The sequence below is a fragment of the Xenopus tropicalis genome, chromosome 1 (assembly GCF_000004195.4).
Source record: "Xenopus tropicalis strain Nigerian chromosome 1, UCB_Xtro_10.0, whole genome shotgun sequence".
NCBI lineage: Eukaryota > Metazoa > Chordata > Amphibia > Anura > Pipidae > Xenopus > Xenopus tropicalis.
In genome coordinates this window covers 124,760,241-124,904,419 of record NC_030677.2, presented here as the reverse complement: position 1 = coordinate 124,904,419, position 144,179 = coordinate 124,760,241, and the positions used below count along the sequence as shown (strand labels likewise).

The 144,179-nt window shown below is 37.0% G+C and overlaps 2 protein-coding genes across 12 annotated transcripts in view; one reads left to right on the top strand and one right to left on the bottom strand.

Annotated features, from left to right (window-relative positions):
- lurap1l (leucine rich adaptor protein 1-like) overlaps positions 1-4,998 on the top strand; it is a 15,116-nt gene extending 10,118 nt beyond the window's left edge. The window contains exon 2 of the mRNA XM_002940127.3: positions 3,714-4,998. Coding sequence (XP_002940173.1) covers positions 3,714-4,094 — 381 coding nt within the window. The 3' untranslated portion in view covers positions 4,095-4,998. The remainder of the gene's footprint in view (positions 1-3,713) is intronic.
- Positions 4,999-42,126: 37,128 nt separating this feature from the next.
- mpdz (multiple PDZ domain protein) lies at positions 42,127-126,911 on the bottom strand. Of its 11 annotated transcripts, XM_002940126.3 has the most exons (51): positions 126,774-126,911; positions 121,528-121,564; positions 117,811-117,977; positions 115,900-116,121; positions 114,130-114,269; positions 112,880-113,093; positions 111,890-112,018; positions 111,308-111,517; positions 110,463-110,577; positions 109,796-109,884; positions 109,444-109,633; positions 109,212-109,292; positions 106,982-107,064; positions 106,694-106,840; positions 106,441-106,611; positions 105,425-105,499; positions 104,242-104,430; positions 99,182-99,391; positions 98,687-98,803; positions 98,176-98,322; positions 97,233-97,550; positions 95,619-95,739; positions 91,539-91,737; positions 90,242-90,283; positions 86,195-86,299; positions 85,422-85,514; positions 84,538-84,715; positions 81,345-81,455; positions 80,756-80,839; positions 80,118-80,213; positions 78,693-78,764; positions 77,939-78,089; positions 75,698-75,894; positions 73,969-74,060; positions 71,139-71,229; positions 69,709-69,792; positions 69,196-69,288; positions 69,045-69,119; positions 66,626-66,806; positions 65,766-65,911; positions 65,177-65,260; positions 59,954-60,147; positions 58,718-58,865; positions 55,147-55,233; positions 54,625-54,712; positions 52,282-52,322; positions 51,068-51,190; positions 48,843-48,947; positions 48,257-48,369; positions 46,018-46,141; positions 42,127-44,771 (listed from the first exon to the last, which is right to left on the bottom strand). In XM_002940126.3, the coding sequence occupies exons 2-51, from the start codon at positions 121,541-121,543 to the stop codon at positions 44,625-44,627; spliced, it is 6,495 nt and encodes a 2,164-aa protein (XP_002940172.2). In that variant the 5' UTR covers positions 121,544-121,564; positions 126,774-126,911; the 3' UTR covers positions 42,127-44,624. The 11 variants fall into 11 exon arrangements, with proteins under 11 accessions (XP_002940172.2, XP_012808205.1, XP_012808203.1 ...); XM_012952751.2 differs by lacking the exon at positions 55,147-55,233; XM_012952749.2 differs by lacking the exon at positions 78,693-78,764.
- Between the last annotated feature and the right edge of the window lie 17,268 nt (positions 126,912-144,179).

Sequence of the window (144,179 nt, the reverse complement as noted above, 5' to 3'; positions counted from 1 at the left end):
CCAAGCCCTGCAAGGCACTAACATGAGTGTGTATCCCTTATACACCCATAATAACAATACAACAAGAAAAGTGCCATTTCAGAAGCACTAGCCCCATTTTCCATATTTATGGAAAATGGGGCTAGAAAATTTGTCCTGAAATTGCTCTTTTTTGGCATGCTTGTCTATGCTAGCATATATTTTTCTCTGTAAAAGGGAATCCTGTTTGACATTGTAGGAGTATTGTGGTCCACCAAAACAAATGCAGCAGTATCATTTCAAAAACCCATTGTCCCTGGGATAACACTTTTTTTAACTCGAATACATCGATCCAACTGCATATAAAGCTCTCAAGGGCATTGGATTAGTGTGCACTCCCATACAGAATAATCAATTCAATAGTCACATATTTGATATTGAGCCTGTGATTAAGTCCATAGCAGACGAACAACGTCAGGCGATTTTTTTTAATGTTTTGTATGGAATAAAGGTTTTTTGAATTTTTGTACGGTGTGCAAGCCTTTTACATATATGTATGTGAGAATATTTAAACATGCACATGTTTTAGACTTGCTGAAAGCAGAGCATGTGCCTAAAGAATTTTTATTAACTTGTACTGTTTAAAATACTATAACCCATGGTTGTTGCAAAACTGACCTTTAATGGTATAAGCAAGTGTTATGACAGGGAATATAAAATCTTAGGAAGTTTCATTTACAGAAGGAAGTGCGCCCAAGGAGCACATAACTTTGTTCATGTGTTGGATAATGGAATTATTTATTATGTATAATTCTTTCAGACTGAAATGTTGTGACACCTGGACAGAAGCCCAGTTGGGGTGCAGCATGTTATACTTGTGTTTATGAATTGTAGGAAAGAATGAATGTAAATAGTCAGAGATATTTTCTTCTATCTTACTTTTCCTTTGCAACTGTATATGGAGAATGGCAATATATAGTGGAAACTTATGAAACTAATATGAAATAAACCTTTTTTAAGTATTAGCCTGTTTACACCCCACAGGCATGCAGAAAACTGGCTTAAATAATGTGAAGCTTTTTTTATGTTACAGCTATTTTAGAAAGAGCATTCATTAAAAGCTGAAATAAAAAAAAACCACACCTGTCTGTACAAACCCCATGCCCTGGCTTATTAGGAAAATAATTTAAATATGGAAGAAAATCTTCTTTATGATTCAGTACCTAAAAGCTGACAAAGTCGCCAAACGAGCAAATTTTCCCCCAATATGCCCACCTTGGGATCATGAATTGGCAGCTGAAATCTGCCCATTTATGGCCACCTTAACTTGCAGCACAGGTGTAAAGAGAGACTGAATTTATCCATTTATTTTATATAGATTGGATATGGTAGGCAAGGAGAGTGGTCAGAATTTAAATAGTATATAATTGTATAGTATAGAATAGTATAGGATTGAATGGTAGACCCACTCTACCTTTTGTTCATGTTATGACAGAATTGACTGTCCATATATTGGTAGATCCATGTTCTAGATAGATCTTGGGTCCTGGAGAGTTCTTTCTCTTTGTAGCTTAACATTACAACAGGTATTTTCATAACACGTGCCCCAGACAGGTTTGATAGGCCTAAATATTACTTCCTTTTGGCATATTGCCTTGGAACAGGTTTAGTGAAATCTTCATGATATACTTATATTGCTACATGTATGGGCTTGTAAATTATACAATAATATTTACGTCAGCTTTATCTTAGTACAAACACTACACCAAGCCTGTAGTCTGTAGTTTGTCTTTCCAAAGTAATGGTATTTCAGTGAAATCTAGAACAGCAGATACATTGTAAAAAAATAATTTATATAAACCCAGTAATATTGTTTTGCCTCCAATAAGGATAAATATATTTTAGTTCAGATCGAGAACAAGGTACTGATTTATTATAGAATAAAAGGATTTTTTAAAAAAAAAAATCTGAATTATTTGATTAAATTGTAGTTTATGGGAGGTGGCTTTCCCATAGTGCAGATCTTTCTGGATAAAGGGTTCCCATGTATATCCAAGGTGATTTATTTAGATATACAGGCAGAGCTTGCTACTGTCTGTTACCCACAGTGACCAATAAGATATTCAGTAAGAGAACTGCATTAGGCTGTAAAACATATGTATTACTGGCCCTAGACAATATATGTATTTTTGCAGAACTCTAAAATACTTTTTCTTGAAGGACCAGATTTCAGATTTACTGCAAAACCCTTGTAACAAGCATTTTAAATATTTAAAATATGCAACAGTAAGCAATTTTGGGAAAAAAAAGCTTTAAATTGTAACATTAACGCTTCTCAGCTTTCAGCACAAGGATAGATGGATAAGGACAAAGTAGCACATTGTAGTGGTTAGTAGGAGGCATGAATAATGCCAGAGGAATTCAGAAATTGCTGCTGAAAGGACGGTATCAAAAGTGTAATCAGGAACAAAGCGTTGTTATTTTATTTAATAACCTGCAACTCCCAGTGAAGACACAGTTACTAAATGGTGTATCAAGAGAATGCTTGTTGTATTGGGATATTGCGTAGCGGCAGTGGATCACAATAATTTAAACCTGTTTTGTAACACATGGCATAGGAAGTGATTCATTTAGTGTGCATTGTTTTTTTCTGTAATAATAAAACAGTATCTTATAACTAATATTTGCAGATCTATCATAAATCCAATACTCAAGGTTATGTGTGCATATAGCTGTCCTAATAGCTGCTTAGCTGATGATCCCCAGCTAAGGGTTGTATGCAGACAGACATATGTAGGCAGTCAAATTTCATCTGAAATGTGTTTTTGCTTTTTTACTGCACCTTGGTTAAACTATATTCGTGAAGACTCTCCCACTCAGATGCTGTTGTAATAATGAAATATAAGTAATACAAATCTAGTTTAAGTTCAGCTTAGCGACTAGTTTAAATTTATGTATTATTTCATCCACTTTGCTAATTATTATAAGCAATACTACTACAGGTATGGGACCTGTTATCAAGAATGCTCGGGACCTGGGGTTTTCTGGATAAGGGATCTTTCTGTAATTTGGATCTTCATAACTCAAGTCTGCTAAAAATCATTTAAATATTGAATAAACCCAATAGGCTTGTTTTGCCTCCGATAAAGATTAATTATATCTTAGTTAGGATCAAGTACAAGGTATTGGTTTATTATTACAGAGAAAAAAAGAAAACATTTTTAAAAATTAGAATTATTTGCTTATAATGGATTCCATGGGAGATGTCCTTTCCGTAATTCAGAACTTTCTGGATAATGGGTTTCCGCATAAACGATCCCATATCTGTACTACTACTAATAATAATAAAATATTCACAACATTTACCCCCTTTATTTTAACTAAAACTCCACGTGATAGGTGGTTAGAACTTTCAAGAAGTTTGCCTTAATTGGGTGCCATCTAATTTTTATGAATTAAGAGCAGGTCTCTCTGTGTAGTGTTAAGCAAATCTGTCTTGTTTCACTTCAGCGAAAAAAATCACGAAATGGCGAAAACTTGTGAAACACAGTAAAGCCAATGGGTGGAATCACATGCTTGTCAGTGTCCAGTGACATTCTGATTATAATTTACTTCTTTGACTGTGCTACACCTCTGTGCTCAACACAGACAAGATATACCCAAATGATAAATAGAACCATGCTACGGCCATATTTGTATGTCTTTAAATGTTTTGCATCTATACTTAATTTTGCAAATCTTTTTTGTTTTTTCAGGTGTATCTCCGAGCTACTGATGTAAAACTGATGAGACAACTGTTGATTATAAATGAAAGTATTGAGTCCATCAAGTGGATGATGGAGGAGAAGGACATTGTTACAAGCCAAGGTAGCAGCCTAAGTGGGAGCCTTTGCAGCTTATTAGAAAGTAATGACGCATCATTGCGAGGAAGCTGCAACAGTTTGCAGGACTGCAGCGATGGAATGGATGAGATGTCAGTCGGCAGTTACCTGGATACTCTAGCAGATATTGTTCCAAGACATTGCACACCCTCTGATTTTGACCAGTACAGCGATACCCAGGAGAATGCTCTGAACCATCAACCTATTAGTAATAATTCAAGCAATCAGTCTGATGAATACTATTGTTTCAGATAGGCTGCTAGTTTATAAATGTCCATATTGGATCATAAATTCAGTTTTCTTCTCATTTAATTTTTGGGAGCACATAAGGAACTACACTTAGGGGTATATTTATCATGCTGTGTAAAAAGTGGAGTAAAACATTACTGGTGATGTTGCTCTTAGCAGCCAATCAGATGCTTTGCTTTGGTTTTCTAACTGTTGAAATCTAATTGCTGATTGTTTGCCAAGGGCAACATCACCGGTAATGCTTCACTCCACTTTTTACACAGCATGATAAATAGGGATATAATAAGCAGTAAAATAACACATTCCATCAGTCAGCATTGTTTGTGGGTATGCCAGATATTTAGAGATTACCAGTATCAATAAGTAGTTACCAAATCTCCATTAAACTTATGACACTTGAGGCATTTTGTCTCAGCAATTAGTTGCACAAAGTCACTAATCTTAGCCTGTGGAAATAATTATTTCTATACCTGTATTGTATTGACTATTCTTTGTCCAGTTTTTGAAATTAGCTATTCTAACCCACAACAGTATACTTGTGGCACCAACTTTCAAATTACTATATGGGGTTTTTTATTGGCTGTTTTAACACATGTTGGCTTTATCACTTCCTGTTTTGTGGTATCACAAAAGGTTAAATATGTGACCTGCAAATGAGGAATGCACCAAGGAATTTCTACTCACATTTTACTACATTTAATTCAAGGACAAGTTCTTCATTTTACAAGATCTTTTCAGCATGGTCAGTCCAGGAGTACTGTTATTGAAAATGTGCATTTGAAATATTTATTACTGTAATAATTTGTGTTTTTTTAGAAAATTCTATGTATAATATAATTACATATTTTTTAAATAAAATCAGGGAAAGTTGTTCTATATAACAATAAAACTGCCACACTTTCAAATACAAGGCTTGCAAAACTGTTTTTCTTTCAATTATTGAATAATAAGGTAATTGCTAGAATAATATTGAAATTGCTGTTTTTAATGCAAAAAAAAATCTAAGCACATAGTAATTAAATAAGGGTTATAACATTTTTTTTTCTGTATGAATACGTTATCCGGAAACCCATTAGCCAGAAAACTCCGAATTATGGGAACGCCATCCATTTCAAACAAATAATCCACATTTTTAAAAATTTCCTTTTTCCCTGTAATAATAAAACAGTACTTTGTACTTGATCCCAACTAAGATATAATTAATACTTATTAGAGGCAAAACAATCCTATTGGGTATATTTAATGTTTAAATGATCTTTTAGTAGACTTAAAGGGGCTTATTCAGCAATTTTCGAATTTGTGAATTTGATTTTGTTTTCTAAATCGATTAAATTTGCATAACGAATGCTTATTTATTAAAGTGGTAAACACATGCGATAAAAACTCTAATACAACTTAAACTTGAATTGACAATACATCTTGACTTCGACTAGGAAAACTCCTATTGACTTCTATAGAAACTCGTGAGCTTTTAGGTGGGAAATTTTTACATTCAAATTTTTGGGTTTCTTGCATTCATAAATACCAGATATTCGAGTTTTCAAACCATAACTCGAATTTGAGTTTTTTTAAGTGCAAAAAAACTTGAAATGAAATAAAAAAAAACTGAGCATAGTGCACAAACATTTGCGCACTGTGGGTTAAATAGGTTAATATATAAAAATTTAAATACTATTAGAGGTTACTTTATTTCTTTATGGAAGCACTTAACCTTTGGCTTTGCGCCTTGTATGGTGACATAACTCCTTAGTATTTGCAGTATGGGGTACATTATGGGAAATATGTGGGCGGACTGTATCTGGAGGAAGACTGTCAAATGAATTGAATAATTCTTAAGGGTTTGTGAAAAACTACCAATTTCACAGACATTAATATATGCCATATATATATACTGTATATATATATAAATGTATCTGTAATCCTGTTATCCAGAAAGCTCTGCATTACTTCTTTGTAATAGTAAAACAGCATGGACTGAAATTTGCTAACGTTTTTAGTACATAGGCCGTGCCTACAGTACATAATGTTCACATAAAGTGAAGCTCTTTCTTGTATATAGGTGGTTTTAATATTATAATTAGAATATTAAAAGTGTTATAGAGTCCATCTGTTGGGCCTTACTTCTATATCTTCTGCAGATGACTTTATTTTATTAGATTTGACAAAGTCCAGCTGGTTATATCTCTTAAAGATGGAGAGAATTAGAAAAAGAATGATCCATTAAATACCATTCAGATTGTCAAAACACTATTTAATTCCTTGAAAATGTCTTCATGTTAAATGACTGATATGGGAAAATAGGTTTACCACTGTTCATCTAGTACATGTACAGGAAAATGTGCTGGACTTCAATGTTTAAAGAGGAGGAAGCAAATAACTTACACTGGCCCTGTAGATATTAGTCATTGTGCAGAAATCCTCCAGTTTTTCTGTCCTTGAGCTTCATAATAAGTGATGTTGGTGCGCTTAATTTTCTATTCCTTCCTCCCCCTCATTGTGGGATGGAGCATACTCACCCCCCTCTGCAAGGAAAAGTTGTACTTACCACTAAACTATTTTAAAACATTAAGGCATTTTGCGCATCTTTGTTATAGCTCCCGCCACCACTGACTTTTGGGAATTTGTGCCAATGGAAAGGGTAAGAGAATGAGAAGAAGGGTGAAGACACATGAAGCTACTTGTAGCAGCTACTTGCCATGGCTACTAAAAAAGATAATGCTGATCATTTGCTGATAACTGTCTCTACGTGTGTTTTAGCAGAGGCAATTCTTAGTATTGTCTATGGCAGGGTATTTTTTGGCATTTTGTAGTCATAACAAGTAGCTGCTACTAAGTAGCTCTATGTGTCTCCACCTTTACACTAATGCTGTACAAGTTTTTCCAATTATATCTGCTATGGGAAGGGGGATAAGGAAGAGCAGGTTGCTATACCCATCACCGTAGAAGCCAGACATGTATCCTAATTGGAGGTTGGCTGCAGACATAAAATTAGCATCACAAACCTAGATCTGAGCGGTAGCCTATGCCTTTGACCAGAATGCAAGCCCACCAAGTACACCTATTTACCCAGCTCAATGAATATTTACAAAGGGCATCTGCTTCAAACTAGTAAAGCAGGTGGTTCCATAAAACTTAAATTGAAATTACATTGTGATTTCAATCCAGACTAGTCTACGTGGTTTGGACTTTGTCTACTTTATTATGTGTGCTATGAACTAGACTGGAATATTTAAAGAGGAAAATAAACCCTTTACTACCTGGCTGCTCACATTTGCTGTAAGCCTCTCTTCTCATGTTCTTAGACAACACTGCTATTTGAAAGGACACCCACTCTGCCCTGAAGGTCTGTTGTGGAGGGGCATGCTTCCTTGTGCCTCTCAACATTCTGCAGTGTTCTCCCTCTGGCTCTCAATGGGGCTCTTATGTCATATTGACTTTGTGAGAGCTTGTTTTTTACTCCGTCCACAAATCAAAGGGTCAGAAAGGTTAGATATAGCTTTTTGGTTATATCCCTATTACAGCCATTACCACCAGGGAAAGTAAGCACTTAAGGAGCACTACCATTATTCTCTGTGTACAGTAAGAAAAAATATTTGTAAATTGTGGAGAACATGATAGCAAACATGTTCTACCTGTTTATAACATGAATAAACATAAAAAGCAGAAAATGCTAAATGACCTTAATTAAATCCTAAAAATAACAAGACACCACCCATAACCCCCACCCAAAGCATAGAAAATGCTCCAGTATATGTTACCAGTTGCCAAGGCAGCTAGCTATACATCTGGCGTACAACCTGGCAATTGTTCACCTATTCTGTGACTTTGCCTTTGTTATGCACATATTGTGAATTAAATAAAAAGTTAATATGTAGACAGGTGACATCAACTTGCACTGGCTATAGGTTTGTGTGCTTGTGGTCAGGTTACAAAACAGAGCAAAGGGCAAAGAACTCTCATGTGAACAAAGAATCTTTTGTCTTCAGAACAGGTCAGGAACTCGAAAGGTTACTGCCTTGTAATATGAATATTTGTGAGAGATTTTATCAGAAAGAGGTATGCAAGGTGACAGGTGCTGACGCTATATGAATGCATGTGTTTGCATATAAATATGTGTGTTTGCATGCATGTGTGGCAAAAAAAAGCACATAGGTGATCTTCTTCAGGATCACACACATACACACGAAAGGGATGTTATATGTGCCTGCCACAGGCCACTTGAAACAAAGTATAAGGAAAGACAAGAAGCACACTAAAATAGCTGCTCTACATATTACTAAAAAATATTTAACGGAATTGAGCTCCCTTCCTTTCCAAAAATAATTGCAGCCTGGACAGGAGCCTCTGCTGCCTGACCCTTGTTCTGGCCCTGAAACGTCTTATTGTATACTATATGAAATAAGGCACCTTTTTCTGCAATTTTGATCGCATAATATGACTAAAATGACTAGAGATTGCAAGCTGTTCCTACTATCATATATTGCAGGCCCAGACTGGAAATCTGTAGATTCTCGCAAATGCCTGAAAGGCTGCTGGAAGATGCCATGGACAGTCACTATTTGGTGGGCTGGTGGGGGGCTGTTTGTGTAGTTGGAATGCCAAGGCCTATTTTAAATCCTACTCTGGGCCTGGTATATTGTCAGAAAAATGTTGCCATTCATATTTGGAAGCATGTGTGCTTTTGCAAGCTTTTTCCTGCAATGGAGGGGGTAATTTTGTACCCTAAAGCCAATGATGGGCTGGCTAGGGACTCGCTATATCATCATAGATGCAATGTTAATGATTTACACACTGTACGCTGCCTGTTTATCTTGTAATTATGTAATTAGTCTTTGTAATGATAACTGGTAAGTATACTGTAAAGGCTGCCCTGTAAATTATTTTTACATTTCAGTTGCCAATGGAAAGAAAAGTTACCTGAGCATATGCTTTACTATCATGGAACACTTCAGATTTAAATATTTTAATTGCAGGTCACTGTTGATTAATTAACATTTGTTCTCTTGTCTGGTTATTCTTTTTTGTATGTCAGTATTGCCAGACTAATGACATGTATTTAACATCTGGAGAAGATTGTGTTTCACTGTACCCGTCCAACTGTTCTTTCCCTCTTTCACAGATAACGGCTCATTGTTAAATATCTGAGACTGAAATGTGTCAGACCACGCAAAGCAAAATAAATGAGGTAGTGTCAAATTTTTTTTCATGGCCAAGTTAGTGGACAATGTGCCTAAATGAGTACATTTCATGGCCTCTACATTCTATCCTGTGCAAGGAGCCCTGTAACTTTTGCCTCCCTGGAATCATGTGGTTACTGAAGGGTTCTCTCCCACTGTAGTTCTGTAGCAACTGTTATTGTGTTGAGTGCAAGAACAGACCCAAGAGCTAATTTATCAAAGATACAGGTCCATTAGCTAGAGAGTTAAGGGACACAAAATTTTTCCCTTTGGGGCCCATAAACGCAGAACTTGCTCCTGTACTATTGGCTGGTTCAAGTTGCTCTCTACTCCCTTGTGAAAATTCAGCACAAGATGCATAGTGCAGGTTACATGGGCACAAAGGAACCCATTACTTAGAGGGGCAACTATTTGCAATCCATTCTAAGAATGCAAATACTAGTATAATACTAGTGTACAATACACTAGTAACACTGCTAAACCCAGGGGATCATTTATAAACACTGGGCTAATTCTGGCTGAATAAATGTAATCACTGGTTGGTTGCTATGGGTTACTGCCCATGTGCAAATTTGCCCAGTGTTTATATATGACCCCCCCAGGGTATGATGGGAAAATTTCCAGGAATAAAATGAAAAAAAAGGGTCACAAAAAAACACATCTTAAAGAGCAAGGAAAGGCTACTACTGTAGCCCTTAATATAGTGTAGAGCTCCCTTGCCCAATGCAAATCGCTAAATGTATTTTTTAAAATAATGGTCACAACTCACAAAAATTGGCTTTTAACTATGGTGTATTTGCAGCCTGTCACGGCCGCCATGCTGGATTCCCAGATTCCCCCGCTCGCACCCCCCCCATGGCGATCGAACACCACCGCTCGCCACCCGCTCGCACAACTCCGCCCTCCCCCCCGTGGCGGATCGCCCCCCTCGCAACACCCCCTACCGGCTCGAACCACGCCGCTTGCTCCCCGCTTGCCTGCTCTGCGTGCCTGCTCTGTGTGTAACATGATGGGCCAGGGAAGGGGAGGGGAGCGCGCTGGCTTTTCGCACTAAAATCAATGCAATGCGCATGCGCCACCTAGTGTCCCGGTCACACAGTCAATGCAGGAGCGATGCATTATGGGAATCCTCTTTATCCAGCTCGGCATTTTTTATTCCTGTTTGGCTTCAGATCTTCTGAACAGGTGAAGAATGGGGAGACTTAAGGGCACTATTGAGACAACTGAAGGTATGCCTGCAGCTTGAGATTAACTCTTTATTAGCCTTTCCTGTCTTTACATTGTTGGAGGGAATCCATATTGCTTTGTACTCACCTGTTTATGCTTAAAATAGTTGAAACTATTGTAGCTAACATGCTGGTAAGTAATATGACTTCCCTCAAAGCTTTCCTTTTCACCAGAAATTCAAAAATAAGCATCTGCTTTGAGACCACTGGGAGCAACATCCAAAGGGTGGGTGAGCAACATGTTCCTGAGACAATGGTTGGGGATCCTTGCACTAAACCATAACTATATGTAGTTGCACACTATTTAAAACGTAGTGCTCACAGGCACATGGTTGTACTGTACTGAGTGGGTGGTATAATAAATTACTACTCATTTGGGAAAATGCATTCAAAATGCAACAAGAAAGAAGGCATTAATTAAAAAAAATTAATCAAAATAAATGCAGTTGTTTCAAGTACTAACCCCATTCATTCCTAAACACTCTCCCTGCATTTGGACCAAGTGCCATTGTGTCTGTCCAGTCTGTTCAGATAAATTGCATGCAAGTGTGCCTATTGATTCAGAAGAATCCTGGAGCTGGAGTCACCTCGAAAGTGGGGGTATTTCAAGTGCCATCATTAGGTGCATAAGACTTGTAAGCAGAGGTGTAATGTTAACATCGAGCACTGAAAATGGTATAATCCTCACTCTGAAAATGTTCAGATTTGTCAGTAATGAAAGTGGAGTTGCCTGTATTCTGATGAATTGACCAATTGTGGGTAGGAAACATGGCAAATTGCATGAAAAACTCCACTGCACATAAGCCCTAAATTTTTAGAAAGACCTCCTTATGCACCATATAATTGGCATGAACCCATTTCATTTTCCTGTATCCTATCTAAGGCCTAAATACCTGGCCAGTGGATTTTATTACAGATTACTGTGTGGGCTTTACATTTTGACTCTGTAAAAAGTACAATTGCATAGCATTATTAATATATACATCTCAGCCTCCTTGTAAGGCTTAGTGTGCAGGTACCTTCAGGCTAAAAATATTTCCTCTCCCAACAAATATAGAAATTGACAAAACAGAGACCGACACATTGTTGGAATGCTGCCATCTTGTCAGAAGTGAACTTTGCCTAGATTTCTCACAATAACTTTTGGAGAGAGAACACTCACGTCCATCAGGGATATGGATATCTGATCCTAAAACCTCTAATCCTTTGATAAGAGAACAGTTTTTTTTCATTCATTAGTGCACGAAAATGATGTCTGGAATTACTGAGAAAATATAGCACATGTATTGTACTGCAGCACACTTGGAGACAGATATCTAAGAAGAAATACTGAGGCAGAGAAACATGCGTCTGTACTAAAAGATAAGAATGTCAGTGGGCTACCTTCTGCGTGAATTTAACCTGGTATTAAGTTGCTATTAAACCAAAAGCAACAGTTTTGAAAGTATTTGTCTATTATTATAAGTCAGCACAATTTTTTCTTCCTGTGAGATGATTATATAATATACCATATGTTCATGGCCAATGTTATAAGAATATACTTGAATGCAAAGGTTTGGGTGCTCTTGGCCAGGGCAGAAACTAGGGGGTATGCAGAAGAGGCATATGCCCATAACACAACCTCTTTCACCTATCCCTAGTCCAGGCCCTTGTCCCCCTACCACCCACAGCCCCCACCCCTCACCGCCAGAATATCCAGGGGAGTGGGTGAGGAAGTTGGCCAAGCTGCTTAGGGAGCCTGGCCGGCTTGACCTGGTGCTGCTCCTGCCCAAATGGTACATTTAGGTAATTTTGTAAGTAAACTGTGGGAAGCAGTTACTGCAGTTATGCAAAAGTTACGGCACAATTACATTTATTATAAAAACAGGAACAAATAAAAAATAGCAATTGTGGATTATGAAGGTTTGGACACCCTTCCACTTCCATTGATTAACACTGGTTTTGCAAGGACCCTGACCCTAATTATTTTATGTAGAATAAAAAAAGATTACAAAACACTTCCAGCTTGCCATTTCCACTGTTTGTAATGTCATCAATAAATAGCATAAAGCATGCCACGTGGATACATAATAAAAATCTAAACAGCAATTATTCTGCCTTAGCCTGTGATTGTCATAATCTACTACTTTGTAATTAATAAATAGGAGCTATGGGGAACTGCGGAAGTAAAGGCAAGATCTAGACAAGCCAGAGGCCTTTTGGAAACAAGTACTATGAACTAATAAAGTAAAAATTGAACTCTTTGACCACAATCATCAAAGGTTTATGAGAAGAAAAAAGCAGCATTTCATGAAAAAAACACAAGATAATGATCCTAAACAGACCTCAAAAACAACTTAAACATCACTGAAAGTCTGTGGGTAGATTTTAGATATGCGTGACAGCCCAAGAGATGTTAGAAGCGATCTGCAAAGATAGTGGGCAAAAACACATACAATGTTTACAAACTGTGATCTGGGCCAAATGGGGTGCTACTAAATACTGACTGATGATTTTGTTTTTTAATACACTGATCCCTGCAGGAGTTCTTTGTTAAATTTATATTGAAGCAGTAGATTTCTTAATGAATGAGATAAAAGACAGTGTTGGTCTGACCAGAGAGGATGACTTTGACGTAGTTGGCCAGCTTGAAGTATATTGCAATATATGGATATACAATCCCTGTTTTGCTTAAAGGGGAGGGCATTTCTTGGTAGCTCAATGCACAGAATGTCTTAATGCCCTATATATATTGATAATCGGTGAGTGCATAGGATCTCTTGTTGCCTGCAGGAGTTCTTTCCTACCTCTCGCTACCAATATCAACTAAATATGTAATTGGCAAGGGGTGCTCAAACTTTTGCATTCAACTGAATACTGTTCAAGTCATGGGGTTTACTCTATCCAAAAGACCCACACAACCTTGCAGTCCTGTATATTGTCATGCAAATAGTATGACACATTAGTGCTACCCTTTTAGAGTTGGCATTGTACTTTCAACTTGCACAATTGCTCCAACTGATAGTTCTAGCAAGCAACTGGAAACCACAAAATGCGAAAACACAAAACCTGTGTGAGTAACCCAAACCCCTCTGCAGTACTAAATGTCCCTGAACCCTGCTCAGGTTCCCTCCTCCACCCTGTAGAACAGCAAAAAAACAAAAAATAGTTTCAGGGTGTCATGTGGGAAAAAGTCAGAAGAGGAGGTTCAGATTACTCACATAAGAGTCACAAAAGTTTCTTAGAGGAGCATTGTGTTGTTTGCCCCTTGTCAGCTCTCCACTCATTTACTAAAAGTAAAAAAATTCTTGCAATTCCTGTGCAAACCTACAGCAGTTGTTCAATAGTTAGCGCTGGTTGGTCTATTGCAGGCATAAGAATTTCATTAAATCTCTGTTTACAATTGATTACTACACAAGTTTCTCAGCTAAGAGTCCCACTGTCTATTTAACATTTAGCCATACAGAAATCTTTAAAGCCTAGGGCCAATAAATACCTACTGCCATGACAGAGTATTCCTATCATGGAGGCTATTTAAAGTCTAGATTTATGTAGAGAATAGGTTACATATTGTAGAAATCTGAAAACTATCTAAGCACTATTAATATTTCTTTGCATTTAGTACTTTGTTAAATCTTACAAACCTCTGACAGTAGATACGAGGCTGTTGGCAGTAATAACCCAGGGAACAATTCTAGGCATGTTATTCATTCTTGCTTTTCATAACTGTTTCTATTAATTGTATCACTTTTGCATTAAGTGCCATTTTTGCTCAAGGCCAGTCTAAAAAGTCATTTAATCTCAACGCTCATGGCATATGGAGCATATTCTTCACTGATGTTTATCACCTGGTGGAGAAATGGCAGAACCCAGTGGAGGAGCCAGTCATTGCTACTGCGCATTTTTAAGCCAAAATGAACCTGTTACTGCCGGTGACAGGCAGTTTCCATTAAATCTGACAGGCTCCTCTGCCAGTTTTTTCTTGCTCAAAAACACTGGGGTAGGATAGCTATTGCTATAACAACCTACCCACCAGATTGTTATAGCAATAGCAGATTAATGTTGTTCCAATTCTGAAGTGCCTACAGGTTAGGCACTCTCAGAGAATCCCAGTAAATTGAAATAGTCTGGCATGAGGGGTCCCCTTCTTAAATGCCAACCCACATAATGTAAAAGGACTATACCTTTGGTGTTCTGTCTACATTTTGATTTCTCAAAAATAGAGTGGCAGTGAGACATAGCCTGTATTTGTTTTGCATTATTGCCAGTGGATATCCTGCTCCTTAGAACACACAGGTGTACTTAACCGAAAAAGACAACACAAGTCAATATTCTGACGTTTCCCAATGTTTAATTGCTAGATTTGCAGCTCTTGTTCTCCTCATTTTTTGCCAGGACACGGTCTAATAGCCATTCTACAATTGTGTGTTTATATGAATAATGGTGCCAGTCAGTCTGTGTAAATGTGGGATTATGCACACAGGTGTCTATGTGTAGGGCATGTGTCTTGAATCCTAACATTGCTTTTATTTGGTATAATAGTAATAACTACAAGTCACTGTGCAGTGTAAGGCTGTACTAAAAAGGTAATTAAAGGTAATCATGGTGCCAAGTATGGAGTTAGAACTTATTTACTAGAAGTGAAAAAACAGAAAATTGCTGTTAGGTTATTAACCCCAAATACAACATTTGTTTCAAGCATTTCAGCATAGCTGCATCCACTACATTCAGGCACAACTGGGGCAGCGAGTAAGTTGTACACAAATAGGCACAACTAGCACTTGCAAGGAGTGGCATGCAGACATCATATAAACATGCACATCAATTACATACAGTGCAATAGTGAGCAACTATTTAGGCAACATGCAAAGGATTCCCTGGTCAAGGCAGGTGTTAAATACAGGGTCTCCTTACATATGGAGCCTTATGCACCAAAGTAGGCACTAGCAGCCAATTGGCATTTTTATGGGCACATATAAGTGAAAGCATATTGTGTATGGCATTTAAATGTCTGTGTCCATATTTGTGCCTAGTCTTACAACCAGCAATCCCAAATAGCCTAGTAAAATAGAATGTACCACACAGCATCATTTGCAGATCAATATCTGATATATTTAATTTAAAATAGCTATGCTGATCAGTATGTTGTAGGTATGTTAAATGGACAAATGTTGTAAATTTGGTACCTATTAATTATATTTTTTTATACAGTTCAAGATGAACTAAAGTTGAGGAGAAAGGGTGAGGATAACAGCTAGACTGGCAAAGGTGGGGACAACCCTATCTGTATTACTGATGGCCTTCAGTGCTTCTATCCTTTAAACCACATTTGTCTGCTTAATGCTCCCATTCAAGCATTGTGGAAAATTATGCTTACAGACATAAGATTAAGTACACATGGCTATTAGCAGCAGTAAAATACTCAGCAGTAAATCCTTTGGGAGAAAAGGAAACTGTTCTAAGATAGTGTTTTTTGCATGTTCCACAAGGACAAGTTTAATGCTTTATATCATAGCCAGTCTAGTTGGAGAGAAAAAAAGAACTGCTCCTATATCCAATTTCCTGATCTATGATACAAACATGGCTGTAGATGTTCTCAAAATCTGACTCATTTATGACATTGGAGCACAGTATGCTATGTGCATGACAGCTGGAACCAGTCACAGACTTTTTCTCCCCCCTTCTGTTGGACTGCTAATTATGCACAAGACTGACCTTGTTACTATTGTACATTTCCCAAGACCTCAGAGTTGAGTTATATTTTATGTTAATCCTCTTATTTTAATCTGGTGGTAATTTAGTGGAATATTTACTTATCTATTCAGTTTTGAGAGGCTTGGCCCAAAGTAAAATAAAACAGAAGCTATGAAAAATACTTTTACTGTAAAAAGTCCAGTACAAGTAGGTGGATTTCATCCCAAGCTGACACAGAGCAAGAATTATACAAAATCCCCCTTCAAAGTCATGGTTGAGTTAAACTAGTAGATTATAATGCTAATATTGTTGACCATGTATTGGATAAAAATAACACTGTTTTCCAGTGAAGTAAATCAGCCATGCTTGTTTTATAATTCATGTAAATATAAAAAGATGAACTGCAGTCTATACATTTGTAAGTGCTATCCCATTCTTAGTGGCTACAGCACAAGGAGATAAAATAATCCGCTTAAGGTCCAAAAAAGCTAACCTGTAAATCAAGGCAAGTCAAGCCTTCCATGTGTTAAAGAAGGGTTAGTGTGTTACTAATGGCTCAGACCGTGCAATCACAAATCAACCCTGACAGAGGTTTATCTAAGAGATAGAACATACCATACATTGTGCTTTAATAAAAGTCGAAGAAGAAGTGAGTGTGAATTCTAATGATGCAGCTAGAGCAGCTGGATCAGACTGACATGGGATTGACAGTAATAACTATCAGTCTAAGGCCCATTTAAAAATGTTGTTCTGAACAATCCCTTAAAGCTTGTGCAACCATATGTAATCAAAAAGTAATTGGTTCTTAGCTGGTACTGACTGAGCAGAATGAATGCCCTTATCCAGAGTTCTTTCTAGCAAGGGAATGAAGCTACCACAAAGTAGAAATCTAATGTTTCAAAGACCCATGCTGGGCTGTTGCTGGCTGTATGCTGCACTGATCTACAGATTAAATGATTCAAAATGCACTTGCAGGTGCCATCCTGCTCAGAAGACAGATGGGTAAATGAGAAGAACTCATTCTCCAAGCATTTCTTTAAAATTCAAAGTCAGTTGTTACAAATTGGATTCCAGACAAGTTGGCGGGGCACTTTTATAAAGAGTGCTTGTTACTTTGCACTTAAAGGAGACCTATAGTATAAGTGACAATTTCCCCAGTCTTTTAGGCACCAATGAACAATATATGGTGCTGGTTTTACTTTGGGATAAAAATGATCATTAACTTTAACAATGTCCCTTTATAGGAGTTCCCTATAGATCTGCTACTGTTCCTATTTCAAATGAGGGGTGGGTGCGTTCTAATGGCCCTGCTGTCACAGAAGTCAGGCTTCAGTTCCCTATCAGGTCAGTCTAGCTGCTGATTGGTTTTGGATTCTGGTCCTACAGTGCAGTGTGCTGAGTGCCCTGCACAGCCTGGGAAAGGAGGCAGCAGGAAGTGAAACAGATGGGTGGGACTAGTAGGCTCTTTGCAGGAATTTTTCATAAAGTAGCCAGAAACTCATCTATTTTAAACACGTTTACACAATAGGTCTCCTTTAAACAGTTTGTTCTGTTTTAAGCACATTATTACTTGTTCAGTTTTGAATTTTACTATAATTCAGTTGTTTTCACAGAACCGAAAGTCTTAATTTCAACTGCATATCAAAGCCTCACATTAAATACAGAAGACAGAAGAGCAGGAAGTCACATCTGTTGGGCCAGGGGTCTGCTGTAGCCTTTTAACATTTTTTCTAATGTTGCCTTGCTAACTAAATGAATTAGTATTTATTTACACCCTACATTGTTCCAGATGTCACGGGAGTGCAGGAGTGCCTTTGTTACCATATGTATTCAGCTGAAACAATATCTAATTTTTGATACCATTGAAAGGCATTCCACATTCCAGTGCTTACGACTTTTATTTGAACATATAAAAGTATAAGCAGAGGTGATAAGGAAACATTTTTCGAAGCTTAATGGTCCAATAAAAATGTCAGTTTTATGACAGCAGTTTGAAAAACGGAAAACTACCTTGAGCAATAGTAGAAACCAGCATTAACGGAATCTGAACATTTTTACTTTTTGACTGCACAGGCTTCAAGGTGTTCTCTTTCTTATGGCTTCATTTATTACAAATACCCTGCATTTTATTTTTGTTTGAATAAAAAAAACACCGGTCATCTTTTATCAAGCAGTTACTGCTCGGTATAAATGACCAGGCAATAAAAAATAGCCTTTTAAGCAGGGGTCCTCAAACTACGGCCCGTGGGCTGGATACGGACCCCCGCGGCCACTTACCTGGCCCCCCACTACCGCGGGCCGTAGTTTGAGGCATAAATGAGTTGCAGACAGTCTCCTCCTCCATCTACTACTGTGTAGGCATTCTGCTCTGCCCAGCGCATCACCACGGAACGCGCTGGGCAGAGCAGAACGCCGACGGACCATGAACCGGCCCCTGTCCAAAAAGTTTGAGGACCCCTGCTCTTAAGTAACTCATTTGGGCGCTCTTGTCACTGTTACACTAATTTATATGTCTGCTCTATAATCTACAGATAATCTGACACCAAGTGCCAGGCCCGGACTGGCAGCCTATGGATACAGGCAAATGGCTGCTGTAAGATGCAATAGACAGTCAACATTTTTTTTGCTGGTGGTGGCTATGTACCTCTGTGTGCTTGAAATGCCATGGCCAATTTTGAATCTCAATTCAGACCTGTCAAGTCCCACCTAATTTATAATATCTTAAGTAAGGGCAATGATATACACACAACTGCTTCAAGAACTAGACCTGAAGGCCACATTGGGACTGATTAAAGAACTACTTGTATTAAAAAATGGCTAAACAGTAACTTTAGCAAGCAACATAAGTGACTTACAAGGAACTGACCTTACTGTACTTCCTAGGAGGTATGTGTGTGGCATATTGGAGAACAGGCTTCCATGGATGACAGAGTTTCTCAACAGATACTTGCTTTCCTTCTTGTCCCAACTAATCTGCGCCCTGGGATAGAATAATAAATAATGAAAGCACGGCTTTGTGCTGAATTCATCAAAGCCTTTCAGGCACCTGAGGTTCTCTTCATTTTGTCTCAAGGATTTTAAATCAGCTTCCAGATATAGGATCAAGTCATTCGCTGCCATTGCCACAAGTAAAGAGTTACAAGGCTAAATGCAGAAAAGCTGCGATTTAACTGCTCTTTTGGAAGAAAGAGCAGTAAAATCATTACTTGCTTTTTTCCTGGTAAATAAATTGGCATATATATATATATATACAAACACACAGAGACCTTACCACCCCATGCATTGACCTATCCTGTCCTCTCCTGTCCTAACAACCTTAGGATGTTGTGGCAGTATCACTAATTTAGCTCTTCAGCAAATAATTTTCTAAACAGCAGCAATCACTAATTACTAACCAGTATTCTATACATATGTCTATATTAGCCTGAATGTGTTTTAGTGTTTTTGCAATACAGAGAACCCAGACCATAATCAGTACACTCATTTTTATGGCCAGAGCTAAAGCTTAGTACAGGTATGAGACCTGTTATCCAGAATGCTCAGGACCTGGGGTTTACCGTAATTCGGATTTCCTACCTTAAGTCTGCTTATAAAATTATTTAAACAGTAATTAAACCCAACAGAATTGTTTAGTCTCCAGTAAGGATTAATTATATCTTAGTTGGGATCAAGTACTGTTTTATTATTAGAGAGAAAAATGAAATCATTTTTAAAAATGTGAATTATTTGATTACAATGGAGTCTATGGGAGATGGCCTTTCCGTAATTCAGAACTTTCTGGATAATGGGTTTCCAGATAAGGGGTCCGATACCTGTACTTCTTCTGCAAAGCATGATGTTTTGGGGGCAAGGATGCCAGCTGGAGTTTGCACTGTGTTTTGTAAACATGATAATTGGTTTTTAACCTCTCAACCTGTTCAATGGAAATACATATCTGTAGATGATCTATGAAATAAGTCAGTTTCAGCACGAGTCACATCAGTTTCCTCTACAGATTATTCAAAGATACAATGTATTTGTTAATAAAATAAATACGAATACTGCTGTCCACTTCAAATAATAACTTGATAGCATATTAATTGCCTCTTTTGACCAGAAAACATAGGTAAGACTAGTAAATATAAAGCAGAAATGCACACATGCAACGTACATTTTTGAGGAAGGAATCTGATTTGGTTCTTCAGCTCATCTCAGGCAACAACAGGGAATATCCATTCCATTTCAATCACACAGATAGAAATATCTTCCTGGCGGTAGCTGTATGTGACTTTCTGTATACCACTGTATACCATGTCAGACCAAGTCTAAACATTTGGAGCAGTCACTTCCCTGGGCCCCCTGGCATGCAGTTAATACATGTAACAGACCTGGGAGTTACTGGATTTAGTGGAGTACAAAATGTTTTTCAAGAAAGATTAGACATTAAGATGAACACATTATAGCATATTCAACTTACCAGTGACTTTGGCTTTAAGCTGCATAACATAATTCAGGCCCATGCTAAAACATAACTCATACTGACATTGCAAAATACCTCTGGATACCCAGCAATATGCTATATGAAAACTGAGGGGAGAAAGCGTTGTCTAACGAATCTCAACAACCTGCAGATCTGCCTGAAAGAACTGGGCCTGAACATGTGTAAAGCTGGTATATACTTACCCCCCAAAAAACTTTAAACTGTAAATAAAGATATCACAGAAAAAATGCTATTTCAAGTTTCTTATCCAGTAAAATGATAGCACTGCTCATGAGAATATTTTTGCAAGGCTCTATATGTAAGTATGTACTATATGTGTCTATGTTTGTAATTGAAGAATATAATGCTAAGCTGAACTTTTCTGTATTTAATCTTTCCTGTTCTTCTCTTTTTTTGTAAAAGGTGGTAGCTCAACCTTTACACAACGTTCCTAGAAGCTACGCATCTTGAATTCCCTGTGGAGCAGAATTACCGAGGGATTACCGACAGTAACATGCACCAGTGAGCATCAATAGTCATACATTATATACAAGAACAGTACCAGCACACCACCTCTATATTTCATGCAGTGGGACTCTTAATAACTCCTACAGTCCATTGTTCTAGAGATAAAGACATTTGCTGATCTTCTGTGCTGCTCATAGATCTTTGTGACAGAACAGGTTTAGTGTGGCTACTCAACCATTTTTAAAAGCCGAATGGAACTTATGAAACACTTATATTTACTTGATTGAGCTTTCAAAGAGAGCCATGAACACATTTTAGAAAAATGTTTCCTGCTTATCAGTTTGGAGAAATGTCTTCTTTTAAAACAAGCATCCTCTCCCCTTTGAAATATATCAGAAGCGAAAGACAATCTTTTCTAGCTAGATTGCTCTGAGTTGAGTATTTCATTTTATTTCTTGGAACTAGAAGCGGACATAAATACAGAAAGGAAGTGATACAATTCAACCCATCAGTTTGTTTGAGCATCAGCCTTAATAATGAATATTTGCATGTAAACATTCATAATTTAATTCATTCTGAGATCACAGAATTATTATTGAAATAAACTTGAAATTTTAACCAGGCTCGAATGCTTTCTAATTTGTTGAAAAATATTGGATCTAAAACCTCAATCAATTAAAACCATAAAAAAACTCCAATGCATAAAAATTGCATTCTTTTTATAATTTTCAATGCACCTACAAACTGAATTTTCTGAGTTTAAAGAAGACATATCCTATAAAAATTATGAATGTACCAGGGAATTATACTCCTATAGATATAGAAGGATTGTGCTTTAAAAAGTTGTGTTTCTGACTGATTTATTGAGAAATTCCACAAAAACCCCACTAGCCCCGCCCATCTGTTCCACTTCCTGTTGACTTAATCCTCTGGATGAGCTGGGGAGCCGGCGGCCCTCTGTACACTGCACTGTGGGATAGGAACCAATCAGCAGCTAGGCTGACCTGATAGGGAACTGAAGCCTGTCTTTGCTTGTGTGAGTGCAGGGCTGTGATTGGCTCTCCCCCTCCTACTGTACTTCTGGCAGGGACCGTTTGGACACGCCCACTCTTCATTTCACACAGGAGGGAGAAGTGATACGATCTATAGGGAGCTCCAATAAAGGGGCCATTTTTACAGAAAGGATTCATTTTTAGCACAAAGTGAAACCAGCACCGTATATTATTCATAATTGCCTACAAAATTACTGTTTTTCCCTTTTATCCAATATGTCTCCTTTATTAAACATTGAACATTCGAGTTTTAAATACCATAATTTGAATTTGGGAGTTTTTGAGCAAAAATTTGAATTTGAACTTTGATAAAGCACCTTAATATGACTAGTAAGGCAAATACATCTCATCATTAGCGATGAGCGAATCTGTTCCATTTCGCATCTCAAAAGATCCGCGAAACGGGGAAAATGTCGTGTGGATTGTTTCGTCGCCCGCGGCTATTATTTTGACAATTTTTGGACGTGCAGTGAATTTTTCCGCTGCAAATGTTTTCATTCGTTTCGTGAAACAATCCGCCAATGGTGAAAAAAGGAAATTCGCCGCAAATCCATGCCTGAAAAACTGAAAAAATTACTGAAATATTGCCTAGGAAAACTCCCACTGACCTATAAATGAAATAGCAAGCTTACAGATGCCAACATTTTAATGTGAGTGGTTTGAATTTTCTGCACTTATAAATATCAAACATTTAAGTTTTGAAAACTATAATTTGAATGTAGGCGTTTTTGAGCATTTTAACGGATGCTGTCCATTACTGTAATTCTAAGGTAATGTGTTAGCAGTACACTATGTGCTATCTCCTGGCTGGATGCAACAGGCATGCTTTATTTTACAATTTATTTACAATAATTAATTTTTCCAGACAATACACAGTATCTCAGCTGTGTTCCTACAATTTCTTTAGCCCATCGGAGTAAGAATGGGTCATGGGTCAAACAGCTGAAACTATTGGCCCAGTGTGGATAGAAGTGTAAGCTTGGCCTGCATGTGTTTTGGCTTCTATTCATTCATAGTCTGGAAGCTGTTTGCTTGTCTCTGGGAGGTCTTTTGATTGCCTGAACATTTGTTTGCTGCTCATAGCGATTTGACACCTGTCTTTGTTCACAAGGAAGTCATATTTTTTCCATGCAAAACAGTGTTTCTTTGTATTCTTGAGAAAACCTGATTAGTCACCTGTTAGAGATATACCACTGCACATTAACTTCCTTATGAAGCGCAAATGGAACAAATCTCTTAAGAAAACGTCTGTTGCATTGTAGACATTTTAGTGAAGGGAAGAGTTGCTAGTGGAATTTTTATTCTTGTGATTTTTCTTCTTTTTAAGTGCAGGGCAAGGATATAGGAATGGATTTATTAAAAGACAAATTTGGAAACCCTAAAGGATCCCTTTCAGTTTGATTCTATCACATGTTCCTGACTGTCAGAAATATTTTCCTAACAGTCTAAGGGGCACAATTTTGAGATAATTTCATATTTTTTGAACTTTTATTTAACATATAGAACATTTTGCAATGTAAGCGAAAAGTTTGTTAAAATTCCACTAGTTTTTCGTGGTTTTCGTTAAATTTCCATGAAAAAATCGTATTTTGCACAAAGACTATGACACTTTCGGAATTCTTTAAAGCTTTCTTTAAACTTTCTTTTCACCAGGTTTGATCTGTCAAGTACCATTGAGTCCTATGGAAGGCTTCCAAAGCCAGAAAGGTTTTTGTGGCTTAACAAACTTTTCGGCACAAAAATATTGTGACTTTAGGAACGCAATTCGTACGAACAATGAAAGCATTTTTGTTACATTTTAGAACTTCAGAAATTATCGTGGTTACTCTGAATTTTTACCATATCGTGTGTTAAGCCCAGAAAAAAATCGGATCTTAGTAAATGTGCCCCTTAGTATTTGAAAGAATTGGCCCAGTCATTAAAGCCTTTTGGTGTCTTTAAATGTGCAAATTGGCAGAACTAATCTTTTTTTTTTCATTTGGGTGTTTTGCCGGCAACCCTGCCCCCCCCACAAAAAAATTTGATCAGTGAACAACCTCTTTAAAATCTTTCTGCTCCTTCTCCTCCTCTAACCCACCACTTGACCCCCTTCCTCAGAGATTTACTTTGGCTGTAGGCTACTGAGCATGCTCAGTTCTTCTTAACTCAGATTACTAAATATGCCCTTCAGTCTAGCAGCCAATGAAGAGATGGCACTGCTGGTTAGAAACTCTGCTCTAGCTGTCTGCTCCTGTTTGTTTTCCTAAACTCTTCTACTGAGCTCAGCTTAACCACTGCAGTGTTCAATTCAAGCAGAACCTTTTTATTAAAGTAAATTCGACCTGTGTAAGCCTGCATTCTTTATGAATTTTACACTGAATAAGGGTATTTGTGCACATGTGCTGTTTGCAGATGTAAATTAAGAGAAAGAGGGACAAAAATATGTGATGCGAGTAGTGCGGCAAAAAAATGTTTGGCCACGCCTGCTTTGTGACCATGCCCCCACACCCACTTCACATGCCCCAGATGTGCCAGTATAATCACTAAATAAAAAGAATAAAGGACATATTAACTTCAAACATGCCAGTATGGCTACATTAAATTGATAAAGGGTATATTAACCCCAGACATGCCAGTAAAATTACCAATCAACTTCAGACATGCCAACAGTTCTGTGCATTTTCCAAAGATATAAACAGGGCCAATTCCAGTGGTACATAAATCTATGTTATTTCCTTCCATTCTTAATCAGTTGAAAGCAAAACAATATTATTGTACTACTAGAATTTCTAGCCATATTAACAAGGCAGCCTAAGGTTCCCAAACTTATAAGGACTATATTTTATGAACGGATCAGCGATACCTCTGTCTACTCCTGCATGCTGTGCTCTGCCAGAGATCCCCAGGAGTGAGAGATATATGTTATGGGTGGAAAGGTGAAACTGCCCAGCACACAAATAAAGGCAGCAGCCTCCTCTGCCTGATAAAAGACAGAGCGCACCCTCAGCCCCTGACCCGGTGAGCAGGAGCAAGGAGAGGAATGCCCGCCAATGCCGATAGTTGATCCTTGCCTGTCACAAATGCTCCACCCAGGACAATTAAACATCAAGGTAAACCTGTGAGCTTGAGGTAGCAGGGGAGATTAAAGAGTAAAGGGGGCTCTTATCTTTTTTTAAATGCTGCAGTGAAAAAACTCTAGTGGGCAGTTATGAAACTGGTAATTAAAAGTTAGTGAAAAATGCAAACAAACATGCAACTTCTAGAGGGTTATTTATCAGCATCCATATTTTTTCCCCAGAATTCAAGTTGCATTAAAAACATGAAATTTAATAGTGTTTGAAAAAACATGAATTTATAATATTTATTAAGCCAAAAAAAAAATGAAAAACACACTAAAAACCCTAATGCAAAACTTCTAACGCTTTTAGCATCTAAAAGCTTGTGAGGTTATGTAGAAGTCAATGGGAATTGCCCTAGTTAAAAAATTTCAACTATATAGTCAATTTGAGCTTTTCTAAAAAAAAATTCAACTTTACGACCCATTAAAAATGATGCGAAAATTATGAATTTGAAGTATTAGCATTTTTTAAGCTTGTATTTAATCACATTTATAATCAGTTGGTATGTGGTATATTGTATGGCAGTGCTGTCCAACTGGCGGCCCGCGACACCCCTCTGTGTGGCCTCCCACCTGTCTGGCTGCTTTGATGGCTTACTTTGAGTAAGCATTAAATGGTATCAGTACTGAGATTAACTGGCCCCCTGCATGGTTCTCACCTCAGATTCAGGCTGTAATCAGGCTGTATTGTTTAAATATGTAATCCCCTGTGTTTTTCACACCTTTTAATACCAGCATTGTTCACCCCCCTGCGGTGTTCACACCTCAGGCTCAGACTGTAATCACTCCCATTGTTCACTTCTTCACACCTCAGACATAGGTACTGTAGGCAGAGGGCAGGTAGAGTATGGCACACACAGGCAGCATAGGTCAGGGAGGGTATGGCACACACAGGAAGGGTAGGGCAGGCAGAGTATGGCACACACAGTCAGGGTAGGGCAGGCAGAGTATGGCACACACAGTCAGGGTAGGGCAGGCAGAGTATGGCACACACAGGCAGGGTAGGACAGGCAGAGTATGGCACACACAGACAGCATAGGACAGGCAGAGTGCTGCCTGTGTGTGCCATACTCTGCTTGCCCTATGCTGCTTGTGGGAGGTGAACCTGGCAGGGGTTTGTTGTGGGAGTTTGTTAGCAGTTGGAAATAGCCATTAAATGGCCCCTACGGTGTGTAATTATGTACTGGGGGTTGCTGTGCTATCCACAAGGGAGGAGGAGGCATATGGAATTTAAGGGTATATCTTAATATGACATAATTCTTTCACATATGAAGGATGGTTGATATCCCCACAGTAAGGACCAAGCATTTGGGATTTTGCTGTGCTACCACCATTGTGATAAAATAGGTGTGGTTTGAAGTGGGTGAAGTGGGGAGTGGTCAAAACTGGCTTCCATTAGCGGCCCTCCACCATGTATGCTAGAGAAATTCCGGCCCTCGGCACCGTAGAAGTTGGACAGCACTGTTGTATGGTAACTTTTTTATGTTTTCATGTGAGTTTAGTCGAAGTAAAAAAAAAATGAAAATTACACAAATTTTGATAAATCTGCTCAATGCCTGCATTAGGCCCACAAAATATCAGAAACAGTTACAGCAGTGATACAGCATTTGTACAGACAATAATTTTGAAAGCAGGTACACAACTTCTAATGTAAAAACTAAGCAATTCAGATAAACTTGTAGATTGTAAGCTCTTTTGGGCAGGGCCCTCTTCACCTCTTGTATCGGTTATTTATTGCTTTATATGTTACTCTGTATGTCCAATGTATGAAATCCACTTATTGTACAGCGCTGCGGAATATGTTGGCGCTTTGTAAATGAAATTTAATAATAACAATAATAAACTAGAAGTTAAAGTTGTATTGGGTTAAGGAACAGAAAGTCTCAACACTAATGGACTTGAAAAAGAACTTATGTCATTGGTTTGGCTTTGTCAGTTCAAATGACTGGAGGGAATTGCCCGGTATTGTCACTGGATCATACCTTCAGTCAACACCTCAGTTTCAGCCAACACCTAACTGAATAAGTTCAATGGAACCATTGGAACCATGTCTGTGACTGTACTACTATCAATAATGGGGAATTCCCTACCAGTCATTTGAACTGAAGAAGCCACTCGGATGAATGGTGAAAAGTTTTTAAGAAAAACTCAGAAAAGTCCAATTGTTTCACCCTTAATTCTACTAGATACTGTAATTACCATATTGTAAACCAGCAGAGCATCTTTAGGAGAACAACCATGGGAGATACTGGTGTTATTATGCACAAGTATTCCTACATTATTCCTTGGAATCCACATACAAACCAAGGTGACCAAAGTTGATGCTTGGAGATGTTTGAAAGCACAGTTTAAAACAGCTGATGGGCCACCAAGTGCACAGTCCTGGTCAGCACCAAGTAAGATGGTCAGACACATGCAGATTATATTAATGTTGTCAAATTGCACTTACCCACATCAATAGGGCCGCATATTATATCATATTTCTAGAGCATTGTGGTCACAAGTCTAGGTTGATGAACCATCTCTAAAGGTGCAGTTAGGGGTTTGTAGCTGCTGACAATGTTTTCTGTTTTGAGTGGTCAGCCTTTGGATTCCCTGATTAGATATATTTGCCCCTTGCCTTTGGTAGCAATTAGGGAGCCTTGAAAAACATGGGTAGAAGTGTTTACGTTGCTTGTAGCTGAAACCAAATTCTAAACACCAATAAACCCAGTTTATAGGTTTAGATGTATTTCCTCTGCTTACAATAATGTGTTTGTCATTAAATAAGGCCATAGCTGGCCACACAAATAGCAATAAAATCAGGGATTTAAAAAAAAAAAAAAAAAAAGTGTTATTCCACAGAACTAGCCAGCCATTGTCTAAGTGCTCTAATTGTGCCCTTCCCCTCAATGCAAATAAATTCTGTCAGGTAGGTATAGAGCTGCTTCAAACCATTTTCATCAAATGGCAAATCTTGATTGGCAGATCTAAAAAATAAAATATGCGTGAACCAAAAATGCACTTGTGTGTTTCAATTGCTGTCTGAGCTATTCTCCTTTCATTTGTAGTGATATTCCACCTTCATTTGTGCTGTTATCATGTGGAAAGACTGCTACATAAACTCTACAATATTATAAATGCCTTTTGGCAAGGATCATTTGTTTTATTTGAAGTACAGAGGAATCTGCAAGCCTGTTTTGTATCAAAGAGATATGTAGCGCTTACAAACAGAACAGGCAGTTGTAACATGAAACAAGCAGGGCAGGATATACTAAACTAAGGTTCAAATATGTTAGACTTATGATAATAAATCAAATATTTTCTGGACATTTTCTTATGAGTGTTGAAAAGAATTATTTTACAAACATTTCGAACAGATATTCAAAACCAAGAGAAATTAGGAAACTGAAAAAGTCTAAGGTAGAACTCAAAGAACTGTCATAACGCGGCTACAGAAAGTTATGTCTTTTATTTTATTTTAAAAATAAGCCCAAGTTGGCAATGTCCAGGCTCCAGGGACATCATTTCATCATCTGAAATTGGCCAATGCAGTTCTTAAACAATGACATTTTTTACTACATAAAATAGTAATAACATAACTAATTCAAAGACAATTTTCAAAGCAGGATGAAACAAAATACTGACAATCTTCATGTCACTAAAGAAATTTCAAGTCGTTTCTAAATGATTCCAACAAACCTTTTGACATAGAATCCTTTGTTCTCAATTACAGTTCTTTCAGTGTCCCATATTAATCACAATAAATGTGGCAGCGTATAATGACAGTAAAAAAGAGGCTTTCTTGTATTTGTAGGTAACCTGACATGGGTTGCAATAAAATTCCCACATAGCAAAAATCCTAATAGAAATAGATTCTTCACATTTAAAGAATTGTTGTCATGGAAATATTTTAATTGTGTAAGATAATTCTTAGTAAAAAAAAAAAAAAAGGGCTCTTGTTTGACGCAACAATCCAGTTCGGCTCATATATCATGGGGCACTTGCATTATACAAAAATGTGACGCCCCCTGTGTGTTATCTTAAGTGTAATCTTCCAGCAAGCTCACCCTGTGGTGACGTCAGTGACAGGACCTTTCCACTTCATGTCACCAATGGGTTTGGGTTGAGTTACAAGTAAGTGTCTGTGGGACTGGGTGGGTGCAGGTCATAGTTTTTGTGACCTGTACTTCCCTACTATAGTGTCAGTGTAGGACTTTTCTGATTACATAGGTTGTGTGTTACTGGAATAATGCTCAGAGCTGAGCATACATTACAGTCTGTGCTTCAAGGCTTAGATCTATAAAAATTCAAGATGCAATATTTTTTTATGTAATTAGAGAAAATTGCAGGGAGGAGAGAAAATGCAAACTTTTTTTAAAAAAAAGTTATTTTTATCATAAAAATTGAATGGAAAAAATTAGCAACTAAAACCTGCCAAGCTACTATAGAAAGCAGTGGGAGGTGTATTTTAAACAGCTAATGCAATTTTGTATTTTTAAACAGTTGAATTTGTAAGAATGAATGAAACAATACGACTTAACAGTAACAAGCTTTTTCAATTGCTAGCAATCGAGGATAAAACAATGTCCTCCAAAAAATAAAAAAAACTCAATCGACTTTTATTACAGTTTGCATCTGAAAAAAGTTGAATAGAGGGATTTGTACAATACTGGTTGATTTACAAATAATGTCAGTGTACCCAGCTAGAGTTATTTTAATGATTATTAAAGCTCTATTTCACTATTTTGAGATTTTTTTTATATCTATTCTATCAAAGAATTAGAAGTTTGAACTAATTGGTTTTTGTCTGTGACATTTCCCGCATCAGGTGAGTACGTAGTCTCTCTAGAGAGGATAAGTCACCATCACTTTGGTTTGGGTCACATAGGGGCACATTCATCAAAGTACGAGTTTGAATCCCGAAATGGGTAAAATTGGATAGGATACGATAATTTCTGATGATAGCAAATATCACGAAAATGCTTACGAAAAAATCGTATTAGTCATGATAATATTGTATTCGCGATCCTAAAGTCACAAAATTTTCGTATCCGAACGATCGTAAATGACTTTGACTTTCTGACTTTGAACCTTCAGTGCATGATTTTGGAAGCCTCCCATAGGAATCAATGGCACTGTGCAGCTCCAACCTGGCCAAAGGAAAGTCACGATAACGAAGCTTGAATGAATCCGAAACTTTCGTACTCAGCAATGCGCAGCAATGCGATTTTGTTGCGTCATTTTTGATGCACAGTACGAAAAAGTTGCATCTGCAAAAATACGCAAGGTACAAAAAAGTCGGATTCGGACCGATGGTACTTTAATAAATCTGCCCCATAGTATTTGTTGTGTTTGTTTACCCATTCATATTTGAGCCCCCATACTTTAATAAATCAATACAAAAATAAATACATAAGAAAAATGAATAAACTGTAAAATGTGTTCTTGTAACTGCTTCTTAATAATGTAGAACATGCTTAGTTAAGTAGCATGTATCACAAGACATTACACTTGCATATTATAAGAAAAAATGCATCCCCTACTTCTATATTTAAGTCACCTTGGAGTTCCAGGTGCTTGGTATATGCTTTTATTTCGTTTTTGAACAGTTTTGAAGATTTCTAGTGTAAGGACATTAGAAATCTTCAAAACTGTTCAAAAACGATATATTTTACAAAAAGTAAGCCTATTATTCTCTATATAGGTAATGCCTATAAAAATATGTTTAACAATCAAATGTAAATCAATAATGTTTCTTAAGTTTTTCAGGAAAAAAAGTACTGGAATGCATGTTACAAGAATCAGTAAATGAACTAGTCATTAAAAAAAGGCATGGGAGTGAGAGCTACAATGTAAACACCACAATGAGCTATTCCAATGTCACATTTATGTTTCTTTGTTCCAACGCAATAACATTTCCAGTGACTCTATTTGCAATGACTTGTGAGAGCTCAGCCACAAGTAAATTATCACTTCACTCTCTGTTACACAGAATTACAAAAGTAAAAAAAAAAAAGTCCCATCTTCTTTAAAGAGACCAACATTTTTGAGCACTGAATGGAATGCACCAGACCTTGGTTTGTTTTTTTAGCAATTTGAGAACAAGTCTTAAATTCTCCTTGTCACCAAGGCAGCACTCACTTCAATGTAAAAATATTGACTTTTTTTTCTCCTTTCCAGCCTCATTCTGCATATAGCCTGTGCTTTTATGTGGGACATCCACTGTCTAAGTGAAATAGTCCCACGAGTTGTGTACAGCCGAAAATGATTACCTTACTACTACCTGGTTGGCTTTGTTGCACAGGGTTTTTCATACAGTTTTCCATCATTTTACACATTTTTTTTGGTCCCACTAATATATAATGCATTTCCCTGATTTTACATTTTTCCAAATTAAAGAAAAAAAAAATTCTGGTCCCCTGAAAAACACTATCACTATATTTGAATTAGAGAATACCTCCATTGCGGTCCCTCAAACAGAGAGACAACAGTGAAGACTGGCAACAGAAGCCACTTTTATGTGACACAACAAGGACACAATTGCTGTTTATTGTATGTTATTTTTTTCTTGATGCCAGGACGATTGAACGTTATTAAACTTTATACATGAAACATAAGTCTCTGGATAGAAAGCAGATGTCTCATTCAGATGATTTATATGTATTTTGGAATAGCAATACTGCTAGAAGTATTTTTTATTTTACTTGTTCAAGGAGGAAGGAGAACTTTTGAGTCTATTGTATATAGCACCACTCATGCTCTTATTACAAGATTGAGATGATGCACAGCAGTGTCTGTAAGACAGAACCTGGATCCCTAAAGCTCCTGGCAGGTGCCATTATTGATGACAAAACTGCCCACAGTCTGAAGCCGATTTGCCAGAGAAGAAGCTAAGGCTGCTGGGAAGGGGCAGAACCCATTTAATGTAGGATCCCCATGCAGCTGTAGTAGAGAGAACAGTTGACAGAGGGAATATAACTTTATAGGAAAATGCAAGACAATAAGGCAAAGAATGTATTCCCTGTGAGATACTTACAGGAGGGCAACTTTTAAAGGGGTTTGTCACCTTTGACTTTTAGTAAGATGTAAAGAGTAATTGGCAATTCTATAACATACTTTAGGGTAAACCACCTTTAACAGCGGTAGCCAGTTAAAGCTCGAGAAGCCAAATAAGTGTTTTGACTAGTGATGAGGGAATTTTTTCGCCAGGCATGGATTTACTGTGAAATTTCGCATTTTGCCTTTGCAAGTGAGGAAAAAGACACGGTGGCCTAAAAAAAAAAGTCCCAGTCAAGTTGAGTCAAAATCTTCACAAATTTTTCAGCAGTTTCATGAATTCGCTCTTCACTAGTTTTGACTACCTGTATGTTACAGTCCCAGAAAAGAGGCTGCAGGTACTGAAAGCACTGAATTCCCACTTCATTACTAAAGGCTTGGGCACAGGTGTTTCTTTGAAAACACAGTAAACAGCTTTATTGCTACAACTTCACAGCAGACCTTTATCAACAGGCTCCTATTCTCTGATGGACAAAAGTAAATCACTTGTTTAGCTGTTACTCTAAGGGTAGGGTAGTACTCACTCACCAGGTATCTAGTCCCAAAGTACAAGGTCCTCATACAGGTGCCCCTTAGGGATCCTTAGTGTTATCTGAATAAGGCCTAAAATCTTTCCCCATTAACAAGCCCTCCATGGTTACCTGCCACACAGTCTGGGAACTTCTGAAAGAGAAAACTGAGAAAATCCTATAATTAAGGCCCAAGTGATACTGTGCTTAAGCTATCCCTTGCCTGTATGTGCATTTAAAAAGCATGTTTCAGTTTGAACTGCAGGGTTTGATTCTCTGCTGCCATTACTATGAGTGAATACTCCTCAGGAATCTACTGTGATAATATAAATTAAGTAAGGATCTTCTTATCACTGCTAATGAGACCTCAAATATTCTTTGGTTTGCAAAAGACAAATATATTTCAAAGGAATACTTTTCACTTATAGGTAAATAGGATTCCAGATCTTTGGCTTCATTTCAGCTTCCAAAAAAAAAAAAAAAAAATGACTGACCTCTTTACAAAAGAATTTTGGAACAATTATTGCAAGGATTTTTTTTTCCATTGGGTTCCCTGCTTTCTGAAGGTTGGCAGAATCCCCTGGCCTCTGTACTAATCTTCAGAATAAATCAACTGAGTTCACTCTTTCCATTTATTTCCAGCATATTTAAGCTTGGAAAATTGTAATTCATACATAGTTACAAGGGGGAAATTAATGGTGTAATCGGAGAAATTTTTTTTTTGGGGGGGGGGGCGGCTTATCCTTTAGAAAGTATTTTCTGTCTATGTATTGAAGGGGAATGTTGCTAAAAATAAAAAAAAATACAATCCACACAGATTTCAGTTTATAACCCTCAGAACCCGCAGGAAAGTTAAAAAACTGCGACTTTTGCAAATTGTAGCACTTTTCTCCAGAGAAGCGAAGGGACATCTACCATTGACAGATATGATCTCGACAAGTTTTAGCTGGAGAATTGTCGGATTTGGCGAATCAGCAATTGGCCCCCTTACAAGACAAAATATATAATTAGCACTAAATTAATTTATTAGCAATAAGTTTCATAGTTGCCCCACATGTTTTGACCTTTTATACCCATTCATTACTATGTAAGTTATTTTTATACTTTGCATATATATTTGGGTGTGCAATACTATTTTTTATATTTTCATGTGCTTTTTGGAGTCACTAAATGGGTTTCCTGCTGAGGATTAGCTCCCTACCAAGATTATCTTTGGATGTGCTCTCCCTATCCCCATTTTAAACCCTTTAAATCCTCTCATCCAGGAGAGTTCAGGCCCTTCCCCTGCTAAAGTCCTTATCGTGGCTTCCTATTAAACAAAGAATATTTTACAAACTCCTTCTCTTAACCTTCAAAACTCTCCATTCCTCTGCCCCTCACTACATCTCTTCCCTTGTGTCTCTGTATGTTCCTGGCTGACTCCTTCGTTCCTCGCAGAGCAATCGCTTGGTTGCGGCCCCCACTACTACTGCGGTTTCCCGCCTTAAACCTTTCTGCCTTGCTGCCCCTTACATTTGGAATGCCCTCCATGATTTCCTCCGCAGAGAATCCTCCCTCAGTCTTTTTAAAACTAAACTTAAAGACTACCTTTTGGAGCACTCGCCCAGCACCTGATCTGGGAATCAGCACTTATATTGTAGTTTCACCCACTGTGACCTACAGCACTTATATTTGCCTATTTGTGTCTGTAAGTTACCCTCCCATATAGATTGTAAGCTCTACGGGGCAGGGACCTTCTTCCTCTTGTGTCCTTGACTCTTAACTTATTGCAACTGTATCTTGTATTTATTGTTATACTTTGTATTTATCTATTATTATCTTAATAACCCCCTGTTTGTATTAATCTATTCTACTGTACAGTGCTGCGTACATAAGTAGCGCTTTATAAATAAAGATATACATACATACGTGACATAACTAGTTGGAGGCTATCTATATCCATATATTGCTTTTCACTAAGTAATTATGAAATTTGCCAGCTTCAAATTCAAATAATTATTTATTAGGACAAAAAACAGAGCAGCTTAACGCGTTTCGCACCTTGTAGGGCACTTACTGCTAGGCAGTAATAATAGTTGTGAACAAGATCTGATGGTCTGCTGGTGCAGTTAAAATAATCAAAGAAAATATCTGATGTGTGCTGTTTTTACAGGGCTTGGTCTAGACTTGGCCCATGTTTGTTTTCAATTATTTAAAGGAGGAGATGATATTAAGGCAAGGCTTGGATAAACTGGCTACAATGCACTGTAAAAGACTCGTTGAGCATCCCCAGCCAGAAGTTAAAGCTCTGGAGATGGTCCATCATAATAACCCAAGGGCTATGGATTTGGCATTCATGAAATAATGACATGTAATTAGAGTGCACATACATAAAGGGCTGTTTTGTTTTATTTTAGAATAACAGAATAAAATTGGATCTCAGTCTTGCTGTAACACAACTAAATGATATAAATCATAAATTACTGTAAAAAAAAATCAGCAGATGTTCTCAACACGTTGCATGAATTTGCTTTGAATCTGGTTATCATTAGTTTTTATTATTGCATTGTACACTGAGCTGGCAGGGCATAAGTCACCCAGTGTAAAACCACAGACATTTCCAATTTAGCAAAGTAAAGTGCAACTAAAAGGCTACTAAAATATTTGTTTTTGCAAAGAAACCTAACCTCTGTCATAAAATACAGTTATATGAAATGATAGCAGAGAGAGCAATCAAACTGTTATTACAGCCCTACCCACTTCCACTGCATTTTGCTGATGGAGCATTTAGGCTGCCCCACGGCAGAACACAGCTTATATAAATTACCTTCACATTCTGGTTGGAACCCAGTGTATGGTTGGTGCATGGGGATACAATTGGGCTCATGTACTAAAATTGGAACAAGGTGAAAATCGGAAAGCTCTATGTGTTCTCACAATGCACATTGGCCCTACATTTTTGATACTGGATAGAGAATGGCACACTAGTGGGCACAACTTGCTCCATCGCTCATCATTACTGCCAGAAGCCCAGTATAAATCTGCTGCTCGAGGCAAGCATAACTCCCTTGCACTGTATGCGCGACAGAGGCTCATCCTGAGAAAATGTTGCTGACAAGAACATTTGGCAAAGCTTAAAAAGTACTGAACTGCTGGAAATTCTTCAATGTTCAGTTTAATCTATAATAAAGCAGTCCACTATTGTCCTGTTTGTCCTGTTTGTCAGAAGGCTTTGCAAATGTATCTTGTTCTTTTCTAATAGCACCAAGACTATCTAATTTATTGTACCTTTAATTTAACTTTTAGTATGTTAAAGAATGACCAATTCTTAGTACCTTTTCTTTTGGTCTTCTTTATTTATTTCTTATAGTTTTTTGAATTAGTTGCCTATATCTTCAAACTTTTTGTAGCTTTCAAATGGGGGTCACTGACCCCAGCAGCCAAAAACACGATTGCTCCATGAGGCTACAACTTTACTGTTATTGTTACTTTTTGTAGCTTTCTTTTTTTACTCTCCTATTCACATACCAGTCTTTCATCCAAATCACTCCCTGGCTGCTAAGGTAACTTGGACCTTAACAACCAAATAGCTCCTGAACTGAAAATAAAACTAAAAAAACTACAAATAATGAATTGCAAATTGTCTCAGAATATCACTCTCTACATCATACTAAAAGTTAACTCAAAGTTGAACATCCCTTTTAACCTTCTGTGGCTTTTTATTGCTTGGAAGTAGTAGAACTGTTAAGGTGGCCATACACGGATCGATTGTAGCTGCCGATATCGGTCCCTTGGACAGGAATGAGGGGGATGCCCAACAGATATCTGGCCCTGAAATTGGCCAGATATCAATCGGGCGGGTTAAAAGATTTAGTCGGATCGGGGACCGCATCGGCTCGTTGATGCGGTCCCCGAACAGACTGCCCCGTTTCCGCCATTATAATTCGATCATTTGGACCCAGGGCAAAACGATCAAATTAGCCTACATGTTCCCCGATATCGCCCACCCGTAGGTGGGGATATCGGTCACCAAGCGAGCAGATCTTCACGTGTATGGGCACCTTTAGTCATTGTTTAGGTGGCATCAGTCCTTCACTCTATGTACATTACTTCAACAATCCCCCTTGGCTGATAGTAACGGGCCTTGAACTTATCTATCGTCTGTTGCGCCACCCCACACAGGTTCAGTCTTTAGAGAGAACGGATGCTCCTTTAGTCCCTATGGAGCTATTTTTACAGAAGATGGCGACAATTGTTGCATTTGCAGTCAGATCATAAGATCAAATTGGTTCTCATCTTTCAGAAGAAGCAGGTGTATGCAATTCCAAGACATCTTTCGTAGGATGGATGAAACACACTAAAATATCGACTGATTAAGAAAATACAAAAATTTTGCTTATAGCTTACAGACAGCATGCAGGAACTACATAACCCACAATACATTGCACCGTCATGTTACTTTCTTTGTTTACATCCCGTGTGCAGGGAATTGTGGGTCTCAAAGTAGTCAGCCAGATCAGCAGGAGAACAGGAGGCCAGGCTTAGGTAACTGATCCAAACCATATTATTACATTAAAGGGTTGCATATTTTTTCATTGATGTATATTGCAAAGTTGAAATTATGTTTACTTTTAAAAAAGCTTACAATGTGTTTGGGTGGATTTCCCCTTTAATTGCTCAGTTGTTTTCTTTGTCTTACGTAATATTCCATCAAAGTTTTGCAGGGAAACAAAGTCCTGCTGTTGCACAACTATATATAAATCAGAGACACAAGATTTACTTGTTGGTACATCATTACAAACCATGTGAAGTGCACATAAGTCATCTGAAAAGTTTTATGTATGTAGATTAGTAAGGCCACATTCAAATAAAAGTGTGTGAATTAAGAACAGAACGGACATTTTGCTATTTAAAGTGTCATTAACAAGTGTACAAAATCTGCATAGATTCGGTCATGATTTTTATAGTGTCCTTCTTATTTCTAAATTACACTGTTTACACAGCAAATTATACACTCTACCATTTAAAATTGTATTCTTGAACCAACAAATGTTTCTTTAGTTGTAATATTGGTGTGTAGGCAGCCATCTCAGTTCATTGTGCCTGATTCTGAGCTTTCAGAAAGAGCCCATGCTACAGATTAGAACTGCTTTCAGGTAACTTATTGTTTCTCCTACTCTCATGTAACTGGAGGAGTCCCAACCCAGACCCAGGATTTCTTACTATTTTCTATTCTGATATCTACTGGGAGCTGCTATCTTGCTACCTTCCCATTGTTCTGCTGATCAGCTGCTGGGAGGGGGAGGATATCACTCTAACTTGCATCTCAGCAGTAAAGTGTGACTGAAGTTTATCAGAGCACAGGTCACATGGCTGTGGCACCCTGGGAAATGAAGAATATAGTTAGCCCCATGTGAAATGTTTTAAAATGTGAAAGCTCCACGTGGAATGCCACAGAATGTCACAATCTTTGTCCCTAGTAAAATAATTTGCACCTGCTGCTGGGGGCAAATGACAAAAAACATAGGTGGAATTCTTGCAGCTGTTATCTCATGCAAGTTGCTACCCCATCATTATAGACACACAGACAGGATATTGGCATTCTCTTCATGCTGCATGAATAGTTTGTAATGCTACTGAAATCCGTATTGTTTTTTTTCTATATAATGCCTCAGCTGACTCTCAGTATATTGCTTTAGACATATTAACTTCAAAGCCATCTTTCATACAGAATTTAGAGCATAAATCAGAAGTAGCCCTCCAAAAAGGGAAAAGCAGATTCCAGATGTGCTACTTTATCAGCCAAAAGGATTGTTTTGTGAATATACCGGCATCTGAAAAGTATTTCATATTTCTGGCAAACTCTATGTTACCAGATATACAGAATGTATTTACGAAATATGATCTCTATAAGGATTTGGAATTATGTGCTGATATTTATATATTTATAAAATGCTGTCTGTTTCAAGAGAGTGAATTTATTTTCCATTACCATACAGAAGTAGTACTATGCCACAAACGGTGCACTTAATTTGGCCAAGAGTTCAGTCTGCTATTCGATAGGTAGCAATCATAGCAGCAAATGATTGAGTTTTAGTTGCAAACTTGAACTCTACCTTTCACCCATTGATAAGTTTGCCTATAAAATCCCACAGGAATTAGAGTGGGGGAAGTTTACTGGGGTGAGCTCTAAGTTCACACACCCACTGGGAAAAAACCTCAAAACAGGCGCAAAAACCCTTAGCAACTGAACTACCAGTTCTTATTCTGGTTTTGAGAGCTCATTACAGGTATCAAAAAAGGCAAATCAGTTTCCCAGTTTTTATATAAGGAGAATCTCAAGAAAATACAGGTATAGGATCTAATATCCAGAAAGCTTTGGAGTTTTTTCTGGATAAGGGATCTTTCTGTAATTTGGATCACTATATCTGCTAAAAAATCATTATGAACCCAATAGGATATTGAGAATGTGAATTCATGAAGCTTAATTGGGATCAAGTACAAGCTACTGTTTTATTATTACAGAGGTAAAAGGAAATTAATTTTAAAGACATAAATTATCAGTTTATAATGGAGTCTATGGGAGATTACCTTGCTTACCTGTAATTCTGAGCTTTCTGGGTAACTGGTTACAAATAAGGAATCGCATACCTGTATACTATCTGCCTTAAAGAAAGGTTCTCTAAGCCACAGTTCACTATAAATGCAAATGTATATGTAAATCGTTTTGTATGGCAATACCATGAATTCTACATCTTAATTGCCATGAAATGCCATTTTATTCTATGTGATATACAGCAAATTGTTGAACCTACTGTACTAAAGACATTGTGAAAAATAACTAGAGATTGTACAATTAGAATACACAGACATTCCTGCACAAACAAAATACTTGTCACTAAGTAAATACATTTAAAACATTGGTCAAAGCATTAAAACCTACAAAGATGAATAAAAGATTATTTCCCTTTGTAAAAACAGGACCTTTTCTTAAAATGTACACAGAGGGTGTACTCTTCATATTTGAATTTGTGCACACAACATTCCATAAAGCTTGTACCGGATAAGCAATTACTTTCCATAAATCACCACGGAAAAGCACTACATTTTACCGTTTGTGGATTGATTGTGTCAGCCACACATTTTGGGCGAATTACATGCAAATCTAAACAAAAAATATTACATTAGAAGAAGATTCAAGGCCCCGCATTAGTCTACTTTCTTTTATTATATTTAAAATAAACAGTGGTCCATCAGATAATACTAACTCAGTAATACAGTATCAAAATATCTGTACACACAAGCAAGTAAAGTGACATCTAGTGTTTTGGATAAAAGACATATAGAAAAGGAGATACACAATATGAAAGTTAGTGTTACATTCTTTTACATAAAAACTATTTATATATAGCTGCAGTACTATAAAAATATGTACTGAAAAACAGAAACTAATGGGGAGGCTTTCTGAATAGAAATCAGATTGACTGAACACTGCTAACAATAATGCATGAAGTAAAATATACCTTTTTTCTTATTTAGTAAAATACTGCACAATGTTCCAATATAACAAATGTTCATAAACCTACTTGAGATCACAAGCATGGACCTATACATTTGGAATACCTGACAACACAAGAGAGTGCTCATTAACTAATGGGTGGCAAGGTGTTAAAAGAAAAAAGTATGGAGCTTTGCATAATGCATCTCTCCACTGCCGAGTTGTGCCTGGCACCCTTAGGTGCAACTCTTTGTGATTCCAAAATGGGCCACCCCTCTTTTTATGTAGTACTGTCTGCGCCTACCAGTGCTGCAAGCCAGAGGGCCGACACATAAACATGTCATAGGAAGTCCCACAAAAGAGGCATTTACTCAGAGCAAAGTTGCTAAATGAGCAGATCTTGATTTGGGCACTGGGGCAAATGGGGCTGACTGACCATACAGTGGGGCCATTGGAGGACTGCATTACCATGCAAATACAGTCCTTATCCAATAGAATTTGCTCACCAGTGAGTTATGGGCAGGTCATCAAGGCAAACAAAAAAAAAAACAGTAAATTGCTCAATTAGCTTGAGAGTTGGAAGCTTTTTTCTGCCCATGTATATCCACCTTAATAGGCTGCACCAATTCATTTAAAAAGGCTACGGTCACTGCCATGTTTCTGCCCAAGAGAACAACACGCAGTCAAAACACCTTGGGGCTGATTTACTTACCCACGAACGGGTCGAAATGAGTCCGATTGCGTTTTTTTCGTAATGATCGGTATTTTGCGATTTTTTCGGCTTCTTTACGAATTTTTCGTTACCAATATGATTTTTGCGTAAAAACGCGAGTTTTTCGTAGCCATTACGAAAGTTGCGTAAAATCTGGCGATTTTTCGTAGCGTTAAAACTTGCGCAAAAAGTTGCGCTTTTTTCGTAGCGTTAAAACTTACGCAAAACTTTGCACCTTTTAAGTTTTAACGCTACGAAAAATGTGCAACTTTTCGCGTAAGTTTTAACGCTACGAAAAAAGCGCAACTTTTTACGCAACTTTCGTAATGGCTACGAAAAACTCGCGTTTTTACGCAAAAATCATATTGGTAACGAAAAATTCGTAAAGAAGCCGAAAAAATCGCAACAAATACGAAAAAGTCGCAAAATGTTTGTTTTCAAGTCGGAACTTTTCCAATTCGGGTCGGATTCGTGGGTTAGTAAATCAGCCCCCTTGTGTACCTGTTTGCCTGAAAAGAAATGGTTTAACCCAATGAGTGAGTTCACTACCTTGCCTCGTATAAGAGACAAATAATTGTTTCTTCAGTGTTAATAAGACTAGGAACTGTTTATCCCAGTTGGAATGCAGATAGAGCCTATCCTGCTAAGTGCCTAAACCTGCATTACACCAGTATGACAATAAATAAATCCAGTGATGTAGAATTACAAAATACACATTACAACCACCCCCCCTTATAAGGGAAGTCTTAGGGGCAGATTTACTAAAACTCTCATTTCTCATTTTTTTCCTAAAAAAAAAAGTGCAGGAAAAAGGTCACAGTTTTTGTGCAACTTTTTCAAATTGTCGCACTCAAACCTCTAAAGTGTTGCACAAAAAAACCAGTGTCAAAAATCTGAAAACCTCTAACGTTTTGTAGCAAAGATCCTCAAGGGAAGGGAAGCTATATCTGCCATTAATTTCTACATGATCTTGGCAAGATTTAGCTGGAAAATTGTCAGATTCGGATTTTTAGCCGTTTAAGTAATCTCAAAAAAAGTTGCGGCTTTTATTCCGGCAGCTTTTAGCGCTAAAAAAATCCAAATTGAAAAAAACAAAACCACAAATATTAGTAAATGGCCACCCTAGTCTACCCATATTTGAGCTGCCTTATGCCAATAATTTAATACATTCCCAGGAGTTTGGTTTGCACATGTTAAAGGACATTAAAACTCTGTTCTAAGCACTATTGTTGTATCCTTCATTTTTTCTGTGAACAGAACTATAGGTCTTTAGCAAAACAATAGCATTAATGATAAAACCAAAATGTCTGGCAGTGACTGAAGCACTTTTTAACTATACCTACAGATATAGACATTACAACAGAAGTCACATTTTTAACCAGTAAGAAAGCCACCTGCTTCTTCATAGTCTGTTAACATAGAAAACCCACACCAGCAGTCTATAGCATCTGTACTTTAGAAAACCCTGTACTATGCAATACATTTATTTTCATTTAAAAAAAAAAAAAAAAATAATGTACATTTCGCATTGTAAAACATCACAATCAATTCCAACCTTCTAAGCCCCTGCCTTATAAGGGAACTATCATGGAAATTTAATACAAGCTTCATCTGATGGAAATGAGAGATTTTCTTGATATGATCAACTTAAAATCCTGTACATTTCTGGAGTAATCGGGTTACTCTTCAGTATCCTCCTCTCAGCATCTGGCTCTCATTACATAGGAGTCCAGCTGTTAGGTCTAATACATTATTGGGGAGCAGCTCCTTTTGCCTGAAAAAAGCTACATGTTTCAAAATAGCCGACTCTGACACAAATCCTGCATGCAGAGAGGCTGAATCTGTACCAGAGTCGGTTATTTTGAAACACTTATATCTAATGCATCTTCTAGGCAGAAGAGCGCAGAACTATTTTCACAATAGTTCTTTTAAAGAGCAGTGTATTCAAACCCGATACACAAATGTTTTGTGGCATTTTCCAGGTAAAAGTTGACAAAACGCTGAGAAGTCTCTCTAAGACAGAGTCAGTCACCGTAATGGTAGTTATTGCACAGGCAGAAAAAAAAAAATAAAGGCGGCGATACACGGGCAGATTTAAGCTGCCATTTTAGGTCCTTCAGACCTATTCTATTTCTGCCAGAGCCAGTTATTTTGAAAGAAAGGGCACTAATACCTCTTTAAGACCAGGGGTGCAACCGCTCAAAAGAATGTATTAGACCTCAATCAAAGCATGACACCACCTATTGCATGAGAAGAGAATGAAGAAAGAAATGAAAGGGGGAAGTTAAGAGTAACTTGATTGTGTTTTTTCTTATATCTTTTCTGAATTCAGTTTTTTTGGTAAATATACTAGTGATTGAGAAAAATAAAAAAAGCCATTAAAGTAACAAAAAAACCATCGAAAATGTATAAATTGCCTCCTTAAGTGCAATCAGCCTTACAGTTAAAACCCCTATGATCACAATTGAACTCTACCTTGAAATATTCTATAATGTTCTAAATATACATACGCAAATCAAGTGTTTTTAAAGGTGTTATTTCTCAATTCTATTTGGGTAGAATGTTGATTGTTATGACACATTGTTAAAATTGATTTGTTAAGCACTTAAACTCAGCAAGTGATAGCTCTTTGAACCTAAAAGGATTAGTATTCTATTCTGTGGGTTATATTAAATTCACAGTGTTTCGTATAATAAATGGGCCCCCTTATTTTATGTAGGGCCGACAGCATGTGGCTAATTTAAGACTGTAAGAGCAGAACAGCAAGATGCTAAAGTCCGAGCAAGATATCAATAGCAAGAGGTTATATTTTTCATGAAGGGTGCACACCACAAAATATAATGTGACTTATTGCAAAACTAATTTTTAATAGAAAAGAGAACTTGGTGTTATTATTAATACTAAATGCAGAATGCACTGCTGGCCAATACTCGAAAACACATTTCTGATTTGTCACCCTTAAATGGTTTTATTTAGCATTGCAGTAAAGGTAATGATTCCGCTCCCTGCTACAAACCATTACCTTTACTGCTTTGCTTATGGTTTGAAATAAACCTCCAGTGTTGAAACTGCACCAACTAATGTGACATATGTTATAGCAGTTAAGGAAGTAAACACGTCTAAGATTATGAAGAATTTATATTGAAATACTACTTCAAAAAAATGCCTAGATGCATTCTCAGTTCCCATGCTACATTTGGGAGACATTCAGAATATGGAGGTGTTTTTCAGACAATGTAAGTTTTGTCCCTAAAAACTTTTCTATAAAACTACCACCTTTTTTTTTTCATTTTAAATACTCAGTTTAAAAGGACTTTTGTTATGTTTGCCCAAAACTTGTTTCACATTTTACAGTCTTTGTAGTAATCACAGTAGTTTTAGAAGATCCTGGCTGATTTTGCCAGGAGCTTGACTGTTCACAATAAAAACAATCTGTAGTTGATTAACAGAAATAGCAGAATTTCATATTAATACTATGATGGAATAGCAAGCTAGTCTAATGACTAAAAATACTTTTTTCGATTGCTCGAAATACTGATTGCTGCACAAATGACCTAAAACAGACTACTTTCTCCTTACATACAAATATAAATCAAGAATTACCAAAGGATCCCTAACAAATGGGACCCAGATGGTTAGAAAGAGGCATTAGGAAAGCACAGTCAATGTAACTGTTCCTTTTGTTCTCTTAAGGATGGACACCGCTTCTTCATGGGTCACTCCTTCTAAGCTCTGCCCATTCACTGCAATAATTTGGTCACCTCTGTTCAAGCGTCCATCTTCTGAGGCTGCACCCTGCAATATCAAAGTTGTATCAGCTCATCATATCCAAAATCAACAGTCTTTAGGTTTGTTGGATCAATAACTCAAACTAGAAGATGCACCAACATTATACAGCAGTGATTCCCAACCAGTGGCTCAGAAGCAACATGTTGCTTACCAACCCCTTGAATGTTTGCTCCCAGTGGCCTCAAAGCGGGTGCTTATTTTTGAATTTCTGGCTGGAGGAGAGTTTTGGTTGAATAAAAACCTGGTGTTCTAGCACAGTCTCATGTAGCCTAACAGCCCACATTGGCTACCAAATAGCCAACCACAGCTCTTATTTTCATGCTTGTGTGGCTCCCCAACACTTCCACTTGAATGTGGCTCACAAGTATAAAAGTTTGGGGACCCCTGATATACAGGGTATGGAGCCTTTTACCCAGAATGCTGGGAACTGTAAATTTGAGTACTATGACTACACTTAACTAAAGCGTATTAAAATATTTTTAAAATACTGAACAATTTATTTTGGCAGTGTGAATGCCCTAAAAGCTTTATAAATGTGGTATATTCGCTAACTGCGAATATGTATGCGCTCTGAGTCTGAGTTACACCACAACTTTAGTGGCGGAAAAAATATTCACTAAAACCGATTTTGCAAATTTATATTCGAAGAGAGAAAATAAGTGCAATAGTCACACAGAGGGCGTGCCCATGCAAATTGCAATCTCTGTTGTGTACAATTTGCATTTCACTGCAATTCGCAAAAAAAGGAAAGACAAGCATAGCAGTGCAAAATGGAATAACATGCGCAAACTACCATTTGTGAAAATAAACCTGCACTGCACAAACTTTATAAATGACCCCTGCTGTTTTCTCAATCATTCTATATATTAAATTACCCACATGTATTGAAAATAATTGACATATATTTGACATAAAGGTTGTTGACTTTTCACAAAAAAATTTCGAAAGATTTGAGCATAAAACCACTAATATGTATAAATGGATTATATTTTCATGTTTTAATTTTTCCAATATGAAATGCCTTTATTAATCTTTTCTTGTGAGTTTCCCACCCAGGAAAATATCTGAGCCTTCTGCCTTCAAAAAGAAATAAATCAGCTTTTAACATGCATGCCACAGAGGAACCTTTAACTTGACATCAAGAAGCATTAGGCCAGCTGCATCACTGTGAATGGTTTTTTCACACTTCATATAAATGCCTTTATGATGAGCAGGTGCATTTAAAAGGTTGATTCATAACATTTGCATTTACCTTAGAAAACACTGTCTTGACATATATTGGCAGGTCACCATGAGGGCTACCGTGCCCTCCTACAATACTGAAACCAAGGCCATCCGGTCCTCTTTCAAGGATGATTGTCTTATATTGTGGTGGTCTAGGGTAAAAAGAAGAAAATATTATGATACAGTGCTTTGACAGAAAAATAATAAAGCTAATGAAAAGTAAAATATCATGCACATACAGGACCATAATTAGAAAATGTTAAGGGAAATAATATTCTACACATTTCCCAAATAGTCTTTTACATTATGATTAGTAAGATTAATGGCAAATCACCACTATATCCATTAAAAAAACCTTGAATGGAAAATGGCACCACCTAAAATCTGCTGAAGATGCATAAGAAGTCAATTTAAAGTGTTTGTTCAGCATTCAAGACATTTGATGGTCAATCATTTTTTATTCTGTACTTTTCCAATCAATTTCAGCGATTATAAAAAATACTAATTTTGTTTGCAACTGAGTTGTTTTGCCTTGACTGCTAAACCATTTTAGTTTTTTTCTTAAAAAAAGCAAGGGATAGTAGAATATTAATAAATCTACTCCTAAACCTGTACAGTCAAGCTGTATCAAAAACAGTATGTTGTATAGCAATACATTCCAAAACTCTCAGGCTGGCTAAATAAAAATACAAAAACTGTAAAAAAAATAAAAAGTTTTTTTTAAAAATTGACCACAGATAAAATGTATTTGCCATTTGATAAATACACTTCTAAAAATTAATTGAAAATAAGAAAATGTATTGTTTCACAGAACCAAAGTCTAAACTAAACTATAAGGAAATACCCATTTATTAGAGATACATTCTGGTTTTAATCCATAAATTATCTAAAAAGAATATATTGTTCTAAAAAGTATTAGTTGAATTTAGTCCTGCCTGAAACAGCAGATTTGTCATGTTTCCTATTTAAACATATTTAAATATGTATAATTCTGGTATCTGTTGCAAATATGTGAAATACAGATTTCATCTAACAGACAAAAAGGCCTTTATTCATAATATGCATGCTTTGCTAACATAAGTAATATAGAACCTATGTGCTAAAAAAATAGAATGAGGGTCAGACTCAAAACTAGCTTGAAGTGTTGTAAAACAGCAGTGACATGTGTGCAGGAAAAGGAAGTGAATAAAAGCACTGATTGGGTTAAGAAAAACAAATCCGATGCGACTGGAATGTGAAAAAGGGACATGGTTAAAACTGGAATGTGGAGAGGTAAGTTTAATATAAAATGGTTTGATGAAGAAGAGCACCTACAGATTTCGGTACAAGAATGAATGAAAGTTGGAATGTTATTTAAGAACTGATTCCTGTTCTAAATAGAACTACTTACATACCTGTATCTAAAAGTAGGTGAACCATTAAATTCTGCATGAGAACTTTTTTTGTATGTTTGAGTGTGCAAATATAATGTTGCTTCTTTCTGAAACCACCTTGAGGTGTTTCAAACCACTAAAGTCACTAACATCTAAACCTTTAAAGGAAGTTAACAGAGTAAAATTGATAGCAATGTGGACATACACTAAAGCAAACTACTAACTGATTTACGGACTAGTCTCTAGGGTGGGGATCCCCAACCAGTGTCTGCCCAACCCCTTGTACGTTGCTCCCAGTGGCCTCAAAGCACTTGTTTATTTTTCAATTCCTGACTTGGAGGCAAGTTTTGGTTGCATAAAAACAGCTGTACTGCCAAACAGAGCCTCATTTAGGCTGCCAGTCCAAATAGGGACTACCAAATAGCCAATCACAGCCCTTATTTGGCACCCTCAGGAACATTTTTCATGCTTGTGTTGCTCCCCAACTCTTTTTACATTTGAGTGTGGCTCACGGGTAAAAAAAGGTTGGGATCCCTGCTCTAGGGATTCCACAAAGTGGGAGAAAACAGGAGCCCAAAGGCTGTAGTCTCAGAGTTATCTTTCCTGAAACAACATTTGGAGAAAACTAAATAACCAACCAATGCAAATCCAAGGGGCCCTTGGAGATAAACTGAAGACAAAATGAAAAGATCTAAGGAATCACAAAAGCGGGTGAATTGTTCTGTGGTGAGCTCTAAGCTAATATTTGGATAAATCTGCCCCTCTATGTGTATGACCACCTTAATACACTGTATTACAGTGACACAAAGTGCAGAAAACAGTGAATTACAAGATACTGCCCAATTATGTTGATAGCTTACTTTACAAGTGCCTTGTGGAATTAGTATAGCATACCCTAAATCATCCTGTAAAATGCTGCTTGATGCCAGTCCGGAAAAGCTGACCGTTGACCCCAAATGTTCTTGCTGCTGGCCAGTCACCACACTCACATCCCCACCAGCCACCACCTAAACAGAAAGAGAAGATAGAGACTGAACTATTAGGGAACAGCTGTGGCCTTAACTGAAGATCTCTCTTTAATGACAAAGCAGCTGTCAGCTTTCAAGGAAATGGAATACACATAGCATGCAGCAGGCAGCTGTTCTGTATTGTCTGCAAGTGTATTTCAGGAAAAGAATTAGTCAAGGACTAAACATGGAGAATAAAAAAACCCTTTACTATATTAGAGAAATGGATGTGATTTTACCCTGGGAGTGGACATCAATTTCGACACTTTTCATGATAAAATAAAAGAAAAAAACAAAGAAAAAAAACCCAGTAGACTTTATTTCTGCCTTCATAATGCTGTGCAAAACCGATTCAATGACATTGCAATTAATTTGCTTACAAAGATGGAAACTGAGGTCTGTTTGCCTCCCTGCCAATAAGGCCAACAAAAAAAGGACAGTAAAATCCACTGAACCAGAGCAAGAGGTTTTACCTGCAGTTCAATAGTGCCTGAAGCGTTTTTCAGTAAGGTGACGGCCTGGGAGTGAGTCATTCCTTCAGTGGGTTGCCCACATATACTAACAATCCTGTCACCAACCTTTGTTCAAGAAGAAAAGTGAGGAAGAGAAGAAATAACACACCTGTCAGTTAAATATCCATGGTATTAACGTAATACAAAACCAAATGCAGTGTTTTTACAACCTTAATGTCCCAGTTAGAATGAAAGAAAATAGAAGAGTATATTATTAAATCCTGTTTAGCTGAATCAATTATTTTCTATGCAGTGACTTCTCTGCTTAATGTATATAAAATTATAAGGTCATGTGCATACAAAGAAAAACGTTGAAAATGGAATAACAGCACATTTGTACTCAGACGTTCTTACATTAGTCACTGGCAGATCAAAAAACAGGCTCTGCTTTATGACATACAGAAGCCTTTAATTTAAATATTCCTTTTGGGAAAGAAGAACAGGTGTAGGATCTGTTATCCAGAATGCTTGGGACCTCGGGTTTTCCAGTTAGATCTTTTCATAATTTGAATCTCCATACGTTAAGTCTGCTAAAAATAATTTAAACATTAATTAAACCCAATAGGATTAGTCTGCCACTAATATGGATTCATATGGCTTAGTTGGGGATCAAGTACAGGTATGGGACCTGTTATTCAGAATGCTCGGGACCTGGGGTTTTCCAGATAAGGGATCTTTCTGTGATTTGGATCTCCATAACTTAAGTCTGTTATAAAAATCATTTAAATATTGAATAAACCAAATAGGCTTATTTTGCCTCTAATAAGGATTAATTACATCTTAGTTTGGATCAAGTACAAGGTACTGTTTTATAATTACAAAGAAAAAGGAAACCATTTTTTAAAATTAGAATTATTTGCTTATAATGGAGTCTATGGGAGATGGCCTTTCCGTAATTCGGAACTTTCTGGATAATGGGTTTCCGGATAAGGGATCCCACACCTGTACAAGCTGCTGTTTTATTATTACAAAGAAAGAGAAAATAATTTTTAAAAATTAGAAATATTTGCTGAAAATAGACTTTATAGGAGACGGCCTGACTTTGATCATGTAGAAGCCAATGGCAGATGTCTCTTCCCTTTCCTATAAGATCTTTCTTTTGCCAAGAAATATAGAGGTTTTGGATTTTTATGTGGATATGTATCAGAAAGAAAAATACTTTAAATACACGGAACACACCCTGGACTCATGCGGACACAGAGCACTGCGTTTTCTATTTAAGTCATCAAGCTTTATTTGATTCCTTCTAAAAACACATAGAGGCATTAAAGGCAGAGGGGCAAGCATCATGTGTTTTGTGGCAATAGGCACATACTTAGAAGCCATTGACAGACATCGCAAGCAGTGATTTAAAGAAGCCTTTACTGGGAGACCTAATATTTTGGCCCACCTTGAGATTTAAGACTCTCTGAAACAATTAGAATACCATAACTCTTATCATATGCTAAATTATACTTCATGATAAATAACAGGACAGTTTAATGGGGGAATGTAATAAAAGTCGTAAACATTCGCATTTCGCAATGTAATATTGTTCATTAGACTGTTATTGCATTGCAAATTTGAATTGTTCATTGCAAACTTTTAAGGCATGCTTGAAGGTGGTGTAATCTTTTGGAGCAAACTTAACTGGTTTTTCATTAAGAAGTTTCATTACATACATTGTCGTGAACAATAACATTCGCAAACTTTCTTCCACTTTCAGAAGTGGTCTCTAAACAGTTTCCACGTTCACAAAGCCTATATTTAATGCGCGCAAAGGCTAATTTGTTTGCACAGAGATATACATTTACACATTGCAAATCATTTTTCCATTACCAACTTTTATTACATTCCACCCTAATAGAGCAAGGAAAATCCTTTGATGCATGAATGTGATCTTTAGAGTCTATCGCCCTCTTGTGGGAAAGAAATAGATCACATTATTTTTAATAGTATTTTGTATCTCTGGTAACTCCCTGAAACAGCGCAAAGCAGCTTAGTATCCTGACATACCAAATGCACTCCAGACACTATAACTGGGTATTACATAAAGGTGTTAGATAATATGTATATACATACACAGTCGATTCTAATTAAATAATGTCTATCATTAGTAAGCAAGTAGGTTAAAACCTATATTTTCTAAACCTATTTTTTCTTAAGTTAGATAGAAAAATCACATAAAGATTCTGCAAAATACATACCCTGAGTTTGTGAGTTTGGGCTGCAACTCCATTTGCATGCATCATAGCAATAAATATTGGTACATCTCCCAGCGGGCTACCAACACCCCCAGCAATGCTGATTCCCAGTGAGTCTGTGGGCCCCTGTTGATGTAAATAGGATTTTTTTCAGCTGAGAAAAGAATATAATTAACCTGCAGTTGATATTTTTACAGTCACCCTTCCTTTTCTTGCTAAACCTTATATAAAATAAACTATACTGCTGTCACCCTTCCTTTTCTTGCTAAACCTTATAGAATATAAACTATACTGCTACTTCAACTTTATATTCAGCTGAACTTTATCGTCCCTGTAAATGTGCAAACTTAAAGCTCAAACATGGCTAATGAGGGCTGTAATGATAAATAGATGTCTACGTGGCCAGGCACACAAACCTACAATGAAGAAAGGTCCAGAAGGGTGAATGTATTAACAAAAGCAATGTTTGCTCCAGATCTATTATCCCATAGCAAACTATAAAGAGGATAACATTTGTACTTACTTGTGCATAGGGCAAATTTGTATCAATTATTACATTACCCCACACCTTTTGCGCACACACACAGCCCTTTCCCTTTTTCTTACACAACAGAAAATGTTTTTACTGCACTTTTTCCTTATTATTAGATATCTTGGCTAACACAGACATAGTTGCAGATTTGTCCAGAATACATGAAATTTTAGGGGTTGATTTATTATTGTTCAGGTGTCCGGGTTCAAGCAACTGGTTACTTAAACCATGTGAGTTCAGTATGTGTATGTGGCCACCTCAACTTGCTGCCCACCAAAAAAATACAGCTCTGCAAATTTTATTTTTTCTTGAAAAACCCACTCTGGGAAAATAAAAAAACTGGCAGCAAACTGAGGTGATCGGATACAGAAACCATGCATGAGATCAGGAACCCAAGTGTAGTTTAAGTAACCAACTGCCCCTATGTTTATCATAACGTTAAAATTAAAATTGTCTTATTATCAGTTACCAAACATCCAAAAATATGCCTGGCCGTTCTATACATGAATGATAGCAGGAACTGGAACTAGGGTTAGGCAGCAGATGCAACAACCAGGTCAGTGGCGAGTATTTGGGGGGCTGAGGTGGAGTGGTTGTTAAAGAAAGAGGGGATGACAGCAAGAGGCTTGCCTTGGGTACTCTTACCTTGCCTGGGTTCTGAATGAATAAGTAACTGAGAAATTACCTTTTTTATTTCCACTGTCCTGAGGCCTTGAATTTCAGATGCTGCAAGAGATAGAAACTGAATTAGCCTACTAAGCACAATAGGTTTATTTGCTGGTGGCTTCTGGCCAGCTTATTTGTAAGAAGCTGCATGAAAAGGCGAGATGACCTTTAAGAATACAATGCTCTTACCAGTGTACTACATTGGCAACAGCTGCACTGAAACAAAACCTACCAGCCAACTCATTCTTAAGCCTTTTTTTAAGCAATTGAAAGTACAAAGATGTTGAAATGTCAGTGTAACCTTAGCAAACATGTCCTTATTATATACCTCTTGAACAAATTACAACTTTTACTACAGGCGTTACGATCTTCATTCATTCATTCATTCATTAACACTAAAGTTTGCCATATAGTACACAGCACAAGCCGTTTGTTTGGTGTGAATGATCTTCGTCCCATTTGGCTGACCTTGTGATGGGTAGAGATGTAGCGAACTGTTCGCCGGCGAACTAATTCGCACGAAAATCGGGTGTTCGCAAGTTCGCGAACTTTTAGCGATGTTCGCAATTTTGGGTTCGCCTTAGCTGGAGCCAAATTTTGACCTCTCACCCCAGAGCCAGCAGATACATGGCAGCCAATCAGGCAGCTCTCCCTCCTGGACCACCCCCTTCCATATATAAACCGAAGCCCAGCAGCCATTTTACATTCTGCCTGTGTGTGCTTGATGAGTTAGCATAGGGAGAGAGCTGTGCAGGGGTTTGAGGGACAGTTTAGGTAGCTTTGCTGACTAGTAATCTACTTTCTACTGCTCTGTATGTAGCTGGTGGGGACAGCTGTCCTGCTGATCTCATCTGCTGTAACCCAATAGTCCTTGTAAGGACTGCTTTTATTTTCTGATTACGGTTACTCTTCTTTTCATTGTGTACTGCAGCTCCGTCTGTGTGTGTTGGACATAGTAGTGCACCAGCACCAACCACACATTCACATAATTTTTTTTTATTTGTGTTTTTTTACTTTGCTACTGTAATTTATAGAGCCGAGTGCTATTAGTCTAGCTGTGTTGGGGACTGGTGTGCTGCTCCTAGTAGTTCACCCCCAGCACCAACCAGAGATCACTTTTTTTTTTTTAATTTACTGTTCTTTAACGTGTCCAGTGCTGTTTGCTGTTATTCATAGTAGTGCACCAAACACCAAGCATTGCAATAAAATCACCTGAGCGATGTTTTTCCACCAGCAATAATATATTCCGTATCCACTACTGCGGCGTTTTGTCTTTGCGTGTGAACCGGCTGTAACCTTTACACGACTTGATTGGCATGTAGACGCCGGACGTTTTAAAGCAGTTTATTACACAAGTTTAGAAATGTAGTGTGATTTCTGCCCTTTACAGCACAAAATGCAACGCTGTGTCAACAACGTATTTTTCTGAGAAATTTTTGCCCTTGATCCCCCTCCTGCATGCCACTGTCCAGGTCGTGGCACCCTTTAAAAAACTTTAAAATCAGTTTTCTGGCCAGAAATGGCTTTTCTAGGTTTTAAAGTTCGCCTTCTCATTGAAGTCTATGGGGTTTGCAAAGTTCGCACTTTTTGGCGGAAGTTCGCGAACGGGTTCGTGAACTTTTTTTGTGAGGTTCGCTACATCTCTAGTGATGGGCCAAATTAGGGTGATCTGATCTTTTGGACAGGGCATATTAAAAGTCTTATAAACACAAGTCACTCAACTCCAACAGGAATTTTCAAAGGAACATGGCATATCTATACATTGAGATCTTGGTTGGGTCTTTCAACATAAAATAAAGGGGCTAGTTTACAAAACATAATACAGATATCTCTTAACAAAAAGCTAAATAACTAAAAAACCAAAATGAAGACCAAATGCAAATTGTCTCAGAATATCAATGGCTACATTATATTAAAAGTTAATTTAAAGGTAAACCACCCCTTTAAAGATGGGTTTGTCGATTCGCCATGTTTGAAAATCTAATCTGCAGATAAACCATATCTACCTGTGTATGGTGCATCAGCAGATTTGAAGTGCAGAGGAGCTGCCGCTCCCCTTATCTTCCTGAGGTTCTAATTATTTGGGTTATCAGCCTGAACAGCTGGAACAATAGAAAGGTGGCCATTTCACGTATCAGAAGTTTTGTCTAAAATTTATGCATAGACTTCAGGAGAGTCAGCACCAGGGCCATTTAAAGCTACCCTCAAGGTGGCCATACACACACAAAACTTGTTGTGTATGATATTTGGTATGTGTATGACGGGAGACAAGGCGACCAATATCAGCAAAGGCCTTGTATACCTTGTCAACAGGGCTGGATGGAAAACTTTGCTCAGACAAGTTTTATACAATATGACTTACTGTCACTTTTCTTGGAACCAGAGTCAGCAGCTGCAGGTCCAGGCATTGGAAAACTGAATGACGTAAGACTACTGGTCCCTTCACTGACCTAAAACACATATGAAAACTTTCAATTAGTATTTAGAATAAAGCACTTTACACGACTGCATTTCATTATATAGCTGCAGGGTATGCTACATTAATTACAATGCAGTTCAAAAGTTCATTTGTAAGTTGAATGATGGAGTTCAGAGCAGGGGTATTTAAACACGGCTGTTTCCAGATACAAGAAAGTATTTTGAGTGGATTTCTCCATTTGTGCTGATTATCTAATATATTCCTGTATAACTGTGGTGCATAAATCAAAACTCAATCCCTCCTTAATCGCACTGGGAATATTTCATGATCTGTGACATCATGGGTCATAACTTTAACTGTCTTATTTAGAAACGCACAACCAGGGTCCCTAACAAGCAATAAATATGACACATCTAGATGGCAGATGATTCACTTCAGTGGAAACTGAGTTAAATTCTTAATCACCTGACTGCTCTGAGATGTTCTTCTTTCTGAGTGAAATGGGCCGGTTTTGATTCTACCAACTTCCAGTTTCACAGTACCTAAAGAACACTAAAGAACAGAATTTCATTAACGCACGATTGTCTAAAACAGTGATATATACATTCTTTTTTAATCAGTTAACTGTATAGAAACAGTATGATTCATTTGGCGATAAACAGGAACATAAAACCCAGGGGTGAAAGAGGGGGAAGGGGTACGATATATTCACGCAATCCTTTCAGATTTGAAGTTTGCAAATGAGAGAGAAAAATACCAAGATGATTCACTATAAAGAGCAGACTCTCTCAACATATACCCTTAGTGCAAATATCTGACTTCATCTCTATGCAATGAGCAAATAAATTACAAATATTGGCCTGTCTCACCTCCAAAAAAAAAAAAAAAAAAAAAAGTCACAGCTACTTTTTTTCTTGCTTTTGCCATTGTCATAGCTTGCAAGGCTTTTCAGCTTTTACCATGCATTTATAGCATTTATTGCTGCAAGGTACCCTGCACAAGAAAGCCCAAGTTAGTCGCTTGGTTGTAAAACAACAATTAGTAATTAAAAGACAGGAACAGATGCAAGATGCCCTGTATTCCCTTAGGTATACTATTAGAAACATCCATAACTATGGGGCTGGAGCTAGGGGGCTTAAGCCTGAGGGTTAAGGTGGCCATACACGTTCAGATTTTAGTCTTCTTCAAAGGAACATTCTGCTATCGATTGTACATTTAAATGCAATGATCTAAAACTAACATTCAGACTAAAATTTGTAGAAAACAGGAAATAGTTGCTGACACCAATCGTATGAAAGTGATGTCCCAGAAATACATTGTAGGTATCATTATCCAACTTAAGTTTTCTAACCTCTCTGACTGACTAAACGACCGATCGCCATGGTACGAAAATTATCGGGACAATAATTTGGTGCCCACACAAAGTCCAAAAATCACTATGTTTCATATGATTATATTGGTGCTTGTATGGCCAGATTCTGCTCTTTTACATACACAACCACTTGGAGGTTAATTAGTGAGATTTGGGGCCTAGATATTCTTGAAATGATGGCTGAAAGGCTGATAAAATTATGTGTTTTTCTATATCTGTAATCTTGTTACTAGATAAGCAGGGCCCTGAACAAAAGTTGGCCCCCCAAGGGAGCTTGAATGGGAAAAAGTCTAGCAACTACTTGGCTCTGGCACACAGGTAGATTAGTCGCCCGCGACTTCCATGATTTCACTGAAATCGCGCCGCCGCGTATGCCATCCCACCGGCGATTTACATTTTCGCCGGTGGGATGGCAATCCGGGGAGATTAGTCACCCGCGAACAGGGAGATTTGTCGCGGGCGACTAATCTCCCCGTGTGCCAGAGCCCTTACACCACATTTTTGTAATAATATAAAATGTGTTTCCTTCAGTCTTGAAATCACACAGTCCCAGTAATCAGGCAGATGCTATTTTATGGACACTGTTATGAAAGCAAGCTTTGCATCATGCCAAAATCTTGTTTATGTGCCAGAATGGGGGACCTGATGCACATGCCTATGCACTGGCTACACAATTAGATGATAAGGAAGAAGGAAAAAAGTGAGTGCTGAATAGAAAGTAAAACAGTTCTCTGCCCCAGCTTAGGAAGGCAATATATGATTGACAACTGGAATTTTTAAATGCCTTTATATTGGGTATGGAATTTGGGTTTCATGTTTAATTTGAAAAGGACTTTTATTGTACAGCTTTTTATGGCTGGGTGACAGGTCCACTTTAATACTTAATTCTCCCCAAACAGTTATAATGAAAGGTAAGGCTTACTTCCCCTTGGATTTTTTTTTTTAAATCTTCAGCTTGAACTTGACTTGCAAAGTGCTCCATAGGAGAAAGGTGAAGGCATATTGAATTCCTCTGTTCGCAGAACCGGAAGTCAACTTTGCACCGATGACTTAAAGCTTTTTTTTTCAGCATCTGTAGCTTGAATATATGCTCACATCATTACCCCCAAAGCTGTCTGAAGGAACAGAAACATAAATTTAAGCTGCAGATGCTGAAAAAAAAAAGCTTAGGTGCTTTAGGTCATCAGTGCAAAGCTGACCTCCGGTTCAGGGCACAGAGGAATTCAAGCTGCTGTTGCCTTTTTGCCTTTCTCCTATCGGTCACTTCCTAAGTCAAATTCAAGCTGAAGTTTAAAAAAAAAAAAAAAATCAAAATGGAAGTAAATCGTACCTATCATTATAGCTGTTTTGGGGGGAATTAAGTATTAAAAATGGGTGTTAGTGTTCCTTTAAATTAAGAAGAACCTTTATTAAAAAAAAAAATAAACAAAATAAAGCTGACCAAATATTACATATTTACAAATAAAAAGAAAAGAAAATGTGTTTAGAGTCTAATGCCTTTTAAATTGCTTAAGACAATAAATAAGAGACCAGAATGGGAAAGCATAAAGGGGGTAACATTTTACCTATTGCAGAGTGTAACAGTCATTGTAACCCACAGAATCTGATTAGCATGAAGCAGTTACTGGTCTGCTGTTAAGAAAAACATGTCCCATTGACTGTATTGGAAGCAAACAAGAACTTTTGTTTTGATTTTTGGAAAACTCATATTATTCTTTCTACTTATACAAACTTGCGCCGTTAACTTTTTTTTCTCCTTAGATTGGGAGCTCTTGCGAGGACTATAAAAAAAAAAAATGACAAAGATGCTGACCTGTCATATATGACACTATTAAAATATCTCTTTGGATGGACACAGGGAAGGTCCCCTACAGTCTCCAGCCAGATTAAAGATTCCATAATTCAGTGGCCTGTAGCTGATATAATGTGCAGTGGTAGGGAGAAAGCTTTGCCTGTCTTTAAATCAGAATGAAATTGTGTACATTATGCTGAAAGCATCATTTTATTCAAGTTTAAATTGCTTATGATACCAAGATCAAGTTTTGGTTTAGCAGGATTTGCAGTCTCTTAAAAAACACATGGGGAATCAATAGGATTATTAAACAAGGCCTTCTGAGATTACAGTTATTACTGCTCTTCATTTTATGTTCTGCCATCTGGAGTTATCCGATATAACTTGCTATTATTATCCAGTTATGAATCTCTTGAGTCATTGAGCATATCATTACAAGCACTCTGTTGAAGTCGTTTTTGTTTTCATAAGCCTCTTCCCTTAGTTTCATGATTGAACAATAGTGCCTAATGGAGAGGGACTTTAGTTGATGGATATAATTTTCTGGGACAAGCAGACCAGTAGGTGGCTGCCAGTATTCAGAGTTGTTACTGCTTACAAGAACAGGTTTGGGACCTTTAATCAGGAAACACTTTACTCAGAAAGTTCTGAAATACAGAACACAATTTTTCCATACTGTCTGATCCTGATATTTATGTGCAGTGCATAAAATGTGGTCTTACTGATGCAAGGATGGCCATGGTCCAATGTGCTCTGACAGGTTGCCCTACAAAAATTGAACGCCTGACACTATAAACCCAATATTATTATGTTAGAAAGATAGGACAAAATTGTGCTGACACAAACACACTTCTTAGTAACACAATATTTACCTTTAGTAGAGCAGCCACAGCTTCCTGAGTGGCATTTCTAACATCTTCTCCATTCACCATTAATAGCTGATCTCCCTGCATCAGCCTCCCATCTATCTCAGCAATCCCTCCTTTCACAATGTCGGACACAAACACTCCTGTATCATTCCTGCAAAAAAAACCACAAGTTTTTTTCCAAATAGAAACTAAGCAATATTTGCAATTATTAAAGGTAATGAAATAAGTTTAGAACTGAAACACTCCCTGATACTGCCTCATTTAATTAGGAGAAATATAATGCATCTAGGTACAGCACAATGTATCACAATGATTTGGACAGAAACATAATTTATTTTAAAGGAGAAGGAAAGGCTAAATCACTGGGTGGGGAGGTGAAATGTAAGACACCCTGTGATTGCAAACACTTACCTTAGTCAGCAATCCTTCTTCCTGCTTCAGTTTTCACACATATGCTGACTTTAACAAAAAAAAAAAGTCACTGGAGGGTCCCTAACATTTGGCACCCCCCCAGTAATTTAGCCTTTCCTTCTCCTTTAAGTGCTTTGCAGGTTCATGACCTGTATATAAAAAGTATTGCTGTAGCTGTGGTTTACAGAACACCTTAGATATAACCTGTAAGACTATAACTTAGACCACTGAACAACATTTGTATTTATATTAAAGGAACAGTAACACTAAAAAATAAAAATGTTTTAAAATAATTAAAATATAATGTACTGTTGCCCTGCACTGGTAAAAGTTGTGTGTTTGCTGCAGAAAGACTACTATATTTAATAGAAATAGCTGCTGTGTAGCTATGGGGGCAGCCATTTAAATTGAAAAAAGGAGAAAAGGCACAGGTTACATAAGAAGATACCAGATAAACTGTGTAGAATACAATGGGAATCTGCTACTTATCTGTTATCTGCTTAGTAACCTGTGCCTTTTCTCCTTTTTTCAATTTAAATGGCTGCCCCCATTGCTACACAGCGGGTATTTATATAAACTGCAGTAGTGTCTATGAAGAAAACACACAACTTTTACCAGTGCAGAGCAATAGTATATAATATATTAATTATTTTTATACACTTTAATTTTTTGGTGTTACTGTTCCTTTAAGAAAAATATACATGATATACACACACAAAATCAACAGTCAATTTTTCTAAATTCTATAATACCACTGTTCAATACAAATGCCTTATATTCTTACAGGAGTACAATAGCACATATAAAGAAACTGTCAGTAAACCATACCTCTTTCCTACAATGCTTAACCCAAGACCTTTGCCTGGCTTTTTCTGAAGTTCCAAATCGAGTACATCATACATATCCTCTTCCTTGTACTGAGCTTCATCTCTGTATACAGTAAGGCGGACCTTTTGTGGTGTCTGTCTAAGTACATTTATTGCTTCATCATGAGTCGCATTCCTCAAATCAATACCATTCACCTATAATAAAACAATTATTTAACAAGCATTTCATACAGGATATGTCTAAAGTTAATATTCCTTACCATCTAAAAAGAAAAATTGGTTGACATAGTTTAAATGTCTTATAACCCTAAATCACTTTTGAGAAAATTCTTCCTAATTTGATGAGCTTTCATTACTAAAATCGTATTTTGACTAAATTAGCATTTCTTGAAGCTTTTGTTTTGCCAATTTGTAATAGATGACATAGGGGACCTTAATATGGCAGTTAAAGGCATACTGTCATGATTTAAATGGTGTACTTTTTATTTCTAAAGTACACTGTTTACTGCAAAAAATTCACTCTACCATTTAAATGTTATTCTTGAACCAACAAATGTATTTTTTTAGTTGTAAAGTTGGTGTGTAGGCAGCATTGTGCCTGTGTCTGAGCTTTCAGAAGGAGCCAGCACTACACATTAGAACTGCTTTCAGGCAACCTATTGTTTCTCCTACTCCCACGTAACTGGAGGAGTCCCATGCTGGACTTTTTTTTTTTTTTTTTTACTATTGAGTGCTGTTCTGATATCTGTTTCCCTATGGCTGCAGTCGTAACAATTATGAGCCATAGACACTAGATATTTTTTATATACAAATGATCAGCACCAAAGCAAAAAGAAATACTGCACCTATTTACTAAATACTACACAGTATTTAACAATAGCAAAATAGTATATATATATATATATATATATATATATATAAATATCCAAGAGATTTCAGCACTTTAGCCAATAGACCCAGGTGCTACCCAATAGGCATACTCATATACATTCCGAAGTAGGTCTCATGATCTAGAGAAAGGTCTTAGGAGAAGACCGAAACGGCGACCTAATACACTAAGTTTATATGGAACAATAAAGGTATTTTTTTTTTAAAAAAAATGTATAATATTATATATTGAAAACCCAGGGTGGCACTCTGCTTCAGCTCTTACCTTGGGTGCAAGGTAAATGATTTAAATATACAAAAAAAAAAAACTCCAGAAAACTTTTTTCTTTTGGTGACAGTCTTGGGAGGGGAGACCCCCACCTAACAACGATCAATACCTAAATAACGCCACACAGCCTACACAGGGGCCCTCATCCCTTAAACACTCCTGTCGATACTTTTAGCCTTTCTCTCCGCTGGAACCCATCCCCGGTAGACAGGTTATGGCGACTGAGTCCTTTATGGCTTAAAAATGATATAGTCACAACTCAAAATCAAAAAGCATACACAGGATTCTGGGAACTAAACAATAACTCTGCTTCACCGTTAATACTTTGGGACGCCTCTAAGGCAGTCATGAGGGGCGAACTAACAGCAGTAATATCCCAAGCGAGAGATGAGAAAAAAGAACAGTTAAATGAGGCAGAAAAAAGTTTCATAGCAGCAGAAACTACACACACCCAGAACCCTACAGAACACACATATGAACAGCTTCTATCTGCAAGGAACTCCCTTAGCTGGGCTACTATTTCACTAACAAGAAAAGCAGTACTATACCAAAATCAACGTATTTTTGAGCAGGGGGACAAGAATAGTAAACTGCTAGCCTACCTCTCCAAACCTCAAAGCAACTCCACAGCGATACCTCACATTCGTCAAGAAGACGGCACACTCACTACAGAAGCCAAGACTATAGCGCAACAGTTTGCCACCTACTACAAAAACTTATACACAACTACAACCACCTACACTAAGACGCAACTAGCACAATACCTAGCAAGCATACCCATTCCAAAAATAGCCCCAGTAGATAGGGCATACTTGGATGCCCCAATCACAAAACAAGAGGTTGTTGATGCAATTGCCACCCTCCCCTCCAATAAAACACCAGGACCGGATGGGCTACCTACCAACTGGTATAAGGCACTAGCTGACTACATTCCCACTAAATTATTAGAAACTTTACGATACGCTTATGACAACCAAACACTACCGGCATCCTTTGCTGAGGCACTAATAGTGGTCATTCCGAAGCCGGGCAAAGATCCATCCCTCTGCTCCTCATACCGTCCCATTTCTCTAATTAACACAGATGCCAAAATCTTGGCCAAAATCTTGGCCAAAATCCTGGCGGCGAGGCTCCAAAGGGTGGTTCCTGATCTTGTGCATCCTGATCAATCAGGCTTTATGCCTGGGAGATCCACTGACATTAATCTAAGAAGACTCTTCACCAATCTACAAATCCCTCATTTAGAGATCGGCACCAGAGTTGTTGCCTCCCTAGACTCTGCCAAAGCCTTTGACTCAATTGAATGGGGGTACCTATGGGAGGTCTTGTCTGGCTTTGGCTTTGGCCAAACATTTTTAAAGTGGATCAAGTTACTATACCAACATCCCACAGCAAGAGTCAGAGTAAATGGGATTACATCTCCCTCATTTTTTTTTATTTGCCCTAGCAATAGAACCTCTAGCCATACTGATCAGGAACTCCCCGGGTATTAGAGGCCTTACATATGGTAACATTACAGAAAAATTATCACTATATGCAGATGACTTATTAATATACCTGGCAGACCCCAGGGATTCGCTGACCTCTCTGCTGCAGTAAGTGGACAAATTTGGACACTACTCTGGTCTGCGAATCAACTGGGATAAGTCAATCCTTTGCCCTATAGACCCTCTCCAACCACAACCAGTAATACCCAATATACCTTTAAAGTGGGCCAACCAATTTAAATATTTAGGAATCTGGATAACTGTAGATTCTACTAACTACATACCACTTAACCTAGACCCATTACTGTCAGATCTCAAAACCCGATTGACCCAATGGTCCAAATTACCACTTTCACTTTGGGGCCGCATAAATATAATAAAAATGATATATCTTCCCAAATTTCTATACATACTACACAATGCCCCAATCTTTATTCCTAAAATCTTTTTTAAGAAACTTAGCCAAATTATCCTACCATTTATTTGGAATAACAGACCCCCCAGAATAGCCTGGACAAAGCTATGCGCCCCTCTAGTTGAGGGAGGCCTAGCCCTCCCGCACTTCTATTATTACTTCCTAGCCTCACAGATACACTATCTACAATGGTGCTTCATTCATGACCCTTACAACCCAAATCTGCAGCTCCAGGCAACAATACTTGGCTCTTTGGAAGGACTAAGCAACTTTCCATACCGACATCTTAAGGATACAGCCCCACTACCAACAACTCTAACTATCCTGCATAAAGCCTGGACTATAGCACTCACACTGCTTAAACACCCGCCACCCTTACTTACGTCTAGACTTCCACTCTGGGGCAATCAATATTTACCACAATTTAGGTCGCTACGGAACCTCACGGAACACTCAACATTCCCTACACATGCACAGATCCGAGAGAAAGCCCAACAACCTACCCTCCCCTTTTATAAATATTTGCAGTTGCGATCAGTGTTCAGGGACCAGTTTGCCACTCTTACCCCCCAGCTCACTTCCTTAGCAGTGGAGACTACTCTACAATCTAGCAACCCAGTAAAGATTACTTCAAATCTATACCAAAGCCTACTCTCAACAGGCCCCAAACCCTTTCACTCCGCACAAATATGGTGGACTTTGCAAATACCAACACTCACCCAAGACGATTGGGAAGAGGCAACAGACACAATGTACAACTATCTTTTATCTACCAGAGATAGGTTAATACAGTATAAAACCTTTCATCACCTATATATCACACCACTAAGGTTGCACCAGATGGGCCGTACCCCAACTGATCACTGCCCAAGATGTGCAGCAAGCCCAGCTAACTTCTATCATATGATCTGGTCATGCCCTCACATCGCCAAATTCTGGTCAGCAGTAATTAAATATCTATCGGATAACTTAGCCTTCCCTACTGTGACTGCTCCTGAAATCTGCTTGCTAGGAGTCTTATACAGTATAATTGCTCAAAATAGCTCCCGGATACGCTACAGAATACTGCTGTTCTATGCAAAAAAAACTGTTGCAATGCACTGGATGGGCTCTACCCTCCCCACCGTTACAGCCTGGAAGAATCTAGTGAATGCCGTTGCCCCTCTCTATAAACTCACATATGAGAACAGGGGCGCACCCGACAAATTTGATAGAGTTTGGGGCCCTTGGTGCGACCTAGAGGGAAACTAAAGGACTCCACTCCCATTTACACTGTAAAACCCCCGGTGTCTCCCCACTCTTCTCTATCACATCTTGAACACTTCAATTCAGTAGAATGATGAATCCAATATCCTGTAACTGCTGCCAGATTTACGCTCACACTTTGTAATGTTATATCTACTCCTCTAATGTCTGTAACAAACCTTAAAGATAGACCTGAATAAGAAAGACCAGCACAATTTTTTATTGTAATGTTAAGTGTGTTATTTACGTTTTTGTTTGTATGAAAATTAATAAAATACACCTTTAAAAAAAAAAATATACAAAAAAAAGACCAGCAACACCGAGTAAACATAACGTTGGCTGTTCATGCGCTTTTAATACACGATTGATCTTTTTGGAATCTAACTCGGTGTTGCTGGTCTTTTTTTTTTTTGGATATATTATATATAGAGTCCAAATATCGGCACTCACCAAACTAATAGCCAATGTCCGGGTGCTAACCATAAATTCATGTACAGTCTCTAAGAAAGCACTCACAGAAAAATATAAAAATAAAATAATTTATTAAACAAAAAAGTCTACGCGTTTCGATCCATATAGGGTCCTGATGACGATCCTATATGGATCGAAACGCGTAGACTTTTTTTGTTTAATAAATTATTTTATTTTTATATTTTTCCGTGAGTGCTTTCTTAGAGACTGTATATATATATATATATATATATATATATATATATATATATATATACACACACATACATACATACATACGATAGTAAATGTTCCAGAACACAAATGGTTAAAAGATTTAAGAATCAGCACCTGAATTTTCTTGCATGCAGTATTATAGTGACTGTCTTGGTGGTTTGAAAGACAACATGCTTGAACAAAATGTGTTGCTGAATTATCCAAGTCACTTGAATAGTTTCTGTTAATTTTTACCTCTAGAATTTGATCACCAGCCCAGAGTCTACCATCCTTAGAAGCAGCACCTTCTTCGTAGACTTCATGGATAATAATGGCCCCCTGAAAACAACAATAACACATTTTTTAAAGATCTTTCCCTTACACCAGCACCCTTTAAATAGGGCTTTTTCCGCCTTCCAGATGTTCTGGTGAGGCATTGGAAGCTGAACACTGCAGCCTTCACTTTGCCTGTATACAGGCTAGATAGAACTCTTCTCAACTAAGTCTCAGGCCAACTGTAATTTATAATACCTTCTCCATGTTCTGAGCCTCGGTTGGAACCGTACACTTCTCTTTTTATTTGATTTGTTAATCATTGCAAACTTAGAGGCCAAAGAGTTTACAATTATTAATATATTTATTATATGCATTTATTATTAACACATTTATTTACATAACATTTTCAAAACGGCATATTCAAAAAGCAAATTATTTCAGATGGATATAATAAAAGCCAGGTCATGAAACAGATTAAATCTGCTTTAATTTCCTTCTTTTATTAGCTCTTAAGGATGAAGCAGCAACAAGGATTAATATTTGTTGACACAGAATTTTTTGGACTTACCAAAAGAGTATCAGCACCACCCACAATGCTAAGTCCCAGACCTGTTCGTCCTTTGGATATATCAATGGTTGTTTCACAACCTGGTATAATTGGGCAGGTAGCTGGGTCAGAGGGAAATGTAGCTGGGGTGGAGGATCTACTTGAACCTGAAAGCAATAAAATGACACAAATTATAATTGACTGTGCTTTAGCAATAGTCTTATTTTTAACATTTGACACAGTTAAATGTGCAAAATATATTGGTTCACAATGCAAATAAGTTGCCAATGAGGACAGCTTTCACTGTCTGTAAAATTTTCTTTTACTTTTTTTTTTTATATTGCACAGCATAAAAACACATTGCTGCCTTATGTACATCTTGTATTTTACAGCAAACTGTTATTTCAATATGGTAAATGCTCTGGTTTTTACATACCAATGTGTATTACTTGGGAGCTCCTTTTAAATAAAGGAATCTCTAGCCTTTAAAGCACAATTGCCACGATTTAGCTTGCAGAATCCACACATGTAACTACATAAGAGGCATTTAAGCTTCTGGCCTTTTATCAGGATTTGAATTTGGCTAAAACCTTAGCATTCAACCAAACATTCATGTGCGTTTAAAAAAAATAGACTGAAGTTAGCTTTTTTTCCCCCCAGATAATACAATTTTTTATGTTTTTCTTACATTTGATAATGCAAATTTTAGATCTTATTCATTTTGTTGTCTTGCTTACTGTTCCTTAGTCCCCTATTGGTTCAAATTCTCACATGAGAAAACAGGAAAAAACACCATGCACAATAAAAGCGTGGATGTTAACAATAAATGTTTAGGATAGGAGGTAAACATGGCAATACACAGAGTAATCTGAGATTCTTACTGCGAACTGGCTCAGGTTCTGAGAAGTTGGAGAGTGGTAGACACTGTTGCCCATTTTTGATCTCGCCTGTGCTGGAAGTTAGTGTAATTGAAGGAAGGGGAAGCAGTTGTGGCATGTCCTTCTCATCAGAGCTTATTGTCAGCTTCACAGTTGTTTTTGCTTTTTTCAGTAGACATATAACCTAAATAGAATTATGGAAGGTTAAAAAATGAAGCAACACAGGGCGATTTTGCTGGGCTTCCCTGTAGTAAAACTTAAAGATCATAAACTGCAAAAGTCTGCATTTATCCTTATAGGACTGCACACCTTTGTTTAAAAGTGTATTTCAGCTTTACAAAAATGTATTCAATTTTCAAAGCAGTACACTAAAAAAAAAAAGTTTTTATTTGCTTTGTATTGTTTTTTATAACATTCAGAAAATGTATGTTTAAAAGATTAATTTTTTGCACCCCTTTCATTATTCCCAATAGCAGATTAGATAGATGCATACAAGTTACATATACCACCTATTGCAACTTGCCAGAAGAGCAATCTGTTGGTTGAGAAATGACGCCAGGAAGACTTTCATGCAACTCAGTCTGATTTGCAATAAAATGCATGTGCAATTGTAGTAATTTTGTCAAACTGATGCGCCTACTGCAATTGTATCAAGAGCAGCAATTATGCTGGAATTCTGAAAAAATGCTGCATTGTGGGAACATGCCGCTTGTGCTCAAAATTGCATTTTGCTCCCTGAACTTTCGCGGCAGCTCATGTTCCCCAATATATTTTGTGAAGGTAATTTGAAGGGTAAGAAAGGTGGTAAAAAAATAATACATCCTGCAGCAATTAATCAGAAAAAGAAATACAATTATGCCACACTTAGGGGCACATTTACTAATCCACGAACGCCCGAAAAGCGTCCGAATGCGTTTTTTTCATAATGATCGGTATTTTGCGACTTTTTCGCGAATTGTCGCGAATTTTTCGAGCGCTCATTACGAAAAAGTCGCGACAATTCGGGAAAGTCGTAATGGCTATGCAACAGTCGCAACAATTCACGAAAGTCATAATGGCTATGAAAAAGTTGCGACAATTCACGAAAGTCATAATGGCTATGCAAAAGTCGCGACAATTCACGCAAGTCGTAACAGCTACGAAAAAGTAGCGACGGTGACGGAAAAAATCGCAAAAGATACGAAAAAGTCGCAAAATGTTCGTTTCCAATCCGATTTTTTCCCCATTCGGGATTCGGATTCGTGGATTAGTACATCAGCCCCTTAAAGTACCAAGAAACAAGATATGCAGAATAAGAAAATATATCATAATATATTATGTAACATGAGCATCTGAAACTATTTTCAGTAGTTTGCAAACTGTTTGATAGCTTATGTTATAATAGAAACCAGGCATTGATTTGAATGAGTGACTGGAAGATGAATAAGAGAGGGCCTGAATAAAAAGATAAGAACTAAAAAGTCTAAATTGTATCCTCACAGAGCAATCATTTTTTTTTGGCTGCTGGGGTCAGTGATAGACATTGGCTATGATTAAGTTTGCTTGCGCACAAAACACGTTAGGCTCCTGTACTTTTAAATGAGCAAATAAAGATGTATTTTAACTGATTTCTGAGGATGATCCTGGCATGCAAATAAAGCAGTCTTCTTTCATTTATGGTTGCTTACCTCCTCAAGCTACAGGTTCAGGGCTTTTGCACCCAGACTACCTGTGGACTGTGGTGAGTATTTTGCCTCATAAAATCGTTTTGGTTTGATTTCAACAGAGTTCACGGTTTGACAGACCCGGGGTTACATATACACCCAGGTCAACAACTCTTTTTGGTATGATTATTTTGGGTTACTTTATTAATTATTTAAGTAGCAAATAGTTTAATTAGCTATTATTTTGTATTATGCATAACTTGTTTGTCCTTTTATGTTTTGCTGGGGTCAGTGACCCCTATTTAACCACCAGAAGAGGTAGAAGAAAATGACAAAAACTTCATACCTATAAAAGATTAAGACATTTTAAAAAATAAGATTAAAAATGTAAGGCAAACAACTTTTTTTTAAATGCTTTTCTCTATAGTCTCCTGAGATATCCCTCAAATTTGGGTACTCAGCAAAAACACTAATGTTGCAGTCCCTGTCTTCCCTTTTTATTAACCTCAACACTTGGGGCCTATTTATAAAACTGTGTAAATGTAATTACTTTGGTAACATTCTGTAAAAGTCGGTGTAAAATAAAATGTGATGGGAAAAAGTAAGGAAGTTGCTGCCACTTGAAAATGAACATACATACATATATACATGCTGCACCTGTTATTGAATCCCTCATTAATTTGCCTTTCATGTGTGGTGCTTTTCTTTCTCTTCAAAGGATCCTGACATTTTTGGAAGCAGCAAAGGTCTATTCTAGCTAGTAAATGGAAATTGGATACCTTTTCAATAGGATCCCCAACAACTGGTTCATCATCAACAGCCAATATACAGTCTCCCACCTTGATGCGTCCATCCTGCAAATACAAAGCTCATGTTAGGTCTTTGGGAAAAGTCCTCTGGGCAACTTAATATCTCAGTCATTAAGGTTACCTTTGCTGCTGCACCATGATCAGTTAAGCTCTTAATAACTACACCATTTACAGTGTCTTCTTCGCTGATGGCAATACCTAGACCACCTTGATCCTAGAAAATAGAAAACACCACATAATATAACATTATTAATTAAAAAAATCACTCCCATGGACATTAAGGGGGATGTAGATTTTGTTGTTTGCCCTTCTATTCCTACTCTCCCCAGCCTGAAATATAACTTGCTGTCTGGTAGCCATTGTCAGCATCATGAAACAACTAGAAAGAATGTTTGTGCACTGCTTGAATATTATACAGAAGTTAATGTGTTAGCTTCACTAGAACAGAGATGGATATGAATGATGAAAATATCTGTAAAAAGTGCTGCACAATATGCTGATACAAAATTACAGTATTTCTATTGATCTAGACATATAGCTAAGCCACAGATAACATCAATCCACAAAACTCCTGCTTCATGAATGTGTGTATTGTTGTCCGACATACTTAACCTGGTGATCAAATTTTATTTACCTTTGGCAATTCCACATGCAAAACATTTTTAAAGGATCCGACATTTAATGGCAACACAGGGCTTGGGACACTTTCTTCTTCAACCTGTTGGGAAACATCAACAATGAAACCATGGAGTAGCCCCCTCCTCTGTGATTCTCCATGTAAACCCCCCATGCACTACTCATGCTATCCACTGGGGAGTCTGATATAAGAAGATGCAATAGCCATGTCCCAGTCACTGATAGACAGAAGGTAAGGTAATAACATGGGGAGGGCAATCATTTCTACATAAAAATGTTGCTTTAAAGGAAAATTCTTTTTATAATAAAAAATGATGTACTGACCTGGAGTTGTTACCTAATAATGCTGATAGTCACTGACAGATTTTACCTAAAGTTTATACTGGGACACCATAAACTGTCAGGATCAACATCAGAAACTATGAAAACCACAGTATATCCTAACTCTGACACAATATTGTTTTCCTGATTCTGATCTTAACTTACCCTGGTAACTGAACCTGAACTTAAAGAATAAGTAAACCTTTTTTTTTCTATTAGTAAAATTACTCTAAACAGCCTCCAGAATTACTTACCTTTGTCCCAGCATTGTGTCTTACCTGTTTCCTCAGTCAGAAGGTATTCTTTTTGGTTGCTTCCTTGTGCAGAGTGAAGCCCCGCCCCCACTTCCAGTTCTCTCTTCAATTCGACAAGGTTGTCGGAGTGGAGAGCCTTCTGCACATGCCTGGAGGCAGCAGCCAGTCTGTGCATTAGCCATTTTTTTTTTTTATGAGACCTGAACAGGAATTGGGGGTGGGGCTTCACTCTGCACAAGGAAGCAACGATAAAGAATACCTTCTGACTGAGGAACCGCTGCTGATCCAAGTCGATCAGCTACCATCCACTCCTTGCTATAGGTCTGAGGACAGACATGGTGTCAACACATATGGAGCAGAATTCGGCATATAACTGCAAAAGTATTTCCATGCTAAAATCTGCTCTTTGAACACAGGCTGATTCTGTGCTGTTTTTGCAATAAGTGGATAGGAGGTAATTGGCTTTTTCCTATATAAGACACTGACATCAGCAGCCTCATCTTAAAGCTGCTGTGTCTGTAGCTTGAGTATTAACTGAATTTGCAAGTGGCATCTTTAACAAGACCCTGGCCTCTGTGTAAACATTGAAGGGAAGGTAGATAAGAGTCAGGTATCAGGATCAGCTATCAATTGATAGTCATTTCTAAAGTATCAGGATTAGGTATAAGGATCACTGACTGGAGTCAGAATATCAGGTAAGTGGTTTGTGTGAGTTTAATTCTTGATCCCAATAGGTCATAATATGGGCAATGAAAAACGAGGATTTAAAATAAATATAATCCTACATTTTAGCAAAACTATGGCTAGTTTCTACCTTGTTAGGTAAGAAGATGACAATGTGATTATTTTGTACCTCAAGATTAGAAAATGCAGAAGAGTTTGGAAAACTTGGTTCTGTTGCCTTTACAGGGCAGACTGCCATCTGGTTAACTGCATCCTTGTTCCTTTAACAAAATAAAATGAAAATGTCATAATACAATAGAGCACAGAGGCTATATCTGAAATGATTGTATCCCTGTTGATTTTGGCATAATGCAAGTGCTGTATTTCTCTTTTATAAAGTGGAAGGATAATAGAAGATAAATCCAGCCTAACTGCTGGGTGGCGATTATGTCATACCCACACCCACATATGGTTTCAATATAAGATTACAGAAATCAAGTAGCAGTAAATTAGCAGCTACACATTTTTAAGTATCACAAATTTAAGGGCGGGGCATTGAATTATTGTGAATTAAAAAAAAAAAAACACACACAAATATGAGTTAAATATGATATAGGGAGATACTTAATTCAAATGTTAATGCATGACAGTCAAGCAAGAATTCTACCATTACCAAGATAATTTGGTAACTTTAGGCACGGCTATATTGGTTTGTATGGGTAAGATTTCATATACAGGTACAGTGGTGTGAAAAACTATTTGCCCCCTTCCTGATTTCTTATTCTTTTGCATGTTTGTCACACAAAATGTTTCTGATCATCAAACACATATAACTATTAGTCAAAGATAACACAAGTAAACACAAAATGCAGTTTTTAAATGAGGGTTTTTATTATTTAGGGAGAAAAAAATCCAAACCTACATGGCCCTGTGTGAAAAAGTAATTGCCCCCTGAACCTAATAACTGGTTGGGCCACCCTTAGCAGCAATAACTGCAATCAAGCGTTTGCGATAACTTGCAACGAGTCTTCTACAGCGCTCTGGAGGAGTTTTGGCCCACTCATCTTTGCAGAATTGTTGTAATTCAGCTTTATTTGAGGGTTTTCTAGCATGAACCGCCTTTTTAAGGTCATGCCACAACATCTCAATAGGATTCAGGTCAGGACTTTGGCTAGGCCACTCCAAAGTCTTCATTTTGTTTTTCTTCAGCCATTCAGAGGTGGATTTGCTGGTGTGTTTTGGGTCATTGTCCTGCTGCAGCACCCAAGATCGCTTCAGCTTGCGTTGACGAACAGATGGCCAGACATTCTCCTTCAGGATTTTTTGGTAGACAGTAGAATTCATGGTTCCATCTATCACACCAAGCCTTCCAGGTCCTGAAGCAGCAAAACAACCCCAGACCATCACACTACCACCACCATATTTTACTGTTGGTATGATGTTCTTTTTCTGAAATGCTGTGTTACTTTTACGCCAGATGTAACGGGACACGCACCTTCCAAAAAGTTCAACTTTTGTCTCGTCGGTCCACAAGGTATTTTCCCAAAAGTCTTGGCAATCATTGAGATGTTTTTTAGCAAAATTGAGACGAGCCTTAATGTTCTTTTTGCTTAAAAGTGGTTTGCGCCTTGGAAATCTGCCATGCAGGCCGTTTTTGCCCAGTCTCTTTCTTATGGTGGAGTCGTGAACACTGACCTTAATTGAGGCATGCAGTTCTTTAGATGTTGTCCTGGGGTCTTTTGTGGCCTCTCGGATGAGTTTTCTCTGCGCTCTTGGGGTAATTTTGGTTGGCCGGCCACTCCTGGGAAGGTTCACCACTGTTCCATGTTTTTGCCATTTGTGGATTATGGCTCTCACTGTGGTTCGCTGGAGTCCCAAGCTTTAGAAATGGCTTTATAACCTTTACCAGACTGATAGATCTCAATTACTTTTGTTCTCATTTGTTCCTGAATTTCTTTGGATCTTGGCATGATGTCTAGCTTTTGAGGTGCTTTTGGTCTACTTCTCTGTGTCAGGTAGCTCCTATTTAAGTGATTTCTTGATTGAAACAGGTGTGGCAGTAATCAGGCCTGGGGGTGACTACAGAAATTGAACTCAGGTGTGATAAACCACAGTTAAGTTATTTTTTAACAAGGGGGCAATCACTTTTTCACACAGGGCCATGTAGATTTGGAGTTTTTTTTCCCCCATTAATAACATAAACCTTCATTTAAAAACTGCATTTTGTGTTCAATTATGTTATCTTTGCCTAATAGTTAACGGTTTTTGATGAGAAGAAACATTTAAGTGTGACAAACATTCAAAAGAATAAGAAATCAGGAAGGGGGCAAATAGTTTTTCACACCACTGTATAGGACCCCTTATCCAGAATGCTCGGGACCAAGGGTATTCCGCATAAGGGGTCTTTCCGTAATTTGGAACTCCATACCTTAAGTCTACTAAAAAATCAATAAAACATTAATTAAACCCAGTAGGATTGTTTTGCATCCAATAAGGATTCTTTTTATCTTAGTTGGGATCAATTACAAGGTACTGTTTTATTTCTACACAGAAAAAGGAAATCAGTTTTAAAATTCTGAATTATTTGATTAAAATGGAGTCTACGGGAGACGAGCTTTCCATAATTCGGAGCTTTCTGGATAACGGGTTTCCGGATAAGGGATCCCATATCTGTATTCTTTAAAAAAAAAAGCACGTTAGCTACTACTCAGCTAAATAAGCAAAGGCTCCTTTAGAAACATAGCTCCCAAAAATATGAATAAGCACAAATAAACAGATCCTTGGACAGAATATTCAATTCCAATACATGTTCTCATTTATATAAATTAACTTACAGTCTGCTTATAAAATGCACAACATTTCCTTTTGAGCTTTGCATCCTTGTTCCGGACACATACTTTAGTACAGTCTTGTCAAAATATTTATGATAAACATAATGCACATAAGTCAAGGGATTGTACTTAAAGCACTTAAATGATTTCAAGTGTACTTGGGAGAAAAGGTATGGATTCAAGGCTTACCTTATAAATATTATTTTCACCTTTGAAGGTGCACATTTGATTATTGATGAGGCATTCTGATGGCTTCTTCCATACAGTATTTGCCCATTGATCTATTAAAATAACACAATTGGTCAGACTTAGCATACTTGATTGCAGCACATGGAGAGAAACATACAATTCTGCCAATCTACAAAGGGCCTATGGATATTTCCAAAGAGCTGAAGTAGTTCGCTAGTTATTAGCAAGGTTTAAGAGCAAGTTGACAGGTTGCTTGCAGAACAATATTAGTACTACACTTAGGGGCTGATTTACTAAGACACGATTTCGAATCCGAATTGGAAAAATTTTGCGATTTTATCGTATTTTTTGCGATTTTTTCGCCGTCTTTACGATTTTTGCGTAAAAACGGGAGTTTTTCGTAGCCATTACGAAAGTTGCGCAAAGTCGCGATTTTTTTGTAGCGTTAACACTTGCGCGCAAAGTCGCGCCCTTTTCGTAGCGTTAAAACTTAAAAGGCGCGACGTTTCGTGCAAGTTCTAACGCTACGAAAAAATCGCAACTTTGCGCAACTTTCGTAATGGCTACGAAAAACTCGCGTTTTTACGCAAAAATCGCAAAATTACCGATCATTACGAAAAAACCGCAATCGGACGCATTCGGCCCGTTCGTGGGTTAGTAAATGTGCCCCTTAATATGGGTAGTTAAGTCTTACGTTGTTTCATGTGAGCTACTGATCAGTTTTCTCTAGATGTGTAAACTCCAATTTCTTTAAAAATTGAAATCACTGAAATCAGTTGAACACGTCTCTTAATTATTGAGTTATGCTTTAAAATGCTATGGAAGAGGTTCAACCAACAAAAAGTTATCGGTATAGGGAAGATATATTAGTTAAAAATACATTTTTGCACCTGATTACCGAATCTCTCTCTATGGTATAGAAGTTTTCCTAATGTAAGAAAAAAACAAAAAAAAAAAACAGTCCTACAATGCCTTCTTTACTGATCAAAACATGGGTTTTTATGCTAACATTAGCATAAGCTTCTTTCTATGGCATATTTAAAAGGCATTGTTTTTCGATTCCTGAAAACAATCCCTGCATCTTCAGCTAGTGATTACTATTCCAATCAAGTAGCTTTCCATTCATCAACTTTTATTACTTGACACATTAAAATATTTATTTTTCTATATAGGAAATTGACACTCTGGCAACTTCTAACAACTATACAAGTATGGGACCTGTTCTCCAGAATGCTCGGGAACTGGCATTTACCGGATAAGGGATCTTTCAGCAATTTGGCTGTCCATAGCTTAAGACTGCGAAAAAAATAATTTAAGGATTAATTAAACCTAATAGGATTGTGTTGCCTCCAATAAGGATTAATTATATCTTAGTTGGTATCAAGTACAATGTACTGTTTTATTATTATAAAAATGAAATCATTTTTAAAAATATGAATTATTTGATGGAGCCTTTGGGAGATGGCCATCCCATAATTTGGAGCATTCTGGTTAATGGCTTTCAGGACAACGGATCCCATGCCCATATATCTTTTTTCAAGTGATACATCTCTGGTATTGCTAAAAGCTCACATATAAGTTGTATAAAAATATATAACAATTGCTATTTAATTATTTCTGTTACATTTTTGGATAGTAGTTTCTTTCCTTCTTATTTTGTCTAAACTTACAAAGCGAAGTTCAGAAACACAAAGATGAATTTGTTGAAAAACAGCTGTAATATACTTGCCTCTAACAACTCATCGGCAATCTGCAATCGACCATCTTTGCCAGCTGCTCCATTTGGATCAATACCCACAATGAAGACGCTCATTCGTGATCGGTCTTTGTTTCCTGCAAGGCTCAGACCCAATCCAGTCTTTCCTTTTTCTAGCTCAATCATATGCAGCTCTCCTGGCAAGTTTCCATAGCGCTGTGATATCTTCTCTAGTTGCAAAAAGAATAATACCAATTATTATGTCCATCATACACACAAACAGAAAGGGATAATTTGATCTTTGCAGCAAAATTGGGCTAAGGTGCTGAGGTCCCCTTGCAAATTAAATGAATTATTAGTACAGAGCAATTCTCTGCATTTTGCGAAATCCAGTAATAACAAAAATTGGGATTAAGTACAGGACTTTTCCAACCATTAAGGAAAGAAACAAAAACCACGATAAGTGCAAAAAAAGAGGTGATAAGGCAAAAATCACAGGGGCAGATTTATGAAAATCCGATACCTTGTCATAGATCTTGCAGGTGAGAAATTGCAAGCGAGATCTTTTTTGCTCTTGGGTGTTTGTGTCTGAGAAAATTGACACAAGTAATCAAAGACGACAAAGTAAATTCTCTTGAGATGCCCATGGTCCCCTGAGATGACATTTATAAAACAGACTTACTAAGCTTAACTTGAAAATTCTCCAGTAAAGTCCCTTGATAGAACTATTTATTTTATTTAAGTGTGCAAAAAGAAATTTGATAAATCTACATTTTTCATTACTGAAGGTTGATGTAATGGTTAGAATCTCAACTTTTGATAAATCTGCCCCAGAGTGTTCAACTAAAAATGATAAAGAAAATAAATGTGGGATCCATTTGCTATTTACCACTGTGCCCTAAGAAAAACATCCACGACTCACCTCATTCTTAAAAAAGTCCATGGTTAATTTGTTATCCTAATGGGAAAGATACAGAGTGATGGAAAATAGCTCATTTTCAGGGATTTCTATTGAACTTATCTATAAAGTTTATACTTATGTTTTCCTCATGACTTTTCATTACATTGGCAAGTGCATGCAGAATAAATGAATGGCAATTATATTTACATGGTCAAAGACACAGTAATGATGATATGCTGAAATGTATGCTGCACTTAAATACAAGCTTAACCTTAAGTAACAGTACAAAAATGTATAAACAATTGGGAAGGCAAAAGTCTATTAAATGGCTGGACTGTATATCTGGACTGATTTTTAGTAATGATTTGAAGGCCAGTTACAAGCTGGGAATAAACATAAATGAACACCAGTACTGCAGTAATAGTATACAGAATGAAAATCCATGCTTCAAAAGGAATCAGTTTGGAAATGGGGCCTTAGATAGAAGTACAATTATTATCTAAGATCAACTAGCTTTTTACATTTGATATATTAAAACATTTATATATTATATTACAAAATGATAATATATCACATTATTTACTGAGTAGTTCCCATCTCATTTGATTTTTTTTCCTGTGACCTAATGCATTTGATTTAAGACCATTCAGCCCGAATTAAATATTCAGCACTGATAATAAGAAGAAACAGTTCATTATACTAAATGATGTTTACATAATCACGTTCACATGTTAGTACTGTTAAACAAGGCACAGCTGGGAAAGTACTAGTAACAAAGCTCAAACCCTTTGCATACCGCGGAGGTATGCCTTTGCCACTAATTATAAAGACAGCAGAATAGAAACGCTATCCATGCTTTCCTCCAACATTTGAAAACTCTTGTTCCATATTTTTCTAATTCTTCTTTCTCCTGCCATATGGTAACTTGTTAAAGCATAATTTCCTATGCAAAATCAACTTTAATGTGGATTTAAATGAGCCATATTTAGCCCATGCAAACTTTCATTCCATTGCTAATGCATATGAATCAGGTTGTGCAACCCCATTTGTGTAAAAAAACAAAAACAAAAATGAGCTGCAACTTCAAACAAATGAATGCTCATGTGCCTGTACAGTTATGGGACATGTCAGAATACATAAAGGGAACTATGCAGTGTCCAAGATTTTGTCACTTTTTTCCCAGCAACAAGATACAACCCTTATTATAGGCAGAAGGAACACTACTTAATTCCGAAGTGTTTGTAAGGGTGGTCCAGTTTTACATTTAGAGGCATTACTTTTTTTATGTTGGATACCACGACCATCCACATATTGTTTATTTATTTATTTATTTTTTCAATGGAAAATACTATATTTTGTTTAAATCAACTTACTCCAGCTATACCCAAACTCATCCTCCTTTTCTGGGTCTGTGCTGCTGGTCATCTGAAGCTTCTCTGAGTTTACAGACGAAAGTGTTGAAGGTCCAGTCAAATAATTAGAGGAAGAAGTCTTTTCTGTCTCGGAATCTGAACTACTAGATGCCTGAAAAATGGAATGTTTCCAAATGAAAGTGGACAACAAAACTTCAATGCATTAGAGGTAATATAAACCTACAAAAAGTAACATGTCTACAATGCTTTTAACCCCAAAGCAGAACACAATCTTGAGAGTGAGCTTGCCCACAGTGAGCACATAATGCCAATGTCTGAAATCACTAGAAAACTTGGTGTACATGGTTTTAAATGTTTGCGGTCTTAAAAACACTGCAAATCACACATACACAAATCAAAATTGGACCAGTCACTTTTGAAGTAGAAAATTGTTTTTGCTATCATTTCTTAATGGAATGGTGGACTCCCAGGAAACTTCATGTATTGTCACCACATATATTCTAATTCCAGTCAAATATTCGTCAGGCAAGTCATTGTGATAATTCTCCCTGTGTGACAGGACCACTAAACATTTTACATGAAATGAAACAAAGACTGCAAACTGTGTCCCTAATGTTACAAACAGGATTAGTGGATGGATTCACATCATTAATGACCAACATGCTACAAATGTATCACCACAAACAAACTACTGTACACGGTGACACGGATGAAGCATATCCACAAATACTTGCGTTTGCTCACTCTGACAAACCTTAAATGGTGTGGGAGCAAATGGGTTAGTTGGGGAACAACGGAAGGCAATTCTAACCGGATTCATTGTGCCCTAAAGTGACAAACAAGAAACAAGAATTGCACACTAAACATGTTTTCTATTCATTCTTTGAAAAAAGGAAGCTAATGTCACATGGAAAATTTTGACCTCCGCTGCCAATAGGCGGAAGAAAGCAGCAGTCGAAAAGACCCATCTGACATTAGCCATAGCATTCTTACAAACAGTTTCAATGTATAATAATAGGAACAGATAATAAAGCAAGTCTTTCATAAAGAAGGAATTTCAAGTTGTACATTGTCTATGCATAATTTGTCTACACGCACAAATTAAATTACCAAGCCATGCAATGCTCCAAATGACACTATTCATTTTAAGAATATCTAAACAGAATGCAGAAACAGGATTTTACCCAATTTTAATTCTGTGTAAGAATATGACCAACACAAAAACAATATATTGATTTTCTACTCGAACATGGTAATAGAATTTTAGTCATAATTAGCTGGCAGCTCACAAGCAAACTTAGATACATACATGCCAGATTTGGGCAACTTTATGGTGTACCAAATTAGGTTGGGCTAAAGGTGAAGACACACTGAGCTAGTCGCCCGTGAACAGGAAGATTTGTCGCGGGTGACTAATCTCCCCGTGTGCCAGAGCCCTAACAGTACAACCAACAGTTTTCAAATAGAGGCACCGACCATATCTGAATGAGTCCCAATCAGATATGTAATGAGAAGTAAATCATTTTAGGCTTATACACAGATGAATTGCATGTCAAATTGGTAATTGCTCTTAAATGGATTTAAAAAAAACAATAGGTTTATTTGCCACTGCATCAAATATATGCAACATTTTTTTCTGTTACTCGAGAAGATCTGCTACAACCACCAAACATATTCTACAAGCTAAACAGTACTGGAATTATATCTATGAAAAATGTAGTTTTTTTCTTAAAAAAAAGTATACAAAGAGAAAGCATTAATTGAAAATATTAACAATGTTTTGTTAATACAGAAGCAAAACATCAAAGCATGTGTAGTGAGTATTAAGCTGCACGAGGGTCTTAATTTGATCTTAGTAAAAACTCTGAAGCTTCAGTTCTGCCTATTTAATATTTTGTAAAGGAATACACTAATACTATATCAACACAAACTTTTAATGAATAATTTAGCCAAATGATAGCACCAATGCATAGTTTAGGATATCTTCCACCTCCAGGCACAAAAAACAAAGGATAATAGGAAACAGGATTTCCTAAGCATTACCCACAGGGACAACTGATGCTTTGGTTTTTTGTAACATTTGTTAGCAAGCACTGTGTAAAATGTAGTATTTGCTACAGCTAGAGATAAATAGCAGGCAGCATGCACTAAAAGTCGACAATAGCATAAAACATCCAACCTTGTTAATGTTCAGCTGAGAAGAATCAAATGGGTTAGTGCACCTGAAGAGGGGTTTAGTACCAAATGTGCTCTGTAACAAAGGCAAGGCTGGTTTCTAAAAAAATAAAAATTCATGTCACGAAATGGACAGAGATAGGAAACGCTAACCATAAAGCATTGTATAATATCAGGCATGCCTTAGAATATGTGAGCAGCACCATCCAGAAATTGAGTGCATGAGATAATTCTGGTCATAGAGGAGATTGCAGATTATATTTATTTTTCTGCTTCTTTAAGATCATTAGAAATGTGACAGACTTGGAAACATTCCCACTCTGATGGTTTAAAAATAAGGCCCTATGTGACAGATCATTAGAATTTTCTAAGCAAGGCAGTTTAAAGTAAATCCCTCCAAGCTACAGGACAACTGCACCCATTCCCACTGATAATAAAAATAAGAGGAGTGTCAATATGTAACCCTCCAACCATCGCTAATTCCAATGCCAAATTTTGGATAATGGGTTTTTGCGTAACAGATCAATATAAATTATTTTATGCTACTGACTCATTTTGAGGCAGATCATTATGTCTACAGTATGACAGTATTAGTGTTAGTGCAGAGCCCCTTATGAAAGTGACATGCAGCAACATATTTACCTTGGGTGATGGATGAGAAAAAGGGTTAGTAGTTGGGTGTTGTCTTAAAGCAGAGGAAGATGGAGAACAATACACAGATTCAGGCTGGAGAAGAGAAGGTGGGAAATGTGAGAATTTACGCAAGACTAGGAGAGTATCCATTAAAGAGGAAGGTGAAATTCGAATTGGTGAAACATTGCTTCTTAACCAACATACAAGGATAAGCAGCTAGAAAGTTGACTTTTGATTTCTTAAAAGAAAACAGGAGGGACATTTACCATACCATTTAGTAGCACATGTGCATTTTATATAACCCATGCTAATGCTGAGCAGATAGAATGCATTTTAGTGCAATCATTAATAATTCCATAAATATCATTATGAAAAACATATAATGGTATTTTTTTTTTTTTAATACCATTATATGTTGTACATCATGATATGTATGGGACAATAAAGGTGAAAGTAGCTTACCAACATCTGGAGGGAAGTAGAGAGGAATCCCAGGATTGTTTTTAACTTCATTAAGACAAACTACTGTACTGAAATAATCCATTTGTGATTATCAAGGTATAGATGCATCTATATTACAACTCCCCCAAGCACTTACTCTTGGTCTGTTGATAATACTCTGAACCAAAAACACAACTGGGTTTCCCGCTTTCCTTATGGCTTCCACTGCTTGTTCATGGCTTGCATCTCTTAGATCTGTGCCATCCACCTACAAAGAAAAGCCAGAGATAGACATATAAGTTCCAGGATTCATTTTGGAACACATATATATACAGAAATTTTTCCAGAAAATCAAGTATTTCTCACAGAAAAGTATTGCAGTAACACATGTTTTGCTATACATATGTTTATTCCCTTTGTGTGTATTGGAACAAAACAAAAAAGGGAGGAAAAAAAACTAATTGAACATAATGTCACACAAAACTCTAAAAATGGGCTGGACAAAATTATTGGCACCCTTTCAAAATTGTGGATAAATAAGATTGTTTCAAACATGTGATGCTCCTTTAAACTCACCTGGGGCAAGTAACAGGTGTGGGCAATATCAAGTATTTCAAGTATTCAAGTATCAAGTATTTCTCACAGAAAAGTATTGCAGTAACACATGTTTTGCTATACATATGTTTATTCCCTTTGTGTGTATTGGAACAAAACAAAAAAGGGAGGAAAAAAAACTAATTGAACATAATGTCACACAAAACTCTAAAAATGGGCTGGACAAAATTATTGGCACCCTTTCAAAATTGTGGATAAATAAGATTGTTTCAAACATGTGATGCTCCTTTAAACTCACCTGGGGCAAGTAACAGGTGTGGGCAATATAAAAAATCACACCTGAAAGCAGATGAAAAGGAGAGACGTTCACTAAGGGGCACATTTACAAAAACACGAACGCTCGAGCGTTCATGCGAACGTTCCGAGCGTATTTTCGCCGATTTTTTCGGGCGTCTGCACGACTTTTTCGAACGGCGCACTACTTTTTCAGACGTATGCACGAAAAAATCGGAAAAGTTTTACCGCTGTTTACAATTGTTTGGTACGAAAATTTCGTGACTTTCGGATCGCCAATACGATATTATCGTGACTAATACGATTTTTTCGTAAGCATTTTCGTGATATTTGCGATCTTCCGAAATTTTTGTTTTCAATACCAATTTTTTCCCATTCGTGATTCGGATTCGTGGATTAGTAAATGTGCCCCTTAGTCTTTGCATTGTGTGTCTGTGTGTGCCACACTAAGCATGGACAACAGAAAGAGGAGAAGAGAATTGTCTGAGGACTTGAGAACCAAAATTGTGGAAAAATATCAACAATATCAAGGTTACAAGTCCATCTCAAGAGATCTAGATTTGCTTTTGTCCACAGTGCGCAACATTATCAAGAAATTTGCAACCCATGGCACTGTAGCTAATCTACCTGGGCGTGGACGGAAGAGACAAATTGATGAGGTTGCAACGAAGGATAGTCCGGATGGTGGATAAGCAGCCCCAAACAAGTTCCAAAGAAATTCAAGCTGTCCTGCAAGCTCAGGGAGCATCAGTGTCAGCGCAAACTATCCGTCGACATTTAAATGAAATGAAACGCTATGGCAGGAGACCCAGGATCACCCCACTGCTGACACAGAGACATAAAAAAGCAAGACTACAGTTTGCCAAAATGTACTTGAGTAAGCCACAATCCTTCTGGGAAACCATCTTGTGGAGAGATGAGACCAAGATAGAGCTTTTTGGTAAAGCACATCATTCTACTGTTTAGCAAAAACGGAATGAGGCCTACAAAGAAAAGAACACAGTACCTACAGTGAAATATGGTGGAGGTTGAAAGATGTTTTGGGGTTGTTTTGCTGCCTCTGGCACTGGGTGCCTTGAATGTGTGCAAGGCATCATGAAATCTGAGATTACCAAAGGATTTTGGGTCGCACTGTAGAGCCCACTGTAGAACCCAGTGTTAAAATTGCTTTTGGGAAAAGGCGCCCTTCCAATAAGAGAGACCTGGAGCAGTTTGCAAAGGAAGAGTGGTACAAAATTCCCGGTGAGAGGTGTAAGAAGCTTATTGATGGTTATAGGAAGCGACTGATTTCAGTTATTTTTTCCAAAGGGTGTGTAACCAAATATTAAGTTAAGGGTGCCAATAATTTTGTCCAGCCCATTTTTGGAGTTTTGTGTGTCCTTATGTCCAATTTGCTTTTTTTTTCCTCCCTTTTTTGTTCTGTTCCAATACACACAAAGGGAATAAACATGTGTATAGCAAAACATGTGTTACTGCAATACTTTTCTGTGAGAAATACTTCATTTTCTGGAAAAATTTCTGGGGTGTCAACAATTTTGGCCATGACTGTATATTATTATATTAGATTTAGGATTGCAATCTTCTTGGAAAAAACAGTGCAGGGTGCCCAATATTCCTTGCTCAACTGACTCCTATACTTTAAAGTTTGTTTTTAAGTTTCAATATAATAGGTACTAAATATGAATACATTTTGGAAAGTGAATGATTTGTAAGTGCAATCTATCATAAAATGTGTAGAATTGATGTAGTTACATAACTGTGAGGTGATAGGTTTTCATGCAGGTCACCCACATTTTTTTTCTTATGTTACTTTACTTGCTTAAAAAGGGGTGTTACTATCAAATGCAGATACTGTTAAATCAATTTTATTAATAGCCTAGTTTTCAGATCAGTTTTGTTCAATTTTAAAAACCTTCTCATTTGTATATATTAAGCCACCATTACATTTTTCATTGCTTATTTTTTTTTTTCCCAATATAGAGGTTTAGAAAAACTGCAAAAGGCCAGGTGCGCCAGCGACAAACCATAACACAAATTCTATGAAAGGTAAGTGGTTACAAATTAATTTTTTCATTTGACTTCCTCTCATATAACTGTGTGAGCAAGGTTGCTGGACCTGACCTAAACTATTATCAGCAAAAACAGAGAAATGCCAGCAACTAATGCATTGACTGCTCTGTGATAACTTTAGTGGGGGGCATGCTCAAGCTTCAGCTTCTATGCTTACCAAAAGAAAAATAGCTACTCATAAAAGGCAAAATATATGAAACAGGTATGGAATTCATTATTCCGAAACCTGTTTTTAAATTTACATTTTGTGAATTTCCCTTTTAAGTTAAATAAGAAAAGGAAGCATAAAAACACAACAGGTGTAACTTCCCACAATTACAATCTCCAGAAATGATCTGTCACAAACTATATTTATGATAAAGATGCCTTTAAAATAGTAGATGTCAGAAGACTGTAATAAAGTTATAAACGCCTGCCTAATTTTGAGATACCTCTACAATTCGATCTCCAGTTTTTAATGTTCCATTCTTCCCAGCAGGACTATCTTCTAAAATGTGTTTGATAAAGATTCCTCTCATGACTTCACCATTGCTTAAACGACTTCCCATTCCTCGACCACCAACAATACTAATTCCTAAAGATTTGCCCGGCTCTCTCCAGAGTTCAACCCTTAAGAAAAAAAAAAGTAATCTACTTGTAAACACAGAAATGATTTATTGCTTTATTCATTACAGGTTTTGGTGAGGAACTGCCTGTGAATGAATTTATACCTAGTTTAAGTACAGATCAAAAATATTTCATGCAAAGTGTTTCAAATTATGGAAAATTCCAAACCTACATGTACAGGTTGGCTATAGTGGAGTACATCATCAAATGAAAACATTAAAATAGAAAGACATATAGAAAGACTATATTATGGGAAATAATGCATCTTTATTTAATTGTAAATGCATTACTTCTCAGATAGTGCTGTTCATCACTATTCATTTCAATGATTTATAAGTAAGTGCTTAGATGTGTTTGACCTAATTAAATGTGTTATTTACGAGTATAGTTTGATTACATAAAATATAGTATAACTTTAGAGTGGAAAAATAAAGCTTTAACTTTTACCAGTAACAGAAAAAATGAGGATTGAACAGGATTGAATACAACTCCCTTCCAGGTACTGGTTAGAGCTCCTTCCCTGAATTGCTTACCACAGAAAAATACCCACCACCAGACTCCCGAAAAAACAGTTCCAGGCTATTCTAGGACAGATACTGTACATGTATTAAAAAAAAAACATATACAGATCTGCCTCACAGATACCACCTATAAAGCACTACAACAAAAAGATAATATACGTCAAAAGAGAAAACGTGTTTAGAACTACCTTCTTGGGTTGTTCCAATTGCTGTATGTGGCATTCTCAAGCTCACTTTCTTCCCCCTCTCCCTCTTCTCGTTCAGGCAATTCTGGAACAAAACTGGGAGAAAAATAACAATAGATTATTTTTCATTATTAGAAAGAAGATTTAATTTAGATCTACAAGAAAAAACAGGGTGTTTATAAGTCTAAACATGGTTTGGAAGAAGTATTTTAAAATGAGTAAAAAAAAAAAGTAAAACACAATAAACCAAGGTTCTATTATAATAAATGTGGTCAAATTATATTTTACTTTGTAAGGAACACAATTAAGAGTAGTTATAGTAGTTTGCTAATCCCTGGATGTCCCATCACAGAAAAACAAAGTATCCTTAGGAAATGTAAAGAGTGGCAAACAACTTAAGTTGTAGTTTATTGCAAAACACAATAACTCACAATTATTCTGTGCCCATTCTTGTGGTGAGTCAAGAAGCATCAGCACAAACTAGTCATGATTCAATGACACTATTCTACAGGACCAACAACATTACTGGATCAAGAGATGTCAGGCTCGCTGCCTGAAGAGCAGAACTACTACTGGTTTTAGCCCTGAATGGTTACTGCCCAACATTAACTACAAGACATTGAGCCCAATGCTGCACACAGCAGTCCCATGTATGTACTACAGGAATAAATGCAATCAGTCTGTCACTGGGCACATGGGCCTGAATTTTGACCAGAAAGTATTTTAAAAAATATCCAAATACCTACCAATAGGTTTAAATCAGATTTAGTGCTTACCTTTCAGTATTTGATTCATAAATTTCTCCTGTCCCTTTCACTTCACTGGGTTGTCCCAGGCAAGATCTGTATTCTTCCAAGTGCTCACTTGGTACATAAGTGATACTATAAGAAAAGCACACCCCAAATATAAGAAAAGAACATCACAAATATGAATATGTGAACCTGTAACCTTTATTATCTGATAAAATCTATTATTAGATAGCTGCTAAAGGAATAAGATCTGAAAACTTAGTCCAGTGAATAGTGGCAAATTTGATTTCTATATGCAGAGTATACTTTAAACACAGCCAATGCATTTGCAAAGTGTACAAGTACACAGCAATATTTGCTATTTCTATGGACGTTTTTTCCCCAAACACGTTCCTTTCAGTGGGTTTTTCAGTATGTACTTTTAAAAAATTCATAGCGAAAGAATTGATGGCATTGATTGATGGGTACCCAAGTTCACTGCCAAAACCAAATTCATAGAGGATGCATAGAAAGGGGCACTAAAGGAGTCAGAACCATAAACTGGTACACAGATCAGTTCAAATGGCACTGATGATAAATGAAAGATCAAAGAAAATGTAATGACTGCTTAATATAGGGACAAAATAAAAAGCTCATCTATCGTATCTAAGGACTGGCAGGGTGATGTCTGAAACATTGCACTCTATATGTTTGCAACTTTGTCGTATATTTAAGTGACTAGCAAGATGATATAAAAACTAACTAATAACATTTTGTCTTATAGGATTTGTGCCATTTGCTTTACATGGATGGGAGCTGAAGGAGTTACAAATTGTCTATTATGTGTGCACTATAATAAAGACCTGAAGATTATTGCTATGACAGAAGAATATCCGTAATTTTCATCTGATTTCATATTATGCACTAAATTGAATCAAGGAAGATAAAAATACCACAAAGCCCACCAGCACCTTAATCAAGCATCACAGCTGGTGGCTACCAACACAAGTGCTTTGGGAATTGGCCAATAAACATGACGATATCACAGCTAAAATGAATTTGATCCACTGCCTGGCACCTGGGTTTTTTGACTGACATCCAATGAGTAGGAGTCAGATAAACAACTCATGAATGCATGATCAAGATTTTGCTTTCAGCACAAAATGTGTTGTCTATAAAATGAGGAAAGGAAAAGATTTTTTTTCCTTTCTGTATTTGTGCTAAATAAAAATGAAGCAATAATAAAAAAAAAAAAAAAGAAAAAAAATCAGCCGGTACTGAACTGTGTAAATAAATAGTCAGTTTTCTCCCTATTCTTTTTTTAATGTAGAAGACCAATGTTTTTGAACACTTCAAAATTATATGATGCAGTTAAATAGTCCGTATCAAATAAGTATGGGGTTTAAATCATACAATTTAAGCAATTTATGGGCATTCAAATGAAAACAAAATATAGCGATGCATAACTTTGCTATATTACTAATAAATTGTTTCATAAATATTGCCTATACACTTAAAAATGACTTTTTTTTTTTTTTTTTTTAAATGTAAATTTATCTGACAAGTTAAACATTATCTAGTCCTTACAATGTATCGGCTCTTTGATTGAACAAAAAAAATCTAGGTCATGAAAGCAAAAAAAAAAAAAAAACCGTGACACAATTAGGGCAATTACACAAGCTACTTGTCAGGGCTACAAAACAGACAATGCTGATTATTGCCTATACGTGTGTTTAGCAGAGACAATTCTCAGTATTGTCTATGGCAAGGTATGTTCAGGTGTTTTGTAGCTGCGACAAGTAGCAAAGTACAGCATAGTCCTTGCAGCCTCTTGGCAAAGTGCAAATTGGGAAATGGCTTCACATATATGGTGGATAAGGTAATTGGTACACATTTGCTGATAAACTGTGATGTAATGTGATCAAACCCTTATTAATTAAACAAATGACTTGAGGGATGCAAGCAGATAAATTACCTAAATGTATGTATAAATAAGCCCAATATGTGGCCTAATTCCTAATGGACAATGTTTCTGCATTAATAACAGACCAACTGGAGCCACAAAAAAAAAACAAAAAAAAAAAACGGAGCTTTCATGGGTTTCAGAGCACCATCTCATTGGTGCAGCTGGCATTACCTTCTTGTGACAGTGGTACACCACCAAAATGTAGTGCAGTGTAGTGAATTTTATCATATTATGTTGATCATTGTTTCTAACAAAGAGCACGTCTAGATAGACTGTTGTTGCCTTATATTAAGCCATGCATGATAATGCTTTCTTGTGCATATTGTCACTCAACACAGAGCACTTGTGCTCACTATATTCAAAAGCCTCTTAAAGCAGAAGCTCATTTCAGCTCAAAAAAAAAAAAAAAATAGAGAAACACAAATTAGACTTCATGTGAAAAACAGAACCCTACATGTTTATTAGTTGAGTGCAAGGAACACCACACAAAAGTTCCATAAAACAAAACCAAAAAAAAGTAGTACAGGTATGGGACCTGTTATCCAGAGATGGCCTTTCCGTAATTTGGAACTTTCTGGATAACGGGTTTCTGTATAAGGGATCCCATACCTCTCTACATCTAATAACAAAGATGGACTTTTTACACTGAACTTAATCCTTTTTTTTTTTTTATAAACAGGGGAATTTTCCCCAAGTTCTATTTACATTTGAACACACAAAACCCTTCTCTCTCTAAGCAGCAGTCTTTGACCAGCGCATTATCAAGGGCTTTTCAGCTGACTGGTAATTCAGATCCTCTGAGGTTCTGTGGGACAGGAAATACAAAACTGGCTTTATATTCAGAAATAACAGAAACCACAGATATTGCTTTGGTAAAACAACGTAAAGTATGTTTAGTGCATGCCCTATTCATGTTGAAAAGGAGTGTATACTGCCACTTTAAACAGACACTTTTTTTGACTGTCTAGTGGAAATATTAGATGAAAACAACATTCCTTTTGCAGGGGGTTTCCTGGTTTATGTAAAAGGTGTTACTAATTTTTTTCTGGCTTTTTATTGAGTTAGTCTGTTTGCAACTGCCATTTACCTGATATTTACGTATGTACCTGTAAAGGCTGAGAAAGTGCATTTATAAATGACTGAATTTATTTTATACTTTGCATTGTTATGGGAATATTAAAGTATGTTTGACTTTAGTAACGTGAGGGTCGACAAATGTCAAACTACACCCAACCTGGCAATTCACCTCTATTTATAGACCAACACACATCCTGCTCTATCTCTGCCGTCATGAAGGGAGTAGAGCAAATGCGTCAGAGGCAGAAGTGAGGCATAGTAAAGTAGCAGGGTGTGGAATTAAGAGTCTGTCCTTAATCTGCCGACAACCCCCTGAATCTTATTTGCCCAAACCTGCGCATCACCAAGTCAGATCACACATGTAAAATCATATTTATTTACCCAATAAACTCATATTTTCACGGACAGATATGTTTGAGGAATATAGATATGTTATGGAACATTTTCCCATTTTCTCAGCAATTTGTCAGAAGCTTTTAGAAATAGAAAATTAAAATTCTCAGACGTTGCTGTCTTGGTCCATTTTCCAACAAAAAATTGTGTTTACCTCTCTCCAGCTGCAACTACTTGACCTAGAATACAATTACTGCTTTCTTCAAGGAAAAGAGTTTGAATACACGTGTTTGCAGACATGAAGAGAAAGAAAAAGGACTTGCTTTGTATCAAACACACAGCTCCACATGTAAAGATTACACAGCTGTAATGTGAACATGCAGGTGCCCAAACATAGCACTATGTGGATTAAACAAGCAGGTACAATTCAATCCAAGCGTTAATAGGAAACATTTATATAATACTGATCCAGATACAGAAATAACTGGATTTAAACTGAGGCAAAATTCATGCAAGAAATTCAGAGGTAATCAGCAAACGTGAACTTTGTTTTGTTTTTTGTTTTTTAAAGATTAATGCGTTGAAAAAACACACAGACAAAAACATTTGTCTGTGTCTGGATCTATTGAAAGAAACAGATATTTAGAAGGGATTAAATGAGTGAACAGACACACTGCAGATTGTAAGCCATGCAGAGCCTTTGAATCACCGATACTCACACATAAAAGGGGGCCTGATCATCAGCAGGTGCTGGAGAAGATCTAGAACAGGAAGCATACGATGCAGCATCTTTTTACAATAGTGTTAACAAATGTCAAAGCCTTGCATTGCGTGTGTGAAGCATACATATGTAGTTAAAAGTACGTGCAATTTGTTTTTGCCTGCCCCCCACCCCCCATAAAATCCCATCTCTCTTTTATCCACACCTCCCCCAGAAGGCATCTGCTCATTCTATTCTGTAGCCATGATTATCAATAAAGATGAGAAAATGTTCCTGCCATCCGTTTTCTCTCCCTTGATCAGGAATGTATTCTTTAGGTGAGGGCAGGTGAATTCCATTTCTAACTGGTAATTATTTGACAGATGTTGGAAGCAGCTGCTGCTGAATGTGATGCTCTGGCTGGTATTACAACAGAGAAAGCAGAAGCTATTGGCAAGGTGCATTGTGAAGTAGGGCGGCAAGCATTCTGTGTATATGAGGCCGCACAGCTGCTTCTTGGTGCAAAACAACGCAAACCTGCAACCCCAGACAGCTGTTTGAAAGCTTGTGAAGCCGAAATTATTCCTTCTCTTCAAGGAAAGAAAACAAAACGTGGCTGAACAAAAAAAAAATGCCAATATGTTCTTGTTAGAGATTTCTCTCTTCCTACAAAAGGCTGCGGAACATCAAACGTGGGAAACCAGGCTTGTCAGCATTTCTTTTCTTTTAACAATAAGCTTATAGCGACAGCATGTCTCTTAATAAAATACACCATAGAACATTTGGAGCAATAATGGCATGTAAAAGCTTTAGGACCCAAATGTGTTTAAAGACGTGACTAGTTTCGTAGGCTTTTGTTCCCTGCTGTGTTTTAATTCAGCAAAATAAATGGAGACTAATAGCTAGCAATATTTTAATAATAAACATGCCATGGAAATTTAAGCTGTTTACCCAGGATGTTTGATGGTTTGTTATTTACATTCAGAAAGGTTGAGATGAAAGTATCTAAGTGGGATAAAAATTATACTGAGAAACGACTAGGCAAGAGCAAGATCACTTTGCAAAAGTTTATAAAGTAACATAGAGCATAGGTGCCCCAGTCCAGTAAACATATAGCTAGTAAACCAGCAATTAGCATTGACTGGTCTGATTTATGAAAGCGAATGTCTGAGACACCTGAACTGGGCCATATTTGCAGAAATAATGGAATCAAAGCATCACTGGATTTCTTACATACTTGCAGGCTACTGGGTATCTGAACAGAATTAAGCACATTGTAATTTCCCATCCCTTGACATCAAATTGAGTTTGCCTACCTGATATCTGGTCCAAGCAATGAATGTCTTCTCAGCATAGCCCGTGCTTGAGCATTCGTTAGGTTTGCCGTGCACTCATTATTTATGCTTAGGATGCAATCTCCAACACTGATACGTCCATCTCGACTTATGGAACCTCCATTAATTATACTGCGAACAATCATCCCTGCGCCATCTTTACTAGCACTCACCGTCATACCTATTTAAATCAAGAGACAGTATGATTTTTAAAGCTTAAGTTATTCAATTCTAAGAACTACTTCATGTGAACATTGCAGCAAAACATACTATTACTGCCAGATTTCCAGCTCTAGAAGGCAGTAAACGTGTGGCACTTTTCAACCTTCTGCCTGGGATAAAAAACAAACAAACCTGTTTTCATACAATTTTAACATATAGATGAATATTTAACAAAAGGTGAAAGAAACTTCTCCAGAATAGTAGCAGACCATAAAAGGTTTTTTTTTTTTTTTTTATAGAATTCTGCAAAGAATCTTTTTTTTTTTCTCTTTCCTAAATGTCTTGTAGGTACGGTATGTTTCAATTAGAAATTTTTTTTTTGCATAGTTACAAAATCTTTAAACATGGCATAAAGTGGCTGAATTGCTGAAGCTGCTAAACTGCACCAATGCATTTACCAGAACAGCCCATGAGCAGTTTAATTTGATCATTCTACAAGCTTAGAAAATGAAAAGCAAACAATCCAATAGGTTGCTATAGTTAACTGCAGTCAGGGCCACCATGATCATGGGTCTGGCTATCTTTGCAGGTGTATGGGTCCCCATGATTCTTTATGGCAAAGCTTACTGCACTGGTTAGTATTTATCATTATCTGTTACTTATATAGCACGGACACATTTAAGCTGCATGATTTAGCACTCATAATAATAATAATAAACCACCACCAAAATCCATAAAAAACATGCTGCTCACTTTGGTAATGTACACTGTAATGCCTTTTGTGGAACTCTGTTGAGAGTGATCACACAAGTAATTTCTCTAAATTAAAAATAAAGCAAAATCCCATAATTTAATAACAGTAACATTTCAGTGACATATTAATTCTGCAAATAACCATGATATTTTTAAGAAGCAGCAGAATAAGCATCTCAAAATAAACCTTGTTCTGCATCTGATTAGTAAGGAATCTGTCTGACAAATGAGTTGTTCTTATTGGATAATTCAAGATTTTTTGGAATGCTGCTCAAACCAAGAACCAGACCGCCTCACAAAAAACACTGATGAACAGCTATTTTTTTTTGCTGCCACTAACTACTCTGTATGATCAAAATTGTTAACCACTGTACCTTGTTTTGAGAATATCTTAATACACTGCATGCACATGACAAGCCTAAGAGAACAAAAAACTAAAGCTTAGTAAAATGGATTGCAGAGTTCATAAACAAGGATTTTACCGTACTGACCAGTAGCTCTGATGGCATAATCTGTGATAGCTTTAATAGCTAACTACATTAGCTATTAAAAGCAAGCATTCTATACTGTGAAGTCCTTTGTTTGGCTCTGACAGACAAGGCAAAACTGAATAGGAAAGTTATAGTTTATGCTTCTGGCTTTTTATATAACAGATTACATAATGCACCACAATATAATACTTTCCTGTGCAGACTGTAAAATTTACCATGAAGCACTGGTTCCCAACACATCTGCCACAGTCCAAAAAAAAAAACAAAAAACCTGAAACACACATATTCCTCTTGGTGGTTCAAAGCTTTAGGGGAGGACCAATTTTTTGTTAGTTAGTTATGTAAATTTTTAAGAGACAATAAGTGTGGGTCCTGTCCATGAGAGCTTACAATCTTAAAAAGAAGAGGAAGTAACAGGGCTGACTGCTGTGGTTGCAGAAATCCAGTCACTTAAAGGAGAACTATAACCCCCGGGCTATAAAAGCCCCCTAAACGATACGAAGCTGCTTGTGCGCGCCTGCACAGTTGGAGGTAGCAAGAAATCTGCTTAAACTGTGCATGCGCAAGCAGGGTCCGGGTTGGCGGTGAGACCCAAAGACTGTTTACTTGCAGGGAAGATGTCAGCCAAGTAAGCAGCTGCTTTACTCTGCTCCTTTAGGTTGGGGTAAGCGTTAGGGACAGATTTTAAAGTTAGAAACTATGCGATAAGGGAGAGGTAAGGGGGGTCATGCAGTAATTAAGGGGGCATAGTTCTCTTTTAAGGGAGCAGTGGCAAGTGTACAGTGAAACTGTTAAACCATTTGTTAGCACTCCAAGGTTCAGAGAGTGTGTCTCATGACATGGGGGAAGGTGTTCCTGAGGATGTGACCAGCACATGAAAAGTCCTGTATGTTGTTGTATGAGAAAGTAATGAGTGAGGAAAAAAATTAAATTCCATGCAGAGAAGTCTAGGGGTGTACGTGGGTGTACTATACCCCCCAAACAATGTAGGTCTCTATAAAAACTTTTTACACAAGCTGTTTTTTGTGATAACCCTGCTTCATCTTATTAATCAATTTTCATAAAAACATACATTTTTAGTAGTATATGCCATTGGTGATCCTAAATAGAAAATTGCCATTTTAAAGGAAAACTATAACCCCCAAACAATGGTTTCATATATATATATATATATATATACTTCATGTAAATAAACAATTTTCATAAAAATATACATTTTTAGTAGTATGTGGTATTGGGTACTCCTAAATAGAAAATTGCCATTTTAAGAATTAATGGCCGCCTCCTGGGATCATATGATTCACAGTGCAGACAAACAAACCAACAGCACACATGCATGCTAGGCCATATTAGCACACTTCTTGCCGAGTGATCATCACAAAATGGTGGCTCAAGTTAAACTATGTAAAAGGGCAATATTAACATTATAGATGGTTAGGAATTCTTTCTGTAAGTACAGTTTTCCTTTAAAGAGTTGATGTATGGTTGCACAACATTGTTGGATGTTAGAAGAAAGTACTGGACCTCTTAACAAGTGACCTAATGCCCAGAAAGTTCCAAATTATATGAAGGCCCTCTCCCATAGTGTTAATTTTAAACAAAAAATTCTATTTTTTCCTTTTTCATACATGAAGAATTGTAATATAAATTCTGTGTATAACAGTTAGGAATTGGGTGGTACATTTACGGGCACATTTACTTACCCACGAACGGGCCGAATGCGTCCGATTGCGTTTTTTTCGTAATGATCGGTATTTGGCGATTTTTCGGAAAATTATCACAACTTTTTCGTTGCCATTCCGAATGTTGCGCAAAATCTGGCGATTTTTTCATAGCGTTAAAACTTGAGCGAAAAGTCGCTCCTTTTTCGTAGCCATTCCGAAAGTTGCTCAAAATGTTGCGATTTTTTCATAGCGTTCGGATTCATTCAAGCTCAGTATGGTGACTTTTCTTGGGCCAGGTTGGAGCTGCAGGGTGCCATTGAGTCCTATGGGAGGCTTCCAAAATCATGCTAAGTCTGAAAGTTTCGCCCGCCGCTTACGAGCGCTCAATACGAAAAAGTTGTGACAAGATACGAGCGAATCGTAATGGCTACGAAAAACTCGCGTTTTTTCGCGCAAATCGTATTGGTAACGAAAAAGTCGCAAAGGCGCCGAAAAAAATCGCAAAAAATACGAAAAAGTCACAAAATGTTCGTTTTCCAATCAGAATTTTTCCAATTCGGATTCGAATTTGTGTCTTAGTAAATCAGCCCCTTAGTGGTGTATTAGTCTGACAATAGTGTACATGATATAGACTGGAGTAAAGAGAGTGTTTAGACAGGGGAAGTTCCACCGAATATCATGAGAGCATGGATAAGTATTTTGGTGTGAGGAAGGCTCAAATACAGGAATTGTTCCTGTGCTTGATTTTTATGTAAAATAGAACGGAAGAGGAAAGCGGGAGATTGAGTTCAGATGAGTTCAGTTTTATCCATGTTTATTTTTAGACAATACAAAGACATAGCTAGAAAAAATGTCAAGAATTCCTCACAGCTAGGACAGATACATATTACTTATACAGACACAGGTATGGGGTATAAAAACTGTCCTGAACAATATTAATCTTAGAATAAAAACATTAAATAGCAATAACTAGGAACAAAAAATAGTTTTACCTAGGCTGCTGCTGCCTCGGTTTACAGAAATGATTTTTTCAAGCTTGCTCTTAATTAAAGCATTAGCAGAAGAATGCTCGCTTGTTTCTAAGTATTGTTTGCCAGATGAAAATCCTTCATCCTATAAAAGAAGAATAAAAATCACAAAACGGTACCATTTAGTCACTTAGTCAGTATGACATATAGCATAAATTACCTGCAATTTTCTTCCTTTAGCAATCACTTGAGCAAACAAAAGAAAAAGTACATCTCTCATTTATGCACTGAACAACCTAACGGCTAAGGAAAGACAGTCTATAAGTGTAAATGGACTAACTTAGGGATGTCTGGCATGTACGGCCCTCTTGGTGACCTACATCTCACAAGATCCCACAGAAAACCAGATGCTGCAAGTTCTAATTCAACAACAGCTGGAGAGTCACAGGTTGAGTATTATTAGAAGGCATACAGTAAGCTATGTTCATTAATTTATTAAGACACAATTCTTAAGTTACAACATGGAATATGTTTGTATTCAGAATTGTTTCAGAATATTATCATTATTATGACAGAAGGTTTTTAGCATACATCAATTATGGATAAGCTTTTTTTCATGTTTATCAAGAAAAAAAAATTATAGCACCTATACCAAGAGAACACTGCAAACCCAGGGATGTAAAAAGAAAAGTATTTATTGGAAACAATTTTAGCACAAGCTTAGCCTTATGTGTTTCATTACACTTGGTTTTAATCTGAGAAAAGCAAGTCATCAAACAGTTTCTCAGAAAAAGGACAAAGGGGTACAAGAAACATTTATGTTTTCAGGAGTTAAAAAAAAAGATTTCTTGACAGTCAAATAAAACAGCATCCGCAGTACATTATTTAAGAACTGATGCAGCACTATTCTTAACAACAACACAGCAAGTAAAATAAGAAAAAGTCAAAGGCGCATTAAAAAATAAGCTGAAATAGGCTTGAGCACCTGGGCCACTTTCCTACTTGGCGAGTGCTTCTACATTTGGGTCTTTAAGTGCCCATTTTTCCTTGTCATAGCAGTATTTTTCTTGATTGCCTTTCAGACAACTGAACGTTAAGCTGCAGACAGAAATTATTAATTGGTACTTGTAGCTAGTTAGAAAGAACTTTAGCTGATTTCTGTGATGCAATTAAACTTTCATGCTCTGACAGGAAGCAACCAAGCCCATTTGAACTGCTACAAGTAGCAGCTACTAATTTCCATGGGTGGCATAATCTGAATTGTAGGCATTCTAACCAAAGAAAAATTGCATGGGCTAAACTATAGCATCATAAAAAACAGTTTTGATTTGTGACATGCAATATTGATATTTGAATATGCTGGTAAACAAATACCAGAGTCTCTCATTGCCGAATTTCCAGGAAATAAAAAAATTCTCCAACAGATCCAATAAAAATATTAGCGATAATTTGAGTCATTGTTAGAAAATTCCATAAGAGCAAAGAGAAATTCCTCTGAAACATCAGCTTAGTATCATACAGGTAAAGGCATCTAGAACAAAAATCCTGTGAAAAAAGTGGCTAAGATACATAGGTATAGGATAAGGACAGTTAATATGAGCAGAATTAATGAATGAAGTTATGAAAGGAGAATGTTACCTTTAACTCGGGACTAGTAAAATCAGCAGATATTTCAACAGAATTTTCACTGAAATTTATCCATGATGAAGGAGAAACATCATCCTTTTGCTTCTCAAAAGCAGCTCTTTCAAAATGATCCTTCAGCTCAGGAGAAGGGCTGTTTTTAGGATTTTCTTTCTCCAGGTTGTAAAAATTTATGCTAGGCAGTTTGAAATCCAGCATTGGTGTGGAGGTGGCCCAAAGCTCTTTCTCAGAAAGGGGTTTAGGGAAAGAGGATGATTCTGTATTTATTTCTGAATTAAATGTGGTATCCAAAAAGGATTCTTCTGAGACATCCTAAGAGAGTTATAAAAAATAACAAAACAAAACAATAAGTATTGTAAGTATTCATGGCAGTAAATGCACAACTTATTCTCCCACATCCCCTGGGCATCAATGTATCTAAACAAATATGTTAAACCAGGGCTTGTTACATTGCAACAGAAAAAAATAAGAAAATTAAGAGATCTTTTTTGAACATTTTCTGCTCACATTTGAACGTACTAGTCACAAAATCAAAATTTCTCTCTGTAATAGTATTATAATTCCATAATAATAATAATAATAATAATAATAATTCAGTGCATTGCTATGAGTTTTGAATATTCCAATATTATACCAAGTAGATAGCAGTGTACCTGTCAGGACTTGGCTCTATCATTGGGTAACCTCATGCACAGTGGTAAAGGTTTCATCTCAATTTCAATGAAGTAAATAGAGAAGAAATACTATGTGCCCACATTGAATTCTGCTTTTTTATTTTAATGTTCCTAAATTCATTGTTTTTCCTGGTTTCCAATTTTTTTTTTTTTTTTTTTTAGAAAAAATGACTTTAAAAGACTGAAACACTGCAAAGTGTAAAAATAAAACCATTTAATATTATAAGTCTGCTATTGCAACTAATGAACAAACTGTTACCTACCTTTGGAAGAAATTCATCAGTGAGATCGTCATTACAAGCACTACCATGTAAAGCTAACAGAGAAGCCTGAAATGTACTATCATCCTGTGCAGAAAATCTGGATTCTAGAGCAGACTCACTGGTCAAGTCAACCTCCAATGTCTCCACCTAAATTTATAATAAAATAGGTTATCACACACCCCATTCCTGAGTTGATGAAAAGAACTTTGCGTACAACCCGATTTTCATTTACAAAGAAGACTCTACTTAAAGCATTAAAAGATATTCAATTGCACACTTCTCTTAAAATATTCCTTTGCCCTATCTCTAAATCCATAGCAACCAATCAGATGTTTATGTTTTTATTATCCAAAGTCGTTTAGTTATTATAGGTTATAGAAGTAGTTCTAATATTACTCATGTTTGTATTGAGAAGGTTGCCTTAGATAACTATTACAATTCATAAAATGATGCTAGCTAATTCTTGTTATATTAGATATTATATGAGATGTTTAAAGTCACTGGAACTAACCAGAGCTAGCTCAGCATGGAAAAGAGGAGCATCAGAAAGCCCTTCCTCTGCATAAGACTGTGCAGTGTAGAAAAGAGTGTCTTCCTTAGCAGAAACAGAACCCTCTTCTGGTGACAGCTGGAGAGAAATCAGGTGGCAGTTGAAGAGCATTAATAAACAGAAACAAGCTGCATGCAAGTGGAAGGTTTGCAAGTTTGAAAGTTTACACAAAAAATAAGAAATGCTATTTCATACCTATTAGTATGTTATAAAAAGCCCTATTCACATCAACTGTGGACCCTTGTGACCAGAGAGGAATAAGCAAATATATTTTTTTTGGGGGGGGGGCGGGTCTTACACATAAAAACAATAAGACCAACTGAAAATTGCCCCAGAATATTAGTCTACATCATACTAAAAGTTCACCTTTAAAATATCCAAGATAATACAACATTTAATTTTCAAACCTAGGCATGTGAAAAGCAATGTGTATAATAACAAACAATATTTTCTTACAGGTAATGGCTTGGCAACTCCAATGCTGACGTTTCCTGTTGGAGCGCCTTTTAATGCCTGAACAGCTTCTTCAAGACTGGCATGTTCCAGATTGATTTCATTGACAAACATGAGACGATCACCAGGAAGAAGCCTGCCATCTTGTTCGGCAACACCCCCAGGAACTAAAGAGCGAATTACAATCACAGTACTTGCAGGGTCAATAGGATCCTAAGGGAAACAAGGAAATATTCTTTAAAGTGGTCCTACAGCCATAAACTACTATAGCATAATAAAAGATGCAATGGTTGCAATTAGGGTAAACTGTCATTTAAGAACAGTGCTCCAGGGCAGGAACCAATGCCAATTAATCAAATTTTTGCTTCCTTTGTTCTACCAATAACTGGCTGAAAAAAAAAAAAAAAAAGCCAATCACTGATTGTTTGATATACTATATTGAGCCCAAGACATACCAATCTGTACTTACAAAAGGACTAGTAATATTAATAGGCTGAATTAAAAAAATAAATAAATATAAATAAATATTATATATATATATATATAATAAGGAAAACTAGACATTATACCAAGAGGGGAAGGGATTTCTCTACAGTAGACAGTTCGGGGGATTCCCCCTCATCTGATTCTGAGAATACCCACCCGGCTATAACATGTGCTGTACAGGAGGGGACCGGATCTCTTACTCGCAGTCAGGGTCATTTTTTAGGAGTAAACAAAGGAAAAGAAAACATACCCGGCGGGGTGGTGGTAAATCGAAGAGGCAGACCCCCCAAGAAACCGACACCGTAATTTTTAATTTGAGTCAACATGTGCTAACACCGGGGGAATTCTCTCTCCTCACACGTGGTCTGTCGTTTGTACCGGTAACTAAGAATAATCCCTTTAATTTGGAGGTTGATCTCTTTAGGTTTCAACGTAAGCTGAAACTAAGAGATCACTTTAAGGATCACACTGAAACCCAGATAGAGAGGTTTCGCCCGGTGAGCACATTTGACCCTCTCAATACAGCCACGTCCATCAAGACATATTCTAAGATAGTACAAAGGGAAAGTAATGAATCCCTGGAGAAATCTAAAAAATTATTTTCTAACTTAACTGAGATAGAGAGGCGGGCTATCAGTTCACTACGTGATGATAGACAGCTTGTTATACGTCCTGCCGATAAAGGAGGAGCAATAGTACTTTTAGATCTTAAGTATTATAGACAGGAGCTATTGCAGCAGCTTTCTAATTTGGAGGTGTATGTGAAACTTCCGGGCGACCCTACTTTAAAATTTAAAGCTAAACTGGATGCTGAGGTGACTGATGCTATGTCAGCTGGGTGGATAAGTGAAAAATGTGGTGCATTTTTAACAACACAACATCCCAAATGCCCAATCATATATACCCTCCCCAAGGTGCATAAAAATCCTTCTGCCCCTCCAGGCCGGCCTATTATATCTGCTAGAGATTCTCTCTTTTCAAATGTGGCTAGATATCTTGATAGCTTTTTACAACCACAATGCGCCCGTATGAAATCCTATTTGACTGATACATCAGCCCTGCTGGAGATTTTAAGGCAATGTGATACACTGCCTGATGATACACTATTTGTGACACTTGGGGGCTGATTTACTTACCCACGAACGGGTCGAATGGAGTCCGATTGCGTTTTTTTCGTAATGATCGGTACTTTGCGATTTTTTCGTATGTTTTGCGATTTTTTCGGATTCTTTACGAATTTTTCGGATCCAATACGATTTTTGCGTAAAAACGCGAGTTTTCCTATCCTTTACGAAAGTTGCGTAAAAAGTTGCGCATTTTGCGTAGCGTTAAAACTTACGCGAAAAGTTGCGCATTTTTCGTAGCGTTAAGTTTTAACGCTACGAAAAATGCGCAACTTTTCGCGTAAGTTTTAACGCTACGCAAAATGCGCAACTTTTTACGCAACTTTCGTAATGGATACGAAAAACTCACGTTTTTACGCAAAAATCGTATTGGTAACGAAAAATTCGTACAGAATCCGAAAAAATCGCAAAACATACGAAAAAGTCGCAAAATGTTCGTTTTCAAGTCGGAACTTTTCCAATTCGGGTCGGATTCGTGGGTTAGTAAATCAGCCCCCAAATGTGTGTAATTTGTATACCATTATCCCTCTGGATGAGGGGATTACAGCATGCAGGGAGGCACTTATTGATGGACACAAGGGGGCTCCACCAATTGAATTTTTGTGCTCTCTGTTGCAGTTGGTCCTGACATGTAACTATTTCAGATTTGAGCAGAGCTTTTACCTACAGCGGACTGGCACGGCGATGGGCTCCAATGTGGCCCCCTCATACGCCAATCTATATATGAACTCCTTTGAATGTAAATATATCTATCCTAGATATGCAGACAATTTATTGTTATACCGTAGGTACATTGACGATATCTTCATTATTTGGCGTGGGGACCAGATTGGGGTCGAATCGTTCGTGGCCACCCTGAATGATTTACCTACTCCAGTAAAGTTTACTTTAAATCAGTCAAAAGATGTTATTGATTTTCTTGATGTTAGGATTTACCGTACACCTGTGGGGGTGGGGACCACACTGTTCCGTAAGAACACGGATCGGAACACTGTTTTGCATGCCCATAGCTTCCATCCACCTATGGTGATTAAATCTATTCCTTACACTCAATTCTTGAGAGTATTCAGGATTAATACAGATCCCATAACTGCACTTCAACAAGCTAATGAGATGCGGGACAGATTTCTTGAGAGGGGATACTCTATTGACTTTTTGAATGCTGAATTGAATAAGGCAAAAGAAAATCTACTTAAAGATTATCCTAGGGGCACACGGCCAGGAGACAAATCAGATCGGATGGTATTTGTGAGTGACTTCACACCGGGAAGCCATGATGTTGAAATTGCTATTAAAAAACATTGGCCAATTTTACAATTTGATTCGGGTTTGCCCTTTACTAACATGCCACCTCCAGTGTGTGCATATCGGCGTGGACGTTCACTTCGTGACATACTTATGGTGACAGATTTAAAACCGGAGATACCAGACACATGGCTAAGGAAGAGCAAACCTGGTTGTTATCGATGTGGTAATTGCAAAACTTGTGGTTGTCTGATCACCGGAGTGACATTTGCTCATCCACACTCCGGGAAAAAGTATCTGATTAGACATAGACTGACATGTATTTCAGAATATGTGATATACTGCATCATGTGCCCTTGTGGCCTTTACTATATCGGTAAATGCATCACAGCTTTTCGTACAAGAATGAACAATCACAGGTCGGTGATTCGTCTGGCCCTGGCATCTGGGAAATCTGATATTCCACTGGCCCGACACTTTGTACAGTGCAAACATTCACTGCCTATGTTGAGAGCAATACTGATTGATCATATTCCCCCCCTTGCACGGGGTGGAGACAGATCCAAGCTACTGCTGCAGAGGGAGGCCCAATGGATCCGGAGACTTGACACAATTGCCCCTAGGGGATTAAATGAGATGTTATCACTATCTTGTTTTATATAAACTGACTGTTGTGTCCCTGGGTATTTCCTATATGATGGCCTTATGACCAATTTTTTAGATAGCATTGGTTTATGTAATTTGAAGTCAGTTAATTAACGTGATCCTAATTTAAGATATTTGATGCTATTTTGATCATCCACTATCCTAAGTGATGTTTCTTGGTCTTTATGTAGTGACTTCCTTAAATGTTTTTAAGTGTGACTGCTTTTAACTTTATAAAGATTGTAAGAAATGCTTTTTATTAGTATTGGACAATTTTTGTCCGTTTATCTGTTCACATTTCCTTAATCTCACTATGAATATGAAATAACTTTTTACAACACGCTAGTTTTTATCACGTTATAACTTTGGGTGGGTAACTTATTTTTCCCTATTAATATGTAATAGCTAATGTGTATGAGCATTAAAGTTAATGGTGATATTTATCATCTTAATTTCTAGACATGACATGTGACTTTGTCATGTGTCTTGATAGATTGACTCATATGTGTTTTAAAATTATATTTCACTATGAGTTGTGCCATGTGGCTTATCGCATTGATATATATGGGATATGTCCTATTTTATGCACTATTATGAGTTTAGATGAGTATTGAAGTTAATGGTGATATTTATAAATTAAATTTTTAGTCATGACATGTGACTTTGTCATGTGTCTTGATAGATTGACTCATGTGTTTTAAAATTATATTTCACTATGAGTTGTGCCATGTGGCTTATCGCATTGATATATATGGGATATGTCCTATTTTATGCACTATTATGAGTTTAGATGAGTATTGAAGTTAATGGTGATATTTATAAATTCAATTTTTAGTCATGACATGTGACTTTGTCATGTGTCTTGATAGATTGACTTATATGTGTTTTAAAATTATATTTCACTATGAGCTTTGCCATGTGGCTTACTACATTGATATATATGGGATATGTCCTAGTTTATGTATTAATATGTCTAGATGTTTGATGATAATTTTATTTTTGATCATATGGGGATTTTTTAAGTGCCTGGTATTTGATTACACTTTGCACATGTTATTGAATGGGTTAATGTTGTATAAACACTGATTGGATACTGCGGGTTTTTAACCTGACACTTCACTTCCTGTCTATCATCCTGATGACGATCCTGTACATTTCAGAATATTCAAAGCACCAAGCACGATACCAGCAGGATACCAAAGCTTGAAAGAATCCAAAACTTTCGTATTCGGTGCAACAATACGAATTTGTCGCAAAATTTTATCGCAAAGTACGAAAAAGTCGTGACGGCGACTAAAAATTCGCGCAAGATACAAAAAAGTCGCAACAGTGACGAAATTGTCGCAAAAATAACGATCATTACGAAAAAGCGCATTTGGACGCATTCGGGGCGTTCGTGGATCGATAAATCTCCCCTATTGTTTTAGAGGATAAGGAAAAAAAATGTTGCTATTTTATGAAAGTGGACCTTTAACAAACAGCAGCAAGGAAAAAGGTAGCCATGCAACTCGACTTCAGGTATTAGATTGTATGTTACTAACACAGAGCATAGAAGATAAACACCTGATAATCTAAAATGCTGAATCCAAGACCAAGGCTTCCTTTTTCCAATAGGATATCCTGAATATCGGTTTCCCACATTGCAAGTGGAGATCCCTGTGCATCCTCGATACTTTGACCATCTTCAGTAGATGCTGTGTTTAAATCATCTGTTTCTGAAGAGCCAACGGTTCCACCAAAGTCAATATGCAGCTATAAAAAGAACAAAAACATTACACAATATTATAATACAAAAATCTTTGTAATGCAAATTACCTTCCTACTATCTGGATGTTTGGCTAGACGTCTACTTGGTTAAACGCTATTGTTACTTCACAGCCAAAGCTCACAATTCAAACCCAGAAAATGATTACAATGTGTTTGCCAGATTTGGCAATCTAACATTAAGAAGGTCCATATATTTCCCTTAGTAAAGGTCAGGAGGTTCCACCTACTATCATGATGATTTTATGCTATGTTGTTTCCCATTTCATGACAACCGCACATAGGAGTCATAACCACAATAAGGGTTATAGCATATAGGCAGTTTTTGGCCCATTTAAAAAAAAAAAAAAAAAAAGTATGCAATAATAATCCAGATGGTTATTATTCTAATAATAGAGTTGTTACTTTACTTATTTTTGAATTATTAGACCTTTTTACCCAGACTTAATAGATTATATTTGGATTTACAAAGCTAATAACTGAAAAATAGCAAAAATAACAAAATACTTAAATTGTCATTTAAAAAAAAAATCTGGTCAGTAAAAAAGTTATATAAAACAAGTATCTAAAGATAAAACCTGCATAAGGTTATGAAAAAAAAAAATTAGCAATTTTGCAAAGCAAACCATATCATTTTGATAATTGTACCATATATTTTGTAAAGTTAACAGCTTTTTCATTTTAATTAGCTTTCCATAAGAAATGATTTGCATCAGCTCTGAGGTTTCAAATATTCATATTCAGCAGCAGTTTATAAAGTCTACAATAACAGCCAATAAAATATGGTTAAAATAAATATAAAAATAGTATTATTAAGAAAAAAAGTTTATGAAAATAGCCACATTTTCATTCTCAAACTGTAATAAAGGCATTAATGTTGTATAGGTTTCCTTAATAGCTAATCATAGTACAGTACCATATTCAGGGCCCTTAGCTTTTTCTAAAACATTTTACATTTTAGGATACTTTAAAAATAGATTACCTTTGAATCAGTGTCCAGGCTCTGTGGAATATCCTCTTGCATTTTCCAGAGTGCAGGTAATGGTACAGGAAAATCCTGTTCACAAGGTTTGTATAAAATAGTAAAAAGGAATGTCTGAATTACATAAATGTAATCATACATACAAGGATATTTACCAGTCATTCTAATGCCTCAGATCATGGTTGGCAGTGATGAGGAAACACAGTTTATCCTACTTCTGTTTAGTTGTATGAACATGTTTCACTACTATTCCCAACTTGAAGGAATCTCTGGGCACATAAGTAACTAGCCCAGTGCTCCTCTTGCCACTTATAACCTACCCTAACCTTTCTCCTCCAATTTCATAAATTTAATACAGGTATAGGACCAGTTATCCGGAAACCCATTATCCAGAAAGTTCCGAATTACAGGAAGGCCATATCCCATATACTCAATTTTAAACAAATAATTCTTACTTTTAGAAATTATTTCCTTTTTCTCAGTAATAATATAACAGTACCTTGTACTTGATCCCAACTAAGGGTCCCCACACGGGCCGATTCTAGCTGCCGATATCGCCAAGTGAGCGAATCTTCACGTGTATCGGGACCTTTAGATATAATTAATCCTTATTGGATGCAAAACAATCCTATTGGGTGTATTTGTAATAAATTATTTTTTAGTAGGCTTAAGATATGGAGATCCAAATTACGGAAAGATTCCTTATCTGCAAGACCCCAGGTCCCGAGCATTCTGGATAACAGATCCGATATCTGTATTTAATGTTTATTGTCATTACAAAGAAGTGCCCCTACAGTTAATTGGATTCAGAGGATAATGACATTTTTTACCATTTAAATTTTACTTTGAAAATGCAAATAAGAATAAAAAAAAAACTGATACAAGTATATTCAAAACTCTCCAACTACTTGTCTAGAATTTTCAAATACCAGGAAATTACCAGTTTAAAAGCTTTACAAGACATGATCGAAAAACAGAAAGCAATATTTTTAAAACATGAGTACATTATATCTTACCCCTTCTGGTCCATCATTCTCCTGTTCAGAGATGTGTTGTTCTTTTTCATCAAGTGAACTATTGGGAGGTTTTACTTGTCGGCAGCACACCACAGTCACACAAATGGGCAATTCTTTTAAGATATTTACAACATCTATGTGATTTTGACCAAGAAGAGATATTCCATTAACCTTCAGAGAGAACACAGTATAAGGACATAGAATTTCCAAAGCAACATAATATGTATATTGTTATAGAGGAATTTGATTTTACTTCTAAAAGCTCGTCTCCACTATACAGGCTGCCACTGCGACCTACTGGTCCTTCTGGTAAAATAGACCTTAGGAAATGATGACCACCTGAAGCTTCCAGACTGATGCCTAATCCGCTGCTTTCACTGAACTTGTTTACTTTTGCAACCTGAAACAAAGTTCAAAATAGAGATACAGATTATCTGGCATGTCTGCATGAATACTCTTTGAATTAAAGCTTTACAGACTGCACTTAACTGCCTATAGTGCTTCAACTCAGGAATATTCCACTCATACTTATATAACATACCACAATCTCATAGCCAACTCCCATAATCCTCTGCCATTTGCTTTTTATATCCTCCTCATCAGTGTCCACTTGAGTTTCTTTCTCTGCAAGATATTAAAAATAGATTGCTTAACATGCAGGCACTATCTACCCCTTCTGTCATACACTCTTTTACATAAAAAAAGTTAATAAACACCATCTAAAATGCCAAAAAGTAATAGTGTGAGTAAATGAATAAAACATATATATGAATGACATAACTTATGTCATTGGTGCTTAGTGCTGTGATCAGTACTTAGTTATGTCATTTGTCAAATGACTCACAGAAACTTTTGTATTATAATAAATTTTGTACCACCTGTTGTAACATATGAGATTATTAAAAGTGACCTTGGAGTTCCATGACCTGTATAAAAGCACCTGACTATTGTATATGTCAGACATTTATGATTCCTCATATTGATGGGAAACCATGACCACCAGGGACCATTCCCTCTCCACCCTTAGGTGAGCAGAGCCATTTAATCCCTTGTTAACTTTGTTGCATGCTGAAGTAATAGATTCTGGGACTTCACATAGTCTCTGGAAACCTAAGGGCAAGGGGAAATGGTTCTTAAAAGGTTTAAAAAAGTGCCAGAGATTTTTTTGAAATCTTGCCATTCAAGATGGAGAATAATATAATAATAATATAGCAGCACTAATGTAGAGATTTATCAAAATTCGAGTTTGTGAAAGAAAAAAAAAAAAAACAGGTGTGAAAAAATAGCTACAACAAAACTTGCACAACTTTTCTTCTCGAAAAGACTCGAATGTTTTAAAAAACTGGAAAATAAAGTTGTTAGAGACAATTCTCATTGACTTCCATTGATTCTCGACAGCTTTAACTTGCCGAGTTTTTTTCTCGCAACTTTTCTCAAATTTTTCTGTAACAAATACTGACTTTTCGTGGTTCCTAAGAATATTCTTGAGTACAGTCGCATTTGCTTTTTTTTTTTTTTTCAGTTTTTTCTCGAAATGTGAAAAAAACAAACTTGAATTTTGATAAAATCGGTCCCCAAAATAGTCTTGAGTATAGTTGCCTTTACTAAGCACTACACAATGCTTAAAAGGGCCCTGGTACATCTGTATTTAAAACAAAGAAAGATTAGTTGTGTCTGTTTTCCTGTGCCAGAGGCACGCAGCTCTCTGCTTTCTGCTCTCTCCTGCACCCCCTCTGTCAAGAATGCCAAGAACTCTCTCCCCCCCCCTTAGGAATGTGGATCTGAGGCAATCAGCAGGAAGCTGACTCCTAGGGGCAGATTTACTAATCCAAAAAATGCGTTTTTTCGTAACGATTGGTATTTTTGCAACATTTTCGTCGCCGACGCGACTTTTTCGTATGTCCTGCGATTTTTTCGTCGCCGTCGCAACTTTTTCCTCGCCGTCGAAAAAAATTGGATTGGTTTTTCCCCCGTTTACTATCGCTCAATACGGAAAAATCGCGGCAGTGACAAAAAAGTCGCGCAAAATACGATAAAGTCGTGGCGGTGGCGAAAAATTCACGACAAATACGAAAAATCGTGACGGCGACGAAAAATTCGCTAAATTTTCATTTCCAATATGATTTTTTTCCCTTTCGGGATTCGGATTTGGGGATTAGTAAATCTGCCCCATAGTCTTACAAACTGAGCAGGTCTTGCTTTTGGTGCAGGAGTGAGGCATTATGGGAACTTTCTTTACACAGCTTAGCATTTTTCTCTTCCTGTTTGGCTTTTGATCATCTGAACGGGAGAAATATGGGGAGACTTAAGAGCACAATTGAGAGAACTGAAGATATGCCTGCAGCTTGGGATTAACTCTTTATTAGCCTTTCCTACTCCTTTAAAACCTTATTTATTTTCTTTAGATTAGAAAAACAAAATCTATGTGAATTAAATGTAGCATATTCTTCTTACTAATAATCGCCACTATCGGCTTTTTATATTTTTCTACATCCATGCCTTAGTCAACCACTTCTTTAAAATACAAAACAATACATTGGCCATACTGTCACTGTTTTTTGTAAATTACAAAGAAATAACAGCAGCATATGAAATGTTTTGAAAGCCCTCGAAAAGGAAGAGAGGTGGGTCAGTTATTCTTTAAATAAACTGGAACTGTCATATAGAGTGTTAGAGATCTAAGGGACAGCTGGCCCACTTCATCAGAGACAGATTGCTACCGAGCGTCATTCCCACTCACAGTTCATGCTGTGCACTCTGAAAGCCAGTACCTGCTTGTAAACTTGACCAGTTTGCTGGAGACTGAGACTGTGCATCTGATGAGAATGATGTAGGAATTATAGGAACACAAGCTAAAAAAAATAAAATATATATATTTTAATAATAAGGCAAGAAAAAAGAGAACACAATTTGGTACTAACTTTTTTGTTTTTGAATATCATTATTTATATAGCTCTGCAATGCAAACTGTGAAAAACTATTTTGTAGATTTAGTTTTAATACCTTCGCTGCTGTCTGCATTTTGTAAAGGCTGTCCACTTTCAGTAGGTTTTCTTGGCTCTTCTACTTGTGGAATGCAGGCCTCCTGTTTTAGACCCCTTCTTACTAAAGTCAGATGAACAGATTGTCCAGTGTGACGTAAAACCTCCACTGCTTGCTGGTTAGTAAAACCCCGAAGGTTTGTTCCATCCACCTGTTAGTTTTACAAAGAAATTAATGCTTCTGATAGAACTTATGCAGGGTTAGCAAAATAGTTTTAATTCAAATTTTGGAACATCACATGCAAAAAAATATATGTAAAGAAAAGTATAAAGGTGAAGGTAAAAGGTAGTGGTAAAAGTATAAATCAACTTACAACTATAATCTGATCTCCAACTTGAATTCTTCCATCCTGTTCCACAGCGCTGCCTTTGGTAATGCTCTTTACAAAAATTCCTGAAGGCTCTGACAACGTTTAACAGAAAATGTCTTGTTATATAAAAGTGTGAGTTAGGCAAATAACGGGAATGGTAGACAGAACAGTTTGCTGGCTAAACTGTATATTCCGCTAGTAAATCACCATAATATAAAATACTACTTCCACCATTTATTACCAAGTGAATAGGATAGAAGTGTACGATATAATAAACAAGCAAAATAACCAGCCTGATTTTCTATAATATTCTATATAATCTAATATTAAAAAATACTTAAATGATTTCATACACAAAAATACTAAAAGCAATTTACAGATATGGACCTTTCATGCAAATTTATTACTAAAAAAATTTGAAAAGGATAATTCTATTGTGTCTAGGAAATTCCTACTTGCTACTAACAGGTGGAAAGCAACATGGTACAGTGTTTTCTGTACAGAAAGTTCTATATAACAAGCTCCTTAGGGATGTTCACCTTCAGAGTCTGAAGCCCCTGTGAGAAAAGACATTTTTGCTAACATCTAACTAAAAAAAATATATATATATATTTTAGATTTCATCAGCATTGTCTTGTAACCATCACTTTTTAAATTGCATTCTCCTTACCAGAGCCTTTGTCACCAACATAGCCAGCAATAGTTATGCCCAAGCCCTGAGCATTTTTTGTAAGTTTAACATCGAAAGCATCACCATCTGCATCTTTAATTTCTCCCTCACACACCTTTTAGGATTAAGAACGAAGAAACATTAGTATGGAAATGAGAGCAACTTAACTCACCTTGTGCTGCGGTTAGCACAAGTATTATTGTATGATTTGGTACTCAGTTAAAGGGGTGGTTCACCTTTAGGTTAACTTTGAGTATCTTATAGAATGGATAATTCTTAGCATCCTTTCAACTGGTCTTCTTTTTATATGTTTTATAGTATTGAATTATTTGGCTTCTTTTAACTTGTTCCTGCTTTCAAATGGGGGGGGTCATTGACCCCTGAAGACAAAAACTATTTCTCTGTGAGGCTACAATTTTATTGGTATTGTTAATTTTTTATTATTTATCTTCCTATTTGTATTCCAGTCCCTCATTCAAACCAATGCCTGTTTGCTATGGGAAATAATGAAGGCCATTTTTAATTTGACTCAAAATGGCAATGGCGACATCATGCTAACAGTTAATTTAAAGGTGAACTACCCCTTTAAGGGGTTGCTGCAATTAAGCCTGGAGTATTTCTTAACAAGTTACGTATGCCAGTTAATGCCACTGTTCGCTTTAAGTATAGAGATAACAATATAATAAGAGGTCTTTATGAGGTAAAAGGTTAACACTATTTAACCTGGTTTGCCAGCTTTGGCTTTAAAATTAGTGACAAGACATGATTTAGAATTTTGGCAAAAATAATTTTATTTTACTACAACAAAACAAGATAGAAAAAGCAAATGTAAAAACCTCACTTACTTGTGTTTCAAGTAAAGATGGTAGTGCAGGAGTTATCTGAACTCCAGTAGAGACTCCTGTAGAGGAATTTTCCACTGGGCCTCTTGCAATAACAAGCTTTACTCGCTTCCCGCATTGCCTTAATACCTGTGCCACCTGTTCACTGCTCATTCCGGCAAGGTCAGTATCCCCAATTTTCAATATATGATCTCCACTGCAGAGCCTGCCATTCTAAAAATATATACTTCTATTAACAGTGAAAGTTTGGTAAAACAAAAAAAGTTAGAGAGTTTCATATCAACAAATGTCTTTATCTGATGCATTTCTTTTTTAATTTAAAGATCTGAAATTTAAAAGCAAGTCATTAAAGGAGCACTGATCACCAGAATGGTCTGTTTTATTGCACCTAGTACAGTACACAGTGTAATGCATAAGTTGAAAACAGCTCTATTTCTGGTAAGACTACAAGTAAACTCAGTGAAACTCCACTTCTTGTAATAATAAAAAAAAAAAAAAAGGATATGACCACTCATTAATCTGCAATGATACTTTTTAACAAAAGAGTGGTAACAAATGGCAACTAACTAGAGAAAAATAACCAACCTGGTCTGCAACTCCTCCTGGCAAAATTGTCTTCACAATTACTCCAGTTGATTTTCCTCCAACGATTCCAAAACCAAGACCTGACCCATCATTCACCAGCTCTACAGTCTCTACATGCTGCCAATGCATCTAACAAAGTATATGACATACTATTAAAAACAAACCAAACATTTGGTCTATTATCACTAATTTTGAATATTAATAAACTATGTATTCATTTTAGATGTTGGCAAGTTTGGGGGAAAAAAAATCACCATTGCTGCTTTTTCTTATGGACACGTTTTCTTGTTTGCTGACATTTTCCCTTAATGGTTTAAATTGCAGCATTTGGGCAATGCGATAGAAAACATACAACTTTATAAAAATAGCAATCCTTTTTAATAAAGACTTCTTGAAATGAAATGTTCAGTATCTCTATAAAAATAATGATCCAGGCCCTCAGGGTTGTTACAGGAGCTCCCTATCTTGGAAAGTGTCTCTCAGCGGCCTTTTAGTAGTTAAGCTTAGGGGTTATGGAAGATCATCAAGGAGAAAATAGGAATTGTTTATCATAAGCTAATGCTAAAATTAGCATAATACTAAAAGGCTGACTCCTTAATTGTGAACCGAACTGCACTGGTTTTGGACTGCCATGTAAAAAGAATATAAAATTAATAACCTATCAACCTTATACTGTGACCTTAATATTAAATACATACATCAGCTCAGGCAACTGAAAGCAGCACAGATGTTGTGCTGTAAATCAGTACAGGACTGTGATGATCTTATGCTGGTACAAAACTGCAAAACATTATGTGCAGCATTCCTACCCTAATTCCCTGTTACGTTTTAGCTCTCCTTTAATTGTCTGAAGTTTCGCTGAAATGCAAAAATATTCTGAGACTTTGGATTTCAAATCATAGTTTAAGGATCTCCAGGATTAAGTCTGAAACAGAAACGATAGTAGCATGATATATACCAAATACATTTTGTGATGATTTCAGTACTTACAGGGCTAGAAAGGGCAGACACCGTGCTTGCCTCTGATGGTGAACGTGATATGCTAGGGCTGATAAGCTGTGGTAAGGGTCCTCTAGCAATTACTAGCTGCACTTGTTCTTTTGCTTTCTGTAAGATGCCAATTGCTTGATGATGAGTAATTGTTTGATCAAGAGGTTGTCCATTAATTGACAGGATCTGGTCTGCTTCTTTTAACCTACCATCCCTACAATAAAGACATTAGACTGTGAACACAAGGCTACCCGTATGATTGAGCATGTTCTGCCCAAAACAATTACTACTTGGATAGTTAGTTATAGCTACTGTACTAAACAACACTGTTCCTATGTTGTATGTACTGAAAACTGTGAACGAATGTATCTTATATTTTAAAAAAGTATCTGTAGCGGTAGCCAGCTTTCTTTTTACCAACATTCCAAACCTTATTATGCCTTGCACACTTCTGCACAGGGGCATAATTATTAAATAAGCAGACATGCAACTGCCGCAGCACCAGGAGGCAGTGGGTGCTCAGGTGGGACACTTTCTGCTAAGCAGCTTTAACATATTTGAATTTAAATTGTCTTTTTCCCCCAATGCACAAAACAAAAACGCTTTATTATAGGTTAAAAAAAAATATGAACTGCGTCTGAAATTGCACTTTGCACCCTTAATATGTTTTGTCAATGTGAATTACCCATTTAAGATCCTGAAAAAGTACTGCAAGCCAGAAACATGAATAGAATCTACATGTCTGCAGTCAGATACTTGATAGCCAGTAATGTATATTCTACTTTTCTGGGTCACTCTCTTATCTATAACATGCTGCATATTGTCTGGCAAATGCCCAAAAGCAGGAAAGTCTACAAGCAAAGATTAACACTGTTTTTGTGCATGTATGTTTGCGACATCTTATGAAATTAACTGCTCTAGGTTTTCCAGAAGTGCTGCACTTCTGAATGCTAAATCAAATATTCATCAGACCCTGATGAAATTAGTTATTACCTAGATTCTGGACAGAAGGTTGGTCAGCCAGTGTACAGGTAACAGCAAAATAAGGAATCACACCACACATTTAGCAACCTGCTGAAATATGGTCTCTGTCTAAAAAGGTTTATTTTAACCAGTTTTATATTTTTTGTCATAATTTACCTCCCCATGATCTTGTCAGTTAATGATTTAAAAGTACTATTCTGTAATCATGTCAGGGAGTGCTAATGCTTTGACTTTTTATAGAAAAGGTGAAAAAAAAAATGTAGTACCGATGTGCAACACTGTCTTCCTGAATTTCTTGTACAAATATCCCAAGTTCACCTCTGTTTTCACTTTTTAGGCCTACCACACTAAATCCAAGGCTACCACTCTGAGGTTTAAGTAAATCCATGGTTTCTATGTGGCGACCCTGTAAGAAATATAAAACATCTTAATAAAAATGATCACGCTCACTTTTCTTTCATACTTCTGTATTATTACCATAGGACATAAATGCATCATCAGCTGTTTACGGACTTTTCTGCTCACCCAGACCTCTCATTACTTACCAAAATTGTAAAATAACTAATAACTACAAGTAATTAGTATAAATATTTGCTATAAACATGTCTACACTTACTCCACAGAAACCGCATTAAGAAGTAATAGTGAAAGGCCATTGTTGTTGTGTCTCCACCCTTTCTCCTTGTAGATTGTAAGCTCTTTTGGGCAGGGCTCTCTTCACCTCTTGTATCAGTTATTGATTGCCTTATATGTTACTCTGTATGTCCAATGTATGAAACCCACTTATTGTACAGCGCTGCAAAATATGTTGGCGCTTTATAAATAAATGTTAATAAACAATAAATATTGGCAATTTAAACAAACTATATGAGGTAGAAGTACCATTACAGAGATAAATGAAGAGTTAAAGAGCAGCAACGCAGAATTATCATGCATACAGATACAAAGAAACACAGAATCTGATTGCAGAAAATAACCAGATGGACCACACTTTCTGCCCGTTTATAACGTAATTCTAACTCTGTTTTAAACAGAGAAATATACCCTTTGCCTGCCAGTATGTTTTGCAGTTCACTTCCATGTCATCCTAGTTTTGGCCCAATGTCCATAGGTTTACCAAAGTATGTGAAAAACACAAAATATACAAATTTAGCCTGTGAATCAATATTTTTAAACAGCACACTTTCTGATAAAATTTAAATTTATAGTTTTAAATTTATTTAAAATTAAAAAGAGAATGGAAAAAAAAACAAAATTGTATTGTTTAAAAAACGTGGAAAAACAACTGAAACTCAGTGAAATCATATTCTACACCTTTTTTTTTTTTTTAACACAAACATACTTGATTGCACTGCTTAAGAGAAAAACATTATACGCAAACCATTTCCCACATCTTATAGGTTGACAGGTAATGCAAGACCTCCAACACTGTTACATTGTAAAGTAATGGATTCTGGGACTTGAAGTCCCAATGCCTTCCAGAGAACCTGTGCGCTATGCATTATAGAAAGCAGAGGGATTTCAAGTCCCAAAATCCATCACCTCACAGTGAAACAAAGTGAGGAAGGGGCTACATTACACTGTTAGCCTATGGAGGGAATCTGCTCCTCAAAAACAGAGACAGAATATATTGTTTACATTTTCTGTGGAATCAGCTATGCCTGTGTGAAAAAAATACACACTGATATGTATTTTTGTAAGTTCAGATGTGTCAAGGAGGTAGTCCTTTACCGAGAAAATCCCCACCACAGCTGCAGGATGAATATTCTATTAGCTTATCTCCCTTTCTGTACAAAAGTGTTTCATAATGATTCCTTTTAGCATCCCTTCCCCTATTTTCATGCTGTAAACCTTGCTATTGCTGCCAGAAAATTCTTCCCACTTGTACTGTTAATTTCCTTAATATATCTGAAGGTTTATCAAAGTCTGTAGTGTTAAAAAACATATAACTACACTGACCTGTTGTAACTGTTGCAATAAACACTGAACATAAAATCTTTTTAATAATTGTTATGACTATACATATATACATTTACCTGTGCCATCTGTTTGATGATTTGCTCCAAATTTTCACTACCCAGTTTGCCATTAATTTGTGGAGACATAGGTCTGGTTGTAGTTTCTGATGAGTTAATCGGGCTGCCATTTTGTTGAGCCATGCTATAGGATTCATTCTGAAGTGCAGAAAAGGTTGAGGATCCATATGAAGATACTTGTGCAAATTCTGATACTGTTGATAAGGCAGGGGTCACATTTACCTGCAAAATTGTAATAATAAAAAGCTAATCTTCCTAGAAAAGGACACAACATAATAATTTAACCCTGCTATACCAGTTACGTCTATTTTAACTTAATGTTCCTTATTTTTACTTCATGTAAGTACCCTCTTTTACCAATAGAGCATTTGTACTTTCTCCAAATATAATAAATATATGTCTCTTCAATTATTGTTATTGTATTGTTACCTGTCCTCATATGAAGAAAAAAAAAAGACCCAGCTCATCAGAATGTGGCATCCAGTAGTTATTTTTTGTTCTGTTTCCTATTTAACCCCAAAATGGGTTCATTGTGTTTATACCAGATCACTCGGATATCTATGGGGCTGATTTTTTAAAGTTTTTCGCAATTCGAGAAAACTCGAATACTCACAATTTATTAAAGAAAATAATAAAGCCATGGGTTGGAAGTCAATACAAACATACCCAACAATACGCTTTTGCTTGCCCTGGTCATTGACCACAATTAGATTTTTTTTAACAAAAAACAAAAAATTTAAGAACAATAGATCAAATAATGTCAATTTATAACATATTAAGATTATGAACTTCCCCAAATGTCCACTGTACCACTGCAAGTAACTGTGAAGGATCAAAGTTATTGGTTGGTGGGGGGGATGTTGATAGCAAATGAGCATTTTCTGACTAAAATTAAAAAAAAAAAAAAAAAATACATTACACAGCATACAGAGACAGAAAGCAAAGACATCCACCACTCAAAAGCTGTTTTTTGCATTATTAAAAGAAAATGTATTTTAAAGCACTTCTAATTATACAATTAGAATTTCAGTGGTTTTAAAATTATGTGCATAATTAATTGCTATTAAAATCAGTGTCTATCTATTTACATTTTCCTTAAATAATGTTGCAAGCCAGCTATTAAAATGGCTTGTAGAAAACTAAATCCTGTTACACAGTTTTATGAGAAAGACCCTGAGAACAGAAAGGGATAAACAAATACCGCTTCCATCTGCAACTACATTTATAGATAACTTTCAATATAACACACAATTTATTCAATACATTTAAAAAAACAAAACAATTCAATTCTTGGGTGGAGGATCCCTTAAAGTGCTTAGTGAACATTTTTAAGGAAGTTGAGATAGTGTTGGAATGGAATGCCAACTATGGCCTCAGCCCACACAAAACAATTAAAATTCTTCAAGACCACAGCTATGCTCATCAGGGGTCAGAAACCACCTGATTTCCTTGGAGTTTTAACCCTGTAAATAATCAACACAAAACCATTTGAAAAGCACTGATTTTAACTTCTACTTTGAGCTGACATTTAGGAATGTCACAGAATGCCCAAATTAATTTTATTTTGGATTCAGCACTTAGATTTCCACTTATAAACAATTTCAATTAATAAAGGTTTATGAATATACAAGGTATTTCAGACTGCATACACTTTTAAATTGATTTCTGGATAGTACAAGTCCATTATTAAAGTTATATAGGAACGCTTATAGCCTTAAACATCAGGCTAAAGTATATGTTCTTACATCACACCTAGGAAATAAACTAAACAAATACACCAGTTTAAAATACTGTGTACGCCAACAGTGTAACATAAATAAGTTAGTTTAATTTTCATTTAAGCCAGCAAACAGAATAATGTTCAGTAGTAAAATGCTTCATTATCCTATGAATCTCCCTTATATTCTGTACCTGCTCTCTCAGATGCTGCAATGATGTCTGTAGACTGAGAATTTGGTTGAAAAGTGGGCTTTGCAAAACAGATTTTAACAAACACAGCTTTTCTTCATTAGCAATGTCCCCTCGCTCTCGTACTTTCACTTGCAGTCTTTCTACGGCCTGCAAGGCACGATGTGTATCTACAATCAACATAGAGACGGTTGCGGATTATTGCAAAATGAGCGGTGCAAGGATAATTTCAAATATCATCAAAACATGTAAAGCAAAATATACTGAATACAAATTTAGTTGATTTTAAAAAGAATCATTTAACAATCTGTACAGTGCTTTAGAAGTAATTCGCAATCAGAAAAGGATACAATTTAGAACATGAAAAATAACCATTCCACTTTCTTTGGTAACTAAGTGACACGGATAATATGCAATCAGGGAAGATCCCCTGATTCTTTTACAAAGATGACTGCTTAATTTTGTGTGAAAGGACAAATAAAAAAGGTCTCTACCGCTGAAAACTACTGTATCGGATTTGCCATTACATAACAGGAAAGTAATGGCAAAATGTGAAGATGATGCAAACATGGATAGGGACATGGTTTTTTATATTTTAGTACACTAACAAATCCCTGTATTAAACAGCATCATAATTTGCACCCTTTTCCAAAACACTTAAAGAGTACCTATTTGAGGAAAATTGTTTATTCCCCAGTGGAGGTGAAAGCGGATAGAGCCCACACCCCAGCTGGCAAAAACTGTTATTTTGTGCAGAAAAAAAGCTTGTAGCGAGTGTTATGCTACCCACACCAGGAGGGAGTTCCCAGTGCTCCTTCGATAGTTCTCCTTTAAAAAGGTTGATTGCCTTCTAAACACTTTAAAGGAGAAGGAAAGGTTATGTCACTTGGGGGTGCCAAAATGTTAGGCACCCCAAGTTACTTTCATTGCTTACCTTTTACCCCGGGCTGGCCTCCTGCCGGCGAATCCCTTGGGCCAGCGCATGCACAGTAGAGTGAAAAGCCAACTTTCTAGTTAAAGTTCGTCTCTTCATTCTACTGCGCAAGAAATAGGAAGAAGGAAGCACTGCAGGTACCCCGGGCTGGTGCTGTTCTCTCCTATCAGGGGCACCAGCCTGGGGTAAAAGGTAAGCGATTTAAGTCACTTGGGGGTGCCTAACATTTTGGCACCCCCAAGTGACTTAGCCTTTCCTTCTCCTTTACGCTACAAAGAGAAAGAACTCTCCAGGACCCAAGATCTATCTAGTACATGGATCTACTAATATATGGACAGTCAATTCTGTCATAACATGAACAAAAGGTACAGTAGGTGTACCATTCAATCATATACTATACAATTATATACTATTTAAATTCTGACCACTCTCATTGCCTACCATACCCAATCTATAAAATAAATGGATAAATTCAGTCTCTCTTTACATCTGTGCTGCAAGTTAAGGTGGCCATAAATGAGTAGATTTCAGCAGCCGATTCACGATCCCAAGGTGGGCAGATTGGGAGAAGATTTGCTCATTTTCGAGTGAAAAACGAAACTTTAACAAAAAGTTGGCTTTTCACTCTACCGCACATGCGCTAGCCCAAGGATTTTGGCAACAGAAGGAAGCACTCGCTGCAGGTACCCCGGCTGGTGCGGTGTTCTCCTAACAGGGGCACCATACCGGGGTAAAAGGTATGCGATTAAAATCACTTGGGGGTGCCTAACATTTTAGCACCCCCAAGTGTCACAGCTTTTATCTTGTCAGATGAAAAGGCGGCATGCAACAGTTCCTTTCAACAGGTGTGTTGAGTCAAATGGCAATCCTTGTAGGATTCGACTTGGATGCAGTCTGTCGATCCAACACCATCCTACAAAATCTCCCATGGAGTTGAGTTCTAGCTCCAAAAGTAAGTATGCAAACCAGTCAGTAACTTTCTTGGAAAACCTGATGGAGAGGAGAGAACTACAAGCTGCAGGTTCCTTTTAATTCCTGAACATCTGCTGCTCTTGTCTCTACCATTAAATATCAGGGGATTCACCTTAACAAGAAATTGCTTTGATGCCTGCATTTTTGAAAAAAATTGACTTTTTTAATTGAGCCAAGTTATATTATTATATTTGAAAAGGTTTGCCCAGCTTCACCATAAACTTTCAGTTGGTAGAAGATCGTATTGTAGCTCACAGCAAAGGAGCCATTATGTAAGGTCAGTTGTGACTGGGGGTTAGACCAGAGCTGATAAAGAGGATCTTCGGTGGATTTGGGAAGCTGGGGGTGGGGAGGGGTGGGGGAGATGACAGAGTGGGTGAGCTGGTGATAGGAGGTTAATCCTTTTGTAGAAGAGGGAGATAAAGGATGAGCTGTGTCTGGGACTTGAAATGCAGGGATCACAGATCTGTAGCCTTCCAGCTAAGGGATCTATTTAGATATGTCTGAATTTATGCCTTCAATTGACAGAAAACTTACTATAAAATTCATCTTTTATTTATAAAGATTTGTCTCACAAAAAAATGAGAAATAATGCTAATATTTACTTATATATATTTACCTATAAATTTAGAATTAAAAATCTCCCATACTAATGTATGTTAAACAAGAGATCTAATGTTAAAGGAGTAGGAAAGGCTAATAAAGAGTTAATCTCAAGCTGCAGGCATACCTTCAGTTGTCTCAATAGTGCCCTTAAGTCTCGCCATATTTCTCCCGTTCAGATGATCAGAAGCCAAACAGGAAGAAAAAACACTGAGCTGTGTAAAGAAAGTTCCCATAATGCCTCACTCCTGCACAGAAACCCAGACCAAGTGAACATGCTCAGTGTGTAAGACTATGGGGCTGATTTACTAAGACACGAATTTGAATCCAAATTGGAAAAATTCCGATTAGAAAACGAACATTTTGCGACTTTTTCGCGATTTTTTCGGCGCCTTTATGACTTTTTGGAAATTATCGCGACTTTTTCGTTACCAATACGATTTGCGCGAAAAAACGCGAGTTTTTCGTAGCCATTCCGAAAGTTGAGCAAAATCTGGCGATTTTTTCGTAGCGTTAAAACTTGCGCGAAAAGTCGCGATTTTTTCGTAGAGTTAAAACTTGCGCAAAACGTCGCGCCTTTTAAGTTTTAACGCTACGAAAAAGGCGCGACTTTTCTCGCAAGTTTTAACGCTACAAAAAAATCGCCAGATTTTGCGCAACTTTCGGAATGGCTACGAAAAACTCGCGTTTTTTCGCGCAAGTCGTAATGGCTACGAAAAACTCGCGTTTTTTCGCGCAAATCGTATTGGTAACGAAAAAGTCGCGATAATTTCCGAAAAAAATCGCAAAATACCGATCATTACGAAAAAAACGCAATCGGACGCATTCGGCCCGTTCGTGGGTTAGTAAATGTGCCCCTATGAGTCAGCTTCCTGATGATTGGCTCAGATCAACATTCCTAAGGGGGGAGTGAGTTCAAGTTCTTAGCATTCTTGAGGGAGGGGGGAGCAGGAAAGAGCAGAGAACAGAAAGCCACGTGTCTCTGGCACAGGAATTACAGACACAAATAATCTTTTTTCAGAGAAGTCAGTGCAGCGTTTCTGTGAGTGCTTATGGCTGTATGATAATATAGACCTTTCTGATAAAGCTTACTTAGTTTTTGCCTTTCCTTCTCCTTTAAAGTGCTAATGCAATACATTGTATTTTTCCATCAGTCGCAAAAACAAGGATGTGAACAAGTTATTAAAAACAGAAAAAACTCTTTTGCTTACCAATTGTTTCCAACATTGTTTTTAGTAGTAGTGGTGCCTGTGAAAACAAACACAGATTTACTTAACATAAATCTAAGCTCTGAGGCTTTATAAAAGCTAATATTCTGGAGACTTGACTGGCTCTCCACCTCAATAAATATTATCGTTTCTTTATAATGCAGCAATATATTATGCAGCACTAGCACTGTACAATAGACGGGTTATGCAACAAATAAAATAGAAATGCTGATCAAACACTGAAAAGGCATATTTCGTTAACAGTTTTCACGCCTGCTCATGTCATATGTAGTGTGTACCTTTTTTTGTATATGACATGGAATGATGTATAATTAATATTATTTGCTTTTTTACTTTTTTATGTCCTGTTGTATGTGTGAATGAAGATTAAATAAAAATTAAAAACAAGAGAAACATATAATTAAAATGTCAATTACCCATAAAGTACAATCTATCTATGCGCCAGGTACATGTATGGGATCAATTACATGAATCTTTCTGAATCTATTATCTAGAAAGCTTATTGAAATAAGTCAATGTTATTCTGTTTTTTTTCTGTTTAATAAAAAGATTTTATCTTGTATTTGAAGGTAACCAAGCTAGCACAAACCCATGCCAGCAATGCTATTGGCGTAGACCATACTTAACAATGGTGACACTATAGAAATCTCACACTATAGAAAGCACATGAATAAATTAACGGCTAATCATTTGCACAGCTATGGAAGTAAATGACACATTATTACATGGTATAGTGATTCATAGCAATAAAAGGCACAACAACATTAAAAATTAGCTTGCCAAAGGATTAAATGGTTCAGCGTTCCATGGCTCAATTAATTAATAACCAATACCAAATTGTCTCATTTTATATTTTTATATTTCTATACTAAAACCATAATTCCAGGGCTGTTTAGGTGCTATCGCCTGCGCTTAATTCTTTCACTTCAGAATGGGTTTACGCATGTGGGCATATCACTAATGCAGAGTGCAATTTTTAAAAAATTAAATTCAGCCCTTAAATTATAAAATGTGGCTTTTTGCTACCCATGGTAACCTGACACAGACTGCGGCCTGAGGCAAGGTTCCTCACAACAGAAGCAAGCAGGCCTTTTTTAGTTACAATGGAAAACTCTAAAGTGGGATGCAAATCCAAAATTAAAATTTTGCGTAATGAAAGAAATTGTAGTTCTAAGCAATTTCTGAATTACAAATCTCAGTGGTTTAAAAGCATGCAAGTTCGTCTTCTGCTACAGAATTGGCGGGAAAATATTGCTTTCAGTTGCAATTACATTCACGAAAACACCCTTTAAGCATTTGCTATAGTAAATAAAAGGGGCCTGCTTGTTTCTGTTGAGAACTAGGAGAAGACAAAGTTAAATAATGAGTATTAAAAGGGAAATAAAAGAATGGAGATGAAAAAGGAAAGGGGATTGCATAAAGAAAGAAAAAGGGAAATATCTGAAGAAAAAAAAAAAAAGAGAAATGCAATTACACTGACAAAATACTTTAAAACCATAGAAAATAGGTGTAGGTATGGGACCCATTATCCAGAATGCTCGGAACCTGGGGTTTTCCGGATAAAGGGTCTTTCAATAATTTGGATCTTCTACCTAAAGTCTGCTAAAAACATTATTTAAACAATAATTAAACCCAATAGGATTGCCTCCAGTAAGGATTAATTATATCATGGCTATGATCAAGTACAAGGTACTGTTATATTATTACTCAGGAAAAGGAAATCAGTTTAAAAAATGTGAATTATTTGATTAAAATGGAGTCTATGGGAGATGGCCTTTCCGTAATTCTGAACTTTCTGGATAATGGGTTTCCGGATAAGGGGTCCGATACCTGATACTGTAAAGTTGCTTAGAACAACTTTCACTCATTAGGCAAAATTTTATTTTTTAATACATACCCTTATACGACACTTATAATAAACATTGGATGTAAGGATCAAGCTGAAGAAGCAGTTAGAGGAGTAAAAGAAAACAATTCTGTAGCTAGCAGGTACAGGATCAAGGGTCACACATTTCTTGGCACTGAAAACACAATTGCAGGTCATGGGAAGTATCCATTGCAGGTCAGAAAAAGTGGCCCCAGTTATGTGACATAACCAATGTATCTCCTGATAACTAATCCAGTGGGAGCTTTTGAGGTTAAAGGAACAGTAACAATAAAAAAAACTAAAAATTATAAATAAGATGGTGGTTGTCAAGAATAAGTTTATTTGTAGGTCCGTGAATAGCAAATACAAACTCCGAAAAAAAAATGTTTTTTTTTCTATTGGTGCTTTAACTGCCTTGTCCAGCCCTGTGGGGTTGGTTCACCTTCGAGTTATCTTTTTATTCTTTTTATATGTTACAGAATGGCCAATTTTAAGCAACTTTTCAAGACTGCTCTGTAAGGCTACTATTTGACTTTTGTTACTTTGTCTTTCTATCCAAGCCCTATCCTATTCATAAATTTCTCATTCAGTCCACTGCCTGGCTGCTATGTAATTTAGAGGCTAGCAACCAGATACCTGCTGAAATTCTATACTGTAAAGCTCCTGAACAAAATGCTAAATAATTCAAAAATCACAAATAAAAAATGAAGACCAACTGCAAACTGTCTTAAAATAGTAATTTCTACGTCTTACTAAAAGTTAGGAGTTTTCTTAGATAACAGATGCAATACCTGTATATACTTATATTATTATACATTATGTCCAAGAAGTGCTTGCTGACACTTTCCAATTTATTTCACTACCCAATCATTAGTATAAAGAGAGAGAGAGAGAGAGAGAGAGAGAGAGAGAGAGAGAGAGAGAGAGAGAGAGAGAGAGAGAGAGAGAGAGAGAGAGAGAGAGAGAGAGAGAGAGAGAGAGAGAGAGAGAGAGAGAGAGAGAGAGAGAGAGAGAATGTTTTAATATGGCAAGCAAACATTTCTGTGTATAGGCTTTTGTTTCTTTATATACAGGAAAGCATAATCCTCTAAAGGCAACAGAACCGGTAATAGGCTTTAAGTACCATATGCTGCAAACTCATACTAGAATAAGGCAGAGAAGAACAAAGAGGCAAGAAATGCTACTTTGTAAAAATGATCACAAGCTGTAACATTTCAGTAAGTCAGTAAAAGAGCTGCAGTTCAGCTGCTTGTAATAGAGAAGCAAAATAAATCTGCATGCAGGGAGAAGGTATGTTAAAATCTCCTAAAATGACTGCACAGCCCCAAAATAACATAAAAAGCTTACTTATGCTTTAGGGCTCTGGCACACGAGGAGATTAGTCGCCCACGACAAATCTCCCTTGTCACGGGCGACTAATCTCCCCGAACTACCATCCCACCGGCGAACATGTAAGTCGCCGGTGGGATGGTACACGCTGCACAGGCGAGTTGCCTCGCTAGGCATTTTCGGCAATTTGCCGAAATCGCGCCGCCGTGTGTGCCATCCCACCGACGACTTATATGTTCGCCGGTGGGATGGCAGGTGATGGCAACTCGGGGAGATTAGTCGCCCGCGAACAGGGAGTTTTGTCGCGGGCGACTAATCTCCCCGGAGGGATGGCACACGCGGCGGCGTGATTTCGGCAAATCGCCGAAAATGCCTCGCGAGGCAACTTCGGCGATTTGCCGAAATCGCCTGCGCAGCGTGTACCATCCCACCGGCGACTTACATGTTCGCCGGTGGGATGGTAGTTCGGGGAGATTAGTCGCCCGTAACAAGGGAGATTTGTTGCGGGCGACTAATCTCCCCGTGTGCCAGAGCCCTAAAGCACTGCTTCTCCTCAGCATTCATTGAATATCAGTTGTATATGTGTTTGTCTAGAGCTTGTTAAATAATTTGTGTCATTTTTTGGCTTAGTTATCTGTGCTCAAACAGTTTTTCAACAAATGGTTTAGATAAGGGTTGTAAAACAAATCCCAAACTATTTGTTTGATCAGCAAACATTAAAAGCGTACTTAGTTATTTGAGAGTGGCTATGCATGCATAGGCTTTAGGTCAGGGCGTATATTGAATATACTGTGTATATTTTTCTTTTCTGCACTAAAACTTCACTGTATGCACCTATAGCCAATGATGTGCCCTCTCAGTGCACTTGCAGAGAAAGGGCTAAAGAAAAAAAAAAAGAATCTTTGCCAGTGGAAATCAATGGTAACTTTTAAGGGTGAAGACTCATGGAGCTACTAGTAGCAGCTACTTGTCGTGGCTACTAAAATAGACAATGCTGACCATTTACTAATAATTGTCTGTACATGTGTTTTAGCAGAGGCAATTCTCAGTATTGTCTATGGCAGGGTATTTTCTGGCGTTTAGTAGCCTTTAAAAAGTAGCTGCTACTAGTAGCCCAGTGTATCTTCACCCTTATAATCATATACATTTTTTTTTAATACTTCATAAGTTTCAACAAGTTATTTGCCACATATTACATCAGCACTAATAACTTATGACATGACTAAGCACAGGTTCAAATATATATTTTACATGATGTCTATAACTCATGTATTATATAAATACTAAGGGGCTGATTTACTAATCCACGAATCCGAATGGGAAAAATTCGGATTGGAAAACGAACATTTTGCGACTTCTTCGTAGCCGTTACAACTTGCGCGAATTGTCGCGACTTTTTCATAGCCATTACAAATTTCGTGAATTGTCGCGACTTTTTCATAGCCATTATGACTTTCGTGAATTGTCGCGACTTTTTCATAGCCATTATGAATTTCGCGAATTGTAGCGACTTTTTTGTATCGAGCACTCGAAAAAGTCACAAAATACCGATCATTACGAAAAAAACGCATTCGGACGCTTTTCGGACGTTCATGGATTAGTAAATGTGCCCCTTAGTATTAAATATCAAACGTACATATGTCACTGACAGGGGGCATCTAATAATGATGTACCACTGCATTATTGGCCTGGGTCACAGGGGCTATTAACCCTGCAGAAGTGTTTACAGCTCCCAGTAAGGGTTTTGGGGAATTTTTAACTAAAATTCACTTTTTACAATGTGTTATTCTTAACACTATGTAGTCTTTAACAGTTACACAAAGCATATGCATTTTGACATTACACAGGATCGTGGTATTATTGTAGAGCACCATAACTTTTAAGATCTCCCAACTACCTCTCACCATCAGAGGATGCTGGAAGGTGCAGTACAGTTTGCTGCATACCTGGACAGTGCACACTTAATATGTACGAAATAGAAGTTATTTTGTTCATCATTTGTTGTTATAGTTTACGTGTCTCTATGTCATACCTCACAGCAGCTCGGATTTTCTCAACCCAGCTCGCAATCCCGTATCGCTGTTTAAATATCCCGCATAGCCGTCTAAATATACAGCTCTTCGGCTCCTGCTGGCCCGCTATCCCAAAAATTTCATTGAAATCTCGCGAGATGATGCAGTGACGTCACGATAACAGAGCTTATAAGCGAGGCGACGCTACACGCCGCCGTCTAGGGATGGAAGTGTGAGGGGCGGTGTACGTAGTAGGGGGGTTTGCATACAAGGTATCGCTGCTAGTAACGAGCAGTTGTGTGTAGGGCGTTCCTTAGAATTCTTTTTGTGTATTTAAAACTACTATTTTTTGGCAGGGATAACAGGAAGAAAAGCATCCTGGTTGCTATTGCCAGCCACAAAAGGCACCTATTACAACATCTGACCTAACTAAAGTAATTCATTGTATTCTATGCACCCTTGGATACCTACTGGTACAAGGAAGGAGAAAATTTACATTTTGGCTTATGGTTAACAGCACTGTTTCACAGTTTTATTTCACTGTGCCGTTTCACAGTTTATTTTATTTAAAATATTTTTTTTTATTTCTTTGCTTGCAGTGACTTTTATGCCAAGGAGTAAAAAAATAGACACCTTCTGGTACCAGAGCCTCTGTTCCCAATTTTGACCAAATATATGTAACCCCTATTTGGCTGTAAAAACAGGCAGCGCCAGCTAGAATGGCTTTAGAGCATGGGGAAAATAGGACTCTACACATCAGATGGGCTTTCGCTAAGTGGAAATATCCTGGGGTGTAGTGGAACTGCAACTCACTTATGCTGTGTGCAAAGTAAATTGAAATAATGGACATCAGAAGGTTCTTTGCAATGAAACGAACGATAACTGATTTATTTGTCCAAGACAATTAGCTCACATCGAGGAAGTATTAGTGCCACGCTCTGAGGATAGCAAGGGAGGATGCCCACTGGTTTATCCCAGCTCTAATGAGTCTGGGCAGGGTAGAGACACCTGTCAACACGGCACCACTATGGAGGGCATTCTGGAAAGATACCTCAGTTCTAAGGATAAATACTTTAGCTGTATTAGGATCCCAACAGCCGACTATGGATCAGAGGTTTAGGTACTAGTCTGATTCCTATGTCTTTACCGTGGCCCTATACTAAGGCAACAGTGCCTGTAAGGAAGGGTACTTCCTAGCTAACCTGGTTGGAGCCAGAACTGTTCTTACTGTTCTTTCCTATCTGCCTCACTTTCCTAGAAAGTGCTCTACTGAGTTCTTCTATTTAGCTATTCTTTGTTCACAGGGGTCCCTGTCCCCCAACTTCACTAGAGTTTGGATGGTTACTCTAGGGTAGGTTGGCTTTACTGGGGCCCTGTTGATCCCAGGCTCAGTAAACCTTCCAACTGAGACACCAGAGGCAGCCAAATAGGAAGACCCACCCCTTTGTTAAACACTATATTAGAGTGCAATGGGTGTGGTCAACCTATAAACCAATAAGGCACATATGTAAATTGTAAACTAGATACATGGGTCTTTGCCCAGTAACAGCATAAAGAAAGAAATGGTAGGGTTTAAAGCCATAGGGGCCTAGTAACCCAATGGGTCCCTACATATAAATTATGTTTTTGATTTTCTAACAAAAGTGCCTTCTTGCACATCACTTTTTTCCAGGTGGTTTCCAACGTTACTCACCCCACCTCAATTCTTCTTTTTGACCAAAAATACAATTATGATCTTTTCTCAGCTCAGTGCCCCGACATGGTCCAGGGAACAAAAAAGACATATTTTTCTTGGTTGACAACAATACCTGCTGTCTTGAGAGCTTCCATGCCCTATATTTAACCAAAAGTACAATTAAAGGAAAACTATACTCCCATAATGTATAGTTTACCAACAGAAAGTTTATATTATGTTAAAGGAACAGTAACACTAAAAAATAAAAATGTTTTAAAATAATTAAAATATAACGTACTGTTGCCCTGCACTGGTAAAAGTTGCGTGTTTGCTTCAGAAAGACTACTATAGTTAATAGAAATAACTGCTGTGTAGCCCCGGGGGCAGCCATTTAAATTGAAAAAAGGAGAAAAGGCACAGGTTACATAAGAAGATACCAGATAAACTGTGTAGAATACAATGGGAATCTGCTACTTATCTGTTATCTGCTTAGTAACCTGTGCCTTTTCTCCTTTTTTCAATTTAAATGGCTGACCCCATGGCTACACAGCAGGGTATTTATATAAACTGCAGTAGTGTTTATGAAGAAAACACACAACTTTTACCAGTGCAGAGCAATAGTATATAATATATTAATTATTTCTATACACTTTAATTTTTTGGTGTTACTGTTCCTTTAAGTGACCTAATCTTGGCAAACTGGAATATATATATATATATATCCAAAAAAGACCAGCAACTCCAAAAACAATCAATTGTGTATTAAAAACGCATGAACAGCCAACGTTACGTTTCAGTCCCCATCGGGACCTTTCTCAAGGCAACCATGCTAACCAACCCCATGTTCTATTTATTCATAGTGAACCAGCAAATAGGAAGTGACATCAGTGCACACATGCCATAAAGTGACTATTGCAGTAAAGCATGTAGCTAATGCTGCAAAGTGATCTGTGCCATAGATTATCATTAGATAATTAGTGCTCACATAAAGTGTCTATTGCACACATGCCATAAAGTGACTATTGCAGTAAAGCATGTAGCTAATGCTGCAAAGTGATCCGTGCCATAAATTATCATTAAAACATCACACGCTGTAAAATGACCATTGCGATAGAATGTGCAACAAATCTGTGCCATAAATTATCATTAAAACATCACATGCCATAAAGTGACCATTGCAGTAAAGTGTGCAGCGAATGCTGTAAAGTGATCAGTGTCATAAATTATCATTAAAATATCATAAAATATAAAGTGCAAATCTGGTGCTATTTAAATTAATACCCCTTTAAAATAATCATTAAAACTCAGTGAAGTGATTTGGCAAAGCAATCATTAAAAATCCGTGAAACAGTACAATACATCATGTTAAAAATATACACATTACAGTGTCATGATTTCATAGTGTATACCCAAAAAGGTGAATAAATACAGTTAAACTTATATCAATATAAGATTAAAAACATCATAGCATTGTATGTACCCTGCGCCAATCAATTCAAACCAAATACAATCCTAATTAGTGGGGGCCCCCAATCTAATTCAAGATCTGCCTGTTATTACATTCACATGCACATATCAATTCCACAGCAAGATATACCAACTTTAGGATCCCATTTACCTATATCATATAATAAATTGTAACAACAATAACAGCACAATCCCAATGTGAAATTGGACAGAAGAACTCACAGAAAACAGTTCAGCGATAAGGAACTATTTAAGCCCCTAGGAGCCACGCAATCCAGTTCATATGTCCAAAATGCTTCTCTTTGGAGTAAAATACGATCAGTGTCGCCACCCCTTTGCACACCTGAAATACAATCAATTGGCATGCATTTAAACGATGAAGCTGGATGCTTAGCATGCAGCCAGTGTTGTGCCACAGGTTGTTTGGATATATCCTGTTTTCCCTCCTTCTTTGCAGGTTTAGGGTCCAGAGCAGCCTGATAGTAGCAGGGTGCATATTAATCCTTTCCTTTAACTGTCTACAAGTCTTGCCACAATAGATCAGCCCACATGGACACTTGATAATATATACCACATTACGTGTGGTGCATGTGAGCCTGTGTCTAATGGAGTATGATTTCCCAGAATGCGGGTGATGAAAGGAGTCCCCTACTATTAAGGTATTACACATTACACATCTGAACACACCCATCTTGCCCATATTTGTTCGTGTGGTATGTTTGCTTACCGGATCCGCAGAGGATAATAGCTCCTTTAAATTCTTGTTCCTTTTATATCCGAACCGGACCCGTTTTCGATTGATCGCTGTCAATTCAGCATCAGTTTTCACAATGGGCCAATGCTGCAATATGGATTTTTTAATAAATGGGGTGTGCGCATCATAAGTGGTCATGTAGTACACAACATCATTTTCAACATCCCCCTCCTGTTCCAGTTTATCCCTAAAAATTGCCTCCCGGTATAGGGATTTAGCCCATGTTGTAATTCCTGTGATCAGTTCGGTCGGATACCCTCTCTCGAGGAACCTTATAGCCATAGCTTCCAATGCCTCTTGTCTCTCTTCCGGCTTACTTCTTATCCTAACCACCCGTAACATTTGTGATTTGGGCAGCGAATCCAAAAGGTGCCGTGGGTGACTGCTAGTGAAAGATCTTTGTATGTAACTGATCATTATTTGGATTCTTGTATGCAGTTACATCCAAAAAGTCTATGCTGTGCTTATCCCTGTGTACCGTAAATCTGATGCTAGAAGGTACACCATTCAGATCATTTACAAATGTCAAAAGATCCTCATCTGTCCCATACCAAAGGAAAAACAGATCGTCTATGTAGTGCCTAAAATAACCCCCATGTTTGCGAAACAGTGGATGACAATAAATATTACGAGTTTCATACCAATACATAAAGATATTGGCATATGTAGGTGCTACATTAGACCCCATAGCCGTTCTGGTTAGTTGGAGGAAATAGTTATCCTCAAATTTAAAATAATTGTTGTACAGAATAAATTCCAAAAGGGTCAAAATAAATTCCACAGGTGGACCAGTATATACAGGATTATTACTCAAAAGGTCTCTGACCGCATGTATGCCTGCATCATGTGGGATGCATGTATATAAACTGTGAACTTCCATAGTGGCAAAAAGAAAATTCCCATCCCCTGCATTAATGCTGTTAACTACACGCAAGAAGTCAGTGGTATCCTGTAAGTAGGAACCCAATTGTCTTACCAATGGTTGCAGGATTGTGCCCACATATGTAGCTATTTTTTCAGCTAAAGAACCCCTGGCAGATATAATCGGCCTGCCCGGAGGATTTTGGAAATTTTTGTGTATTTTGGGCAATGTGTAAATTACTGGTCTTACCGGGTGTTCTACATAAAGCGCATCCCTTGTAGATTGTAAGCTCTTTTGGGCAGGGCCCTCTTCACCTCTTGTATCGGTTATTGATTGCTTTATATGTTACTCTGTATGTCCAATGTATGAAACCCACTTATTGTACAGCGCTGCGGAATATGTTGGCGCTTTATAAATAAATGTTAATAATAATAATAATCCCTCAGATCCTCTGTAATCCAGCCATGCAGGCAGGCCTCATCCAGCAGCTTTCCAAGTTGTGACTGAAATTTAGAAGTGGGATCATACGTTAACTTTTGATAACATCCAGGATCTGCCAATTGACCCAATAACTCAGTCCTGTAGTATTCATAATCTATAACCACCACTGCCCCGCCTTTATCCGCAAGTTTTATAATGATGTTTCTATTCTCCTGTAATCCCCTGAGCGTGGCCCGCTGTTCTTTATTTAGGTTTCCCCTATGTTGTGTCTGTCTGGGGATATTGGACACCGTTGAATCAATAATCCGGGAGAAAGTACGTAAAGAAGTGTTAGAGGTAACTGGGTCAAAGTCACTTCTGGCCCTAAAGGGTGCATCACTAACTTCTCTGGATGTCATTCTATCCCCCTTGTGCTTAAAGTGCTCCTTTAATCTTAAACTGCAAGAAAATTTGTAATTATCTACAACGTTCCAGAAGAGGGAGACAACAGCAGTGCTAATGGTTATGGCACAAGGGGAGAATGGGGGAACCGTTTGCTACATGGGCAAAAAACTCAAACTGCAGATGATAAAAAATGTACCCTTATACTGCTTAGCCACTGCTGCCTTGCTATGTACACAAGCAACCTAGGGCTCGGATATATAAAAAATGCAAGTGCAAAATTCTGCTTGCTTTCTCTTTTTGATTTTGCTGTTCTCTGATTTCTACTTTCTGATGTTTTTCTGCCCTGCTGTCTTCCACTTGTCTATGTCTTTTCTTCCTCCAGCATTTCAGCTCTTATATATATATCTATATACTTATCCTACTTTTCTTCTCTCTGAAACTTTCTTTGTCCATATTTCATACACCTCTGCTAGTGGATCACCCACATTTCCTCACTTCTTTGTTTTTCTCTACATCCTCTCCCTTTCTGTTTCTCCCAATCTCTTCACTCTTACCTATTTCTTTTTTTTCCCATCCTTTTTTCTATGGGGGAGGGGTGTGCCAATCTGGGTTGGGGGTAGGTTGGGCTAGTCCAGGCTGGCAGGGCCAATCGGGTTGGGGGTGGGCTGGGCCAATCCGGGCTGAGCCAATCGGGTTGGGTAGGTTGGGCCAAGCAACGCTGGGGGGGGGGGGAAGTGCAACGAGCTTGGGTAATTTAAGATGTAAGATAGCTGCTGACAGCAGGGGGGCCCGGCTAATATAGGTAAGTGTAGCACAGCTGGGCCCCCCTTAAGAGCCAAAACTCACCGGGCCCGGGACAATTGTCCCCACAGCTACCTTTCCGTGTATCCCACATGCTGTTAGCTGTACTGCAACTCCTCTGCCTGGGGAAGAGGCATCATAATGCATCTGAGATTCTGGTTACCTTCAAGGCTAAAATCCAGCGGTGGATTATTTCCCACCAGCTCAGAATAGGGAATGTGCTAATAGGTAATACTCCGCCCTCTTTACACGTTTCACACCATTGGATGCTTCATCAGATGAAGCACCCAATAGTGCAAAACAAGTAAGAAGGGCAGTGTATGGGGATCATGTGGCACTGGGATACACCCTTATGTTTTTGTATGTTTCACTGCTAAATTGTAGTATAGTTTATGTACATAGAAGGCACAGCTGATAAGATAGCTTAGCCTTGTACATGTGCCTGTTGAGCAGGCCACATGCTTTGTTAGCAGGAACTATGCCTGTCTGACATTATTCACCTTATCTACCGGCAGATATTAATGGCCTTCTGGAAGATGGTGAGGTGCCTGAATAACACCTCCACACATAAGAGGTGGTAAAGACCCTGACTGCAGGCAGAATGAGGTGAAAGGCAGGATTAGGGGAGGCTGTCTGATAACGAGGATAAAGGTGAGGAGAAATGGGTGCTTACAGAGGAGGGGGAGCAGAACTGGCACAGTATGGTCTGGAGGTGTTGCCAGTCTCATATCAGTATCCTATCAGAGCAGGTATTCAGGCATGCCTGTCCAGTGTGTAGATATGCTGACAGTCATTGATATGAATACGGTTTTGGATAAGTTAGAATTTTCAAGCACCAAGTGCTGACATCAGAGAGTATCCAATAACATTGAGTGCTTCATCTCTAAATTGTGGTGGCTTGCCTGCCTCATTTTAAAGCCCTGCTGCTTTTTTTGCTGTCTGGAGAGACTTTTGCAGACTGGAGAGTTTTTAAGCTCTCAACTGGGGGGCCAATTTGCCATACTCTAAAAATACTGCTGCATTTTTGCACTCTGGAGAAACATCTACATTCAAGCTAGTTTTCACTCTTAAACAACTGGGAGAAAGGATATTTAGACAGTATAATATTCTAGACTATATAATGTTGATGGTGAAGTCAGTGCTGTGTTTGCCAAATTGGCAACATGGGAGCCATTATTTTCTGTGAAGAACACTTGTAGCATTGTGAAAACAAGCTTCTTTAACAATGTTGGACAATGTATATAATATTGCAGAGCTAGAAACTCTGTTAACCACAATGTAATTTCACCATCCTATTGACTACAATGTATTTAAAGAAATTTTGTAGTTTGGTAAATTTTTTGTGGGTTCCAAGTTTGTTTGTAGTGTTTTGCACACATGGCCAGAACTATTTATGCTGGAAGTGGATGTTGGATGGTGGTTACCAAGCAGATGTAGGTGGGTGGGATCATATGCACATGTAGCAGCCTGAAGAAAGGTATATGGTATGATAGTGTATGGACTGAGGGGTTAAGGCAGCATTGCTAACTACTCAGTCTTTGTTACACCACTTAAAATTTGTTTTAATACAAATTCATTTAAAATCTGCAGATAGTCTTCATTTTTAATTATTTGTGTTTTTTAATTAATTAACTTTTTGGGAGGCTTAGTGGAGTTGGTGGATAAAACATACAGTACATTAATTACTATTTGTGATTAGTGAGTCATAACTGAATGAATTGCTACAATTTTACATTTTGCATAATAGATTGAGATATATTCTATCCAATAGTCATTACAAAGTATGAGAATTACTGAGATGAGAATTTCCTTTTATTTAAAGAGTCAATTTTGTTTTTAAATCTCCTAGTAACTACTATAAAACACACTTTATCATAGGTGGGATGGGACTATATTTCATTAAACTGTAAAATGTAAAACTTGTATTTGGAGCCTACTTCTTTGGGATAGCCCTGATTTCATAAATAAGCTCATATGTAAAACACTGCTTCATCTAAACAAACCATTTTCATAAAATATACTGTTTAGTAGTATGTGCTATTGGCTACTCCTAAATTGAAAATTGCCATTTTAAGAATTAAGGGCCACCTCCTGGGATGATAGGATTCACATTGCACACAAACAAGCCAAGACACACATACATGCTAGGCCAGATCAGCCAATTAATGAGTTCTGTCTTTTCCTTCCACACTTTTTCCTGTTACATTTAGAGCTCTTATGGAGCACACAGCCCATCACAAAATCATGGGTCAAGGGAAAGCATATAAAAGGGCAGTATTTACTGAAAACAAACAAAGTAAGCTTTATCAGCCATAAGCACTCAAAGAAACGCGGCACTCAAAAGTCCTCAAAAGAAACACATGATTTCATATCTCCTTCCTTGTCTCCTTAATTCCTGTGCCAGAGTCTGCACAGCTCTCTCCTGCTCCCCGCTTCTACAAGAATACTAATCACTCCCTCCCCCTCCCTTAGGAATGTGTGATTTGAGCTATAACACAGGAAGCTTCCTCATTGTCTATTGCATGTACAGGGGTCTTGGTTCAGGATCTTGGCATTATGGGAATTTTGTTTACCAAACTCAGCTTTTTTTTTTCCTATGACGCTTCTGATCATCTGAACAGGCAAAATATGGGGAGACTTAAGGGCACTATTGAGAGAACTGAAGATATTCCTATAGCTTGAGATTAACACTTTATTAGCCTTTCCTTCTCCTTTAATAGGTCACTTAACATAATATAAACTATTTGTTGCTTAAGTATTCATTCTGGAAATATCATTTTCCTTTAAAGGAGGATGAAAGGTAAAAACTAAGTAAGCTTTATCAGAAAGGTATGTAAATAGAGTCATAAGCACCTACAATAATGCTGCACATAGAACCCTCTATCAAAAGAAACACAGGATTTCTTGTCTTTTTTTTTGTAAACATGATGTTCCAGTGTCTGACTTCCTCTCTCAGAAACATCCTTAATTCCCACGGCCAGAGTCTGTGCAGTTCTCTTCTCTCTGTCCTCTCCTGCTCCTACCAAAATGTTAAGAACTCCCTCCTCCCTTAGGAATGTGTGATCTCAGCTCTAAGGACTAGACTGCAGGAAGTAAGCTACTTAAAATGGCAGATGCTAGCTTAAGCAAATGGAGAAAGCTTCTAAAGCTGTTTACCCAGGTATAGTAATGGTTTCTGCAGAATAAATATAGTGTTCTAGATGGCACTAATGTGGCAAATCTATTGGCAGTAAAATGCCTTTCCTTTAAGCAGAAATCTTAAAAGACAGACTAAGTCAGTTGGGTTTTAAAATACTGATAGCCAGGTGGGTATCATCTGAAATAAAAGGGCACCTAGCCCCCCACTAAAAGTGTAGGCTACTAGGGTCCAAGCTTAAAGGTACCTCCTGTATGGAGAAACGAGTTGCATTCATTACTTAGGTGTGATTTTGGACCCATTCTTCCACATAAACTCTCTTCAAATCTTGAAGGTTCCGGGGCCTCTTCTGCAAACTTTGATCTTCAGTTCTTTCCATAGATTTTTAATTGGATTTGTTGGGTGATTGACTGGGCCATTCTATTTTCTTTCTCTGAAACCAGTTGAGAGTTTCCTTGGCTGTGTGTTTGGGATCATATATTACTAAGAAAAACCTTGACGTGTTCAATACTTATTTTCCCCGCTGTATATATTTATACCTAGATATAATACTGTATATACCCATTTATAGGAAAAGGAAAGGATAAATCACTGGGGGTGCCATATGTAAGGCACCCCCAGTGGTTGTAATTGCTTACCTGATACCCCAATTTAGCATTTCCTTACTTTAAGAGCATTTTCTCTAGTATGAACAGTCCCAAATTGGCCAGACTAATTTCATAACTGAAACTTTCCATTTATTGGCACCTTATCATTTCAAACTAACCAGACCTAATTCTTTTCAGCTTCGTTTTTTTGTAATTAAAACAGTGGAAGGAAGAGAGAACTTCTGAGGCATTCTGGATAGATGCAGTATATGTGCATTGTGCCAAGTTGCATAATATAATATGGCATGTATTGCTATCTTTAGTAATAAACCTAAAAAGCCATGTTTTATTATATTGCACTGAAGAAAAATAATAAGATATACTTTAAGTAAGGAAAGAACATTTTGCACATTTCTACCCATAAAAGTGAGAACAACATTTTTTCATTTTTAAGTTGTGTTAAAGGGCAGATTTACCAAGGATTATTATTATAAGTGGTAACAAGGTTGCTAATTAAAAAATACTATATTTTGATTTACACATTTTTTCTAGGTTAACTGTGATCTAGATGATGCTAAATGGACCAGCTCAAATAGTTGCCTATTGATTTTGATAGCATTTTTGTTTTTTTGTTGACTATGAAGATTGTGGCAATAGGAAACAATGGAATTTGACTACTAAAAAAAATTGGGGATTGTTTTGGTAAATAATCAAAATCTTTGTTGTGATTGTGCTGAAAAGAAACTTGTTAAATCTTTAGAAAAAGGTTGTAAATTATAGGAATCTTTTCCCATTGCAACCTTTTAGACATCTGTCCTCCCCAAATGTGTAGCATGAGGTATGTAAATATCCATTGCTTATTAACCATTTTCTCAGGGGATTTAAAAAAAGTCAAGGGAATCAGTTTTATGACCCAAAAATTGGTCATAATTTTTATGGAAATGTTATGGCATTTAATTTTAAGATTGTGCTAAAAATAATTTTAAACCTTTAGAAAAAGGTTTATACGCTTAAGAAATTTGGAACTGATGTAGAACCCCCCAAAAAAGGTTTGGAATACTATATTCATTTTCTCAGGGACCCAAATGAAGTAAAGGAAATCAGTTTTATGACCAAAAAGCTGGTTTATAAAAGTATTACAGCATTCTATTGTAGGAGAACATTTTACTGTATTTAAAAGAATCACAGAGACCCACCCTAGAAAAATGAATTAGCATAAACTTATTCAAATTAATTTTGCAAATTACATTTTGTCAAATTGTCAGTTTTAAACTATTTAGTAGTTTTAGACAGTTTTAGAGAGTTTTAAACTATTTACTTAACAGCTTAGGAGTTTCAGCGACCCTAACTGTCTAATAATGTAAATATCAGACATGGCTAAAAATGAATGTTAACAGCATAAAGAAGTGTCTGAATAAGTTTAGATTAATTCATTTTTTAGTTTAGATCCCCTTTAAGTCTCTTTTGTAGTATGTAATAATCTTTCAAATAATACAGGTATCATATCCGTTATCCCTTTATCCAGAAAGCTCAGAATTACGGAAAAGCTGTCTCCTATAGACTTCATTTTTATCAAATATTTTAGATTTAAACGTTATAAACGTATTTCCTTTTTCTCTGTTATAATAAAACAGTACCTTGTATTTGATGCCAACTAAAATATAAATAATCCTGACTGGAGGCAAAACAATCATTTTGGGTTTAATCAATGTTTTATTGATTTTTAGTAGACTTAAGGTATGAAGATCCAAATTACAGAAAGCCCCCTTAACTGCAATATCCTTGGCCCCAAGCATTCTGGATAATGGGTCCTATACCTCACTCCTAGTTCCATACTTAAAAGAACACAGTTATTAATTTTTCTGTAATATGTACAGTTATAAAGCATTGTGATAAATTCCTGAAAATTTGCAGAAATAAATTTACATTTCAGATGTTCATTAACAGTTGTGTGTAGCCAATATTAGAAAAACATCTGTGCTTTAAAATTGGTTGCAGTAATGGCTTGCAATAGGTGTGATCTTGTGAACAAGCAGACATTCTGTTCAGCTGTTGTTTAGAAGGTACTTAAAGGCAATAAACATTTGTAAAAGTCTTATTAAAGGGTGCAGGGATTATATAGTTAAAACAATTCCAATATGTACTTTTCCTAAGTCACCAATTTACAGGTATTTACAGCAAAGTAATGGTTTTTTTTTAGTTCTTAAGTCCCCTTTAGTTGGTTTGTGGCATAAAGTTCTATGAAAATGAAGAATGCATGTAAATATAATATTAACATACACCAAGATATACATTTTGCATATGGTTTAAAATAGTTATATGAAGATTTCTCTAAAAGAGGTCACACATTTTGCTCTTTCCAGATTGTTTCATGTAAAAATGCCAGCAGGTGTCAGTGCAACCATTTTAAAGTCCTCTTGGCTGCAAATGCTTCTGGTCAACTTCCCAGGACACAGATTTTTTCCCTATGACATGCAGTAATTATTTTTTTTTATTATTTTTTAAGAGAGTGAGACGTTTAGTAATATGATTGATTTTTCCTGAAGCATTTTATGACAAAGACTTAGCTCACTTTTTATGAAGATATATTAACTACTTATCTTAATACTATCCGAATATAAGATTTTGCTGGACTGCAGGGCACTACCCCAAAACAAATCTCATATTTTGACACTTTTTTTTCTGTGTTGAAGTGAGATATGCTTTAACCCTAGTTTCGTAGAGCCAGATAAAATAATCTATGCTATGTGCACAAGTTTAGTAGGGTAATTTTAAAGTGCTACAAGTGCATACTACATAGTCCCGAGACAGAGTAACAGTATTATAAATGTTCAGAGTCTAAATATATATAGTGTAATACAGCTAGATATACAACTGGAAGGAGGTATGTAAAACAGTAAACAATGTACTCTCTATATAGTAAAATATAAGGATGCCAATGGATTTTTATGACAATATAAAGGCATGCAGGCTTATGCTTTTTATGAAGCTCATGAAATGCTTTGAAGATTCTTATAATTTAAACAAAGGATATATGAAATCTCTAAGCACCGATTAGAACTTCTGGTATTGCCACACCCTGTTTATAAGGGTTTATTTTACAGGTTATTTATGGCTTATCATTTAAGAATACTTTCTGTGGTTGTATGGTGTGCAAGAACAAGAATCTAGCTCTCCATGCAAAGAGCAGCACCAAGAGGTGCACTGCATTCCTTTCACTACCATTTGCCATAGAGCCACCAGTAAGGGAAGGCCCTAATGCTCACTGTGTCTTCTACCACTCCACACCTTGGGCATCTGTAACAATGTTCCATGCAGTGGTTGTTCTGTGCAGGGTTTTATAAACGCGCCCTAATTTCCATTTTTTTTGTTTTTTGAGCACACAACCTACAAGGAAATTAAATTGAGCCTTAAAGGGCAAGGAAAACATTACTTAGGGTCCCAATTTGAACCTTTAACTTTTAACAAATCTGAAAAAGTAAGGGGTCATTTATCTATACCCTGACAGAAACACAAGAGCGCTAAGGGGAGCAAAAGCAAATACACTGATGACTATGAAATTTATAAAACATTGCAATGGCTGTAAATTTTTTAACAAAAACCCCTGTCCTTGACGTCTTCCATAGGGCCATAAGGCAGGTGGCAACTACAAGGCCTCATCGTAGCCTTCTTCTACCACTGTTGATTAACTTGCATGTCTAAATGACAGGATCCGGGATGCCACCCCGCTCGAGTTATTACCACAATAACATACCCTGAAGTTTTGTTTAATAAATATCCAAATGTGTTCAGGTAAATTAATTTTTAGCCTTATTTTGTTTCTACTAACAAATAAGCTCCTTTTAATAAACATGCAGCAGAAGCTTTCTTGCCCTGTATACCTATGATTAGTTGCTCCTGAGTGCATGAAATGCATATTGCCACTGGAGATACTGACATTTAATGAATTTTAAATAAACTGCTGTTTTTTGCTTTAATTGTTGTTAAATGGAATGGAATGCTTGCGTGCCTGGATGCCCCCTGTTTTATGCTGTTATTCAACTTATAGTGCTTAAAAAGATATCAAAAGATGCTCTTTTAATTTAGGGTTTAAAACGTTTTGCATACCCCAAGCTCCATCCTATTAAATGTTGCACACTGCATTCTACATTTTCAAGTTGTGCTTAATAGTCTGTGCAAGTTGGTCGTCAAATGAGTGAGAAATACCAGCATCATGATGCCTTGAAGTTTCCATGTTACATTTTATTCAAAGGGTTAATGGTGAAAAGAAATACAATTATAATAATGTGGTAATGGTTCTCCAGCAGTAGTCATCACTCTCAAATGCATATAGTAAGGTTAACTTCTGCTAATAATTTGGTATCAAGAGTTGTTACTCCCAGCGGTACACATAAATTTAGCCTGTTGGAAATTTTTGTACCTGGCACAGCAAGAAACTGCAGTTCATAATATTTGCTTAAAAGACCTTTACTTAGCAACGCTAGGTTATAAATATGTCATTTACATTACTGTATGCTCAAAGTATTAAAATGTTATTGTTTCCGATGCTGTCTGCTGAGGAGACTGTTTTTTGTATAAAATTTGTCCTGGGGATAAGTTCATGTTTTCTTGTCCGTTTTCTATTTACTGCAGAGTAGATAAATTTTGATGTTCTACATGTGTTGGATCAGTCTCACACTGCTCCTGTTACACTTAAACATGGCCTTGAGAATTCCATAAAACATCTCTTCATTTGGCCTTTCTTAAGATATACAATGACATTGCTATATAAATGCTGTTACAGTGGTTTTTGTGAGTTGTTGTGCTATTTAACTATACATTGATTATAAATAAAGCATTTAACAATTGAAATTTAATATTTTACACTTTAGATTTGACATACAGAGCAAATAGCTGTAAAAAGTACCTATTTTCCATTCATGATATTTAGCAGTATTGGTTCAGTTTTAGGTAATCAACTCTAACAGATTATTTTCGTAGAATATATTGGACACAAGTAAATGTACAATGCAAACAAATGATGCTGACCTTTTTAATTATGTCTTCCTTGTAAAGGGAGATATACAGTTTAGGGACAGATTCAATGTAATGAGAAAACATTTTTGTATGTCACAGCTTTGAGTTAGAGCTCAAACTTCAGTTTATAAGTTCCATCATTAGTTATTGCAGAAAATACTGCAGGCATTTGGGAGCCCCCAGAAATTGGGACGGGGTTGTTGTCCTTCAGGAAAGGAAACAATAGGGACCTAGCAAGGAGTATAGTGGCACAAGCTGGAAAAACAGCACAAAATCAGGACAGGCAAATAAGCAGAACTAGGGAAGATAGGGACAGGCCACTTTATGCAGGTTAATGCTCAAGCAAAGGTGAAAAGTTAACATATCTTCGTGCAACATATAAAATAATATAGCTGTGTAATAAATCTGTGTTATAATGTAACATTGTTTTCCTCAACCTACTTTTGCTTCTGGCAGCTCTGCATGGGCTGATTTATAAATGCACAGGCTTCCCAGCTCAAGCAGTTGGTTACTGAATCTACACTCAGGGCAGATGTGAGTTTAGATCTTAATACATAAAAATGTACCCACCTTCTATTCATTCCTATGGGATTTTTAGAATCGTGTTTATCAATGGGTGAATGTTAGAACTCAAATAAAAGAAAGCAATGGTACTCAGAAGCTACAAACGGGACTAGCCCTTTAGATACTTTATTACGGAAGTTCACTTCCGTAATAAAGTATCTAAAGGGCTAGTCCCGTTTGTAGTTTCTGAGTGCCATTGCTTTCTTCTATTTGGATTCTTTGGGAGGGTGCCGATCCCCCCGCAGTGAGCACCGAGCGCGAATTTTCTGAGGAGAGTTAAGGGTGTGCGTAAAAGGTCTTCGTTTCGTTTACGTGAATGCTAGAACTCAACATTTGATAAATACACTTCTAAAAATCCCATAGGAATGAATAGAACATGGGTGAGTTTCTATGTATTAAGCTCTAAACTCACATTTTGATAAATCTGCCCCTTAAGTTCCTAAACCCACGCATTTATGAAGTCATGCATGGTTTCAGAAAACGATTGCTGAAGCTGGGAGGCTTGAGCATTAATAAATTAGCCCCCTAGTGGTTTGCTCTGGAAAAAAGTCTATTACTTTTCTTTAGTAAATGATCTTCGAAAAGCCTAAGGAGATTATAAAAGTGCAAGAAGGCTTCATAGTAAGGGTAGATGTGGCAAGATAAACCGGAGAACAACTGAGGTTTAAGCAATAAGGATTAATTAAATCTTAGTTGGGATCAATGACAAGGTACTGTTTTAGTATTATAGGAAAAAAAAAACAATTTTTAAAATTCTGAATTATTTGATTAAAATGGAGTCTATGAGAGATGGCCTTCCCATAATTTGGAGCTTTCTGGAAACTGGGTTACCAGATAATAAATCCTACACCTGTATTAATTATGTTTACTCAAAAGGGGCACTTACTGGTATTAGAAACAAAACCTAAAAAACAAAAACAAAGTCCAAATGCTCCAAGTAATTTGATCGCTACAATAAATATTCAAGATGGGGTGATGCCTCCTGAATCTAGTGGTCCCAAACAGGCAGAAATGTAAAAATAAGCATAAAAGAAGGGGCATGCTCCCATTGTGTAAAACTGCATCATCACATATATTTAAAGGTGAAGGAAATGCTAATAAAGAGTTAATCTCAAGCTGCAGGCATACCTTCAGTTCTCTCAGTAGTGCCCTTAAGTCTCCCCATATTTCTCCCGTTGATGATCAGAAGCCTCATAGGAAAATAAAACACTGAGCTCTATAAAGAAAATTCCCATAATGCCACGTTCCTGCACCAAGACCCCTGTACATGCAGTTTGTAAGACTATGAGGAAACTCCCTGCTGTATAGCTCAGATCACTCATTCCTAAGGGAAGGGCTGGGAGTTCTTAGCATTCTTGTGGGAGGGGGAGCAGGATTGGGTAGAGAGGAGAGAGCTAAGCAGACTCTGTCACAGGAAAAAAAAAAGAGAAAAGAAATCCTGTTTCTTTTGATAGACTTACTTTTTTACCTTTTCTTCTACTTTACACAAAAGCATTGCACTTACAGTACAAATTTAGCAGGAAATAATATCATCAGAAAAGTTTTTTTTATTATTCTCCTCCTACGTGTTTCGTCAGGTACCCTGACTTTCTGAAGCATTATAGAGTGTTGAATAAAGTGCAACCCTTTTTATATGCTTAAGTTATTGTGACCCTGGCTGCAAAACTATAAGTTGTGACTGACACGTTTTGTTTTTTTTGACCACAGGGACAACAATAATGCAGTATATTGTATTATTT

Bases quoted from the DNA above. Each gene is read 5' to 3' on its own strand.
- mpdz (XM_002940126.3), bottom strand. The intron at 116,122-117,810 runs GTACAGAATATA...ACAATTTTGCAG, and splicing joins TGCAGCATCTGAGAGAGCAG to GTAAATGTGACCCCTGCCTT. The intron at 90,284-91,538 runs GTAGGCAAACTC...TTCCTGTTCTAG, and splicing joins TTGCTTGGACCAGATATCAG to ATCTTCTCCAGCACCTGCTG.